Source organism: Sorex fumeus, unplaced genomic scaffold, assembly GCF_029834395.1.
Source record: "Sorex fumeus unplaced genomic scaffold, SorFum_2.1 ptg000098l, whole genome shotgun sequence".
In the NCBI taxonomy this organism is placed as follows: domain Eukaryota; kingdom Metazoa; phylum Chordata; class Mammalia; order Eulipotyphla; family Soricidae; genus Sorex; species Sorex fumeus.
The window spans coordinates 26,608,150-26,749,365 of NW_026606155.1; the positions used below are offsets into that span (position 1 = coordinate 26,608,150).

Consider the following 141,216-nt stretch of genomic DNA (forward strand, 5'->3'; position numbering starts at 1 on the left):
CCACCAATGGGGACGGAGAGGGAACCCAGGGGAAGTCGGACGGCAACTGTTGCCCTAGAGCCTAGGAAGGGTCCTGGATTTGGCGGAAGCTCCAAGGCCCCCTAGCGCCGCAGGTTAGAGAGAAACGCGGTTCTAGGTGGGCAGGGGGCGGGCGGGTGCCGAATTTCCCCCCGAAAATTCCTTTCCTTGCCTTCATCCCCTCCCGCTCCCTTTCTTCGGGGACCGACCTCTTGGGACCCGGTGCGAGAAAAAAAATAATAAAATGCATGTTTGGAGTTTCCTCGCGTCGCTTCCAGCCTGGCCCTCGGAAGCGCAGTCACGCCAGGAGCCCGAGTTCTGGGCCTTCCCGCGTCCACTCGGCGGCGGCCCCTGGGGCGCCCCAGTCCCTGAGCGAGCGCGGGGAGGCGTCCGCGGCTTGGGTCCCCATCAGCTTTTCGCGGGTGTCACATGAGCCGCGGGGGAGTGGGAACCCCGGGTGTGGGCGGGGGCGTACGCGCCGGGAGGGGGCCCGCCCCGTCCACCTCCGTGCGCCCGGGCCCGCTGACGGATGCCAGGAATTCCCAATGAGCGGCGATGGGGGGAAGTTTGGGCAACTCGGCCTGGCCAATGGAGAACCTCGGGAGGGCTCTGCCCCTTCCCCCGCCCCCGCCCGCCTCGGCTCCCGCAGCGCGAGTGTGTCGGCCGCGCTCAGTGTGCGTGAAGCTGAGGTCCGGGCGGCCGCGCCGAGCCAGGCAAGTCCGCGAGCTGCAGCCGCCTTCCAGCAGCGCCGCGGTGGAACCGGGCGCCGCCACCCAGCCCTCCCCGGTGCGACCCCCGCCGCCTGCCGGGCGCCAGCAGCAGCGGCAGCAGCGGGAGCGCCAGCAGCAGCGCCAGCAGCAGCGGCAGCAGCAGCTACAGCAGCAGCGACAGCAGCAGCGGCAGCGGCAGCGGCAGCAGCAGCCTCGGCCGCCCGGAGAGAAGGTGGAGGAAGAAGTCCAGCCTCCAGCACGCGCGCACCATCATGGACCATTATGACTCCCAGCAAACCAATGACTATATGCAGCCCGAGGAGGACTGGGATCGAGACCTGCTCCTGGACCCGGCCTGGGAGAAGCAGCAGAGAAAGGTCAGCGGCCACTTGCAGCTCCCGCGGCCCCGGCGCCCGCGCTCCCCCGCGCCCCCCGGCTCCCGGCCCTTGGGAACCGGTTCCCGGCGCTCCCGAGCGGGGGTGGGGTGGGGTGGGGGGATGCGCGGCCGCGGGGAGACGGGGTGTTGGGTTACAAGCGCGGGGCGGAAGGGGGACGCCCCTGCCCCCCAGCCCGCCAACGCCGAGCCCGGGCGCCGCGCGGTGGCAGGCAGGTTGCCTTGGGGGGTCCAAGACCCGGGCCCCCCACCCCCACCCCCGGCCCGGGGCTGCAGCCGCCGCCGCCGCCGCCGCGCGGGCCCCTCGTGGGCAGGGAGCGAGGGAGGCGCTCTGCGAGCTGGGGCCGAGCCCCCCGGCCGGGTGGCTGTTTGCTCCCGATCGATTTTCCCTTTCCTTCCCCGCCCCGCTGGCCGCCTCTCCATATGGCGAGCGGTGGCAGCGGGCTTCCTGGGCGGCCCCGGGGGCTTGGCCCGCCTGGTGGGAGCGCGCGGCCGGCCCGGGACGCTGCGCCCCCAGCCCAGCCAGCCCAGCTAAGCAGGGCTGCTGGGGGGTTGGGAGGGGGTGAAGCGGGCGTCGGGGGTGAGGGGATTGGCGGCCGCTTCGGGGTCTGCCCGGTTGGTGGCGGGGGGAAGACTCCCCCTACACACACACACACACACACACACACACACACACCACCTTCTGGGGTGCCCCTAGCGAACCTTGTGGGGGCGGGGTCGGGACGGCAAACGGTTTTATTGCTTCACCCGGCGCGAGCAGGGGAGGGCCGGCGGCCGCGTCCTGCCCCTGCGACCCTCGCTCATTTCTAGAGTGGGCGAATTCGGACAACTTGATCGGAGTCGACGGGGTTCCAGAGCCAGGGAGTGGGGGGGGGGGTGTCTTTCTCTCCGGGGTGGGGGGAGTATCTGGGAACAGTTACTGGGACTCTGGCGTCCCCGGAGACCGACCGTTCCGGTGCGCGCCCCAGCCGTGGGGGCTGCGACCGGACCTCGGGCACAGACACACAGTGGCCCGTGGCAGGAAGAGGTCAGAAACCATTCTTAGGGGTGGGGAGGACTCCCCGACTCTGCCTGCCTCTGCCTCTGCTTCCTGCCAGAGCGGTGCGCACTGGCCCCAGGGGCCACGTACCCTGACGCCCCCTCCCCCTCCCGCGCTGCCCGCTTCCATCCGGTCCCTCCTCATCTAACCCCCCTCCCCGACCCCCCCCCCCCCCGCGCCCCGCTGATCTGGGAATGGGGGGGACAGGATGGCGCGTCCCTCTGGATAGTGCGGTTAGGGCTGGGCTTGAGGGAGAACGCTCATGTCCAAAAATGGTAACATTCATTCCCTTTTTTAAACTTAAAAGGGGGGGAGTTTAGGGAGCCGACTGAAGTTTTTTTTTTTTTTTTCAGCCAAAGGCATCCTGTATTAGCTCACTCAGGAATCCTAAGGCCTGAATCGGCCCCCTTTTACTCACTTCATCAGCCCAGCACGGGGAATTTAAAACAACGCACAAAAGGTTTCAGCAGCGCCAGGCAACCTGAGGCTGCGGGCCTCCTACTGGCCCCAGCCCAAGGTCCCTCTGCCTTGAAGCTGTGGTTACTTAAGCCCCCTTCCCCCCTCTTCCTGCTAGGTCCCCTCTGGGACAGGGGACCCTAGTTCCCTGGAACCACTGGACAGGGTAGCTGAGTATCTACCTTCCTATTGTGGCCGTTATGCACTGTAAGGGGGTCTAACCCTGCCCAGGGATGCACATACCTGGCTGGTACCTCAGCCCCTCCCTGCTCCCTCTCTCTCCCACCCCTCGTTGCTAAGTATTTAGTGGGCAATTTGGAGCCTCCCATGGCGGCAGAGCAACGGGCTGTTATTTAACTTCCAGGTGAAACCTTAATTGGACAGGAGGGGTGTGATGAAGGCTTTGGATGTCTGGGGAAGAAGAGGAGCCACCTCTGTGGGGCAGGAGTGGCAGGGCTGCGCCAGCATGAGCAGTCAAATCCTTTTAAGGACTCTGGGACATAGACCCCTGGGGGCAGAAACTCATCTCCCCAGAACGATTGCTGGATTGCCTCTTAGTACTTGCTCTTACCCTCTGATGACTGTGATGACTGGATGCAGTGTCATGGGGGGGGGGTATATACTGAGTCTCTGCCCTTTTCTTCTGTCCCCCGCCCCCCATCTGTCTTCCCCTCTGGGAAATGGCTGGGTGGACTGCGGATGCCCCCCGCCTGGGCGCAGCAAGAGGAGCAGGGTCAGGGGGGAAGTTTGGTCACCTAAGAGGGCAACCTCAGCTCTGCCAGGACCTGCCATTGGCTGATATATGCCAGGCACTGGTTTGTTTGTAGTTCTTAAGCAAATAGTTTTATTTAGGAAATCTGGGTAGGGGGGAGTGAGAAGGAATAGGAGTTCCCTCCAACACCAACCCGGAGTGTATGCTTGCTGTCTTTACCTCGGGAAAGAGATGAACTCAGTTGTACCTCCCTCCCCGACATACTCCGAGGAGAGGGGGCAGGGGGTAGTGACCAACTGAGAGTCCCAGGCTGGTGCTCGGTGGGGCTTGGGTGTTCAGGCCCTCCCTTGGTCCTGGCCAGTGAGATGGGCGGGAGGGCTGTGCCTGGCGTCTGAAGTAGGCAGGGCTCTGGACCCTCCTGGACCCTCTCCGGTGGGGCTGCTGGAGGGGATGGATGTGGCACAGTCTCTGGGTGCGGCTTGGGGGGCGGTGTCCAGTCCTGAGTTCCTGCCGTGTGCACTCTCCGTGCCTGGCCTTGGATAGCCCTGCCTTTGGTTTCCTCATGGTCTCAGAGGCCGTGGTTGGGACCCAAAGTCGTCTTACTTGCAAGGATCAGACAAAGTCACTTTCTGCTGTTGCCAACCTCCCTGCTGACAGTGTTGAGTGGGGTCCTGAGCCCACAAAGCTGCAGCAGCCCAGAGAAGGGAGGCAGTGGATACAAGGCCCCTAGCTAAAAGGCAGATGGTTTTAGCTTGGGAACAGCCATGATTCCTTGTAAGATCTAGGCAGGTTCTTTTTTTTTTTTCTCTTTGGGTCACACCTGGCGATGCTCAAGGGTTACTCCTGGCTCTCCACTCAGGAATTACCTCTGGCAGTGCTCAGGGGACCATATGGGATGCTGGGAATCGAACCCGGGTCGACTGCGTGCAAAGCAAACGCCCTACCCGCTGTGCTGTTACTCCAGCCCCCTGGGCAGGTTTGTTTGTTTCTCAAAGATCTGGTTAGATTGGTCAGCAGAATTTTTTTTCCCATGCCAGGGATTAAACCCGGGTCTCTGGCATGCAAGGCCTGCACTTTACCACTGAGGCCCCACCTGATGATGATCAGAGCTTATTCCTAGCTCTGTGATCAGGGATCACTCCTGGTAGGGCCTGGAGGACCCTAGGGGGTTCCAGGGATTGAATCCACATGGACCCTGTGTGAGACAAACACCCTAGCTGCTCTGCTGCCATCCAGCCCTGCCCCTCAGTGTTTGAGGGCTGCTCGGTACCAGGCCACTGCTTCAGGGCATGAAGGGAAAAGACTCAAGTCCTGGTCTCCTTGTGTTCCTAAACTTTCTTCTCTCCATGGGATCCAGCCTTGTTCTCACAGGACCCGGTTAAAGGAACAGGTCAGAGAGCGCCCTCGGTGAGAGAAAGGCAAGGAAGAGGCAGGGCTCAGAGCCTGCGTCAAGCCAGCCTGCGGTCTCGTCCCTTCTTCCAAGAATGCTTCCGGCAGAGTGAGAGCGTCAGGCAGGGCCCTGCTCTGGACACACAGGGCTGCAGTTAGAGGAGTTTCCTGTTCTCCACAATCTCCCTGATCTGTAACACTGAGCTCTAAAGTTGCCTTCTCCAGGCATGGCAGAGAGGTTCTTGTTTTTTCTTTTTTCCTTTTTTCAGATATTCTCATTTTGGGGCCATAACGATTGTGCTTGGTTGCTGGTCCTGGCTGTGTTTAAGGACCATGGGCTACTGGGGATGGAACGCAGGGCCTCGCATATGCAAGGCAAGTGTTCTGCAGCCAAGGCATATCCCAGGCCCAGCCTTTATTTTATTAGTATTTTTGGTTTTGAGACCACACTCAACAGTTCTTGAGGGTCATTCCTAGTGGAGGACCTGGGGTTTTGGGGATTAAAGCTCCTTCCACATGCAGAGCTCCAGCGCTTTAAGCTGCCTTCCCAGCCTCCACAGGCCCATTTTCCCAGGATACCTGTGGCTTACTGATTTATTTCCTCGTGGCTCCCTGCCACACCTGTGTGTGTGTGTGTGTGTGTGTGTGTGTGTCTGGGCGTCGTGCAGGCTGGAGACTTCACAGAAATGGAGCAGCATCTTGGTTCTACACTTCCAGACGTGTCACCCTGAGCTCCGTCACCGCTGCATTTTCCAATTCCTTATTTATAAACCTGAGTCCCTGCCCCCACCACACCCCCCAACTCCTGCTGGGGGGAAGAGGGAAGAAATGCAAATAGTAAATACTCAGCTTCCGTGGGGACATTTTATTCTTTCCTTTTGGGTGTATTCCTACAGGCACAAGTCCCAGCTCTCCACCCCCTCCCCCCACAAAGGAGCTTAATCAATATTTGTTGAGCGCATACATGTTGAAACAAAGAGGGGAGGAGGGAGGGAAGTGGTGGAGGTTGCGAGGAGGCCCCAAGCCCCATATCAAACCAGAAGGGTGGAAAACAGCTCCCCAGTTTAACATTTTGGGGGACTACACCTAGCAATGCTCAGGGCTTTTTCCTGGCTCTGTGCTTGGGGATCACTCCCGGCGGTCCTCAGGGGCCCATTTGTGGTGTTGTGGATCTGATGGGATCAGCTGCATGCAGGGCAGGAACCTGACCCCCCGGAGTGCGGGATGCCCCAGTCAAGGCTTTGACTCAGAAGGCTGGAGCTGTGCATAGGTTCCATCCCTGACTAGCATCCTGGTGACCTCCAGCACTGCCAAGGAGGCCACCAAACAAAACAGACAAGGTAGAGGACTGCAAAGTGGGGCAGACGAAAGTGGAAGGGTTTACCTGGTGAGGGGGGACTCGGTCTGCTCAGGGATTAGGCCTCCTGAAACCGGAGATCTTGGTGGAACTTTCTCTGAGAGAACTTTCTCTGAGACAGAAGAGAAGCTGCTCACTGTGGGTCCTTTGGAGTAGGCACCCAGACTCTCCTGCGCTCTGACCATCCCTGGTGCCTGTGGCGGGGGTCAGAAATGATGCTGAATAATTGGGTAACTGGCATCACTTAGAGGTGCTTGGGGGCCCATGCAGTGTCAGAGATCCAGTTATGCTCTCACATCTGCTAGGTAGGGTCAGCATCTCTTGAGTTATTTCCCAGGACCATCCTTAATGTGAATTATTTTGAGGAATGCAGAATTTTTCTGATTGGCTTTGAGATGTCATGTATAACCACCGCTTACCACCCCCTCAACAACGGGGGAAAGGCTGGTCAGAATCACTCTTTATGAAGGTGGACCATGTAACTGGACATGGGGTTCACAAAAAATTGGGAGCAGTGAAAGGTTTCTGAATATCCAAAGACCCCCAGGTTAATTTAGAATCAATGGCATGATGACTCTGCGCTGTCCCTGGCAGCGTGTGTCCACTAAAGCGTTCCTGAGTGGAAAAGTTGAGGTACCCTGGGCTAGAATATGGCCATTGTATTTTCTCCGGCAAGCTGCTCCTTCAGTGGTCCTGGGCCCCTCTGATGGCAGAGTTCCTTCACTTTGAGAGTATGCCACTCACTTCCCCTGCTCTGAGCATTTCAGACTTGCTCCAGCTGCCATGGTGAAGTGAGTTTAGTTCTCTGAGACAGGCCAGGCCTGCAACCCCCTGGGAACTGACTGGTGGCTTTCCTGGGCTCTGCCCAACCACTGTGTCACCCCCATCCTCCTTCCTCTCCCACTCTCCAGGCCCTACTCATGCGGGGGCTGAGAACAGGTGTCCTGTGGTTGGTGAGGGGAGGGATGGAGAGACCATAGTTGCTGGAGGATGCTGGCCCAGACCAGCTGACTGTCTCAGGACACTTCTGCTAGCTTGGAGCCAGACCTTTCACATCTGCTGATCAGTGCACCCTTGGTAGCTGAGGGTCACCAAGGTGCGAGAAGATACAGGCAGAACCCCTGGGGGTTCTGCACTTAGACTTTGCAAAAGGAAAAGAAGTGGGGTGTCAGAGGGATGGGGCAGTGGCCCAGGGCTTGTTGTGCATGCTGTTGACCTAGGTTTGATCCTGATATTACATATGATCCCTTGAGCACCAGCAGTAGTGATCCCTGAGTACTGCTGGGTGGGCCCCCCGACCCCAATAAAAAAAAACCACAAAAACAAAAGGAAAAGGAACAAACTCACTTCCTTTGGTCTGCCTTTTCTGGAGTCTTTCCTTGTAAAATAGTCATCAGTGTGACATGGTTAGATGTTCTGTCCTTTAGTTTGATTCAAACTGGGGCCTTCCCTTCCACCTTCGGGGAGACGGGCTGGGGCTGGGCACCTGACCTGGGACCACAGACCAGTAATGTGACCAGAGGACCTGGTGCCTTGGGTGGGGGAGAATGTGTTAGTCCATGCCTGGTCGGACTCAGACTGGGTGACCTGCCTGTCTCTCTCCCACCTGGGTGCTAACTGCGGAAGAAGTGGTGTATCTTCTCATCGTGGTTTCGGGCAGTAAAGCCTGGTGTCTCCCATCCATGTCGTTGACATCTTAGTGTAGGTGGAGAGGGAACGAGGAAGAAAGCCCCCCTGGACCTGGCCAAGTGAAGGCCAGAGGCATGACCAAGCCAGTGTCGCAGGCACTGGACTGGAGCCTGCCCTGTGGACAGCTCTGTGGTGGGACGGTTACGGTGCTGTGGCATCTGAACTGTGGCTGGAAAGAAGGCTGTGAAGGATTTGCCGCGAAACCTCCTCTTTCCCAGAGTTGGGGAATGGAAGGGAAGAGCGGGGAGAGGCAAGAGAGAGAGTGTTGAGGGCAGGACTGTGTTTTGTTGGTGGTGTTTTGGTCTTGTTTTGGGGCCACACCTGGCTGTACTCAGGCGGCTTTTTTTTTCTTTTTGGGTCACATCCGGCGATGCACAGGGGTTACTCCTGGCTCTGCACTCAGGAATTACTCCTGGGATGCTGGGAATCGAACCCGGGTCAGCCGCGTGCAAGCAAACACCTTACCTGCTGTGCTATCGCTCCAGCCCCGCTCAGGCGGCTTTCTGGTTCTGCACTTGGGGGTCACTCCCGGTGGGCTCGGGGGATCATACGGGGTGCTGGATAGCGAGTCTGGGTAGGCTGGGCCCTCGCGCCCTGCCCTCTCTGCAGCTCTCTATCTGGAGGGCAGGACTGTTGGGGGGAGAAGTCTGGGTGTGAGGGAGCCACACAGCCACTGTCCCGCCATCTGTCCCCTCACTGTCCTTCTCACCTCTCCCAGTTACAGCTCTGCCCCCAGGCTCCGGCCCCCCCGCCAGGCTCCCCTGTAGTGATACTGCAGCCCAGATACCTGAGCCGCCTTCATGCTAGTCTGAGGTGCACCCAGGAGTTTTGCTGCAGCCTGGGGAAAGGTGGCATCAGGGCACCTTTCCCACAGGGCTGCTGGAGTCTCCGTTGAGCGAGGTGGCGCCACACCTCTGCAGTCCCCCATGAGAGGGGGCCCGGGGGGTTCTGGTACTCGGCAGCTGGAGACGGTAGGACAGTTCAGTCTGTAGCTCCCCAGGGAGGTCATGGCTCAGAGGCCACTGGCAGGGGTTCACCCCCTTAGCTTGGTTCCGTCCCCCCGCCCCCGCCCCCCCATCAGACTGGGTCAGCCCCCACTGGACTCCCAACCCAGAGCTGGCTGAGCCACTGGTGTCCTGCTGAGTACCAGCCACCCACACGGGGCTGCTCTCTGGCACTTCGGCGCTGTGGTTCTGGGAACAGCTGTGCAGACCACTGCACAGCCATGTGAGCATCACGGGAGCATCGGTCAAGACCCCAGCCTCTCCCTGCCTTGGGCCCCATTCCACCACCGAGATGGCACCATTGGTTGTCAAGGACGGCGGGGGGGGGGGGCGCAGCAACAAGGCAAAGCCCAGTTCTTGCCAGCCCCTCCAAGACAAATGAGCCAAAGAACAAAAAAGAAAGAGAAGAGGAAAGATGGTCATTTCCCTGTCCGACAGCCCTCGCAGGGTCCTCCACCAAGGCCAGAGCCTGCAGCAGGGCAGGATTAGGTTTCAAAGTCGCAAACCCTCAAAATCATCATATAAGGAGTCCCCCTTTTTGAACAAGGGCCTAAGGTCTCTGCTGGCCTGATGGCATCACATCCTGGGAGGAACACAGTTCCCTGGCTCACAGACAAGCGAACTAGCTCAGAGCAGCTGTGTAAGTTCTCTGAGATCACACAGCCAGCAAGGTGGGTTGGGGGTGAGGGGTGCCTGGGGCTGGCTATGGGCCTGGTTTTTGCACTCCTTACGCATAGCTCTGCCACATAGAGAATGAGTGTTTGCATCTCCCAGAACATTTCACCAAAGACAAGCATGTATCTGAGACTCAGTGTGGGAGACTTTCTGGAATTAGATCAAGGGGCTGTTTACACAACCCTGTGAACAGCCTGGAAACCCCCCCAAAGTGGTCTGCTTTAGACTGATGGATCCGAGGATGATGTCTTTGCTGAAAAGCGAGGCTCAGAAATGGCTCAAGGAGGAGCTAGAGCGATAGCACAGCAGGTAGGGTGTTTGCCTTGCACGTGGCCGACCCGGGTTCGATTCCCAGCATCCCACATGGTCCCCCAAGCACCGCCAGGAGTTGATTCCTGAGTGCAGAGGCAGGAGTAACCCCTGAGAATCCCCAGGTGTGACCCAAAAAGAAAAAAAAAAGGAAATGGCTCAAGGAACAAGAATAAAGTGGCTCGCTTACCTTCCCCATCTCCCAGAGAGAAGCATTCCCATGGGGGGTGGGGGGCGGTGATTGTGGTGGTAGTGATGGTGGGTGGATACTCCTGTCCACCTGCCTCCCATGCCACACCCCTCCCTGGTGCCCACCTTTTCTCTCTGTCGACTCTGGGGCCAGGGATCCTGGTTCATGGGCGTTTCCAAGAGAAAAAGGATTGAGAAGTGCTGCTGTCATATACAGCTCCATGTGGCTTGCTTTTCTGGGAGTCTGCCCAGGCTGCCATGGCTGGGTGGGCACCCCTTCACTGCCCCACGTCCCTGGGATTCCCACTGACTCCAAGTCCCTAAGCCCCCTGGGGAGGGAGGGTCAGACCAACGGAGACCTCGCGGCCTCCCTTAGGAGGCGCTGCACACTCTCAGAGGTTGCCTAGCAATAGTGGGAAAGGTGACTTAGCCTGCAACAGAGAGAGCACAGAGGCAGCGGGAGGAGAAGAAAAGGCAGCGGGATGGAACTGGGGAGAGTACGCAGAGGATGCCGTTACCCTGGAAACCGCTGCCGGGTCCTTGGCTACCGCGGGCTACTTCTGGGCTGGGATCCGCGCCTCATGGAGAGTTTGCGGGGTACTTGCTCCGTCTGGGTGGGCGATGTTCGTTGTGGGGGGGATGGAGGGGTGACTGAGAGAACCCCCTCAGGCGCATGCCCTGTGGGGGAGATGTGTTCTGGCTGCCTCACTTAACATGCATAGCAGCCCTGGGGAGGTGTGTGGGTCGGGGACAGTGGAGACTTGAGGAGCCTCAGCACTGAGAGAAAATAGCAGGTTCCCAGCTGCACGGCAAAAGGCCTGGGACCACGGCACTGCAGCGCTCTGGTCTCTGAAGAGAGCTTGCATTCAGTTTCCTGCGTTTTCACAAGCCCCAGAGCTGGGAAGGAATGTAAACACCATCTCCCTCCTGGGAAGAGAGTGACTCGGAGAGCAGAGGCCTCTGTTTTACAGCAGCCCACCAACTGACCGGTCCTGATTTAGAAGGTCTTGGTTTCCCAAGGAAGTCAGAAGACAAATGAGTTCACACTGACGGAGGGGAGGCAGGCTTGGCAACGGGCAGCACCTCAGTCTCTTACTATCATTTTCCTTCACTGTGAAGCTCAGTGAGGGAGTTTCACAAACTTGCCCCAAATGGAGCAGCAAACAGGTTATGAATAGACCTGACACCAGGACTGGAGTGATAGCACAGCGGATAGAGCTTTTGCCTTGCACGCGGCCAACCCAGGTTTGATTCCCAGCATCCCATAGGGTCCCCTGAGCACCACCAGGGGTAATTCCTGAGTGCATGAACCAGGAGTAATCCCTGTGCAATGCTGGGTGTGACCCAAAAAGAAAAAAGAATGGACCTGACAGAACCTGAGAGTTTGACTCCTGGCAGTGCTCTGGGGACTGTGTTTAGTGCTCGGGATCAAAACTGGGTCACCTGATGCAAGGCCTGCTCCCTGTCCAACTGGGCTACTGCATCATCCCCAGAATTTTACTCTGAACCAAAAGTACAGACATACCCTTTGGTATCATGGGGTTTATGTTTTAATTGAGAGACAAGGCTTATATAAATGAACTAATAAGGGACAACAGGAGATAGTGTGTAATCATGGTGTGATTCATGATTGTAGTGTTGTTTCTTTCACCTGCGGTTTTCTCTGCCCATTAATCATGATAAGCATGTGTGGGTGGGCATATTCCCATTTTATAGACAGGGGAAAGTGAGGCTCAGAAAAATGAACTCGTTTCATCAGACTCTCTCACTCAGACCTAAAGGGTAGAGTTGGGGTTTTGGTTTTTGTGCTTTTTTTGGGGGGGCCACACCCAGTTGTGCTCAGGGCTTACTCCTGACTGTGCTCAGGAATCTCTTACCGTGAGCCTTGGGGCACCGTATGAAACGTTGGGGCTTGAACCTGGATCAGCTACATGCAAGGCAACTTGCTGTGGATCACTCTGGCCCCTCAAGTAGGTTTTGAAGCCAGGTATTTGCCCAGAGGGTTGGCCAGGCTAAGTAAGGGGAGGCGTGCAGGGTGCAGGGTGGGGCTGGGCTTTAATCAAGTTCTCCTTGTGGAAAAGGTTGCAGAGGATTTGAGCAGTATTTGTTTGGGAGCCGCACCTGGTGGTGCTGAGGGGCTAGTCAGGGTCTATCCCTGTGGTACTGGAGTATCATGCCGTCCTGGCGGTAGAGCCTGGGCCTCCCCTTCCCCACACAAAGCATATGCTCCGCATTTTTTGGAGGGGAGGGGGCTGTACTCAGTCATGCTCCGGGGTTATTCCTGGCTCTGCACTTAGGAATCACTCCTTGCACACTCAGGGACCCTATGGAGTGCTGGGTAAGAATTGAGCCCAGGTCGGCCATGTGCAAGGCAAACTCCTAACCCACTGTACTATCTCTCCCGTGCCCTGCTCTTTTTTTTTTAAATTTTAGGGTCACACCCGGCGATGCACAGGGGTTACTCCTGGCTCTGCACTCAGGAATTACTCCTGGTGGTGCTCAGGGGACCATATAGGATGCTAGGAATTGAACCCAGGTCGGCCGTGTGCAAGGCAAACGCTCTCCCGACTGTGCTATCGCTCCAGCCCCCCTCCCCCACCCCATGCTCTGCATTTTGAGCTGCCTCTCTGGCCCTGCATTGTATTTCTAACTGCCGTGTGGGCCCCTTAAGAGTCTGCCCTGCCTTCCCCTCTCTGCCTGTTGCTTGGTAACCTGAGGAACCCCATGGGCTTTGCTCCAGGTAGCTGACCCTCCATGTTTATTTTTGTTTTAAAAGTCTGTGCAGGGGTCGGAGCGATAGTACAGCGGTTAGGGTGTTGGCCTTGTTGCACATGGCTGACCTAGGTTCCATTCCATCCCCGGAGCCACATGTGGTTCCCTGAGCCCACCAGGGGAAATCCCTGAAATAAAACCAACCAAAAAGTCTGTGCAAGTGAGACACTCACGGAGCTTTTTGAGCCTGTTCAAAAAATTGCGGAGGGAAACTGGAGACAGGGGTGAGGGGAAGCAGCTCTGGCTTCCAGCGCTGAGGGCCAGGCCAGGCAGGAGGACAGCATGGGGGTGGGGGAGGAAATGCCCTTTCTGACCCGCAGCTTTGAACCTCTCTGGCCCAGGGTCTGAATCAAAGGCCTCACATGGTTCGACTGAGGGCGGAGAATTGAGGGGAGGGGGAAGGGGCAGGGGCCTCCTCCCCGCCCAGTTTGCCCTGTTTTTCCTGTTTTGCGGTGCTTGTAGCAGGCCTCTGGTCACAGGCCTGTGATTTGAGGCCAGGCCGGGGCTTGCAGGGAAGCATTTTTATGGGCCCGAGGATATTGTTGAAAAGCCATCTGTGAAGCTGATTCTAGCCCACGGAGTAGAGAGCCCGCCCCAGCCCACTCCCAACCCTCCTCAGGTGCCCACCGTGGGTGGGCTCCTCCTAGCATCCCCTAATGGAACTCACGTTCCTTCTGGAAAGGCACAGTGGCCTGTGGGACCGAGGGGCTGTGACCGCTGTGTCTTTTCTCTTGTCTGTGGAGTGTCTGCCCCTCTCATCCTTGTCCTATAGCCTGTGGTGGGGGTGGGAGCCAGGGAGAGGGGCACGGAGAGTCTGGAATGTCCTGTGTGGGTGCTGTGCCGGGAGCATCTACGTGTGAGTGAGTGGGGATGTGTCTGTGAATGTTAGTGTGTGTGTGAGTGTGCATGGGTGCATGGTGTGCATTAGTGTTTGTGTATGTGTGTGTGTGCACGTGAGCCCAGGTGTATGTATCTCTGTGTGTGCAGGGTATGTGTGAGGATGTGAATGCACATGTGTGTGCGCAGGGTATATGGATGGGGTGTGAGTGCATTGTGTGAGTGTGTGATCAGTTGTGCGAGTTCATGAACATGTATGCAGGTTGTGTGTGTGGGTGAATGTGCATGTGTATCTGTGAGTGTGCAGGGTGTGAGTGCAGAGGGTGTGCATGTGTGCTCGGGTGTGTGTGCCAGTGTATGCCTGTGATGTGTGTGTTGGTGAGTGTGTCTGTGCTGTGTGTGTGTGCGTGTCAGTGAGTATGCCTGAGCTGTTTGCTGTGTGTGTGTGTATATCAGTGTGTGTGCCTGTGCTGTGTGTGTGCGAGTGTGCCTGTGTGCGTGCCTGTGTGCCTGTGTGTGTGCCTGTGTGCGTGCCTCTGTATGTTGGTGTGCCTGCCTGTGCTGTGTGTATGTTGGGGTGTGCCTGTGCTGTGTGCCTGTGTGTATGCCTGTGTGTGTTGGTGTGTGTGCATGTGCATGTGGCCTGTGCTATGCCTGTGTATGCCTGTGTGTGCCTGTGCTGTGCCCGTGTGTGTCTCTGTGTGTGCCTGTGCTATATGCCTGTGTCTGTGCCTGTTCATGTGTGTGCCTGTGCGTGTGCTTGTGTCTGTGCCTGTTCATGTGTGTGCCTGTGCGTGTGCTTGTGCGTGTGCCGTGTGCGTGCGCCTACCTCCCAGAAGCCCCTGTGTTGTCGTTGGCGCTGTTCGCATGCAGCTCAGGAGTGGCTCCCTTTCAAAGGCCGCAGACATCCTCCACATCAAACATAATGGCCCTTTCCAGCAGAGTTCCCGAGATTTCGGAAAGGCCTTTCTTTCCAGGAACCCCGAGTGCTTTTCCAGACTTGGCCCCGGGTGCCGGGACAGGAGGAGGCGGCGGCTCACACATCCAGCTTTCCCGGAGCAGGGGAAGCGGGGGCCAGGGCCCTGGTTTCCTGCCCAGTCCTGGCGACTGGCTGGAACCGCTGGGGGTGTCTTTGTCTTTACAGGCACTGAGCTGTCTTTTTAGAAATTGAAATGATTTTCTAAACTTTGGTCCCAGTGAGCGCCACCTTTGTATTTTGTTTTGGGGCCACACCTGGTGATGCTCTAGGGTTACTCCTCTCTCTGCACTCAGGAATTACTCTTGGTGGTGCTTGGGGAACCATCTGGGGTGCCAAGGATCGAACCTGGATTGGCCACATGCAAGGCAACTGCCCTACCCATTATAATATTGCTCTGGCCTGAATTTTTTTTTTTTTGCTTTTTTGGGTCACACCCGGTGATGCTCAGGGGTTACTCCTGACTCATGCACTCAGGAATTGCTCCTGGTGGTGCTCGGGGGACCATATGGGATGCTGGGAAGCGAACCTGTGTCGGCCATGTTGGCTGCGTGCAAGGCAAACGCCTTACCCGCTGTGCTATCGCTCCAGCCCCTCTGGCCTGATTTTTTTAAAAGCTTAATTTATTTTTAACTTAATTAATAGCAAAGATAGAGGCTCCTGGTCTTTTGTTAGCTGGCAGGAAGGTCACACTGGGGTCTCAGTTGCAGGCCTGTCTGCAGCACCTGGTCTAATAGGTGCTTTATTATTCAACCTGTTCACACCTGTGCACCCCGCCTGCAAACTGAGTTGCCCACGCACTGGCAGTTATGGCCAAGGAGAGCAATGGTGGTTTCAGCCCTTCTGCACTCACGGCCTGGCACCAGGGGTTGAAGAATGCTGGCACAGGGAGGGCGGGCAGGGAGCCCCAGGTGTCCAGCTCTCCGTGGGAGGCTGGATGCATGGGAGGCCAGCCCAGGGGGGCTGTGGCCTTGGAGCCTCTCTCCCCAGAGCCCCCGCTTTTGAGCCTGCCAGGCCCTGTGTTTCTCCGTTTCTCACCAGGCACATGAATTCATTAATGCTTGCACACCCTCCCACGACAACTTAGCAGGCAGTAAGAACATTTGGAAGGGCCTGCAAACACATAGTCACCACATCATGTCGAGATTTCCTGCTCTTCAGGCCAGTGTGTAGACGCCACGTGCATTCCAGAGAGCGGAGGCCCGGCCTCTCCCCAGTTTCTGGTGGGATTAGCCTCTGTTCATAGTGCGTTGCTTGCTTGCTTGCTTGCTTGCTTGCTTGCTTGCTTGCTTGCTTGCTTGCTTCCTTCCTTCCTTCCTTCCTTCCTTCCTCCCTCCCTCCTTTACTCTTTCTTCCTTCCCTCCTTCCCTCCCTCTCCCCTTCCTTCCCTCTGTCTCTCCCTCCCTTTCTCCCTTCCTTCCTTCCTTCCTTCCTTCCTTCCTTCCTTCCTTCCCACTCTCCCTCCCTCCGTTCTTCCCTCCTTCCCTCCCTACCTCCTTCCCTTCTTCCCTTCCACACCTGGCAGTGTTTAGGGCCTACTCCTGGCTCTGGGATCACTCCTGAGGGTGCTTGGAGTTCCATATGGGGTGCCAGGATGGAACCTGAGTCAGCCAGTCAGGGCAACCCCTCTGCCCACTGTCCTGTGGCTTCAGTGTTTTCTTTCTGTGCATCATGTGTACGTCATGCTTGTCGTCTGCATTTTTATGCTGGTGTGTCAGGTATGCCAGGACTGCTCTGAGTGCCCCTTCTGCTTTGAGAGAGGCGTGTGTCGGGGAAGGGGTTGCCATTCACTGGTGACAGTTGGGCCTGATCTCCAGGTCTCTCTGCTTGCCTCTCTGTCACACTTGGGGCCCTGTGCCTCATCAGAGCCTAGAGACTGACTGGCTGGGGGATGGGGCAGGAGCGTCAGTCTCAGTTCTCGCTTCCTTCCCGTGAGTGAGCTTGTGCGTGCGCACACATACTCAGATGCCACCCACCCTGGGCAGTGCCCCCTTACTTGCCTCCTGCTTCCCAGGCCTTCCCAGCCTGGCCCTTTGACCCCGCTCATGAGTGAGCTGTTCCGGTTGCTCCTTGGTGAAACAGAGAGAGCGGTCTCCATGCTTCTGAAGGCATTGGTGTTTTCTATCCCATGGCAGGGCCGCACTCGGAGGTGAATCCTGTTTTGGTGCTGTGTGCAGTATGGAAGAGGTCAGAGGTGGGGCAGCCCAGCCTGAGCCCCTCTGGGCAGGGCCCCCAAGAATGGTGGTGGGGATTTGTTTTCCAGTCCCCATCTGGGCCCTTCTCCCTTCTTCCCTGGCTCTCTGCCTCTCAGCCCTTGCCTTGCTCACTTAGTGCCTGGGGAGAGTCGGGTCTGGAGAGCTGGAAGGGACAGACGTGTTGGCAGCCTCTTGGCAGCCCTCGTCCCACTTGCTTTGGGCGCTGTTGTGAAATTCTTGGCATCAAGGACACTTGGAGGGTTCTCGCATGGCACTGATCTCTCGAGGACTCCATAGGGCTCCTTGGATGATTCTAGGTGGGGTTTCTGGGGTCTCCCGAGGCTCCTGAGTGAGTGCCCCATTATCTGGGGCTCCTGGAAGCTGTCCTGCTGGGACCCGGACCCTCAGGCCTCCTTTCCCCAGAACACAGATGCCCCAGAGAGGCAGACGTGGGCCCTGTGGGAGGGCAGTGGTTCTCGAACTCGAGTATTCGGGGGATTCACAGACACGCTCAGGGATCCCCTCCTTAGACAACATTGGTGTCCCTCCTTTTCTCTTGGCAGTGGTTGATGATGCTGTTGCTGTGACCAGGGGTCCTGCTAGTTTATTGTGCTTGGCAGGAGAGAGGCACATTCCAAATGGCAGCACCTCTACTTGGCAAGTGGGGTGGTGGTACCCTGCTCCTGGGCCCTAGGATTGTGCATTTTTGGCAAGCGGGAGGGCACTCACGCCTTTTGGCAGAGGAGGGAGATCTGGGGACTGGGGAGAGGTAAGTATGGACCCCTTATGTGACCTATTGTGCTCTGGAATCAGACTTTGCTGGCATTCACTACCTAGTATCCTCTCTAGCTGTCCCCCAGGGAATTAAAGCTTGGCTCTGTTTTTTTTTTTTTTTTTTGCTTTCCTTTTCTTAATTTTTTTTTTTTTTTTTTTTTTTTTGCTTTTTGGGCCACACCTAGCCATGCTCAGGGATTACTCCTGGTTCTGCACTCAGGAGTTACTCCTGGTGGTGCTTGGGGGAACTATATGGGATGGCAGGGATTGAACCCAGGTCAACCATGTACAAGGCAAACACCCTACCGGCTGTGCTATCTCTCCAGCCCCAAAGCTTGGGCTCTTTTTTAATAAGAGTCCCAGGATTGGGAAAAGGAGAGGGCATGCCCCTGCTCCACAGGGTCCTCCTGCTGACACAAGGCATCAGGTGTTGGATGTGAGGAAGGTGCGCGATCTCTGGAAGGGACCCCCACGGTACAATAGGAAATGTCTGGCTGATGCTCAGATGCCCTGGGCAGGCTGCCGCGATGCAGAGATGTGCCCCGGAGTCAGGAGGCAGCCAGAGGCCAAGGGAGGGATCCTGCCACGCCATTCTACCTGGCACCTCATCCTGCATGTGCATTGCTCGGGGCTGGGGTGCTGCTGTGGCCCCCCCTAGCCCTGCTTAGCAGTCCAACTGTCCAACTGCACTTTCCCTTTGGGGCCAGAGGCCTGCTCCAGATTCCCCTCAGGGGCCATGACCTCACTCTCCTTTGGCTGGGCCCGAACAGAAACTGCTAGGGAGTTTCTGGTCTTCATGTGTAGGTGGGGTGGGGGTGGGTGGGTGGGAGGAAGTAAACCCTGAGCCTTGGTTTTCCTTCTCCTTCCCACTGAAGTTCTGTTGGTGTCGAACCCTAGGGCTGCTTTTGCCAGTCCCGGCACCGCGGGATACGGAATCAGCAGAGCCAGAACCACCTGCCAGAACCACCTTGGTGCCCTGCCATTGAGGTGGCATTGAGGAGAGAGTGGGTGGATGTTTTGGAGGCGGCTTGGGGGAAGCTGGACCTGTTTTATTTACTTATTCATTTATTTATTTAACATAGGAGTGCCCCTCTCGGAGAGCCCGGCAAGCTACCGAGAGTATCCCACCCACAAGGCAGAGCCTTGCGAGCTCCCCATGGCATATTCAATATGCCAAAAACAGTAACAAGTAGTCTCCCAAACGGAGAGGTCACTGGTGCCCGCTCAAGCAAATCGATGAACAACAGGACGACAGTGCTACAATGTAGGAATACTGCTATTTATTCAGCCACTGATTAAGCTGACTGAGAAGCTGGTCCTGTAGAGTCAGAGCCAGGGCAATGGGGACAGGCCTCCTGCCAGAACAGCGTGAGGCTGGGGGTCTCCTCCTACAAAGTAGCAGCTGGGTGGCGGTGCCATGCTGGACCCTGGTGTGGGTGAGCCCAGGAGCTGGTCTCCAGGGCCTGGTCTGCCTGCCTCTGTCCCCTTGCTGGGGGTGGGGACGGCCACTGAACAAAGCCCAGCTGCCTTCTCTTTTTATTTCATTTTGGTTTTGAGCCCCAAATGCTCAGGGTGCCGCAGAATCCCGGCTCTTGGCTTAGGGATCACTCTCTGGGGGACTTGAGGAACCACATGGGGTGTCAGAGATGAAACCTGGCAACAGGCAAGGTAAGCGCCTGAACCCCTATATCCTCTGGGGCCCACTCCAGCCTTCTTGAGGTGACCTGGAGGTGGGGAACTGCTCCCTGACCCCAGCTTCCTCCCCTGACCGGGAAGGTAATTATTCTGCTATCACATAACTTTGTTTTGTTTTTGGATCCCCCTCCCCCCAGCCCAGCAGTGATGGGGGTGGACGCTGCTGCTCCCTGCTCTGAGTGCAGGAGGGGGGTGATTCTTAGGGGCACCCTCAGGTGGCAGGGTGGTGCCCAGGCTTCCTACATGTAGAGCAAGTACTCACCCGAGCAAGTACTCACCCGGTGACTGTCTCCGGCCCACCGTGCTCTCTTATCAAGGAAGTCCTGGTGCCCTCAGCTCTTAGGAATGTGTTTTCACCCTTTGGGGAGGGCATGGGTGGGCCAGGTGAGGGACCCGAGGGGTGTGTGTCCCGCACCTCGCACACGCTCACACACCCTCGCTCAGGTGTGGTCGAGTGGGAAGCCAGGGCGTTTCAGGGGAAGAGGGGACACCTTGTTTGCAGGTGCCTCTGCTCTGTCTTCTCACCTGCTTTCTCCAGGTGTGGGCTGGGGGTGGGATGCTGGGGGGGGGTGGCGCTCAGCAGGAAGGGGGAGCGCACTGCTGCCGACTGCCTGTCCTCAGCAGGCCACCTGGGGGCTGCTCCACACAGCCAGGTCTCAGCCCGGAATGTCCCTGGGGGCTGGTGTCTGAGGCAGCTTACCTTTCACTTGGTTTCTTCTCTCCCTGGTATGCTTAAGAGAAGCCCAGCTGGGCTGGGGATTGCACTTCAAGGTTCAGTATCTGGTCCTCGCCAGCTCAGGCAGGTGTGGCCGCAGCCGCCCTGCGGTCCTGCTGGGCATAGCTCAGATGGGGCCCCCATAACAATAGCAACCCCCACAAAGGGAAAAAAGATTCATCAGATCTTGGATTGTCCAAGCAAGAAGAGAGCCAGGCAGCCTGACCCCTCCTGTCGATGGAGCAGGGAGCCGATTTGGTCTGTTAACAGTCCCTCTGGCCAGGACAGACAGAGAAGGACTGCACTCATTTGTGGAGTATAAAATAACATGACATGAGACTGACACCTAAGGACGGTAGATACAAGGGCCAGGAAGATTGCTTCATAGTTGGAAGCCTGCCTCAGGAGCAGAGGGGATAAGGCAGCTGGAATAGAGACGGGGTCACTAAGAAAATGAGGCTTGGAGGAATTGGTCGGAATGGGAGATGTGTGCTGAAAGTAGATAAAGGACCAAACATGATAACCTCTCAGTATCTGGATTGCAGACCATAATGCCCAAAAGTAGAGAGAGTATGGGGAATATTGTCTGCCATGGAGGCAGGGGTGGGTGAGAAAGGGGGGATATACTGGGGAGATTGGTGGTGGGGAATGTGCACTGGTGAAGGGATGGATGTTTGATCATTGTGTCACTGAAATAAATCATAAAAGCTTGTAACTATATCTCACTGGGGGAAAAAAAAAGGAAAAAAACCCCAAAACAGTCCCTCTGCCATTAGCCTCCTCCTTTGGGGCAGGTCTGGGTTAGGACACTTTCAAAAGCCATCTGTGGCTCACCCTCGCTGGCGGGCTGTGGGGCTGGCCAGGGTGGGGGTAGTCACTGCACTCAGGTGGATTCCGTTGGCGGTGGTGGCTGGCAGTTGGGCCCCTTGGCCATACCTGCCTGTCCCCCAGACTGCCTCCTGGCATTGGCCGTGAGCGAGCGATGGGCCACAGAGATGAGTTCTATTGGGGCTGGAGGGTCAGGTCTTTTCTTTTTTTGCTTTTTGGGTCACACCCAGTGACGCACAGGGGTTACTCCTAGCTCTGCACTCAGGAGTTACTCCTGGCGGCACTCAGGGGACCATATGGGATGCTGGGAATCGAACCCGGGTCGGCTGCATGCAAGGCAAACGTCCTACCCGCTGTGCTATCTCTCCAGCCCTGGAGGGTCTGGTCTTGACAGCAGCAGGGATCCTCTTGCCCACTAGACTGTGGCGGGGCATTTACTCAGGAAAGCAGTGACAAATGGACACAGTGACTCAAGGACAGTGGAGCCAGTCTGAGTCGGTCCCTTGAAACTGGCGTTGCCTCTGATCATGTCTGGTGGGCCGAGAGGGCTAGTATGGAGGTTTGGGCACTGGTCTTGCCTATGGCCGGTCTGGTATTTGCATGTGATCCCCAAGCACAGGGCCAGGAGGGAGCTCTGAGGAGTTCCTAGTGTGCCCCCTCTCCCTCCCCCCCCAAGCAAAGCAAAGAATAGAAAAGGGTTTATCAGAGGACAGTGCGTGAGGACCCATGTGGGAGCTGGAGAGGGGCCCTGTTTCTGAGGAAGGTGGTTACTAAGTCAGAGGACGTGCTCAGGGTAAGGACTGTGTGAGGCTCATGTTCCCCGTAGAGTGTCACTGTCCTCCCGTTGTTCATCGATTTGCTCAAGTGGACCCAGTAACGTCTCCATTGGAGACTTTGTTGTTACTGCGTTTGGCATATCGAATACGTCACGGGGAGCTTGCCAGGCTCTGCTGTGCAGGCGAGATACTCTTGGTAGCTTGCCGGGCTCTCTGAGAGGGGCGGAGGAATCAAACTCGGGTCAGTCATGTTGGCTGCGTGCAAGGCAAATGCCCTACCGCTGTGCTATCGCTCCAACCCCCCGTAGAGGGTATTTGGGGGATATTGGAACAATCCAGGGAGGCGGTAGTAGTCTTGGGTGTAGTTAGGGGGTATTTTCTGGTAGTTCTTTAGAAGGTAGATATTCCAGGAGGCGCTGAGTAATTTTTCTGCGAAGGACCAACAGATAGTCCAAATCAGTTTGGGAACTTCGGTGTTCCATAGATTAATCTGCTTTTTGTTTTAAACAAAGTTTTAATGATCATTGTCACCTGGACCTATTAGGCTGTGGGGACCTGGCGTATCAGCACCCTCATCATCACATCCTCAGCATCAGTTGAGTTAAGCCAAGCACACTGTGTGCTTGGCACGGGATGGTGGGGTCTTAGCTTAGCACACAGAAATCCTGGGCTCCTCACTGCAACCCTGCGAGGCAGGTATAAGTTTTCCCCATTTGCCAGATGACAGTACTGAAACCCAGAAAGTTCTGGGTCCAAAATCCTGTAAGTGATAGAACCAGGATTGTAACTTGAGGATTTTCAACCAAAAGGACCACAAGCCCCCAAGGTCAGACTCCGGGATACTTTTCTTTGTCTTCAGAGTTGGCCCAGAGCACCCTCCAGAAAAGTCAGGATGGGGTGTGGGCATTTGTTCGGTTCCTGCACCGGGAGGGCGTGTGGCCTTTAGGTTGCCAGGATCCTGGTGTGGTTTCTGGTGGGTGTGTGAGATGGGCTGGAGCAGCCCAGAGCCGAGTACAGACACGGTGTGCCGAGGAACCCGGGAGAGATGTGGCCGGCAGGCCTGGAAGATGCTACTTTAGAAACCCCTCGTGGCTACTGATCCCTCTGGGAAGGTCAGCAGTCTTCATGTCCCACCAGGGAGAGATGAGAGAGCAAATCATTTAGAATTTAATAAAGAGATCAATTTCACTGTGGGAGTCTGCAGGTTTTTTTTTTCTTCTTTCTCTCTAAAAACATTGGCAGGCGGTCGACCCTTCAGGACTCCTGCTTGCTTAGTAAATGCATTAAAAAAAGAAAAAAAAAACAATGCATAATGGAAAATCCAGGCGCAGGGTGGGACAGTGGTAGAATGACTCCCCCGTACCCGTTACTCAGCCTCAACAGTTAGCAGCGGAAACTTCCTTCTTGTGTTTAGCCACTGGGGTTGTTTTACAGGGAGATCAGTGTGCTCATATGAGCTACTGGGAACTTCTCCAGTGAGAAAGGATGATTGCACACACAGGACAAGTGTGGAGAAATGGTGTCATCCAACTAACCAGAATGCGCCTGGTACTGCTGCTGCACGGAGCAGTAACGCGCGCTTCCCTGAACTGACCACTCCTGGCCCTGGACATGGGGTGGCATTGGGCTTCAGCCCCCAAGTGCCTAAAGGAGCTCTCAGCTGGATACCTTAGGGGGTGGAACCAGCCGTAGCTTTCACTCCACTCACATTTCCTCTGCATCAGGTTGGTTTTTCCCAGTTTACATTTCAGACCGAACAGGCACAGTAACATTGTGAGACTTGTCACTGTGTTTGGCATATCGCTGGAGCGATAGCACAGCGGGTAGGGCGTCTGCCTTGCACGCAGCCAACATGGCCGACCCGAGTTCGATTCCTCCGCCCCTCTCGGAGAGCCCGGCAAGCTACCGAGAGTATTCGATATGCCAGACACAGTAACAACAAGGTCTCCAATGGAGACGTTACTGGGCCCGCTCGAGCAAATCGATGATCAACGGGAGGGCCTTTACTTTACTTTACTTTACATTTCAGATCTTTTTATAATTTTATTTTACTTTGGTTTGGTATGGTTTATTCTCAGGGCTTACTCCTGGATTTGTGTTCAGAAATCACTCCTAGCGGTGTTTAGGGGACCGTTTGGGGCGCCAGGCATCAAACCTGGTTGGCCACATGCAAGGCAAGCGCCTTCCCTGCTGTGCTGCTGCTCAGGTTCCATGACTGTTGTTCTTTGTTTTGGGGAACATACCTGGTATGTTATATGGGGGTGGAGGCATGCTCCTGGCACTGTGTTTAAAGGCTGTTCCTGACAGTGCTCTGGGGACCTGCAGTGCTGGGTAAAACCAGTGTCCACCTGCCACCATCTAGAGTTAAGAAATGCCCAGTCTTCAGTTTCCTGAATCAGGGCCATCCTCTGTCATATTCAAAGGGGTCACATGATTTACCTATGGTGAGGGAAGCCCAAGGAAGCTCCCAGCCCACCTGGGGTGTGGGGAGGGGGAGATAGGTGAGTCTTTCTGAAGGAGATGATGAGAATTGAAAAATGAAATCTGGGGCTGGAGAGATAATACAATGGGCAGGCCACTTGTCTTGCGCAGGGCTAACCCAGGTTCCATCCCTGCTACCCCATAGGGTCGCCTGAGCCCTTGTTAGAGTGATCCTTGATCCCTGAGCACAGAGCCTGAGCACCACTGGGTGTGGCCCCCAAACCAACAAAATAAAGAATGAAGTCTGTGATTCTGTGAGTGAGTCAGGCAAGGGGGTGGTGGTGAGGGGTGGTGGGCAGGGAATAAGCACAGGCTTGAAGAGAGGCAGTGGGTGTGAAGGAGGGCAGGGCAGCTGGAGAGGTGGCCAGGTGGGGGCTGCGTACAGGTGAGTTGGCCCAGGAACGGGCTGGGTTACCCCTGGGCTAGGAGCAGCCTCTCAGCTCTCCCTGGTCCTATTCAGCGAGGCAGTTTGACCCTGGACACCACGGGTTGGAGACTAGAGACCAAGGCCTTCCTTGGAGAGGCGGGAAGGCCGGGCACAATGGCAGAGGACTTGCAGGAGGAGCCTGGGTATTCAGAGTCTATCTCTGGAGCCGGTGCTCTGCTTGTCTCGCTGGGATGGGGAGCAGGGGGGAGGTCCCAGAGGAGAACGTTGAACTTGGGGAGTTGTATGCAGCAGGAGTCTCAGCTGGGGATTTCTAGTGAAGGAATGAGTGGAGGGGTGGACAGTTTCCCTGTCTGAAACTCATTTCTCCGGCCTGGAGGTACTGAGGCAGGGGTGGGAGGGCCTGGGGCTCTGCCTTGTTGGGCCTTCGAGGCCCCTTCTCCCTCCCTGCGCAGGGTGGAGGCTGGTGCAGGGTGGATCAGGGCCGTGGGCACAGGCGAGTGGCGCTCCCAGGAAGGCTGCTGCTGTGGAGGAGGTGGTGGCCTGTTACCATGGCAGCATAGCTGCGATGGGTTCCCCCCCCCAACCCTTTCCGAGGCTGCCCCGGAAGGGAATGAGCTCACTGCACCTTCAGGGTGATGAGGCAGCCCCACCCCTGAAGTTCTGCATGCTGGTTGGGGCGAGGCTAGCTGCAGCCCCCGTCCCTGCCCCTGCAAGGGTGAGCCCCAAGACTTCAATTCCACGTGGGATGGTGTTAGAGGCAGGAGAGGAAGCCACTGGCTGTTGTGTCAGCCCTGGGCATCCTCATGCCCAATAGAAGCCTCTAGATTGGTTGTCTAGACCTTGGTTCTCCACAGGAACCAATCATCCATCCTGCTGGCTGTGACAGAACCTCAACTCCAGCTCTGTTGGGCTGGGGGATCTGAGGTGCGCTGGGATTTTGAAGATGTTCAGGAACATCTACCACATTCCACCACATAATCACTGTCGATTTTAAACCAATTTATGAGGGTGTGACTCTTTTAACGGTGTGCATTGTTACTGCTGTAAAAACAGGATGTGACAATGATGTGGTATCAGTAATTTGGTGGAATACAGTCAGGTGTGCTCATAGGTTCCAGGGTGGATGGGGGAAGTGCTTGCTGAATGAGTTGGCCTTTGATCTGATGCTGGAAGGATTCAGTCACTAGGCCTGAATTTGGAGTCAAGGGTCATGACTTCTGGCCCCCACCTGCTTTCCCCACATGTCTGGTTTGTCATTGTTCCATCAGAGGATGCTCAGAACACGGCCACTTACAGAGGATGCAAGAACCTTTGCTGTGATTTCAGGGCACCCAAACTTGTCCCCAGTTGATGCTGAGAAGTCCAGAGCATCGTCCACTGGTCCCTAAGGATGCAGATGGAGACTTGGTAGCCTGCCCCACCCCTGCCAGAAGAAGCTCCCCTCAGCCCCTCATTGAGGGAGGGGTGGATTGACAAGACTGGGGGTGGGCTCTCTGCTTTCCTAGTTCCTGTCTTGTTTGTTTAGTGGCTCCTTTTGCAAGGGCAACTTTCTGTTTGGGAAGATGACTTTAGTTTCGGGGAGCTTGACCATCGGCACTCTTTCACCTCAGTGCAACTATTTTTATTTTCTGAAGCTTATTTTGGGTTTCATCCCCCTAAGTGTGTTATTCTGATGGTGGCAATCACAGTGTATATACACATTACCTCGGCTTTTTTAATTCCCTGCTTGGAATGGTATCAAAGGCTTTTTTTTTTTTTAATTTTTTGCTTCATGTTAGCCACAGAGTCTTTCTGTGGCTCCCTGGGAGACAGCCATGCAAATAGAGAGGTTGCTTGCTTCATGTATATATTTATCTGTGCTTCTGAGCATTTTTCTATAAAGCGCTTGAGGAGGAAACATCCAAAGACCCCATTAAACAGGGTTTTTAATTCGAGTGAGGAAAATGACAGAGTTTTTGTTGTTGTTGTTTTTTGTCAGCATAGGGATGAGGTCATCCGGATGAGTTTTGGTCATTTTGCACTGAGCTGCGTTGGGAGCTTTCTGGAAGCCCAGATAAGAGGGGGAAATCTAAAAGGATCACGGCTTTATCCTCTAATAAAAGGAAAGTTAGCTCTGAGCATCCTCCCTGTCAGGAGAGCCAATGTAGGGAAGGCGGGGGATGTCTGCAGTGGTGAGTTCAAGGAACACAGACCTTTTTGTGTTTTGGTTTTGAAATCACCCCCAAGGCCAAAGATGGGGCATTAGATCACACTTGTGTGAAGCATTTCTTTGGGGAACTGAAGAAGGACACCGCAGCCCACTGTTTCTGGAGGTCAGCCCCAGGAGGCAGCAGCCTGGCCCACATAATGCCCTGCAGCTTTTCCTGGCTGTTCTCTTGCATCTCTGAATCTGTGTTGAGAGGTTTTCTGAGGACTTTACCAGGAAGAAAAATGTTTGCTTTCGGGGCTAGGCACGTGAGAGCCACAGCAGCTATTTTGTTAGAAAAACAAAAGGTTGGCTCACCTCTGTGAGCCCTGAGCTCTTTGCCAGGGAACATGGCTGTTCAGGAAGGATCAATAGGTGAATCAGACCAGGTCTGGGTCTCACTTCTTCAACCTGCAGCTGAGTGACATACGCTGGCCTTAATTCTCCCATCATCTGACATTTCATGGTTCCCTGTATCCTGGGTAACAGCTATGGCTGAGTTCATGGGTCAAAGGAGATGGTCATTTCTCTGAATCCTTTGTGTGGGTGAGGGACTTTAGTGGTGCTCGGAGGACTTTGTACTGCCTTGGGTTCAACTGGGGTTGGTGGCATGCAAGGAAGACACTTTACCCCATCCAGCCTGTTATTTATGTTTTGCTCTAGCTGTAGAGACCAGATGGAAGGTGGTTCCTAATGGAAAATCACTAGGGTTTAAATATCCTGGAGGAAAAGGCAGAATATTACCATCTACCAGTGAATGTATTGTGTTCCTCAGTAGCTGCCACACGCCAGGCAAAAAGACCTTGGGGACAGGTCCTGGTCTGCTGGGGCTGGTTGGGAGGGAGAAATGGGTCATGAAGTGGAATCTGGGGTTGGAGTGATAGTACAGTGGGTACTTGCCTTGCAAGCAGCTGACCCAGGTCCCATCTCTTGACACCACATGTGGTCCCCTGAGCACTGCCAGGAGTGTATACCGAGCCCGGAACAAGGAGTAAGCCTTGAGCACCACCAGGTGTGGCCCCAAACCCAAAATTAAGTTTAAAAAAAAAAAGCAGTGAAATTTGGCTCTGTGATGGTGGTGTCCAGACCCTGCTTGCTTCTGACCATGTCCCCTAAGTTTATGTCTGTGAGTGAGGCTTGTTGGGAGAACCAGGCTGTGGTTACCTTGGAGAGAAGTGGGAGAAGTCATAAATGAGAACCTAAACCTGTCCTCTATGAAGCCGACTCTCACTTCCTCTGCAAAAATCCGGAATCTTGGGGGACATGCTTCTGGAGCCCCCCCATTGTCAGGAGGAAGTTCAAATTAGGAGAGCTGTTTCCTGCACTGGCCACACCATTGCTGAACTCTGGACTCAGCCTCTGTCTGGGTCAGGGTTAGGGGCTGCTGGTCCCTGAACCTGGAATGTTCCTTCTGTCACTGGGTGGCTCTATCCATTCAGGGGTCACCTTTTTGATTCAGGGGTCACCTTTTTGATTCAGGGGTCACCTTTTTGACCAAATGTCCCAGCTGCTGCGGCAAAACCAAGAAGATCTGTTTATGAGATGACTTGACCTCACAGGACCTCAGTCCTTAGAAATTCTGTTGTTTGAGGGTGGTGGGTGTGGAGGATTGCTTAGGCTATAACCTGGCTATGCTCAGGGCTTACTCTTGGTTCTGTGCTCAGGGGCCACTCCCGGTGGGGGCTGGGGACTGTATGTGGTGCTGGGTATCAACTGTGTGCAAGGTAAGTGCCTTCACTCCTGCACTTTGTCCGCACCCCCTAGAAACTACTTTTACGGATAGCATGACTATTGCCATGAGGACCATAGCTAGTAGTGCTTAGGGACGACCAAGGCCACACCCACAGCGCCAGAGATCAAACCCTCACACATGCAGTGCAGATGTTTTATCACAGACTTATACCCCAATCTCTAGGAAACTCCAAGAGTCTCCTAAAATTTTCTTTGATGAATTCAAATGCCAAACGGATGACTTCAATAAAAGCAGCAGATGCTGCCATGCATTCGGGACACACCTCAGTGGTTGTATCATTGCAGTATATTGGGGACCCCGGAAGGTGCTATTATCTGGCCTCCATGGCCCTCTTTGTGAGTTAGGTGGAATTTAGGGACCATAGCTGGAGATTCACCGGTGTCTCTTGGGAAGAAGTGATGCTTCAGTGGTGGCATTTAGAAGGACCCAAAGCTCTGCACCCAGCTCAGGCTCTCTTGAAGGGGCACTGAGACGATGCTGATGACCTTAGCGTTGAGTGTCCCGTGACCAGCTGCGGGCCAGTGTGGGGGCTCAGAACTCTGGAGCTGTGAGATTTGGCAGAGAGAAACTTGATGTTAAAACGTTTCCAGGTGGGCAATGCAGTGGGACATTACCAGAAGGTCTCTGATGCTGTTTTGGTTATTCTGGCAAAGGGCTCCCTCTGGGGCCTCATGGCGGTCCAGCTTGTGGCCATGTGGATCGTCTGGGATCGATTTGCGCTGTCTGCTTTGCTAGACACACTCCCCGCTTTGTCCTCTGCCAGGAAACCACAGTGGAAGATAAAGACGGGTCCAATTTAACGCTTGCTCTCTGTGGGGGGGGGAAGAGACCCCCGGAGACACGGGCTCCACTTGACTCTGTGCAGAAGGGGTCCTTTTACTGCGAGGAGCGTAGCCAACCAAATATCTCCTCCTTACCTCATGGAGTGATATTGTTCCCAGGGATCCCAACTTACCCATCAGTGTTCTGGTTCCTGTGGAAATACTCACCCTCTGCCACCCAAGTAGAGATTCACGCTGAGGCCATTTTCCACGGACCGTCCCTGGTTCCCACATCGCCTCTTGGCCTGGCCCACACCGGTAGCGTTCAGTACTCTAGACAAAACTAGAGAACTTCTCTGGAGGATGCGCCTGCTCAGGGGCCAGCCAGCCGCTGCCACCGCACACAAACATCTGTGTCCTGCAGTGACCTGCACCGTTGTTTGGTTTCCTGCGGGGAGCCGGCCCTCTGCGCCTGCCTCCCTTACTCCCCTCCCCAACCCACCTTCGGGGCCTCTGATCCTCTCGCAGCTGACAGCCAGATTCTGACTGTGGGCGGCCCTCTGGGTTCTGCGTGACAGCCAGGGTTTGGGTTGGCTCTAGCCGCGTGAACGCCCCTCCATGATCAGGATACCAGATTGTCCCAGCCTGCGGGTCGGCCAGCAGCAGCAGCAGCAGCAGTGGGTTATGCTGACCAGTCCTCCAGTGCCCTTGAGAGACAGGACCGGCAGCAGGAAGCCTCTCTGGCCTGGAGGCTTGGGTTTCAGGGCAATTATTTCCTTTCTGGTGCCACACCCTGAGCTAGGCACTGGTCAGCACCCTCTGGTTGCCTCTCTGCCTAACTCAGGCTTTGCAGGGAAGATGTGGCCGCAGGGGAGAAGGGGTCTCAGGGGCATTAGTTTGGAGGGGAGGATATCAGAGGCACCTCTCACGCCCTGTCACGGGAGCAGATTACAGGTCCAAGTAGCGTTTATGGGGGTGCAGGGGCCAGGACTTGGAGCTAAGGTGGAAGGAGGCAGATCTTCAGGATGTTTTGAACCTAGAGAAAATGAAATCTAGGCTTAGAGATGAAATCTTCTAGTCAAGACAATTACCTGAGAAGCAGTTTAATTTTATTTATTATTATTATTGGGGGGTTGGGTCACATCTGATGGTGCTGAGAGGTTACTCTCAGCATGGGGCTCTGTGGATTGTTGCAGTACCAGAGGTGAGATGGGAGGTTCCTACACGCATAAAATATGTTTCAGCCCCTTTGAGCTCCAGTTCTGGCTACAGAAACAAATTTTTGGTTGGTTTGTGTTTATTCTTAGGTCACACCCACAGTACTAAGGGGGCACTCCTGGCTCTGCACTGGGAATCATTCTTGGTTGCTCAGGGGACCATATAGGATGTCAGATTTCGAACCCTGGTCAGTTGTGTGTAAGGCAAGTGCCCCACCCACTGTACTATCTCTCCAGCCCCTGTAGAAGGAATTTTTATTGTTTAGATTTTTTTTTTGAGTCACACCCAGAGATGCTCAGGGGTCACTCCTGGCTCAACACTCAGTCATTACTCCTGGCAGTGCCTGGAGGACCATATGGGATGCCAAAATTTGAACCCAGTTTGGCCATGCAAGGCAAATGCCCTATCTGCTGTACTATCTCTCAGACCCCTAGAAGCAATAAAAGAAAAATCTATCAGGGCAAGGTTTGAGGTTCTGTTGAACCAGCGAAGGTGCTAATTTCTTGAAATGTGTGATAATTGACACAGCCTGTGGCTTAGTATCTTGGCTTAGGGATATACAAAAGCTTGAAAATGTTCACAACCTTTGTCCTGATAATTACACACACACACACACACACACACACACACACACACACACACACACACACCCCTGTGTAGTCTCTTCCCCCACCCCCACCCCTGCCCAACATTGTCCTGGGGAAACTGTCCAACTGAAACAAAGAAATGTTTAAAAGCATTTTCTCTGCTAGGTTTAAGAGCCTGTAAAAGTGGGAAACTTCCACTCTAACCAGGGTTCGGAACAGGATCAAAGACCCTGATGTACATCAGCGGTGGAACATTGATTCAGCCTTTAACCTGATAATGAGGAAGATTGTCCAGTACTCAGTCACTTGTGTGTGGCAGGAGAACGTTGTACAGTATATACATTATTATTCGTTGCAAGAGTGAACTAGTGTAAATGGGAAGATAAGACACAAAAATGAAAATGTCTATTTCTGCTAGGGTATTAATTACTTTTAAAAATCATTCAGGGCCATGGGGGCTGGAGAGATAGCAATGTGGGTAGGGCGTTTTCCTTACACGCGGCTGACCCAGGTTCAATTCCCAGCAGTCCCATATGGTCCCTTGAGCACTGCCAGGAGTAACTCCTGAGTGCAGAGCCAGGAGTAACCCCTGTGCATCACTGGTGTGACCCAAAAAGAAAAAAAAATCATTCAGGGCCGAAGAGATACGTCAAAGGGCTGGAGTGTCTGCTTTGCATGCAGGAGCTGCAGGTTCCATCCCTAGCACCAATGCCCCTCCCGCCAAGCACCATGGGGAATGACCCTCGAGCACTGAGTTGGGAGTAGCCCCTGAGCCTCATACTCTTAGTCTTTTTCTGCCTTTTGTTTCTAAGGCCTGGCAGATTGTGAGATGGAGACAACTTGTGCACGGTGCAGGGCCCAGAGTGGTAACACCTGCACCCTTGAGCTCAGGGTGGAGAGAGCAGGAAGCGCCTCCACTGGTCAGGCTGAGGAGCTGTGCTCTGCGTAGTCTCACACGGGAAGTGTCACGTCAAAGTGACAGTATAGTGACAGCGAGTGGTCTGGGCCGTGGGCCAGGCTTGAAGGAGCCTTCGGACCAGGAGCTCTTTCTGGCAGCCAGGAAAGCCGCGAGCCCAGCACGTGCCTCTCTCTGCGATGGGCTGTGTCCAGGTCACCTGGCTGTGAAGGGGTTGAGATGCTCATGCTTCACCCTGTTTACTAGACCCAACTCGAGACCAGCACAAACAGTTGTTCTAGAGGGGACAGGCAGGCACATACCTGCTCCCTTTGGGCTGGCTGCTCTCCTTTGGCAACTCCCTCCCCACCTCCGAAACCCTCCATTCCCCAATCAGGGCCAAACGTCTGGCACAGCACCCCACACCCCCCAAGAAGACAGCCCTTTGGTTTCTTTTGGAATGGGGGTGAAGGCCTGGTGTCTCTTCTCCAGTAACCACTCCTTTTTTGTTTTTGTAAAAATTTTTTTTTTTTTGCACTCAGGAATTACTCCTGGCGGTGCTCAGGGGGACCATATGGGATGCTAGGGATCGAACCTGGGTCGGCCACATGCAAGGCAAATGCCCTACCTGGTGTACTATCACTCCAGCCCCAAAATTGGGACCTTCCTTTTCTTCTTTTTGGGGGGGGGTCACACCCAGAAATGCTCAGGGGTTACTCCTGGCTCTGTGCTCAGGAACTACTCCTGGCAGTGCTTGGGGGACCATATGGGATGTCGGGGATTGAACCTAGGTCGGCCAAGTGCAAGGCAAATAGTTCCACTGAACTATTGTTCTGGCCCCCAACCTCTCCTTTTACATGTTATTTTTATTTTCAAGTGTGTGTGTGTGTGTGTGTGTGTGTGTGTGTGTGTGTGGCATATCAGTGCTCAGGGACCCTTCTGGAATCAGGACCTAGAACTCCCATATGCCAAGTATGTGCTTCAGCCATTGGAGCCATTAGCATGGCCCATGGCCTCTCCTTTTATTTATTTACTTACTTATTTTGTCAGGGGTGGGGAGGGTGGAGGAGGGTGGTAGGCTATAATACCTGGTGTTTGCTCCGGGCTGCTCCCCACTAGGGCCTCTCTGGGCCACATGGTGCTGAGGATTGAGCCGGGCCTCCCCTTGACCCCTGGCCTCTCCTGCCAGGTGCTGGGGGTGGGCGGGAGGGCGGGAAGGCTGATCCTGCCCACACCTGCCTTTGGAGGCCCTTGACGGTTTGTTTAAGCCAGGCTGTGATGGAGAGCCTGCGAGGGGACAACCCCAGGGCACTGGCTCTTTAAGGCTCTGGCTTCCCAGTGGCTTTTGGCTGAGGAGACACTGAACTGTTTCATTTTAGGGGCTGAGGAGGGGGTGGGGGAAAGTCCCTCTGACATCTGGTTTGTGTTAAGCCTCCCTTCAGCAAAGCACTGTTTATGGAGGGGAGGGCCGGGCTGTGCTTGCCCCTCCTACCTAGGGTGGCACGGGTTGGAAAGCGCCTGAAGCCGCCTGCCGGTGCTCAGACCCAGGCCTGAGCTCGGTGGCTGGAGCTGGGAAGTGTTTGCTTTATCCTTAACGTTCAAGCAGACGCTTCCTTGCACAACCAGCCTGGGGCGGCGGAACTCCCCAGAGTCGGCTACCTGTCAGACGGGCCAGTCTGGAGTCTGCGGTCTGGATGCTCGGCAGGCCCACGACCCCCTTCCTGATGCCCCCCTTCCCTTCCCACCCCCCAGCACCCCTGCCTTGGTCCCGGAAGAGGAAGCTCGTCCCAGACATGCCCAGACTGTGAGTGCTGGCAGGTTCTGCAGAGACTGACCCCGTCCCCTCAGGATAGATGAAACCAAGGACAGAAAAGGGTAAAGAAATGGAAGCGGAGAAGTTCACCTAAGGCCCTACAGCCCAATCAGTGGCTGGCTTGGGGTTCTAATGAACATTCCTGATCTTTTTTGTTGTTGTTTGTTTTTTTGCTTTTTGGGTCACACCCGGCGATACACAGGGGTTACTCCTGGCTCTGCACTCAGGAATTACTCCTGGAGGTGCTTGGGGGGACCATATGGGATGCTGGGAATCGAACATCGAACCTGGGTCGGCCGTGTGCAAGGCAAATGCCCTACCTGCTGTGCTATTACTCCAGCCCCTGTTTGTTTTGTTTTGGGGTGATGCCTGGCAGTGCTCAGGGGATCCTACAGGTACTGGGGTTCTGACCCAGGCCTCCTGCATGCAGAGTTTGTGCTCTGAGGCCTAGAACCGCCTCTACCGCATTGCCATTCAACTGGCCCCCACAGCTCCTGTTCTGCCTGCCGCACGGGTTGCTCTCTGCATGCCACAGGCCTTGCCTAGGACGGAGTGGGCTGGGGCATCGGTGATCAAGAGGCCGTCAGTGCTTCGAAGGCTGGCCTGGCTCCCGGCTACTCCCTGGCAGTGGCACGGGCCCTGGCATGGATCGGGAGCTTGGGCAACGTTAAATAACTGCTTGGGTGGCTTGGCCTTAAGGTGTGGGTGGTGGAAGTGGGCCAGGAAACAGCCGTGATGCTGGGAGGGACACCAGGCATGGGTCTTCTCACAAGTCTCAGGGCAGGGGATGTGGCTTCAGTGGCAAAATGTGGTAGGCCTGGGTTTGACCCCTGGCACCACATGAACCTGGAGTTTGTGTGTGTGTGTGTGCATGTGTGTGCGCATGCGCGTGTGCATGTGTGTACATGTACGTTTATGTGTATGTTACTCTCTTCCAAGGTTACCTACTTTTTCTCCAGCCCATTCTCATTTCTGGCGTATCTCCCGCCACTTCAAGAAACCTAGAGTTTCAGAACTGAAAGGTGCCCTTCTGTGGCCCTTTGAGGAAACAGGCAGAGCCTACCACTGCATGCCTCGTGGTGTGCTCACATGGTTCACTGACTGTCCTTCCCCTCCCCCCCCCGCACCTATTCCCCTCACCCCTCCAAACCCCTCTCCAAGGCAGTGGAGGCTGGGGGCTGGAGGGAAAGGCCGACTCATCCCCTCGTGCTCCTTGAGTGACTGGCTTATTCGCTTCTGAGGAAACCAGAACTAGTCACCTGGACGCAGTGCCGGGTGGTCGACTCATTCGCCTGTCGCCTCTGGTGGCCACTGTGGCTTTCATAAAGGGGAGGGCCCTGCCCTGGTGCAGTTCGTCTGGTCCCCAGCCCAGGGCTCCTTCTTGGGACTGCAGGGGCAGGAGCGGGGGACAGCGGAGTAGGGGGCTCTTAGCTCTCCTGGCAGTGGGTGGTGAGCCATCGGACTTGGTAAATCTTCAGTCTTGTTTGTTTTCTTGTGACAGCGGGATGTGATACCACATCAGCTCCCCTCAGCCCCCACAGTCCTTTCTGGGTGCCACATGTAATGCAGCGTGTGTGTGACATGGGTTCTCAGCTGACCCTTGACCCGCAGGGGTTTGTGCTACACAGTGGATTGTTTCTCTGCCCGTGGGGTCATCCTTCTTGGTTTCAGCCAGCCTCTCAGTGCCCGGCTGTGGAGCCCACCCCATCTGAGGGGCCGCCTTCAAATTACACTCTCCTTTTCCGTTGTTCTTGGGTCAGCACCGCTAGCCCTCATGTCCATAGGCCCGTTGTCTGTATGTACGCACATCTTGGTAAAAAATGGAACTGTAGCACTGTAGCACTGTCCTCCCATTGTTCATCGATTTGCTCGAGCGGGCCCAGTAACGTCTCCATCGTGAGACTTGTTGTTTCTGTGTTTGGCATATCGAATACGTCACGGGTAGCTTGCCAGGCTTTGCCGTGTGGGCGAGATACTCTCAGTAACTTGCAGGGCTCTCCGAGAGAGGTGGAGGAATTGAACCCGGATCGGCCTGGCCTGCTGCATGCAAGGCAAATGCTCTACTGCTGTGCTATCATTCCAGCGATAATGAAACATGTAATAAAAAGGACCATTTCAATACCCCAAACCTTACACGTGCAGAGTCCGTAGTCACTGAGCTGCATCCCCAGCTTCCCTCTTAGCCATTTTGAAGTGGATGGCGCTGCAGCGTTGAGGACATTCACATGTGGTACGACTTCCACCGTCATCCATCACCAGCTCATCTTTGCCTTTCTAAGTCTAAATCTTCTTTGAAGGTGGGGGAGGTCACTCAGAGATGCTCAGGAGGAGCTGTGAGAGCTGCAGATCAAACCAGGCCTCTTGCACGCCAAGCCTGTGCTCCAGAGTGTCTCCCCAGCTGGGAATCTCATTTCTGAGGCTGAGGCACGGTCTTCTGTCTACACCACATTTTGTTAGCCCACTCATCTCTCAGTGCTCATTTATTGTGCCACCATATGGCTGTTGTGCACGATGAACACCAGTGTAGAACTGGTCTGATGTGTATAAGCATGTACATTATATTCTTAATATTGCATAATACGTTCTATGTATATAGTACCTTAAGTTATATTCCACATGCGTATAAGCATGTACATTATATTCTTAATATTACACAATGCATTCTATGTATATAATACATTAAATTATATTCTACATGTGTATAAGCACTGTCCTGTTCTCTCCTCCTGTTGGTCATTGATTTGCTTGAGCGGGCACCATTAAGGTCTCACAACAAATTGTGAGACTTGTTGTTACTGTTTTTTTGGCATATCGAATACACCACGGGGAGCTGCGGGCGAGATACTCTCGGTAGCTTCCCAGGCTCTCAGGGGCAGAGGAATCGAAACTGGGTCGGCCGCATGCAAGGCAAACACCCTACCTGCTGTGCTATCACTCCAGCCCATGTGTATAAGCATGTACATTATATTCTTAATATTACATACTGCACTCTGTGTAGCACTGTAGCACTGTCCTCCTATTGTTCATCGATTTGCTCAAGCGGGCACCAGTAACGTCTCACAACAAATTATGAGACTTGTTGTTACTGTGTTTGTCATATTGAATACGTCACCGGTAGCTTGCCAGGCTTTGCCGTGCGGGCAAGATACTCTCAGTAGCTTGCCGGGCTCTCCAAGAGGGGCGGAGGAGTCAAATTCAGGTTGGCCATGTTGACTGCATGCAAGGCAAACGCCCTACCCACTGTGCTATCACTCCAGCCCATGTGTATAAGCATGTACATTATATTATTAATATTACATAATGCATTCTATGTATATAGTATATTAAATTATATTCCATAGAAAAGTTTTATGGGGGGGCAGCCACACTCAGCGGTGCTCAGGGCTGGATCCTACCTCAAGTATCATTCCTGGCAGTACTTGAGGAGGACCATATGGGGTGCTAGGGATTGAACCCGGGTCGGCTGTGTGCAAGGCAAACACCCTACCCGCTATACTATCGTTCCAGCCTCCTCTCTTATGTGCATAATGGCTCTAGAGAATCACTCTATGTATTTTTTGTGATTATTTTGGGGCCACCTCTGGTGATGCTCAAGCATTTACTCCTGGCTTTGCACTCAGGAATTATTCCTGGCAATGCTTGAAGCACCATATGGAGTGCTGAAGATTGATGCTGGTCAGGCCTGTGTAAGGCAAGCACCCGGCAGTTTATTATCTCTCTATCCTGCACGTCTTTATTGAGCCCCAAGGCAGAGTTTAGAGGTCAGCAAGGAGCCTGGACACTATCCCTCTTCTTCCTCCCCCTCTCCAGCCATGGTTGCTGGTACAGAGGTGTGTAGGGTACAACACAGCTCTGGGGAAACCCAGGGCCACCGAGCTAAGGGGCAGCTTGGCATCCTCTAGTCCAGGGTCTTTGTAGGAGTGTGGTACCATCTCAAGTGGAAGGTGAGTCCTGGCAGCTGGCCCCATGCAGACTTCCGGGGTGAGGACTTCTGGAGTGAGGATTTCTGGGCAGAGACTTCCAAGGTGATATTTCTGTGTAGGAATCAAGGAGTTGGCACCACCCCTCAGGCTTTTCCCTGAGGTTTTTTTGTTGTTGTTGTTGTCTGAACCAAGACAAACCTCCGGAGAGGGGGATGAGAAGGGAAATGGGTAGCTGAGTAATGCTGGTTGGCTGGCGACCACTTCCCCTGCAGGAGGGAACTCCTCCTCTCCACGGGGCTCGGCTCTCGCTCTGAGTCAGGGTTGGCTGTTGGTAGGGAGAAGGGCTTCCAGGTGACTTGGCTTCACTCTGGAGGTGCTGTGCTCTCTGAGCTCAGACAGACCCCTGGGGGGACCTCCCTTCTAGCAGAGGGTGTGCTGGCTCCACAGCTCTTGGTCAGGCGAGTCCTTCCTGCCTTCTAGCCTGCAGCTGCCCTGTCTTGAGGAAACAGCAGCCTCTGTGCCCAGTCACAAAGTGCTTTCTCCTGCTTGCTAGGGTGCTTGGGACCACGTGTACCATGTCCATGGCATGGCGAGGGACTGGGAGAGCCCAGCTTGGAGCCGCCCATTCTGCCCCTCATGGGGGAAGTGTCCACCTGCGGGTGGGGAAGAGCCCCGTGGTGGGGCAGAAGAAAGACACAGAATCTTTTTAGCTGTATTTGTGAACGGGGCCATGTCTTGAGCCTCAGTTTCTTCATTTGTAACAGGAAGTCCATTTCTTACAGGGTCACTGAATGAGATGATCGTTACGAACCTGTGGGCAGCCGGAGGACCCCTGTACTCCCAGGCGCGCTAAGTGGGGGCATCCATCGTTAGATTGTGTGCCCAAACTCGGGCAGGTCCTGTTTTTTTTTTCCCTAACTCCCTGCAGAAGGTGGTGAAGTGATGGAGTTCCCTTCCTTCAGGTACCATTCCTGAGCCCAGGGTTGCCCATACGTGCCTGATAGAAGATTCATCCTGAGGACTTGATGCTTCTTAAAGCACCATTTCCCAGGACTCGCCCCAGAACTCCTGAATCCGAACAGCTTCCGGCACAGTGCTCCAGGGACCAAGTGGTGCCAGGGATGGGACCAGGGTTGCCACCTATGAGGCCTGCTTTCGGCCCAGGAATGACATGTTCAGCCTCTATAATCAGGTCCATTTGAGAAGTGTTATCTGCCGGGGGTGGCTTTTCCAGTGATAATTGTTCACCGTTCCCGAGAGTTCTCAGAGGTGTGGGCAGGTGTGATCCTACCTGAAGCAGGTGACTTTCCAGGGGGTGCAAGTGAGGCCTGAAGGTACGGGAGCAGAGCCCCCCCTGTCCCCCGGTTCCCCGGTCAGTGGTGGAATCAGAATTAGAACCCAGTGCTCTGCATCCATTGTCCTGCCAACATTCTACTAGCCCAGAGTCTCTCAAATTAACTGAGCCTGCTTCTCTCCCCGATTTCCAGAAAAGCAATCCCTCAGGAAAAGCACCCCCTGGAAATCTCCCTTAACCGAGCAAACAGAAAGCACCCCCTGCCCGTCCCGTTGAGCCTGAGGCTACTCCTGCACCCCTGTCATTCCAGCAAACTACCCCCACCCCCACTGGGGGCAGAAGACACCCCCCACACACACACACCTTGGGACACTGGATTAGACCATGGGAAAGGCGGAGGGTGGCGACAGGTGTCGCGACAGGAAGGAGGTAAGGAACGTGGCCGCAATGAAGCGGGAGGCCTCGGGGACCAGAGAAAGGGAATGTGATGGGGGTCTGGGGGGTTTGAGCCTGGCCCCCCTGCAGGATACTTTCTCGTGTGCACCTTATTATAAAGTGCCCGGGCAAACATGCTGCATCCTGGGTTTTTTTCCAGGAACCGCAGGGACAGAGAGTGGGGCAGGTGACAGGGCCTGAGCACCTTCCCTGGGAGTCCTGTGGGCAGGCAGTGCCCACTTCCTCTCTGTCCCCCTTTTCCGCTTAGATATGGGCGCCTTCCTGGTAGCTCAGGTAGAGCTGACTCCCCCCCCCCCCCCCATCTGCTCCAAGAGTGAGGAGCAGGCATTAGTAGGGAGGTGCCGCACTGCTCACATGACCTGCAGACTCCCTTCCCTGTGTCCCTATCAGAGGGACCTCCAAAAGTTGGTCCCAGTCCAGAGTGATAGTACAGCGGGGAGGGTGTGTGACTGACCCAGGTTTGATTCCCAGCATCCCAGTGCTCGGTCCTCCGAGCACTGCCAGGAGTAATTGCTGAGTGCAGAGCCTGGAATAACCCCTGAGCATCTTTGAGTGTGCCCCAAAAAGAAAAAAAAAATTGGTCCCAGCTGACTTCTCCCAGGGATGGGTGGAGAGATGGAGTGGGGTTCATGGGCTCTGATAGGGAGTCGTCCGGCCTGTGTTGGGTAAGACTAGTGGCCTTCAGGAGCTGCCTCTGAGGGGCCCAGCCTTGAGGAGTAAGAACTGAGGGGTGGAGGGACCTGCTCAGGGGGGCACAGTAGCCCCTCAGCCCGCAGAAGGCACTGCAGCCCCTGGCAGACTCCTCCCCAGACCGATTGGGCCTGGAGTGAGTGTGAGTTCATGTGTGTCTCAGTCTTCTCTAGAAAGGGGCTTACAGATAACCCCTGCCCATCTCTGGGTGGTTGGGAGGATTCGCAGGACATTAACACTGGAGCCTCCGGGACTCGAATCCTTCCACTCTGAGCTGAGGTGGTCAGGTTTGGCCAGGGGAGTGGAGGCCTTTAGACACTTGCTTGGGGTCTGGGGTGACAGTACGGCAGGTAGGGTGTTTGCCTTGCATGTGGCGGCCTCGGGTTTGACCCCCAGTACCCCAGATGACTCTCCAAGTCCCACCGGAAGGGATTCCTGAGTGAAGAGCCAGGCGTAAACCTCGAGTACCACCAGGTGTGACCTCCCCAAAGAAACAAAAAGCAAAGGCACTTGTTTGGTATGTAGGTAGCTGACCCAGTGGGGCCCTAAGAGAAAGCAAACAGACGGTGGGGTGGAGCTGATGGCTGTGCTGTGAGTTCCCTGGGCTGTTCCTGTCCACCTCCATCCTGTGTGGTCCTCTGCTGGTGCCTGGGGGAGCTCTGGGTGTGACCCCTGATCCCTCCCCTGGGCTCTTCCCTGGACACCCCCCACCCCCAGCTCTGCTCTGGTCTGAGGTACCCTGTGCCTTTCCCCATCTCAATGGCCACCATTGTGGTCCCTCTACAACAGGCCTGGTCCAGGCTACAGGCGCCACTGTCAACCATCCCCCGTCCCTGCCCTCTCCCACAGCCCAAAGCAAATAAGATTTCTCAGGAGGAACAGCCTGAATCGCCTGTGGCGCCCCGTGGCCTTCAGCCAGCCGGCACCTCCTTTCTTCCTGTACCAACTTTGTGGCTGGCCTTTGTGTTCTGAGCAGCCCATAAGTATCTGTGGTCTCAACCCATCACGCCACCCCCTGACCCCCCAAGCCACATACAGAGTGACCCTCCCTCACCATTTGCTCCGTGGTCATGATGCCGTTTTTAGTGGCATCTTTTATTTTCAAATGCCAGTTGAGGGTCATAACTGATATGGTCCCTCTTTGATGCCACAGGTAACGAAAGTCTCTCAGCTTTGACAATTCACTGATTTCCATGGGGCAGTAGTGAGATACGGCGGGGACACACACACACACACACACACACACACACAATCAGGTTAGAGTCTTGCGTTAGCCACACACACACACATACACACGCACACCAGGTTAGAGTCTTGCATTAGCCACACAAACACACACAACACACACACACCAGGTTAGAGTCTTGTGTTACCTTCACGACTTCCATGGCTTTCCTGGCATGAAATCAGTTAGCATTTATCTCTCTTGTTAGACCAGCAGCTCCTTGATGTTGCCATCATGTCTATCTGTCATGACAGAGTCGGGGTTCATGACTTGACTGAGAGACTGAATGGGAGAATGAATGAATGAATGAATGAGTGAATGAGTGAGTGGATCTGGCTGCAGCTCACTGGCAGGTGGGGGAGAATCTGCAGTGACCTGCCTGAGAAGGCTACAGACCCAAGGCAGACCCGAGGCTGAGCCGGGCCCCAACAAGCTGGCTGCCCACAGTTTGGCAAACACTCCCCCCTTGACTTGGCCGCTCCTTTAATTATTCATGGCCTGTCTCAATGGGCTTTGTGTTCTGAAAGCCAAGAGAGAGAAGGGAGGGAGTGAAGACTCTCTTTCTAACACCCCCCCAAAACTGAGACAGAAGAAAAACCTGCCCGACCCATTCTTTATCCCCAGGGAATCCCCAGATCCAGAACCTTTTCCGTTGTGGGTTGTGACTACACCCGGAGGTTCTCAGTCCAGTGTCCTGGGCTGACCTTTAGACGTCCTCCCTTGTCATGGTGCAGTGATTCTTGAAGGTCCGCTTCCCCAGGCCCCTTGTGGTTCTGAGGTGTTCCGGAGTAGGAGCAGAGGGCTGACACGATGCTAGTGATTGTGCACCCGGCCCCAGGTCCAGGGCCCAGGGTAGTGGAGAGGGCCCGGAACCCACACACCCCCGTCCCAGCCTCCGCCTGCACTGTCTGTCTGACTGGGTGGTGATCTGCTGCCCCAGCCCGTAGTTTCCTCCAGGCAGCATTGTGGAGGGATTCCCTGCGGCAGCCTCCTCACCTGGCAGTTATGATCAAGGCCAGCATCTGAGTGACCCCAGGATCTTGACCCTTTAAGGTTCTCAAAGGTCCATTTCACCTCTCGGGTCCCTTTCTGTGCGTGTGTGTGTGTGTGTGTGTGTGTGTGTGTGTGTGTGTGTGTGTGTGTTGGGGGCACAGTATGAACACTGCCGACTGTTCAGTGGCCCTTCCTGGCTCTGGGCTCAGGAGTGACCTCTGACAGGCTGGGGTACCAGCAATGCAAAGCAAGTGCCTCAACTCCTATATTATCTCTTCAGCTCTGTTTTTGTTAGTTTGTTTTTTGCTTCGCTTTTCTGCTTTGGGGATTATATATTATATATATCACTGTCACTGTCACTGTCTTCCCGTCGTTCATCGATTTGTTGAGCGGGCCCAGTAACGTCTCCATTGGAGACTTTGTTGTTACTGTGTTTGGCATATCAAATACGTCACGTCATGGGGAGCTTGCCAGGCTTTGCCATGCGGGCAAGATACTCTCTGTAGCTTGCCAGGCTCTCCGAGAGGGGCAGAGGAATCAAACTCGGGTTGGCTATGTTGGCTGCGTGCAAGGCAAATGCCCTACCGCTGTGCTATCGCTCCAGCCCAAATTATTTTATATATATATATATATATATATATATATATATAATCTCTTCAGCCCTTTTTGTTGTTTGGTTTTTGCTTTTTTGCTTTGGGGCCAGAGCGATAGCATAGCAGGTAGGGCGTTTGCCTTGCACCCGGCCGACCTGGGTTTGATTCTTCCGCCCCTCTCAGAGACATTACTGGTACCCTCTCGAGCAACTGGATGAACAATAGGAGGACAGTGCTACAGTGCTTTTGGGATTATACTTGGCATTGTTCTAGGGCTACTCCTGGCTCTGTGCTCAGGGGTCCATGTGGTGCAGGGGATAGAACCTGGGCCTTATACATCCAAAATCTATGCTCCAGGCTTTTGAACAATCTCTCCGGCCTGGTGCTTCTCTTTCTATCTAGGTTTGGGGGAGCCTTTGGCTGCTTGCTGCCTTTTTTCCCCCCATACCGTTTCTGAAGATAAACCTGGAGGGGCAGTGGGGTGGGGTGCAGAGGGGTATGGCTTTCTGAGCTTTGAGGATCACTGAGAACCCCACTCACAGGCAGCAGCTCCCATCCTGCATCCTGCCCCATCCCAGTCTGCATACCCACATGGGAATGTGCATTCCTGCTCCTCAGCCCCCGCTACCTGCTATGAATCCCGCCCCCCCCCCATCTCTCCTGTAACTCTGCTGGGCTGTTGATGTCCCAATCGATTGAGGGGTGTAGTGGGCATGGGAGGTCCAGTAGTAATGACCTGGCAGTATGTTAACCCGGCAAACACAATCCAGGGGCCTGGGCCCCAGGAACCGCAGGCCTGGGGTGGGGGCAGTGGTCTGTGCTGCTTTGCCCCATACTGAACTGTGTTTTGGGGAGAAGACACTTTTCCTGGAACTTGGATGAGGAGATTGGCTTCGTTGCTCTCATTTCCCCGCCCACCGTCATCGCGGGTCTGTGCATGTTTGCTTCCATCCATCACTTTTATTTACTTATTTCTTGGCTTCCGAACCACATCCAGCAATGCTTGGAGCTTACTCCTGGCTCTGCGCTCAGAAATCATTCTTGACAAGTGCTTGAGGGGGACCAGATGGGGCACTGGGGATTAAACCCAGGTTGACTGCACAAGGCAAGCAAGCACCTTCCCCGCTGTGCTACCACTCCTGCCCACTGCTTTTTATTATTTTATTTTATTTTTGCTTTTTGGGTCACACCCGGCAATGCACAGGGGGTTACTCCTGGCTCTGCACCCAGGAGTTACTCCTGGCGGTGCTCAGGGGACCATATGGGATGCTGGGAATCGAACCTGGGTCGGCTGCGTGCAAGGCAAACGCCCTACCCGCTATGCTATCTCTCCAGCCCCTGCCCACCGCTTTTTAAATCTCAGTCACCCCAGATGGCCACCTAGCTTTTCCCTGCGTCCACCCCTGCTACCCAACACGAGTTGGGATGCCAACCGCTCTCCCCAATCTCCGTGGTTTGCTGGCCCAGCCGGGACTTGCTGGGCCGCCAGGGCCTTGCATGATTTCATTTCACCTTGCAGGGGAGGATTCTCTCCAGAATAATCCTCTGGCTTTGATCCCTCACCCCCACGGCAATTGTACGCTCTAATCACCTTTCTAATTGTTCGCCAGTCTGTTAGGTGTAAAGGGAGAATGACTATTTTAACGTGCAATTGAATAGAAAGTCTTAAAGTGCCAAGTTTCTCTCTCCTTCCCCCCAGAAAGCACCCTTTCATCTAGAAACTTCCTCTGAGGCCCAGGAAAAAATCATGGGCTAGTGGAGAACTGGAATCCCAGGGAACAGCAGTTTATAGTAAATCTGTTTGACTTCTGTGGGAGCTTCAGCTCCAGTGATGGTGTCCTCCCACTCCCTCCCCTCCCCCTTAGCTGCTCACCCCTCGCCCCCCCCAAAAAAACAACAAACAAAAAACAGGGTGATTCTTTGTGGCCTGTGGCGCTTCACCATGATTGGAGTCTCTGGCATCCTGAGGACTCTGGCCTCAGAGGTGGGGTGGGGACAGAGACCACTAGCTCTGGATGCTTCAGCAGATGTCCCGAGTCTGCCCTGCTTTTCTGAGTGACCAAGACAAGTGCCCTTGGACATCTCAGTGCAGCCTGTGACTGAGGTGACAGTGGCCCTCTCATGGGGGGCAGCCGAGTAGCTTAGCCAGTTGCCTGGGGACCTGGAGAGGGTGAGCAGATCTGGGATCTGCCTTTAAAGCTGCTTTCTTGCTCACGGGCCTCATGGGTAATAAAAAACCTTGATAAAAGGTGTAGTGGTCGGGGCGAGGGGGATGCCCTGGAACATTTTAATTAATATTTTTTAATAACAGCTTGGTGGAGGTAGAATTCACATGCTAACAATTCACCTATTGAGAGTGTGCAGTTGACTGTTGTTCAGTAATTAGGCAACTGTGCGGGTGCGCCATCACAGTTCGTGATTCTAGTACATTCTCCCCAGTGCTTTAGAAGAAAACTCACCACTGCCACCCTCCAGTTTTCCCCTGACCCTCAGGGGTCACTGTTCTCTTTTCTTTCTCTGTAATACATATTTTATTTTGTTGATCAAATTTTATTTCACTTTACTGATCACCCTTGATGGTGCTTGGAGACCATAAGGCAGTGGGGATTGGACTCAGAGTTGTTGCCTCAAAGCATGCGCTAGAGCCCTTTGAGCCACCTCTGGCCCCCATGTTTGCTGTTTTAACATTAAGGGAGCACATGATCTGTATCCAGCACTCTCCCACACACTTAGAGCTAGATCTCACAGTCCTCCCTCATAGCCATCCTCTCAGTCCTCCTGTCAGCCCCTCACAGCCCTTCTGTCAGTCCCTCACAGCCTTCCTGTCAGCCCCTCACAGCCCTCCTGTCAGCCCCTCACAGCCCTCCTGTCAGCCCCTCACAGCCCTCCTGTCAGCCCCTCACAGCCCTCCTCTCAACCTTCCTGTTGGCTCCGTCACTGCTCTCCTCACATCCCTCCTCAGAGCCCCCTCACACACCCCTTCAGCCTCCCCACAGCCTCCTCTCAGTCCTTCTCACAGCCCTCCTCTGAATCCTCCTCCCAGCCTTTCTCTCAGTCCTCCTCCTCCTCTCAGTCTTCCTTGTAGCCCTCTTCACAGACCTGTCTTCAACCCTCCTCACAGCCCCTCACAGACCTGCTCACAGCCCCACTCACTGCCCTCTTCTTAGTCCTCCTCACAGCCCTCCTCACAACTCTCCTAACAGCCCTCCTCGTAGTGCTCCTCGAAGTCGTCCCTCACAACCACTGTAGGGACACACAAGGACTAATCTCTCTCTCTCTCTCTCTCTCTCTCTCTCTCTCTCTCTCTCTTATTTTATTTTATTTTATTTTATTTTTTTTGGGCCACACCCAGAGATGCTCAGGGGTTACTCCTGGCTCTGCACTCAGGAATTACTTCTGGCAGTGCTCAGGGGACCATATGGCATCAAACTCAGGTTGGCTGCATGCCAGGCAAATGCCCTACCTGCTGTACTGTCACAGCGGCCCTGTCTTTCCGAGGTAGACACCAAGGCCTGCTGAGGCCTAGATCACAGAGGCCATCACTGGAAGTACCTGCTGGTGACTGAACTGTAGGTCCTCAAAAAGCAAGACTGTGAAGAGTCAGAGTTGTGGGGGTAGCTGACCCATGGCAGGAGCTGAGAGGCCATTCTCTGCAGCTCCATTGGCACCAAGTGCCACCAGACTTTTAAAATGGCTCTGAGTTCTCTCACCAGCCCACAGTTTCTTCTAGTACTGGCAGGAAGGCCCTGAGCTCCACAGACATTTGTCTGCCTTGACAGGAAGGGGATGCCTGGTGCAATTCTTGTATCAGGGTCAGTCCTTTCGGTTATTCCATTTCCCCAGATGAACCACTGGGTTGCCTGTTTTGGGGTCTTGGTGACCCAGGTGACTAGCGTCGTGTCTCCTCACCTGGACCTCATCCAGGTATAGGCCAAGAAACAGACACATGTACCCTCTCCTCGGAGTCCTCCCCCTGGCTGGAGGCCTGTGTCAGGCTTTCCTCATCGCCAGGGGGAAGATAATACACCTTTCTCTCCAACTGCCCCGCCCGCCCCCCCCCCCCCCATGAATGATTAACTCGATTTAATACAAAGCGATGGGAAGTGCAAGTTTTATTAGCTTTCTGCTCTCTCCCAGTTGTTACGTTGCTGAAGGTTTTGCATCCATTGCTCTCATCTTGACAGAAACAAGAACCTTTCAAAACGGGGGCCCGGGGTGGGGGCCTGGAATGATAGTACAGCGGGTAGGGCATTTCCCTTGCACGCGGCTGACCCGGGTTCGATTCCTAGCATCCCATATGGTCCCCTGAGCACCGCCAGGGGTAATTTTTGAGTGCAAAACCAGGAGTAACCCCTGTGCATCGCCGGGTGTGACCCAAAAATAACCCCCAAAATTAAAAAAACAAAAAACCAAAAACAGAGTGTGTGTTTCCACACCTGGTGGTGCTCAGGGATCACTCCCAGTGGGTTCGGGGGGACTACGTGGGATGCCAGGGATGGAAACCAGGTTGGCCAAGGCCAGCATCCACAGTGGTGTGTGTGTGTGTGTGTGTGTGTGTGTGTGTGTGTGTTCCAGAGAGAAAACCCGGGGCCTCATACATGCAATGCACTTGCTTGACTACCGACTACTGAGCTATAATACCCCTCGCCCCCAGATAATGAGACTATGTATCCCCCTTGTACTCCCACCTCACCCCACACCACACCTGTCAGATGAGGCCGTTGAGACCTCTCCTGCTTAATTAAGTTCACACAGCTAGGGAGGGACAAAGGCCAGCTGGAATATCTTTTCGTTTATTTTCGTTTCAGGGCCACAGCTGTCAGTGCTTAGGGGTTACTCCTGGCTCTGCACTGGGGAATTACTCCTGGTGGTGCATGGGAGGCCGGAGATCGAACCCAAGTTGGCCATGTGCAAGGCAGGCGCCCTACCCACTGTACTATCTCTCCTGCCCTGGAGTTTCATTCTTTAAGTGTCAACTGAGGACACCGTGCTGAAGTATTGTGGAGCCCCTGGACCCTGATGTGGTTCCTTCTTACTCTGTGTTTGTGGGTCTACATGGCATCCGCATTGGCTGGAGGGTCTTCCCGAGGCTGGCACGAATCCCGTCCCAAGAGCGGAGCTGAGGGGGAGGACTGAGGCTCCGGCCCCTTCTCTTGGGCCCTGTCCTGTTCCCAAGGCTTCTTCTGGCAGCACCTGCAGGGGGACCCCAGCACTCACAGGGCTTGGGAGAACAGATTGTTACACAGGTACCCTTTCCCGAGCGGAGCTGAGGAAGGAACCGCCTGGTGCTTCCGACCTTTTCAGCAGCCACTCCCAGGTGGGCGGAAAGTAAATAGATCTGGGTGGAGATGTTCTCAGGGCCTCTGCTTTTCATCTGGGACAGAACCAGCTGACAGCTTGCTTGGAAACGGAAAGGCTGGCACTCGGCCCCCCGATAGGTTAACCAGATACTCCTGTTACGGTCCCAGAACAACGGGCATCTGAGATCTCTCTGGGCAGCTCTTTGTTTCGACCGACCATCCCACGTCCACGCCCTGGCCCCAGCCTGGATGCCTGTGGAGTTCAGAGAGACTCGGGGGCGGTGAGGTGGGGGGTTCTCAGGAGTGTGACCGCAGCTACACCCCTGCCCTCAGGGGCTGGGCCCCTCCTCTCCAGGCCCCTGGCCTCACGTGCCCACAGGGACTGACTCTACTGGGCAGCTGTAGTGAGGTGGGAAACAGGACTGATTTAATTATTAATTTTGGGGGGCTTGATTTTGGTTTGGGGGCTACACATGTCAGGGCTCAGAGCTTCCTCCTGGCTCTTTGCTTAGTCACTCCTGGTTGGAGCTCAGGGGACCATCTGGGGTGCCAGGGATGGAACCCAGGTCTGTACGTGCAAGTACCTTACCCTTGTTGTACTGTCTCTCTGATCCTATTAAGAGGAGTTATTTTGTTTGTTTGTTTGTTTGTTTGTTTGTTTGAGTTTGGGGACCACACCCAGTGGTGCTTGAGGGCTCTTTGTGGCTCAGTGTTGGGGAACCTGGTGGTTGGATTTAGGGCTTCCACATGCCAAGCGAACACTCCAGCCTTCTGAGCTCGCTCTCTAGCCCCTGGAGCCGATTTATCACTTGTGCCTGGACCAGGGCTCACTCTCCTGTGGGGAGAGGATGACCACCTGGGAAGCCAGCCTGTATGGGATGCCCAGGGGATGCCATCCGTCATCTCCCCGTACAGTTTCTGGGGTAGGGGTGGGGTTACACTACACAGTTGCAGGTTTATCCTCTTGTCCTGGACCCTGGTGATGGTATTTCTTTATACTCTTCTACACTGATGTAGCACACGGATTTTTCCTCTGTAGAGAATACCTTTCTCTACACAAAACCCTATTTCTCTAACTGCTTTTAAGTAAATTGGGGTCAGAGCGATAGTACAGCGGGTAGGGTGTTTGCCTTGCATGCAGCCAACCTGGGTTCAATCCCCGGCATCCCATGTGGTCCCCCAAGCACCTCCAGGAGTAAGTTTAAGTCCTGAGTGCATAGCCAGGAGTCACCCCTGAGCATTGCTGGGTGTGACCCAAGAAGCAATAAGTAGATGGGCTAACATTTTCCATTTTATTTGGAGAACTTCCCCCCTCCCTTTTTCTTTCATTGATAATAGTGAACTCTCACCTGCATTCCCTTTCAAGTCCCATGGGAGCTGAGTCCGCTCTCGCCCACCACACAGTTATGACCTGCGAGGTAAATGAACACACTAGTGGACTTTATACACATTGGAATCGCTTCTCTCTCTCTCTCTCTCTCTCTCTCTCTCTCTTAATAGATAGGCATCCTGGAGCACAGTCCCACGGTTGAAAAGAAATGAAAAGGTGTTTCTGAGGAAGGGCTCTTTCATCCCTGCCCTGTGGGTGCCCATCCAGGGTTACGCAGGCACAAAGCATTTGTCCAGTAAACTAATAACAGGCGTCTCCTCGCCCTTCCGTCCCTGCCCTGTGGGTGCCCATCCAGGGCGACTTGGGCACAAAACGTTTGTCCAGTAAACTAACAGCAGGCGTCTCCTTGGCAGGGTCGGGCGCTGGCGGGCCCAAGACAAACCCTCTCACAGAGGCCTTTGTGTCTTGGAGGTGACACTGTCCCGAGGGGGTTCAGTGACCTCCTTTGATCTGGATCAGAGCCCACCACTGGGAACCCATTCTTGTCTTGAGGTGCTCCATCAGCCAGCTGTGTGCACGGGGACAGCAGCCAGGCGTGAGGGTGACCTCGCTGAAGGGGGCTTGCAGTGACCCCTCTGCAGTCACTTGTGTGAGCCTGGGCAGGGCCCAGGTTTCCTGCCACTGTCCTATGAACAATGACTCTCCTGGCCCCTGGCCTGCGCCTCTGACCTGCCGAGGGAGGCAGCTTGCGCTCAGGGCGGGGTGTGGTCACAGCACATGCAGGGCTGTTGGCCTGCTCGTTTGGCTGCAGGTGCCTTATCTTGTTTACTCCTCCCTGCGACAAATAGCACCTTTGTCTGAGGAGGCTTCTCTAGTGAGATTAGCTCTGAGCAGCTGGCCTGGATGGGCCTGGATGCGACCTCATTTGGCTTCCTGGCCAGTAAGCAGGAGAAAAGCGAGCATAGCAGGGAGACCGGTCAGGAGCAGGGGGGCGGGCAGTAGCCGGGAGGGGGTTAGTGCATTAGTGGCAGGTCACCCTCAGTCCCTTGACTGGAGCCCAGGCCCCACTTGTGTTTCCATGTTTTGTTTCAGACACTTTTCCATGATGGCTAATAGTTTACAAACTATTCAGTCGCTTCCTGCTTTCTTTAATAGATTGCAAATGATGTTTTACATAATAGTAAAGTGGCAGAAGCCATTTTTTTGGTCATGTAGTATTCTGTCTAGTAGATGGGCCAGAGCGGTAGCACAGCGGGTAGGACATTTTTGCCTTGCATGCGGCCAACCCAGGCTTGATTCCCAGCATCCCACATGGTCCCCCCCAGCACTGCCAGGGGTAATTCCTGAGTGTAGAGTAGAGCCAGGAGTAACTCCTGAGTATTGCTGGGTGTGACTCAAAAAGACATATATATATGTATATATATATATATCTGTCCAGTAGATGGTGGAATCATAACTTGACAAATATCTTTATGTTTGGATTTGGTGTTATTCCCAGCTGTGCTCTGGGCTTACTCCTGGTCCTGGTGCTGTTTAGGGATCACTTCTAGTGGGGCTTGGTGGGGAGAAGGAAACATGTAAGGGGCCGGGGATTGTCCAGGGGTTAGTGTGCGAGGCAGGTGCCTTACCCACTGTTATCTCTCTCTCTCTCTCTCTCTCTCTCTCTTTCTCTCTCTCTCCCCCTGGACCTTGACTCATATTTTATGAGTCTTTTTTGCAGGGCTAATTGTAATGTTCTCCTGCAATTCCTGGTGGCCAGACTGTCCTCATGCCCACAGCCTCCTTTCTTTTGCATGCTTGACCTGGGCGAGCATTTCCTGCACTGGAGGAGGGTTTTTTTCTTGTTTCTTCTGTCCATTTCCCTTCCCTTTGGCAAGTTCCTTCCCCCGGCATGGTCATGGATCAGCCTGCTTTCTAGGAAGCATTAACCTCAGCAGCATATGCCCGGTGGGAAAAGAGCTGAAGCTTCATGCAGCCAACGTTGGCCTCGATCGGGATAGCTGTCTGCGTGTGTGGGAGTGTTCCCGCCTGATATCCCTATGACAGTCACTGACCAAGCTCAGGTGAGGGGAGCCCCATGTTCAGTCACAGGAAGTCCCTGCTCCCAGTCCCCAGGTGGCCGCTGACAGGGTGGTCTGTTAGGATGCTGACCGCCAGGCTTGTTTTAACTGTGTGTCTAAGTTTTTGTTAGGAAATTAAAAAATATTTCCTATTTTCCCATTTCAGACCCCCAAGAGTAGGAGGCTTTTGTTGATGTTGTTGTTGTCATTGTTTTGGGTCACACTCAGCTATGCTCAGAGCTTACTCCTGGCTCTGTGCTCGGAGATCACTGCTGGTGGGCTCAGGAGACCATATGAGGTGCCAAGTGTTAAACTTCAAGTTGGCATCATGCAAGCCAAGTTCCTTTCCCACTGTACCATCTCTCCAGCCCCAATTCTAGGATTCCTAACTCAGATTTACCCATTTGTTTCCCTTTATTTGTGTGTATGTGTGTGTGTGTGTGTGTGTGTGTGTGTGTACATGTGTGAGAGAGAGAGAGGAGGGCTTATGGGATGTCTTATTTACTAAGGGTGGGGGAGGGGGGACACCCTAGCAGTTGTTCAGAGTCCCCCACAGTCACTCCTGGAAATACTTAGGACCAGCTGCATAGCCTGAGGATGTTCGGGCCCAAAGACTGAGCCACGTGCTGCTTGGACAGTCAGCGTCTGACTCAGTGTAATTGAACCCATAAATATATCCCAAGACCGGTGGTTCCAAGCGCTTCCTGGATCTCTCCAAGAATCAGGCCAGCTCGGGCTTTTCTCTCAGTGAGCATGTGCCTGTGGCAGGCGACACACTGTACCTCCCGCTTTGGGCCTCTCCTCTCTCCCCACATTGTCTTCCCTGCACCTTCCTGCTCCTCATCCAACTAATAATTGCTGTCATGTATGGTGCCTCACAAGTGGGTGATTGTGTTGAGCACTTGCTGTGTGGATCTGCACGATCCCAGGAAATGGGTTTGGGGCCCCATTTCACAGATCAGGAGACTGAGGTTGGGGGTGGGAGTGGTGCTGGACCATCCCCCGGTAAGGGTTAAGCTACTTCTGCTTTTGTCTTTCTGCACATACCCTGTTACCACCCACCACTGCCACAGTTACTGTCACTCTCCTGAAACATTGGCACCAGTTCAGAAAGAGTCCTTGGACACACAGTGTGGCCCCTTCAAAGCTCAGCGTGACACTTGATGGTCAGACCTAGGGCCAAGCTTGCTGACTGGACACAGGGAGGAGGATGTGGGCTGGGAGCACGGAGAAGTGAGATCTCCAAGACCTGTCCATACAGGAGAGCTAGTGCGTCTCCGCCTTCTCCTTATTGACCACAACCTCTTTGGCGAGCTCCGGGTCAGAGAGAGCTTCACAGGCCGATTAAGCGCCAGATTTGCATGCAGGAGGTCCAGGTCTGATCTCCAACACTGCATGGTCCCCTGAGCACCGCAAAGACCCACCCTCACTCCCTCCGCCCCTGGAGCACGGTGCTGGGAGCACTGCTGGGGTTGGCCCTTAGAGCAAAAAAAAAGAAAAAAAGAAAAAAGAAATGAAGAAACAGCAGGCTCCTCCTTGTTCTTGTTATTTCTACTCCATAACAGGCTCCATTTTTGCCCTCGGGAAGCTGAGGGTGAGGGGGATCCCTTGGTGGCTGAGGAGTTGGAGCTAGGATGGAGGCCAGGCCCAGAGCAACCCGTTCATCTGTCCCCCTCCGGCTCAGGCCCTGCCTTCCTGCCAGCTGTGCTGCTTGGGAGGTGCTCGGGGGCATTCACCTGTGGGGGCCAGGAGAGGGGCTGCCTGGGGCCCCGCCAAGGCCTTTGTCTGCGAGAGCAAACACAGGTGTGCTTGTCTCCCGGCCTCTGAACCTGGTTGAACCCCCAGGAAACGGGCCGGTGCACTTTCAACAGTACTTTCCCTCTTACACAAGCACTCTTTTTCCCACAAGCCACCTCTTCCTCCTGCATCTCAGCCCCACCCCCTGCACCCCTGTGGTCAAGGGGGTGGGCTGGGGGTGCTGGTGTTTCCCGAAGAACCCTGGCCATGGGCCAGGAAGGTGCTGGGGGAATTGGGATGGTGGTAGAGAATGAAGCCCACCCCCAACCCCAGTGCCCGGTGATAACACCAGCCTTAGGACGGAGGGCAGCTGGGAGAGAACATGGAACCCCAGCGGGCATCATTTTCTCAGACTTTTCAAACCATCTTTACCCTCAGGTGTGGGAGGGGCTCCCAGGACACTCTCAGCTTGCCATCCTGCACTGCCTGGTTCCATTTTACGGCCATTTTCCGGCCGCTAGAATATCCACAGCACAGGGCAAGTTCGTTTGGTTTTTGTCTGGGGCCACAGCTGGCAGTACTTAGGGGTTACCCCTGACCCTGCATCCAGGGATCATTCCTGACAGGGCTCAAAGGGATCATATGGGGTGGTCATGTGCAATGATTCAGCGAGGGCCCCGTGGTGGGAGTGACAGAGGGACACAGGATGAGGTGGTCTTTGTGCCCCTATCGTAGTAGGCCTGGCAGGTGGCTCTCAGGAGAGCTTCTTGGAGGAGGAGGTGAGAGCTTAGCCTGATGTTAGAAAAGGAGTGTTAGTTGGCAAAGCAAGGCACAGGGGACATTCTGGGCTGAGGAGTCTGGGCATGTCCCCTGCCTGCATGGTCTGCTTCCATCTTGCTGGAGTTTTACCGCAACTCACTGTCCCCAAGCCCTCTGGTGTCTCTTGGGAGTGCTGGCCGCAGGAGAGGGGATGTGTGGTGGGGGGGAGGAGAGGAGTCTTCTGTGCCGGTGAGTGTCCAGTGACGGGGCCAGAGAGAAAGTACAGGGGGTTAAGGCACTTGCTTTGCACACAGCTGACCGACATTCAATCCCTGGCCCCACAGCGGGGCCTCTTAAGCACCACCAGGAGTGATCCCTGAGCACAGAGTCAGGAGTAAGCACCCTGGACACAGCCAGGTGTCGTTCTAGCACCTTCCCCCACCAGTCCTAAATATAAGTTCCTAGCCACTTTCCAGATGAGGCTCAAAGTTGGAGAGTATCGTAGCACCTCCCGCTCCTTCCCACTCGTGCCGACTGTACTTAGGCAAGGCTCCCGCTTGCTGTAATCCAACCCGTGCTTCTCGGCCCTGATGGCCAGGTCTTTCTCCCTACCCCCTGCCCATTCGTTGCCACTTCCCTTCGGAGTTCCCCAGGGCCAGAGGAAGTGGGGTGAGGGTCAGGAGTCTGGTGACCCTTTGGGAGGCACAGAGGTTTCTAGAAAGGGTGGCTGCCACTGTCAGATCACCCCTCAGCAGCGCCGAGGGCAGGTGGGAAGGGAGAGGCTATGTCCTGCTATGGAGGAATGGGAGAGGGGCGGCAACAGGGACCTGGAGCCCCAGGGTGCAGAGCAGCCTGGAGTTTCTGAGGGACTCCAGGGCTGAGTATGAAGCACTTCTGTCCCGTGGGGCAATACAGCTGTAAGGAGTTGGCCAGAGCTTCAGGCCTTGTCAAGTTAAAGGGAAAGCCTTGGGCCCATGCTTTGGTTCTGGACTTTGTCGCGTTGCCCCGTTCCTCATTTGGGCCGCCAGGTGGAGCTGTTTGCCTCTACAGCTTGGTTGAGGCCTGTCTGTCTGGTCAAGGGCTTCATTCAAGGTTTCCGCTCTTAAAGCATGCTTACAGTCCCCAGTGGTGATGGCCTTTCACGGTCTCCATATTGTCACTCTCTCTTACAGGTATTTGTAGCTTACAGTGCCTCCCCAAACACAGACACGTTGGATTAGTTGCCATCCCCCTGATCCTAACACAATGCTTCTGGATTAGATGCCCTGACCCAATTGATGAATCTGTTCTCCCTTAGCTAGTTGCCAAGTAGACAGGGGTTGAATAGAATGCATTTGCCCTGTGATGTTCATCACGCTTAATGCGTTGCTTCAGGGGGGGTCTTTGTCCTTAAAACTGTGAGGAGGTCAGTTCTGAGAGTGTGTGGGGACAGTGGCTTTGGAAGGAGGTCCGTCGGGAGGGGGGGTCCAGAGGGGATATCCCCAGAGGCCACTGTCCCTGTGTGTCCTGCTGGTGCCATTCATGGTGGCTGATAAAAGAATCACCCTGGTCCTGGGGCCCTACGGAGCCCCCTGTGAAAGTCCACAGGTCGTGCAGGAGCCTGACCGCCCTCTCTTTTCTCCTTGGCACAGACGTTCACAGCCTGGTGCAACTCCCACCTCCGCAAGGCCGGGACACAGATCGAGAACATCGAGGAGGACTTCCGGGATGGTCTGAAACTCATGCTGCTGCTGGAGGTCATCTCAGGTAAGCGCTGGGCGTGCAGAGCCTCCCTCTGTCCCCCCTCCACCGGTCCTCGCTTCTGCTCTGCCCTCACCACAGCGAGCTGTGCATCTCTTGAAAGAAGTAAGGGTGACATGTGCAACCTCAGATGAGGAACCTCCATCCTGGCACCGCCCTGGCGGGCTCTGTTCTCAGACAACACCCTGCGGCTGGCCTTTGGCCGCTCTGCAAAAAGGCAGGGTCGGAAGGCGGGTCTCGGCGCGCCTGTCTCCTGCTGGCTGCTGGATTCCGTGGTCGGGATTGTCTCCTCCATGCCTCCTTCTCCAAACTCTGGCTCCTCTGCCACAGCTACCCAGCCTCTGTCCACGTGATCCAGGCCCCCACCCCCATCCCCCACCCCCACCCTCACCTTGGTGTTGGATTTCCAGATATGGGGAGGAAGGAACGGATTCTCCTGATGTGTCTCTCTGCTTTCCTGCCAACATCTTTCCACCCATCTTTCGAAGGGTGAGCCCCAAGGTTCAGTGCTGAGCTTTGAGGGAAAGCCTGAGCTGACATTGCTCCCTGACACTCGAATGCCCCTGGGTCCCGGCTTATTATCGGACTTATATACTCCCGGGCTTATCTACTCTGCCTTCCACCTGCTCCTGCATCTGCTCTTGCATTCTGCGCTCCCTGGGCCTCTCCAGCTGGGTGCCCCCCCTCTGTGTCCTCCAGCATGTCCCCCACGTGCTCACCTCTGCCAGCCCTTGCCAGGACATAACTGCTGTTTCTTCCAGCCACCTTTAGCTGCTCCCGTGCCTGACCCTTGCTCCTCGTCAGCCCTGCCCTTCCCCCCTTTTATTTTTTTGCTTTTCGGGTCACACCTGGCGATGCACAGGGGTTACTCCTGGCTCATGCACTCAGGAATTACTCCTGGCAGTGCTCAAGGGACCATCTGGGATGCTGGGAATCGAACCCGGCTCGGCCGTGTGCAAGGCAAATGCCCTACCCGCTTGCTGTGCTCTCTCCCCAGCCCCTGCCCTTCCCCTAGACCCCTTCTGCTTCCTCCTTCTCTGCTTCCTCCTGGACCTCCAGCCCAGCATGGGGCTGCCTCCAGTCCCCCTACTACACACACACACACACACACACACACACACGCAGAGCCAGAGCGTCCATCCAGCAGCCCAAATATGGTGCCACTGCTCCTGCCTCCCTGGGGCTTGAGCCGCTGCCCGTGTTCTGGAATAGAGCTTCCGGGCTCCTTGGGGCTGGCACCTGCTGGCTTGTCACCTCTTCCTCCTCCACCTTTACTCACAGTCCTCCCTTCATCTTCCCGAGACTCTCTGCTCTTGCTTGAGCCGTGGCTGCTGCCTTTATGTTGTTTTTGTTGTTGTTAAACCAATGCCTTTTGGGGGTGAAGGGGTGCTAGAGATGAAACCGGGGCCCTTACACCCATGCTGTGCTCTGAAGGTGTACACCCTGCTCTATAGCCAAGACTTGAGAATTTTTTTTTTTTTGCTTTTTGGGTCATACCCAGCGATGCACAGGGGTTACTCCTGGCTCTGCACTCAGGAGTTAACTCCTGGCGGTGCTCAGGGGACCATATGGGATGCTGGGAATTGAACCCGGGTCAGCCGCATGCAAGGCAAACGCCCTACCCGCTATGCTATCTCTCCAGCCCCGAGAATATTTTTTCTTACAGGTGAAATTGTGTGTGTGTGTGTGTGTGTGTGTGTGAATATAGTACACAAAATACAACTACCTGGGGCTGGGGAGAGAGCTAAAGGGGCCCGGCATGCTTGAGCCCCAGCACTGCGTGTCCCCCCGACTCCACAAGCACACGTAAATTGAGAGCAGCCCTGGTGGTCCCTGAACCCTCCTGAATCCATGCTCCACGCCCCGGCCCCAGCCCACATACCACCCCACAGGCTCGCCTGGGCTGAATTGAGAGAGGCCCTGACCTCCCCCAGGCACCCCTGGTTGTGGCTTCTGTTAAAAGCTAAATATAATAAATGGATCATTTTGAGTGCTTGGGGCATTAAGCTCAGGGGCATTAAGTCCATCATTTACATCATGAAGCCCTGTTCATCCGCCCTTGGAACCTTTTCACCTTCCCTTGCTGAAACTTTCTCCCTGTTAAACACCAGCTCCCCTCATCCCCTCCCACCTGGGAACCCCTGGGAACCCCTCGTTCTCCTGGTCTGTCATCGTGACTGAGTCTGCGACGAGCCATCCATCTCTGTGCTTTCTGTGATGCTCTAACTCCCTTGAGTGAAGTGTCCTCAGAGGCACCAGAGTGATAGTACAGCGGGTTGGGCATTTACCTTGCATGTGGCTTACCCGGGTTCCATCCCTGGCATCCCATAGGGTCCTCTGAGCACCGCCAGGAGTGATTCCTGAGTGCAAAACCAGATGAGGACCCCCTCCTCCCAGAGCAGAAATGTTGTCCCTGTGCTCACCCATGTCAGAACCCCCTTCCCTGTCTGCGTGAGGGTCTGTCGCAGCTGTCACCCTGTGTCTTGTGAGTCCACTTCCCCCTGGAAGGATTCTTCAGCTGGGCCCTGCTTTGTCTGAGCTGCTGTGGATATCCACAGAGAAATGCACAGGACAGTGGGCTCCAGGCTGCCGTAAAGCCACTCACAGGGATGGGGGTGTCCCAACACACAGAAAGCTGTTCCTGCAAGCTTGTCTGGCAGTTCCCTTGTCCAGCCCATTAGATAGACCTTCGCATTCAGTCCAGAAGCACGTCACCCCTTCCGAGGTGAAATGCACGTGGAGACAGGAAGCAGGTGTGCCTGTCTGCCTGCCTGGGAAGGGAACCCACCCTACTCCACCCTAGCCCACTCCACCTCCCCACTCCCCACTTGCAGCCTGGCTGCTGTGAGATATTTGTAACAAGACCCTTTCTCCAAATACGCGCAAGCAGGGCGTGATAAAGTGAGGTGTGCCCGTGTCGGTTAAATCCCACTTTTAGTTCTTTAGGTGTCCATCCAAAGGTGATATTTCTAGCCCAGGTGTGAATTCTTGGTTTAGGTTTACCAGAACTGCCTTCCCGCTTTCCTTTAAATTGTGGGGGGGGTTCTTCCCCACTGCACTGCCCCCCGAGTCTAAATGAGGCAGAACTCCTGGGCATGATTCCCAGGCCTACAGACCCCCCCAGGTCCCCATGATTGGCCCTGTGCCCTCGCAGCATTCCGCCTCCATCAGTCCCCGTGGCTGGGTGATCTAGCTGGGTGATCGCTGGGGTGCGTTCTCCCTCCCTCCTTCCCCACTCTGGGCTGCATTCCTTGGGGGCCCAGGGCTGTCCCATCTCCATCCCCGTGCTCTGAACTGTCTCCATGTCTGTGACACACAGCACGATCACAGACTTTTTACAGCGTGAACATGAAAAAAGGGATGGCTATGCTGGCCACCTGCAACCCAGGGCCTCGTCCCTGTCTGTGAGCAGGCGTGTCTCTGTTTTTGTTTGTGTTTGGATACCTGACAGTGCTCAGGGCTTACTCCCTGCTCTGAACTCAGGAATCACCCCTGCTGGGCTCGGGCCACCATATGGAATGCCAGGGATTGGACTTGGGTGGGCCACATGCAAGGCAATCAAACACTACTGGCTGTTCCAAAGATCCTTCTCTTTGGAGGACAGGTGGGGGGACAGGGGTCGCCCAGACATTGCCTTGGCCTCCTCCCTGGGGCATTGGGCTGTCAGAGAGAGAAGGGAGCAGCCTGGGACAGCAGCAGGACTGCTCAGCGGCATCTGGGTCCCCCTCGGCACCCGCACTTCCTCAGCCAGAGCCTTGGGGTGCAGTGGGGGAGGCGGGCGGGTGCCCCCAGCTCAGCAGCCTAAGAAGCATGACCTGAGCCTCCTCCCATGGGCATCCCACTCTGATGGGGCTTGCGCCAGTGGGTGTATATGTGTGCATGTGTGTATGTGTGCATAGGCTGTGTCACACATGTGTTGGGTGTATGTTTGTGTCATCTGTGCCATGTCTGTGCACCGTGTGCATGAGTGTTGTGTGCATGTGTGGCAGGTAAGTGTGTGTGTGTGCTGGGTGTTGTATGTTTGTGTCATGATTCATGTGTGTGCCCTGTTTGTGCTCTGTGTGTGCTCTGTGCCACGTGTGCATATGTGTGTGCTGTCTATGCCACCTGTGCCATGTGTGTATATATGTGTACCATGTGTGCTGTGTATATGTGTTTGGTGTATGTCCCATGTGTGCTGTGTGTATATGTGTGTGTCATGTGTGCTGTGTGTATGTGCATGTCCTATGTGTACATGTGTTCTGTATGTGTGCTATATATGTTGTATGTATACATATGTTCTGCGTGTATGCGTGCATTTGTTCTGTGTATGCATGCATCATGTGTGCTGTGTGTATATGTGTGTCATATATGTACATGTGTTCTCTGTGTTTATGTGTGTGCTATATATGTGTCATAGGCATGTTTGGGCCATGTGTGCACTGTGTGCATGCATGCGCTATGTGCCATGTGTGCTGTGTGTCGTATGTACATGAGTGTCCTGTGCTCAGTCTGTTTTACATGTATGTGTTCAGTGTGTATGTGTGTACTGAGTGTGTGCTGTGTGCCATGTGTCTATACCTGTTCTTATGTATGTGCTATGTGCCATGTATGTGTGTGTGCCTTGTGCTTCATGTGTGTAGCACGCGTGCGCGTGTGTGTGCATGTGTGTGTGTGTGTGTGTGTCCTTCCCTCTGTCCAGTGGGGAGGAGCAGCTGGGGCATTTTAGTGCTCGGATGCGGGGTGCTTGCTGGAGTCTGAGCTCGTGAAATCCCCAGCTCGTCCCAGCACAGGCGGGAAGGCTGTTCTTTCCCTGAAGCTTGGGGTGCAGAGCGCCTCCGGGTGCTGCTCCTCCTCCCCTCTCACCCTGGCAGATACGGATGGGGAGGCTGGGAGTGGTGGTTCTCAGCCCTGGAGGGTGCAGGAGGGACTGACCACTACGGCGTCCCATCTGGGTTTGAGTATGCGTGTCACGCACCACACAAAGGAGAGACTTTCTGCATCTTTGAGGAGGTCCCAGGATGGTCCCTTCCCGGAGACATTTTCCAGTGGGTGTTTGGAGAATGTCAACGCATTTCCCTGAGCTTCTGGCCCTGAACCCTGAGCCACAGAAACTCCCTCATGGAAGCTGGGGTGGCCCATGGAGTGGGGGCTTTGACTTGGAGCCAAGGGCGCGGAGGGCTCCCTGCACTGTGTTGGTGGAGACTAGGGTTTGTCGATGGGGGGTTGAGGCGGGCAGACCCTGCCGGGGCCCATTGGAGTGTCCATCCCTTCTGGTGCATGGATTGGTGTATGTTTCCTGGGGGTTTACCAGGTTCAGAAGCCAGGAGACAAGCACACCTGTGTTTACTCTCGCAGACAAAGGCCTTGGCGGGGTCCCCAGGCAGCCCCTCTCCTGACCCCCACAGGTGAATGCCCCCAAGCACCTCCCAAGCAACTCGAGAACCCTTCTTTCCTTCTTCCTGATGCACCCCTTATCCCTAGCTCCCACCCAGGCTCCCCGACACACCTTCAGGGCTTCCTGTAGCCTCAGGAGGTCAGCACTGAGAGGGAAGGAGAGTGGAGGGGGCCTCCAGGGGCTTGCCCTGCATGTGGCACTCAGGCGGGTCTGGGTGAGGGTTTGGGCAAGCGGCCACCACCCCCGGGTAATAATCCGGGCCTCCCTTTCCCCTCTCTTCCCTCTGCATAGGTGAGCGCTTGGCCAAGCCAGAGAGGGGCAAGATGCGGGTGCACAAGATCTCCAACGTGAACAAGGCCCTGGACTTCATCGCCAGCAAGGGCGTCAAGCTGGTATCCATCGGAGCCGAAGGTAAGGCCCCTCCTCCTGTGCCTGGACTGTGGGTTTCTGTTCTCCCACCCCTGGGTCCTGTGTCTCGACCCCTGGGCCCAGTGACCCCAGCCCCACACCTGCCTGGCCTGTGGATTTGTCCTGTAACAGCAGCATCATCAGAGCCAGAGCTACTCCTGACTCTGCGCTCTGGTGCCGGGAATAGAGCCTGGGTTGCTGTCCCCTCCACAGCAGCACGAAGCTGCACCATGATCCCCTCCTCTGCTCAGCCCCACACTGACGAGACCCTTTCAGACGAGAATTCTAGGGCCCTGCTGTCAGAAAGCTGCCTGAGATAGTGTTTGCTGTTCGCAGAGAGATTCTGAGAAGGAAGAGGCAGGAATGGGGAAGTGTGTGTGTGTGTGTGTGTGTGTGTGTGTGTGTGTGTGTGTGTGTGTGTGTGTGTGTTGCTGAGAGATTCTGGGAAGGATGAGCTGGAACCAGAGATGAGCACCGGACTGGTGTGGCCAAGGGCAGCTCACTGACCACACCCACCTCTCTTTAATTTAGACTCTTGGTTTTCTGGAGAATTGGGTATGAGTGAGAATTTAGTCATTAAGAATTCCTCGGACTTTTCTTGGCTTAGGTGGCCCCTCCCTGCAAGAAGCTGCCTGTCCTCTGTGTGTGTGTGTGTGTGTGTGTGTGTGTGTGTTTCACCCCCCCCTCCCCTGAGAGCTACTGCTTACACTCCTCATACACTCGGCCCCTGCCTTTTCCACTGTAATCTGTTTTCATGTGGGGGTGGGGGATGGTTCAGGCCACCCCTGGTGGTACTTCAACTGTTCCTGGTTGTGCTCAGGAGTGACCCCTCGTGCTGTACCAGGGGACCATGTGTGGTGTTGGGGATCATACTGGGGCCTGCTACATGCAAGGCAAGTGCTTTAACCCTGTACTAAAGCTTTACGGGTCATTTAGATCAATGAATGACCAATGAATATGCTCTTCACTGGGTGTGTAAGGGTCTTCCTGTTGGCCCCTATCTTCAGTTTTAGGGGTGCTGCCCTATAGGAGCTAAGCTGTTGTTCTTAGGTGAACAGGCCTGTGTACCCTTGGCCCACACACCTCCATGGGCCTGCCTGCCTCTATCCCTCCCTCCCCTTATCCATCCCTCCTTCCCATCCTCCTTTCTCCCTTCCTCTCTCTCTCCTTCCCTTCCTTTATCCCTCCCTCCCTCCATCCCTCCTTCCCTCCTTCCCTCCATATCTTACTCCATCCCTCCTTCCCTCCTTCCCTCCATATCTTACTCCTTCCCACCATCCTCCTTCCCACCATCCCTCCTTCCCTCTGTCCCTCTTTCCTCCGTCCCTCCTTTCCTCCCTCCCTTCCTCCCTCCCTCCCTCCCACCTTTTCTCCCCCTGTCTACATGCTAGAAACATCCTCTGTGCCCAGTTCAAAGCCGCTGACTGTCATTTGCATGTTGCAGAAAGGGCACAAGCTGCAGATCTGTCAGATGGCAGAAGTAATGCAGGGAACAACCTGGGTGGTTGAAGAGAGTCTCATGGGGAAGGGCAGAAGGGACAGGCCAGGCAGGGGAGCGCTTTGGGGGGGTCGTGGTTTTCTGGGGGTCGGGACTCTGAGGTGGATCCATGGGGGTTTCCTTTGTTTTCTTTCTGGCCCCCCTCCCCCAGTATTGCCCAGGGGGCCTGGGGCCCAGTGATGCAGCCCTGCTCACGCTGGGACCCACTGGGGCCACCCCTGTGGTACTTGGGGGTCTCCAGGGCTGTGTCCCAGCAGTACTCAGGGATCCATGGGCACTCACGAATGAACTCCTCACCTCTGACCCTGATTACCTCCCAGCCCAACCCTGGAGTATTGTGTTTGTTTTGTTTTTAAAACTTTAACACCAAAGAAGCCAGAGAGGTAGTAGAGTAGGTAGAGCATTTGCCTTGCACACAACCCCCCAGCATCCCATATGGTCCCCCAAAGCACCGACAGGAGTAATTCCTGAGTGCAGAGCCAGAAGTAACCCCTGAGCATCGCTGGGTGTGAACCCCCCCCCAAAAAATTTTTGACACCACGATTTACCAAGTTGTTCATAATACAGTTGTTTATGGCCGTAAATGTTCCAACACCAATCCCATCACTAGTGAAACCTTCCCTCCACCAGTGTCTTCAGTCATACCCACCACCCCACAGGCATAAACAGATTTACCTCATACTGTTTGTTACATGCATTGTTACGTGAGGCAAGCTACCCGTGACGTATTCGATATGTCAGACACAGTAACAACAAAGTCTCCAATGGAGACGTTACTGGGCCCTTTCGAGCAAATCGATGATCAACGGGAGGGCCTTTATTGTTACGTGAGACCTGGGCCCTACAAAAACAGGATGAGAACGCTATTCGGGTCTCTCAAAGAGGAATCGTAAGAGCTATGCTTGGAGTATCACGCTTCACTCAAATGACAGAAAGAATCCGGAGTTCCAACCTCCATTGATGGTCAAGTATCAGGGATGCTGTCTCTTTTGCCAAGGCATTAAAAATCAGATGAGCTGGACATGTAATGAGATTTGGAGATGACCGCTGGACTAGAGCCATTACCGACTGGATTCCATGGGACATCTAAAGATCACATGGCCATCCACCTACGAGATGGTCAGACTTCTTCGTCAAGACCCTGAACGATCAGTTTGAGGCTCTAAATGTTCCTAGAACAAGCAAACGCCATTGGGCTTCACTAGCACACGACAGGGATGAATGGAGACATTGCTGGTGCCCGTTCGAGCAAATCAATGAGTAACGGGGTGTCAAGTGATCAAGTGTTTGTTACAACCCAAAGGCAAATGGGATTATCAAACCTTAGACCATTAGTAGTCAGTGTGTGACCATTATTATGTCTTACACTGATGTTACTAAAATCTTTGCCTGAGGATCTACTGTGCTGGTCCAGCTGTGAGGCTTTCAGTCGGAAGAAGGGTCTAAGGAGTTCCTGAGCCTTTCCAAACTCACATACCTCCAGCCTCAAGAACCTGATAGCCAGCGCCTTACCCATGCTTCTGGGTTTGGGTTGGAAGAGTCCTTGAGGCAAAATAATACTGTCAGACACACAGCTTCAAGCGCCCTGTGGCCAAACCATCTTCCACAAGCTTTTTTTTTTTTTTTGCTTGGTTTGGTATTTCGCCTGCTTACACTTCCAGCTGCTATGTGGCAACCTTGCTTCCATCACACATTTTTTAACTTGGCTCATTGAAGAGCAGGGAAGAAGATAATCTTAGTTCCATACCTATGAGTGGGACAGGACATTCTTTTTATACCAGTTATTTGCATGCCCTGTTTGACGGAGGATTGAGTCATTCATGTCTTTTCACTCTTCATTGTGAGTTTCGTCTTTCCCTTATCTCTAGCTGTATCTCTATAAATTCTTTCAGCATTACCAGGGGCTGAACCGTTGGAGACTGCAAATGAAAGGGTGTTTAAAAAATATATCTCAAGCCGTTATGAACAGATTCTTACAGATTAGTGGATTCCGCGTCCCTCCCCCGCTTCTGTGCAAAGTGCCAGCTGGATGTTTTACTTGTTCAGGGTTATGTGTGCTGGTACATTTCCTCTCTGCACTGTGGCCTCTGCTGGAGGTGTCTGGGGCCCTGGGAAAGCCCCTGACCCCTGGTGAGGGGGAACAGATACATTTATACTGTGTCCGAAGTGGACACTGTTTCTCCTCTTCTCTGTGCCCTCCTGCATGCTCAGTACAGGTGCCCCGCCCCACTGCCCCACCCCAGCGGTCCCAGTGACTAACCTTGATGTGCAGCAGCAAGTTTTGCCTCCCTTTTGCAGAAAGCAGGTTGACTTTAGGTTGACCTTGTGACCACTCACTACTTTCAGACTAGCCAGGCGGGACTAGAGCACAGCAGGTCGAGTGTTTGCCTTGCACGCGGCCGGCCCAGGTTCGATTCCTCTGTCCCTCTCAGAGAGCCTGGCAAGCTACTGAGAGTATCCCACCCGCACAGCAGAGCCTGGCAAGCTCCCCATGGCATATTCGATATGCCGAAAAACAGAAACAACAAGTCTCACAATGGAGACGTTACTGGTGCCCACTCAAGCAACTCGATGAACAACGGGAGGACAGTGCTAAAGTGCTTTGCAGAAGGCGATGAGATCTTAAAGTCCAGCTTTGCTAATGCATTCTGCTCTATTTTGTTCTTGTTTTGGGGGACTATTCCCTACAGTGCTCAGGGCTTCCTTCTGACTCTGCACTCAGAGATCACTCCTGTTGGGGCTTAGAGGAACATCTAGAATGCCAGGGATTGAACCCAGGTTAGCTGTATGCAAAGGCAAATCTCCCCACCCCATTCCACTCTCCTTTAGGGTGGGGTTATGGGATGCAGACCTGGCAGGCATAGGCTCTGGGGAGGTGGTCCCTTTGTATGCTCCCCGTCATCTCCTCATGGCCGTGTTGCCCTCATCCAGGCCGCGGTGAATACGAGTGCATACTTGTTCATCTGTCTTTTTGTATTAGTGTTTTTGCTTTCTTTGGATGAATCCCCAAGAGTGGGATGGTTGGATCACGTGATCGATTAGTAACTTTGTTTTTTAAAACTGATTTTTTTTTTAAGGGGAAGTGGAGCTGGGGGCCGTACCTGGCAATGACTTGAGACTATTTCTGGCTCTATGCTCAGGAGTGACTGCTAGTGGTGCTGGGTGGAGGGCGGGGCTGGGGGGGGGCACAGATGCAGTGCCAGGCATAGAACCAGGGTCAGCTACATGCCAGGCAAGTGCCTTAACCCTTGTACCATCTCCCAACTCTGATAGCTTCCCGTTACCCCCTTCCTTTCCCTTCTCTGCAGTTTCAGAAACCCAGTGGGCATCACGTACTTGGTTGTGGACATTTCACACATTTTACTTCCGGGGACCAAATCTGTCAGCCTGGTCCCTGCCAGGCAGGCCCTGCACCACTGTACCGCAGGCCTGGGGACCAGTTGCATTTTGTTTGTTTTACTTTTCTTTTCTTTTCTTTTCTTTTTTCTTTTTGGGTCACACCTGGCATTGCACAGGAGTTTCTCCTGGCTCATGTACTCAGGAATTACTCCTTGTGGTGCTCAGGGGACCATATGGGATGCTGGGAATCGAACCCAGGTTGGCTGCGTGCAAGGCAAACGCCCTACCCTCTGTGCTATTGCTCCAGCCCATTTTGTTTTGTTTTGTTTTTTTTAAAGATATACCACACTGTTTTCCAAGGATGCCCTTTCAGAAGCAGACACATAGTCTTTAATTTCCTAAGCAAAGTCACAAACGCAGGAGTGCAGGGGCTGTTACCTCTGCCTTGCCGAAGTCATTCTGATGACTTCTGCTGCTGTTTGTACAGAAATCGTCGATGGAAATGTGAAAATGACCCTGGGCATGATCTGGACCATCATCCTTCGCTTTGCCATCCAGGACATCTCTGTGGAAGGTGAGTCTGAGCTCTGGAAGCGAGTCTTAGCCCTGACCAAGTTCTATACTGTGCTCCCCTAGCGCCCCCTGCCGGTCACCTTTCCTGTCTGCAAGAGGCCTCCATGGTCTAGGACTGTGATCTCTAAATTTAGTTTCATCTATATTCCAGCAGATTTTGAGCTAATTTATTTGACGTGCTTGTATTTACTTTGTAATAACTTAGTATATATGCTGTGATGATTATAAAATGATAGATAATGTTTTAACAGGTTCCATCCAGCAGTGCTCAGGAATCACTCCTGGTAGGGCTCAGGGACCATACTGTGGAGGGCTGTTAATTGAACCGGGTCAGTCACATGCAGGGCAAGAGCCTTTATCGCTGCACAATCTCTCTAATCCACCAGTTGGTTTTCTACAGATATAAAACTCTTGGTATGAGACTTGGTGATCTAACCACATGAGAGTCTCAGTCTATTTGCTAATTGCTTTTTAAGACTGAATCAGCTACAAAGATGGAAAGGTGGTCCCTGAGGGTAGGTCTATTGACAGAAGACCTTGGTCTATTTTTCCACTAGCCTTCTTGATGACTTGGCTTCTTTTGGGCTGACTACTTGTCAACTCTAATAATTATTTTAATCCCGTCATAATTCTGAAGAGCTTGAGCTAAGAGAAGAAACTTTATTTTTAAATTATTGCAGTGCTTGAAGTATTAAATTATCCTTGCAAGAATTGTTTGTCATTACAAAGTCTACTTTATGAACTGAAAGTAAATGAGATCAGTCATTATTGTCTACATGACCTGTTCACTTTGAACCCAATATTTTAGAATGCAGCAGCATTTTTTTTATTGGATTTTCCTCTTTTGGTTTGGGGTATCACACCCAGTGATGTTCAGGGATTACTCCTGGCTCTGCACTCGGTAACAACTCCAGGTAGTTACCAAGTGCAGAGCCAGGTAGTCTGCTCCAGGGACCAGATTAGACACCAGGGATTGAACCCAGGTTGGCTTCGTGCATGACCAGCCAGTTGCCCTACCCACTGTACTGTCGCTCTGGCCCTAAAACCAACATTTTATTTATTTATTTATTTTTTACGTAGGAATACTGCTATTTATTCAGCCACTGATTAGGTTGATTGTATTTTTCATGAACTCCACCTTACTTTTTTCCCCCCATTTTTTTATATTTATTGAATCACCATGAGAGCAATAACAAAGCTTTCGGGTTTAAGTCTTGGTCATACAATGAAACAACTGTACCTTCACCAGTGCCCATTCTCCACCACCAAAAACCCCAGTATACCTCCATCCCTGGGAGAGCCCGGCAAGCTACCGAGAGTATTTGATATGCCAGACACAGTAACAACAAAGTCTCCAATGGAGACGTTACTGGGCCCGCTCGAGCAAATCGATGATCAACGGGAGGGCCTTTACCTTTACCTTTACCTCCATCCCTCTCCTGACCTGTGGGGCAGATGACTTCCAAATCACTCTCTCTCTACTTTGATTACATTCAACATTTCGACACCACACCCATCATTATTATTTGGGATTTTACCCCAACACTCAGGTCTGCTGAAAAGGCAACAGTAGAAAATTTGTTTTCTAATGCTGGTCATGAATAATATATGATGTCGCACAGTGGCTGTGCAATTTTGAAATTCCAAAATTTTAGCAATTAAATCTGGAAAGGTTTCCTGCCAAAACCTGCTAGGTTCTGAGATCTGTTCCTGAGTCTCTGGGATCATGGCCATTAAGCAGCTTGATCAGGAGCCAGAGAGGCCATTCGTGGGCGGTGACTCACAGTCTCATTGAGGTGGGGAGGAAAGGGCCAGCTCCACCCCCATTCCATGAGGCCCCATGTGTCTCATCACTGCAGGCCCAAACCTGACTGTCCAATGGTCTCTGGTGGATGGCGGCCCCCGAGCCGCCAGGGGGAACAGGCCAAGGCACAAAACCTATTCCCACCTGGGGTGACCCAGCACTGGTAGCCTACTGCAGGGACCGGTCGCATTTCTGCCAAAAGCCGTTGGGTTTTGAGATTTGTTTCTGAGTCTTTGGGATCATGGCCGTTAGGCAGTTCAATCAGGAACCAGAGAGGCCATGCCTCCAAGTATATAGCTGAGCTAGAGGTGGTTTGTGGGTGTGTCTCCCACATACCTAACTTTTGGCCGTTTACTTTTTTGGTAAACTTTGCCCCAAGATTTTGGGGTCTGGTCAAAGGCACAGCAGCAATTTTGGGGTATCTAAAAGTCTGAAGGAGCCATGAGGCTGCTGATGCACATGCCTCACAGGTACAGATTGACCTGCTGGAGACACCATACCCATGTAGGGTGGTGTGGTTTGCCACCCTCTGTGCTTGGCGCTGCCTGGGAACCCTTCCATATCTGCAGAGCCTGGTCCACGGGACACATCGTCAGTGCCCTCCACCCATGCATTGAATAAAAGGTAGCCTGACTTTTCAGATGAAGGCTAAGTCTGATGAGGCATTTTGACGCCTCCCTCCTTCTCCTGGCCTCGATGCCCTGTCGGCATGCATGCCCCTTTCTGGAGTGCTTTGGATTTGTCTCTCCAGAGTGGTCATCTGTTTACTTTGTATCACTTCTGGAGGCTTTTGTTTGTTTGGGGAGGGCCATACCCAGTGGGGCTCTGGGCTGATTCCTGGCTCGGTCCTCCGGGATCACTCCTGGTAGGGCTCAGGGGGGACTGTTTGGGAGGCCAGGGGTTAAATCCGGGTAGGCATACAAGACAAGTATCCAACCTGTTGTATGATTGCTCCGGCCCCTCAGTCTTCAAAAGCGAGTGGTAGGGAAATAATCCCTTTCTGTCCCGGGCTGGACGGCAAGTGTGTCTGTTCCTCTCTGCCAAAGCTCCTAGCCTGCATCTGTGTCTCTCAGGTAAGTGCTTAAATAAGGTCTAGAAAATAGACCCAGTGGCCTGGCAGCAGCAGGGTTGGAATCTGGCCGGGGGGGGGGGGGATGATGTTGTGTGGCCCCCCCCATGTCCCTACTCCATGTGACAGAACACAGACCCCATGCCCACTGTGGGGCTCCTTCCACCAAGCAAGCCCGCTGCCCTCTGTGCTCACATCCCTTTCCCCGCAGAGACGTCTGCCAAGGAGGGGCTGCTGCTGTGGTGTCAGAGGAAGACGGCCCCCTACAAGAATGTCAACATCCAGAACTTCCACATCAGGTGAGCGCCACCCCCCTCCCCCACCCTCCGGCTCGGGCTCCAGCATGCCCTGGCCTGCTCACGGGGTCCCTCACCACTCAGGAGTTGGGCAGAGGCGCTGGTGGAAGGAGGCGTCAAGGACTGGGAGAAGGTGCTCAGCACTTACTTCTAGCTCTGTGCTAAAGGGAGCATTCCTGGTGGTGCTCAGGGGCCAGATGGGGGACGGGGAATCAAACCTGGGTCTGCCCTGTGCAAGGCAAGCGCCCTACCCACTGCACTCTGTTTTCAGTTTAGAATATCAGTGTCCCCAATGGAGTACTGTGTAGCTGTTAGAAAAGATGAAGTTATGAAATTTACATACAAGTGTACTACATGGAAAGTATCATGTTAAGCGAAATGAGTCAGAAAGAGCGGGATAGACACAGAAAGATTGCATTCATCTGGGGAACATAAAGCAACAAAATGGGAGACTAACACTCAGGAATGGCTGAGATTAGTACCAGGAATTTTGCTCTATGACTGGAAGGCCAGCCACACGTGCTAGTTGAAAAAGGAAGCTCACATAGAGAAGAGAGCACCAAATAAAGAGTGTTGTGAGGACCCTCCCAGGGTGGGAGAAGCATGCTGAAAGTAGTCTATAGACCAAACATGATTGCCACTGAATGCCCCTCTTGCAAAACACAGTACCCAAAAGAAGAGAGAGAGAACAAGGGGGAATGCCCTGCCACAGAGGTAGGGTGGGACGGGGGGGATGGGGGGTGGGAGGGATGCTAGGACCCGTGGTGGTAGAGGATGGGCACTGGTGGAGGGATGGGTACTTGATCATTGTATAACTGAAACCCAAGCACAAAAATTTATAAGTCTATAACTGTACCTCATGGTGTTTCACTAATAAAAAATAAAATAAAATAATTAAAAAAAAAAATATCAGTGTCCCCTGGGGCTGCCCGAGTGACTTTGACAGCAGTTAGTATCTGTGCTCCTGAGCAGTTCCCGAGGGCAGTGTCTGCCCATTCCCAAGGTTGTTCCCGCCTGGTGCTCCGAAACAGAGAGGGTCATGACCTTGGCGTGGCATGATGGCTTTTTAAAAATCTCACCATATACCCAGTGTCCTGCAGAGCCTTGCCCCCCCCCCCCCCATGTACCAGGCCATGACAGGAAGACATGGTCCTCCCCGACATGTGCATCCTCAACCCCATGTCCTGTCTGAGTGAAGCATTACCTCTTCCTCCCTGGAAGAAGCCGGTTGCTTCTGTCCTAGGTCAGCCTTCATCCTCTTTTTTTTTTTTTTGGTTTTTGGGTCTCACCCAGCGATGCACAGGGGTTACTCCTGGCGGTGCTCAGGGAACCATATGGGATGCTGGGAATCGAACCGGGTCTTCCATGTGCAAGGCAAATGCCCTTCCCGCTGTGTTATCGCTCCAGCCCCTTCATCCTCTTTCTTGCTCCACCTTCTCTCCCGGCAGCTGGAAGGACGGCCTCGGCTTCTGTGCCTTGATCCACCGACACCGGCCCGAGCTCATAGACTACGGGAAGCTGAGGAAGGTACGTGGTAGTGGTAGCCCCCCACCTCAGCCAGCATCTGGGCCTCAGGGGCTGAGGGGAAAGGGTGGCTGTGGGCCCCTGTTCTCAGAGCCCAGCCCGGGAGGTGTCATTCTGTTTTCTTTCATTCTGTTCACACTTAGCAATGTGCGGAGGCTTCTCTAAGCTCAGTGCTGGAGGGTCTTGGCTGTGGTGCCAGGGCAGGGGTGGGGGCCATGCGGTGCTGGGGGTAGAGTCCACATCCCCACCTGTACTTAGCTCGTTGCTCTCTCTACCTCCACAGTATCATTCTTAGACTTGCCTAGGAGAGAGCCAGGTAGGAGTAAGAGGAAAACCTTGCGGCCTCCCCGCATGCATCCCCGCGGCCCTGCACAGCCCCCCAGGAAACTCCCAGGCCCCTCTGCAGCAGTCTCAGAGGGGCGGCACTTCCTCCTTTTGTCTCCTGGGCTTTGTCCGTGGGAATATGAGCTCTTCCCATCTTGCAGAACTAAAGCCCTGAGCCCTCTTCCGCTCCCCCTCGCCCCTTCTTCAGCCTCTTGCAATCACCCATCTAACTCTCGGTCTGAACTGGACTACTTGAGGCGTAGAAAGACCAAAAATAAGGATGCTATGAGTATCTTGCCAAGGCGGATGATGTTCTGATGGGTGGGTAGACAGCATGTCATTGATGTCAGTAGATAGGCAGTGGTGACCCCATCCTTGCCTAGACTGCTGTGGGCTGGGGGTTGCCATAGCCCTGTAGTATGCATTTCTACTCTTCCAGATACAGACCTAGAAAGGAACCGCTAACTTTCATGGATTCAGGGTCCTTTGAAGGACCCTACATCCGGCGTTCCTGCCCAGCTGCACCCTTAGAGTCCTATGAGCAGTGCATAGAACTGCATGATGGCTTGATGGCTCCGAGTGACTGAGAACCATGGGCAGGGCCCCCAGATCCCCCAAGTGCTGCTTGGAGGGCCCCCACTTTCCCCCCAAATGAAATTCACTTTACGCCTCTCTCTGCTCCATGTGCGTTTGACAAGGGCCCCGTGCACAGACCCAGTGCAGATGCCCAGGCTCTCAGGGGTTACTCCTGGCTCTGCACTCAGGAATTACTCCTGGCGGTGCTCAGGGGACCATATGGGATGCTAGGAATCAAACCTGGGTTGGCCGCGTACAAGTCAAACACCCTACCCACTGTGCTGTCACTCCAGCCCTCCCCAAGTGCCTTTCTCCCATGAAGAAAGGCGTGTTGACTGGCTTTGCCTCCTTCCAGACCCGGTGAAGTTCTCCTGAGAAGGTCGTGGTTTCTTTTAGAAGCAGCCCCAAACTTTCATGGGATGTGAGCATGGAAGAGGCTTAAGAGCTCCTGACCAGGCCCGAAGGGTACCAGCTAGAAGAAATCCGAATAAAAATACCCCAAGACACATTCTGATCAAAATGACCAAAACCTTAGACAGAGACAAAATTCTGAAAGCAGCAAGATCGAAGAAAGAAATCTCTTACAAAGGAGCATCCTTAAAATTCACAGCTGATTTTTTCTGATGAAACCCTCATGGCCCGAAAACAGTGGTGGGACATAGTGAAAAAACTCAATGAAATAAATGCCTCCCCAAAAATACTTTTCCCAGCAAGACTCTCATTCATAATAGAAGGAACAATACACAGTTTCACAGACAAACAACAGCTCAGGAACTTCATAGACTCAAAACCATGGTTACAAGAACAACTAAATGGGCTACGTTAAGGCAAGAAAGGCCCCTCAAATACACCAAATTTTAACAGAACAGTGGGACAAAATCCCATAACAATAATCTCTCTCAATGTCAATGGGCGAAACGCACCAATTAAAAGACATAGAGTGGCAGGATGGATTAGAAAATTGAACCCAACATTCTGCTGCCTGCAAGAAACGCATCTCAATAGTCAAAGCAAACACAGACTCAGAGTCAAAGGCTGGAAAACAATCCTACAGGCAAACAGCTCCCATAAAAAAGCTGGGGTAGCCATCCTTATATCAGACCACATCGATTTCAGAGTGAGGAAGGTCATAAGAGACAGTGAAGGCCATTTTTTATTGATCAAAGGATCTGTACAACAGGAAGAACTTACAATAATAAATGTATATGCACCTAATGAGAGACCAGCAAAGTACTTAAAACAACTACTCATAGATTTGGAAAAAGACATCAATAGCAACACAATACTAGTGGGAGACTTCAACACTGCTTTGTCACCTCTTGATAGATCAACCAGACTCAAGCTTACCAAGGACATACTTCATTTGAGGGAAACAATGGAAGAAAGGGACTTAGTAGATATATACAGGACACTTCATCCACAAAAAGCTGAATACACATTCTTCTCAAGCGTACATGGAACATTCTCCAAGATAGACCACATGCTGAGCCACAAAACATGCCTCCATAAAATTAAGAAGATAGAGATTGTATCAACAATCTTCTCAGACCATAATGCGCTGAAATTAGAAGTAAATCACACACAAAAACAGAAAACTAAATCAAACACCTGGAAATTAAACAGTGCACTATTGAACAATGAGTGGATTAGACAGGAAATCAAAGAGGAAATCAAAAGATTCCTAGAAATGAATGAAAATGAGAACACGAGTTACCAAAACTTATGAGACACAGCAAAGGCTGTGTTAAGAGGAAAGTTTATAGCTCTACAAGCATTCCTCAGGAAGGAGGAGCGAGCACACATAAGTAACCTAACCTCACAGCTTAAGAGCTTGGAGAAGGACCAAAAAAAGGAGCACAACCCGAACAGGAGAAAGGAAATAATAAAACTCAGAGCAGAGATTAGCAAGATGGAAACCCAAAAAACAATCCAAAAGATCAATGAAACCAAAAGCTGGTTCTTTGAGAAAATTAACAAGATCGATAAGCCTCAAGCAAAACTCACAAAGAAAGGGAGAGAGAAAACCCTAATAAACCGAATCAGAAATGAAAAGGGGGTCATTACAACAGAAACCACAGAAATTCAGAGGATCCTCAGGGAGTACTTTGAGAAGCTTTATGCCACGGAACATCAGAACCTCGAGGAAATGGATAAATTCCTAGACTCCTACAGACTCCCAAGGCTGAACCAAGAAGACCTGGAATACCTGAACAGACCTATCACCATCAAGGAAATTGAAATGGTAATAAAAAGTCTCCCCAAGCACAAAAGTCCTGGCCCGGATGGATTCACTAGTGAATTCTTCCAAATCTTTAAAGAGGACTTACTCCCGATGCTCTTTAAGCTTTTCCATGAAATTGAAATATCAAAAACACTTTCGAACAGTTTCTACGAAGCAAATATCACACTGATACCAAAAGCAGACAGAGATACCACAAAGAAAGAGAATTACAGGCCGATATCCCTGATGAACACAGATGCAAAGATCCTCAACAAACTACTAGCAAATAGAATCCAACTACTCATCAAAAAGATCATACACCATGACCAAGTAGGATTCATCCCAGGGATGCAAGGATGGTTTAACACTCAAAAATCAATCAACATAATCCATCATATCAACAAAAGAAAAGATAAAAAGCATATGATTATATCAATAGATGCAGAAAAAGCATTTGACAAGATCCAGCACCCCTTTATGATGAAAACCCTAGCCAAAATGGGTATAGAGGGGACCTTCCTCAACATAATTAAAGCCATCTACCACAAGCCTACAGCAAGCATCATCCTCAATGGGGAAAAACTGAGAGCCTTCCCTCTAAGATCAGGGACGAGACAGGGATGCCCACTCTCTCCACTGCTGTTCAATATAGTACTGGAAGTACTTGCAATAGCGATTAGGCAAGAAAAAGATATTAAGGGCATTCAGGTAGGAAAGGAAGAAATCAAGCTCTCACTATTCGCAGATGATATGATACTCTACTTAGAGAACCCAATAACCTCCACCAAAAAACTCCTAGAAACAATAGACTCGTATAGTAAAGTTGCAGGTTATAAAATCAATACCCAAAAGTCCATGGCTTTCCTATACGCAAACAGTGAGAGAGAAGAAAGCAACATGAAAAAAAAAATCCCGTTCACAATTGTGCCCCAGAAAATCAAGTACCTAGGAATCAGCTTAACTAAGGAAGTAAAGGACCTGTACAAAGAAAACTACAAAACGCTACTTCAGGAAATAAAAGAGGACATGAGGAAATGGAAAGATATCCCCTGCTCATGGGTCGGGAGACTTAACATTGTCAAAATGGCAATACTACCAAAGCATTGTATAAATTCAATGCAATCCCTATTAGGATACCCATGACATTCTTCAAAGAAATGGAGCAAACACTCCTGAAATTTATATGGAACAATAAGCCCCCACGAATAGCTAAAGCAATTCTTGGGAAAAAGAAAATGGGAGGAATCAACCTCCCTAACTTCAAACTGTACTACAAAGCAGTAATAATTAAAACAGCATGGTACTGGAACAAAGGCAGAACTGCAGACCAATGGAACAGGGTTGAATACACTGACATCTCCCCTCAATCATATGATCATCTAATCTTTGATAAAGGTGCAAGTAATGTGAAGTGGAGTAAGGAAAGCCTCTTTAATAAATTGTGTTGGCATCACTGGACGGCTACATGCAAAAAAATAGGCTCAGAACTCTGCCTAACACCATGTACAAAAGTAAGATCAAAATGGATGAAAGACCTCAACATCAGACCAGAAACCATAAGGTACATTGAAGATAAAGTTGGCAAAACCCTCCATGACATTGACGCTAATGGTATCTTCAAAGATGCCACGCCACTGGCCGAGCAAGTGAAAACAGAGATAGATAAATGGGACTATCTTAAACTAAGAAGCTTCTGCACCTCCAAAGAAACAGTGACCAAAATACAAAGACAGTCTACAGAATGGGAAAGGATATTCACCGAATACACATCTGACAAGGGGTTGATATCCAGGATATACAAAATACTGGTTAAACTCCACAAGAAGAAAACATCCAACCCCATCCAAAAATGGGGCAATGAAATGAACAGAAACTTTCTCAAAGAAGAAATCCGAATGGCAAAAAAGCACATGAGAAAATGCTCTACATCATTAATCATCAGGGAGATGCAGATCAAAACCACAATGAGATACCATCTCACACCTCAGAGACTGGCCCACATTCAAAAGAACAAAAGCAACCATTGCTGGCGCAGATGTGGCGAGAAAGGGACACTCCTTCACTGTTGGTGGGAATGTCGACTGGTTCAGCCCTTCTGGAAAACAGTATGGACGATTCTCAAAAAATTAGAAATTGAGCTCCCATTTGACCCAGCAATACCACTTCTGGGAATATATCCCAGAGAGGCAAAAATGTATAGTCAAAGTGACATCTGCACTTGTTTGTTCATTGCAGCACTCTTTACAATAGCCAGAAACTGGAAGAAACCTGAATGCCCAAGAACAGATGACTGGTTAAAGAAACTTTGGTACATCTACACAATGGAGTACTATGTAGCTGTTAGAAAAGATGAAGTCATGAAATTTACATACAAGTGGTACAACATGGAAAGTATCATGCTAAGTGAAATGAGTCAGAAAGAGAGGGATAGACATAGAAAGATTGCATTCATCTGGGGGATATAAAGTAACAAAATATGAGATTAATACTCAAGAATAGCTGAGATCAGCACCAGGAGGATTACTCCATAGCTTAGTGGCCAGTCGGGCATTCTAGAGGAAAGGGCAGCTCAGATAGAGAAGGGAACACCAAATAAAGGGTGTTTGGAGGATCCTCCCAGGAGGGGAGATGCATGTCGAAAGTAGACTATGGACTGAACATGTTTGCCACTCAATGCCTCTTTTGCAGACCACAACACCCAAAAGGAGAGAGAGAACACAGGGGATTGCCCTGCCACAGAGGCAGGGGGGATGGGGGGATGGGGGGATGGGGGTGGGGGGGATATTATCCATGGTGGTGGAAAATGGGCACTGGTGGAGGGATGGGTATCTGATCATTGTATAATCAAACCCAAGCACAAAAAATTGTAAATCTACAACTGTACCTCATGGTGTTTCACTAATAAAAAAAAATTAAAAAAAAAAAAAGCTCCTGACCTAGCTGCTGAGTGCATCTGGGGAAACTGAGGCCCCATGAGGTCATGAGTCCCACTGACAGGGGGTCAGAGCTGAAACCAGAGGCTGAGACAGACAGTACCCAGACCTGGGCCCAGCCCTTCACACACGGACCTTGGGAGCCCCTTTGTGGACGGCTGATCTGCATCGCTCACCCTTTTTCTCTCACAGACTTGAGGAGAGATGGTGTGGTACGCCCCCAGCTGGAGCAGCCTTCCACACCCAGACCTGGCCAAGCCAGTGTCTTCTGACACCCCCCAGCCCAGATGGGGGGGAGGGTCACCCTGAGGGGAATAAGCAGAGATTTGGTTCCCCTCTCACTGTCTCCCTCCCCCAACCCTCCCTCCAGGATGACCCGCTCACAAACCTCAACACAGCCTTTGACGTGGCCGAGAAGTACCTGGACATCCCCAAGATGCTGGACGCGGAAGGTAAAGGCACTTTCCCTTGGGGGCCTCCTGACCCCTCCCGTCTGCATGCCGCTGATTCCTCCTCATGAAAATTCAATTTTCGTCAATCAAAAAAATCAATCTGGGGTCCTGCAGCCAGGAGGAAGGCATTTGAGGGCGAGGGCACCTGCTGCTTCCTCTGATCTTGTACTTCCCTGAGGTTTGATGGAAGAGATGAGAGCTGGTCCTGAAAAGGATTTTGGGGATGTTTCTGCCTTGATTGCCTCCTGAACTCTTTGTCTCAGGGTGGAGTTGGTTGTGCTTTGTTGAAGGCTGATAGAAGAATATTTCCAGTCTCCTAGGTTCTCGGGGGTAAGGGGGGGAATTGAGGAGGACCAGTAAGTTACTGCATTTCACTGCATAATTGTCATGGATTTTACGTGTGTTTGGGGGATGGGGCCACCCCCTATGGTGTTCAGGGCTAACTCCTGGCTCTCTGTGCTCGGGGATCCCTTTTTTTTTCCTTTTTGGGTCACACCCGGCGATGCGCAGGGGTTACTCCTGGCTTTGCACTCAGGAATTCCTCCTGGCGGTGCTCAGGGGACCATATGGGATGCTGGGAATCAAACCCGGGTCGGCTGCGTGCAAGGCAAACACCCTACCCACTGTGCTATCGTTCCAGCCCCAGGGATCCCTTTTGGAGGTGGTCAGGGGTGCTGAAGTCAACTGCAAGTGTGTCCCAGATTTTGTTTTTGGATTTTGCTTTGCTTTGGTTTGTTTTGTTTTGCAAAAGTACAGAGTGAGTACAACCATTGCACGTGATGCTTTTGGGGGGAACCATTTGCCAATACTACTTAAAAATGCCATGTATGTGATTATGTGGTAGAATATGGTAGATCAAATTAAAATTTTTGTTAACAGAAGCTTGCTAACATGTGGCAGATCTGGGGACTCTCAATGTTGGGCACTTCATTCATGGTTAGGGTTTGGGGTCTGCACCAGAGTTCTTCAACCTGATTACCCCTGTGGGTCAGCACCTGCCCTCCAAACCCGCCCACAGATTGGCAGGTGTAAACCCAGACAGTGGGGAGACTCATGGTTTCCAGCCTTTCTACTGACCACTACTGATGACCAATCCAGTGGTTGAAGACCATGGGTCAACACGCCTAACTTCATGGGAGAAAGGCACTTGGGGGAAAGCTGGGGTGTGGGGTGGGGTGGGGTTTAGTGAGAGCCCGGGCATCTGCACTGGGTCTGCGCGTGGAGCTCTTGTCAAACGGACATGGAGTAGAGAGGAGCGTAAAATGAACTTAATTTAGGGGAGGTAGAGGGGTCTCCCCAAGCAGCACTTGGGAGGTCTGGGGGCCCTGCTCATGGTTCCTCAGTCAAGCCATTGTGCTGAGGGCCCTGGGGATGCCACACTGAATGCCAGAGATGCCCTGGGCCCCACCTGACAGTGCTGAGGGTCCCCAGGCCGTGCCCTGCAATGTTTGGGGAACCACGCAGTGCCGGAAGTTGAACCATAGGGGGTTCATGCCAGCTTCATTACTTGGTCTCATGATGAATGTCTTACACTGGGAGTTCAGTTTATGCCAATCCTTGAGATAACTCACACTTTTTTAAAATTTGTTTTGTATTGTTTCACCAAAATATTTCAAAGTACCTCCGAGACAGTACAGCTTGTCCCTGCCTCGAAATTGGGATCTTGAAAGTTGGGATCTTCTGCATCTCTAGTTTTCACACCTTGCAAATCAACCCTCCTTCCCGGAGCCTTTGCAGCTCAGTGCACAGGCCAGTTACCCTGGCTGTGTCTTTCGAAAGCCAATGTGTTTGAAGCAGGATGCCACCAAGGCTGGCTTTCTGTGAGCTCACATGTTGCTCTCTTGCCTCTGAGCTTGTTGCAGAAACTGGCCCAGCTGTTTTGTACAGTGTTCTTGATTTGGGGCTTTGTGGCACTTCCTCAGGGCCCATCCCACTGCCTTCTCTGCCTTCTTTCTTTTCACTCTCCCTTCTCCCACAACTCCTTTTATTTTTTTTTTCTTTTTGGGTCACACCCAGAAATGCTCAAGGTTAACTCCTGCTCTGAACTCAGGAATGGTTCCTGGCAGTGCTCAGGGGACCATATGGGATGCTGGGAATTGAACTCGGGTTGGCCATGTGCAAGGCAAACACCCAACCTCTTGTACTATCTCTCTGGCCCCCCTTCCTTCCTTCCTTCCTTCCTTCCTTCCTTCCTTCCTTCCTTCGTCCTTAGTTCCTTCTCTCTCTCTCTCTCTCTCTCTCTCTCTCTCTCTCTCTCTCTCTCTCTCTCTCTCTCTCTCTCTATTTTGGGGTCATACCTGGCGATGCCCAGGGTTTCCTCCTAGCTCTGAGCTCAGGGATCACTTCTGATGTTGCTCAGTGAACCATATGGGCTGCTGGGGATTGAACCCGGGCCAGGTGCATGCAAGGCAAGTGTCCTATCCACTGTCCTATCACCCTGGTTTCATCCTCTAATTTTTCTCTTACTGAACGTCAAAGTGGGTGGTGTCAGCTGATCAGATTCAGGATCTTTCTCCAGAAATGGGGCCCAGCTCTCTTGGCACTTCTGTGGCTCCTTTCCACATGACATCAAGAGGTGGCCGATATGCTCCCCTCCACCCCACCCCCCACCCCCTGCCCTGCCTGGCTCTCACTCCAGCTTTATCTTGACAGACATCGTCGGAACTGCCCGCCCAGACGAGAAGGCCATCATGACGTACGTGTCCAGCTTCTACCACGCCTTCTCTGGAGCCCAGAAGGTACCTGCCCCGACTCCTTCCTTCCTTGTCCCCCGCACCCCCTGCCAGACCCTAAGACATGCGTCCCCCACCGCCCACCCTGCTCCTCTCCCCACCTCTCTCCTCGCGGGAATCGGCTGGTCTGTGTCTTGGCTAGAGTGAGCCCCAGCGGGAATGAGGGCTCAACCCCACTCCCCCCTGCACCTTGGCACCCTCCTCCTCCCCTGCCTCTGAGGATGGGCCTGAGCGCCCCTCTGGGACCCGGGTGGCTGATTCCCGTGTGAAGTCAGCCGAGGAGGAGCCGGGGCCACCCCTTACGCCGGCAACCCCTGGGGAGGCAGATCTGGGGAGAGGGTTTTCTGTCTTCCTCCTCTCACCTGGTTTGCTAAGGTGTCCAAAAGCCCCTTCTTCCTGCTCTCAGGGATGGTTGAGCAAATCTCTCTGCTCCCCCACTTTGGGCCCCGGGAGCTTCTTCTCTGCCCCACAGCTTCACTCACGTGAGGTCACGCGGCTCTCCCGGTGGTCAGTGCAGGCCAGGGCAGGAAGGCCAGAGGTGGGCTGGTGCGTACCCCTTCACATAACCCAGCCCCTTCTTTCGGGGAAGCCTGAGGCTGAAGCCCAGTTCTCAGGTTGCACACACGGTTCATCCAGAGGCTCAGCATGGGTACGCAGAAGCCCCTCCCTGCCGGGATCTCCCTCCTCCAGGCAGGACCCCCAACGGCACAACTTCCGGTCCCCAGCAGAACCCAGGTTGGGCCTGCACTGGGGGCCCTGCTGGTGCTCAGGAACACCCCCCTCCCTGCACGCCGCCGGCTGAGTGACGTCCTGAAGTGCATGCTGGGTGCACCCCCTCTGCCCTGTCTCGGACCGTCCGTCCGCTCTCCTACCCCCTACTCCACTATCCTCCCCCCAACACCACCCCCTCCACTCTCTCTCTCTCTCTCTCTCTCTCTCTCTCTCTCTCTCTCTCTCTCTGCGCCCCTTCCCTCCTGTTCCATCTGTCTCGTGCTCTCTGGCCACCGTAGCTGTTGGGGTAGACTCTGGGCCGCCGCCTCCTTTCTCCTCTCAACCTCTTCTCCTTCTCTGTGCAGATGTGGAGGGAGGCCATGTGACCTAATGTCTCATGTCACTGCCACGCCTTCTTGGGTGCGCAGAAGGTGAGCTCTCCCGCCGCCTCCCTCTCTCCTCGCCTCCCTGTGCCCCTCTCTGCTGTCTTGCCCCGCTGCCCCTCCTCCCCGGAACGAAGGAAGCCCCCTCCCCTCACAGCAGGGCCAGATGCTCTCTGAACCTTGGCCAGAACCCTGGGAGACACCGGAGCCCTCTGCTTGGCTTCGGGTGTGTCTACACCCCCCATCCCCCACCCCACCCCTCCGCCTCTCTTCCACCCTGGCAGGGGCCACCAACAGGAAGGAAGCGTGTGCTCCCAGCCACTGCCCTGGACCCAGGGCAGAGCCTTATCCCAGCAGCCCAGTCCAGCCCTGCTTCCTGGCTCTTCTCTTACCCGGCCCATACATGGCTCCCTGTCCCCCGCATCTTCCCATGTGTCCAGGGCCTCCCTTGCACAGGCCCCAACATTCAGGGAAAGGAGACGTCTCCCTGCCTTCCCCCGGGTGGTCAGGCCAGAGAGAGAGGCTCAGAGCCCCGCCTGCTCCATCCCTCCTTCGAGCACGGCCAGGGATGCAGAGTACTGGCCCTCCACTGCCTGTCCTGAGCATTTCAGTATCTGCTCCCTGCAGCCCCGCGGGAGGGCAGGAAGAGTGTCATCTGCCTCACCACCAGCCGTGCCACACCCCAGCCTCCTCCCAGGCCTCACTGGCACCACCAGTCCCCCACCCCACGGCTCCCTCGAGAGGTGCCCACCCAGGGTGCCCATAGTCCCCTTCAGCCTCTCTTCCGCCTGCCTCTTCCTCCTCTCCTCCACCTCTGCTGCTCTCTGTCAACTTCTCGCCCCTCTGCCACCCGCTCCTTCCCCCAGGATATGAGCTGCATCTGTCTGCCAATCTTGGGGCACCCAGGCCTGCTCACCCCAGAGCCAGTGTCCCCACTGCTAGGTGGAGCTTGTTGCTGTGTTGTCGCTTAGTCCTCCATCTCCTCCTCTTCCTCCCCCATGTGGGCAGGGGTTTGCCCTGGGCTTCATGCCCCTCAGCACTGGCCGTCCCTGTCTCTGAAGCCAGTCTTCTTTCCTTCCTTCCTTCCTTCCTTCCTTCCTTCCTTCCTTCCTTCTTCCTTCACTCCCTCCCTCCCTCTCTCCCTCCTTCCCTCCCACCTTCCCTCCCTGTGCCCAGGCTGATGGTCTGCTCAGAAGGGTGTATGTGCATGCCTGTTATGGAGCCTGCTTGTCTGCCTCCCAAATCTCATACCCTCTCTCCCCATACCTCCTTGCCTTCCCCTCATCCTTGTGGCAACCCATTTCATGCACCTTTTGTCCAAATTTTGTCCGCAGCGAGAGGGGTGGGGTGTAATAAGGTGGGGAGGTCCAGCCTAGGATGGTAAACTGGAAAGACAGTCGAGTGGGATGCGCCATGTCTGTGTGTGCCCGTATGTATGCTGTGTAGCAGACCAAGGCCAGAGCGTGTGTGTGTGTGTGTGTGTGTGTGTGTGTGTGTGAGAGAGAGAGAGAGAGAGAGAGAGACAGACCATGGGCCACACTGGCCTGGACATGCAGCGTGCATGTTTGGTTTTCATTTGTAATGACCCACTTCCATGTGGTTGGTGTGAGTTCTCATTCTCTTAGCTCTCCCCTCCTTGCCCCATAGCAGTTTGGAGTGGGTCGATTGACTTTTATTCCTGTAGTTGGTGCTATGAAGTTTATGGTTTAGAGGCTGGAGATGTAGTCTCGAGGGCATAAAACATTGCCTTGCGTGCAGCTGAGCCCAGTTCAGCAATCCCTAGCATTGCAAATGGTCCTCCTGAGCATTGCCAAGAGTGACCCTTGAGCACCACTGGGTATGGCCCCAAACTCCCTCCAAATTCATAAGTAAAATCAAGTTCATGGTCTAGAGCTGGAGACCCTAGTTAGTGGTCAGTGGGCTGGAGCTCATTCATGCCTGCCAGGCAGAGAGCCCCAGATCTGATCCTCAGTACCACATGGGCTCCCTGGCACTGCCGGTGTAGAGCACTACTAGGGAGACCCTGAACAAAAGTCAAAAAGGAAAAGAAAAGTGAAGATCAGCTGGAAACAGAACCACCCTTTCCCACATGCTCAGAATTCTCTGGGTTAGAGGTTGCTTTTCTGACCAGATGGGCTTTGGCGTCTGCCCGTTTGCCTTTCAAACTCACCCTTATGATTCTTCTAAGGAAAAAAAAAAAGCTGCATCCATTCCTGCCTACCAAGGAAGCTTGTGCTGCTGGCAGGGTAGCCCTGGGTCCTGCTGACAGATCCCAAGCGCAGCTGTCCTGGCTTTATTGAGCAGGAGGCCCTTAAACTGACAGGCCAAAGGATTTCTTGGAGGCCCATAGGCGAGAGGCTGGGGAGGCTTGAGCTGGGAGGTTTCCCGGTGTAATGCAGGAAGAGAAGAGCCAAGTTCCAGTCTGGCCACCTGGAACAGAGAAAAGCAAGAAAAAACAAAAAAGGAGACATAGCACCTCCCTCTGCTGGTAGCTGGTCCTACCTGGGTTCAGGAGTGAGGATGCTTATCTGGTAGAAAGAGCAGGGCTGGGACTCGGGGAGGGTAAATCTCTGAAGATTTGGGGAATGTTTCATGAAAATGCTATCAGGGGATAAGGTGATAGTACAGCTGGTAGGGCATTTGCCTTACACGCCGCCAACCCAGGTTCAACCCCGGCACTGGTCCCATAGGGTCTCCCAAGCACTGCCAGGCATAATTCCTGAGTGAAGAGCCAGGAGTAACCCCTGAGCATTGCCAGGTGTGGCCCCTTCCAAAAAAGAAGGAAAAAAGCATTGGTGATATCTGGGGGGCTTGTGTGGAGGTGGAGTCTCAGGCTGACATCACTGAGGTCACCTTACTGATGGCGCCTCTCTCAGTGCCACCTCTTCACGCTGATGACTCAATTGGACGTTTGGGGGAGAGCCGAAGGTTCCATTTGGGATAGCTAAACCCTTTAGGAACAATCTTCCAAAACTTTGAGGGGAGTGAGGGGGAGCAACCCACCAGTGTACTATGGAACAAGCAAGGCACTCTGGGCGAGGTCACGTGCCTGTCAGCCTTGACTCAAACTCTGTTGTACAGACCCAGGGGAGACGCCCTTGCCCTTGGTTCTCTTCATTTCGCATCTTCCACAGGGGAGTGGGGGGGGGCATTTTCTCCACCCCCACACCTCTGGGGGTGTCATCCCTCCTTTGTCCTGCCCCTCACACAAGAGCCCTGGGCCTCTTGCATGACCTTAGACTCCACAGAGCGCCCCCAGTCCCACAGGACCCGACCCTGGTCTTTTTTTTTTCCTCTGAAGTCACTGCATTTCCAGAATTTCTGGAATTCGCTCTGGAGGTGCATCTTTCCTCCCTCTTCGGAACACATCCCTGCTTCAGCCAGTTTCTGTATGATGAGATGCAGGTCCCTGTTCGCCAGATGAGCAGGAAGACCAGCACCTGGGGCTGATGGAGCCAGGGTTTCTCATCCCTCCTCCCCAGGGATCGTGTCCCAGAGGCCCAGCCTCTGCTTCCTGAGCTGGTCTCCGTGACCCTTGGCCCCAAGAGGGAGGGGGCTGACCCTTCTTTCTATGGGGACTCACATGGAAGTGGGGGTAGGCCTTCCAGGGTGCTGGGTGCCGGGTGCAGGGTGCAGGGTGCAGGGTGCAGGGTGCAGGGTGCTGTGGTGAACGAAGTTGAACCTGAGAGCCAGGGGAGCGGCCAGGTTCTGAGCCTTCTGCCCATTTTTTGACTAGAATCAAATCTGGCTTCCAGGAATCTGCTTCCTAATGGGATTCGGGGTAACAGCTGGGCAATCATGTCCACCTTGGACCTCACCTTGGGCCTGGCCTTTCCTGAGCAGATCTCTCTGTCCCGATGCCCAGACTTCCCAGGCTGTCTTTCTGCCCCTCACTGACCCTTTCCCCTGACGCCCTCTCCCCTGGAGGTGCAGGAGAGATGGGATGAGAGAGAGCTTGGATCTGGGTGGAAAGTCCCCAGAAGGCCCTGAGCAGGGACACTTCCCCCACCCCCCATGCGTGTGGTCCCTAGGGCTGGTCAGCTGTCTCTGGCCATGCTGGAGATGGCAGGGATCGAACCTGGGGTCTCATACCTGCAAAGCATGCACTCTACCACTGAGCTACATCCCCACCTGGTCAGCTGGCTCTGGAGGGCTGAGTGAGACCCCTAAAATCTCACGCTCATAGGCCTTGCTCGGTCTGCCCTCTGAGCAGACATCCAAGTGCATGACCCCTGAGCCTGAGCTCCCAAGACCAATCAGGTCCCAAAGGGCCTTATCCATGAGCCACTGTAGCAGCAAAGGCTTTGGACTGTGAGCAGCCACTGGTGGCTCTCAGTGCCCGGGGCAGGGGCTTTGCAGCTTCTCTGGTGCAAAGAAAAGAAGGGCCGGGAGAGGTTCAGAGGGTTCAAGTGCAGGTGCAGGCTTTGTGTGCAAAAGCATGGGGTTCTCTCCCTGGCACTGCGTGCTCCCCCAAACCACACAACACTGACACAGGCATAGCCCCACAAACCAAAGCAAGTGGGGAGAGCAGAGCCTTGTCCTCCCTTAGGTCCCCAGCCCTGCAGTTCCTGCCAGTTTCCTGTCACATGTGGGTTCCAGGGTTCCCATGACCCCTTTTTCTGTCCCCGGGATCCCCCATCTCCCGGGACAGGAACTTGACAGGAACTTTGCAACAGGGAAGTTCTTTCTGCTTGCCCCTCTGGGGTTTCCCAGAACTCCTTGGTCCTTCTCAGAGGGAAAAAAGGATGAATCAGCCTCCAGAGCAGAGCGCCAGGGGCTTCTCCCTTCCTGCCTCTGCTTCCCAACGGTCCCCGTCTCTGAGGAGTCACAGCTGCTCTGACCCGTGCTTCCTCCCATTCTGCTGCAGGACTTTGTCCCCTCTGACCCACTGGGTCAGAGGAGCTGGAAGGGGTTGCTCTGAGACTACTGCCCCCTCTAGCCTCCTCACAGGGGCTCACACAAAGCCCAGGGTGCAGTGGGCGTGGGCCTGATTTGAAAAGCTCTGTAGGCAGCCACTGTTCGCAGGCTTGGTCTTTCCTTCCCGGCTCAGAGCCCCTCGTTCTCAGCTCTTAGCGTGACCCTCCTCACCCCTCTCAGTGTGCTGCACTGTTTTGTCTTATTCATCATTCCCCCCCCCCCCCCCCGCCTCCACAGGCCACCAGCAGGGCACCTTGTCCAGGGCCCCAGGACACGTGTCCGCCAGTAACCACTCCCTCCCCTGACTGTCTTGCTTTCTATGCTGGGACCCCAGGGGCTGCAGGCTCACTCTCCCACTGAGTTAGGGGGTTAGTGCAGGAATATAGCTGCATCCTTTCATTCATTTGTTCATTAACTTTGTGGTGCCAGGATGGAACCCAGGTCCTCATGCATGCTTCAGAGCTGCAGTTAAAAGTCATCTGAGGGGGACCAGAGTCATGGTTCAGCAGTAGGGCATTTGCCCTGTGTACAGCTGAACTGGGTTCCATTCCCGGCACCCCATGTGGTCCCGAAGCCCTGCCAGGAATTAGCCCTAAACATTACTGGGTGTGGCCTCTTAATTTTTTTTTAAGCTCCTCTTAGCCAAGTGGGTTTAGCCAAACAGGGGTGGAGATGGGGGTGGGGCAGGGATTGCAGAGTCTTCTCAGCCCAATGGTACAGGGTGTCTAGGATTTCTTTGTGCCTGAGGGCCATTGAGTGCCCTTTGTTCCTCTCACCTCCAGGAGTCCCCTCCTGCATGCCTGCCCATGTCTCAGACTGGATGTGAGCATAGCTGCCAGGGCTGCCCTGCTAGACTTGCTCCTCTTGCTATGACTGATTCTTCCCTCTACCCTTCAGGCCACCCCAGGGTTCTTGCATCTTCTCTAACGCATTTTGGAATCTGGGCCAGAAATGTTGAGAACTTTCTGCATGTCCAAGTCTCAGCCCCGCTCTAGCCTGAGAACTTGAGCCTGGCCGTGGTAGGAACCCCAAGATGGGCCTGAACTTTCTCCCCTTTCCATCCAAGCTGAGTGGTTGGATTATACCAGCCATTGGGTGGGTTTCTTCAAATGTGCCCTTGTAAATCCGTGTCTCCTCTGGGGGCCCAGTTAAACCAGGCCCACTCTCTAGGCTGCACCATGGGGACTCAGCATGGGTTGGCAAAGAGGATGGTAAGGAGGCATGAGGAGGAGGAGACTTCCGTCTTGGGGCTACTAGGTCGGGGGGGTGGTCATGGCTGACCATTGCTGCTTATTTTGTTGCAGGCGGAGACTGCAGCCAACCGCATCTGCAAGGTGCTGGCCGTCAACCAGGAGAACGAGCAGCTCATGGAAGACTATGAGAAACTGGCCAGCGATGTGGGTACCCCCAGGGTTATCCTGACCTGTCCCCAGCAAGGCTCTTTCATCTCATCCTAAGAGAAAAGGGAGCACACCCCCTCCCCTGTACCCCTTTCCCAACTGAAATTTTCAAATCTTCCCCTGGAGGCTGGGTGTGGTCCATGATCCCAGGAAAGCCAGGCCAGCACCAGCTTCAACCCGACTCTCGCAGAAAGGGGAGAGAGGTGAATCAGGAGCTCCCCTGGGGACTGGGCAGAGCCCTTCACCACTCTGGTCTAGCTTGTCTCACTCATTCGGTGAAAATCAAGCCCAGGAACCTGGAGGCCTTTCTGGCCAGGTGTGCTGTTGTATGTGTCGGCTCCCACTAGTGCAGAAGTGTGGTTCTGAGAGAGAACCAACCATCACACAGTCAGGCATCCATCGGTGCTGCCTGGGGACAGACAGGGCAGCGCTGGGTTGGTCATCCTTCCCATGCTTCTTCTTTAAGAGAATTTGCCCTTTGAAGCCCTCAGCCCAGCCTCTGGGCAGATCTGCTGTACACCAGCGTAAGAATCTAAGTGTCTGGGTTTACAGCCCCATTCTGCCATTCTACCCCACGTTCCATGGGACATCCTTAATCCCCTCCGAACCTTAGCAACCCCGGTGATGTGGAGGGGCTTAGCACCTCACCCCAGGACCCATCATTGAGATGGGTTCATTTTGGTCACCTGCCAGGTGCCTGGCAGGTGTCACTGTGTTTCATGGCATCACTTTCACCTGCTTGGTCTTCTGCACTCCAGCCCTTCCTGGTTTCCACTCAGGAGCGAGCTGCTCCCCTTTGAGTCAGGGACCCATATTCTAGACTCCTAAAGGGTCAGGTGGCATCTCTGTGCCCTTCCAGGCAGGCCCAGCCAGGTGGGAACCCGGGAACATGGGTTTCTGGCTCTTACACATGCTCCTACCCCAGGGGTCTTCCTCACACCAGGCGTAGGGATTCTGCCTGTGTATTAACCCACCCCGGTGGTCTGACTCGTGGAAGCCTGTGCCTCTGAGAGCCTAGGCGTCACGCGGGCATCCCGAGATGGTTCCCACGTGGTCCCCTGTGTGGGAGGGGCTGGGCAAGCAGAGGAAGCCTTGCTGTGCCCACCCCACCCCCAGCACGCTCCCCCAACCCCCGTGTCCCGCAGCTGCTGGAGTGGATCCGCCGCACCATCCCCTGGCTGGAGAACCGGGTGCCCGAGAACACCATGCATGCCATGCAGCAGAAGCTGGAGGACTTCCGCGACTACCGGCGCCTGCACAAGCCGCCCAAGGTGCAGGAGAAGTGCCAGCTGGAGATCAACTTCAACACGCTGCAGACCAAGCTGCGCCTCAGCAACCGGCCCGCCTTCATGCCCTCCGAGGGCAGGATGGTCTCGGTGAGCCCCATCCCGGTGGCCAGACCCTCTGGCCCTACCATAGCAGCCCCTCTGCTCTGATTAAGATCGAGGGTAGGGCGGGGCCTGGGAGTGGGCGGGGCCCGGAAGTGGGCGGGGTTGTCATGTGGGCGTGGCATGGTATGTGGGCGGGGCCTGACCCGTTCTGGAGGGCACTGGTCAGCTGTATTTTTCCTTCTAATGTGTTGACCCCATATCCATTTTTCCTGGACTGGGAGTATAGCACAGCGATAAAGCATTTGCCTTATATGTGCAAGGCCCCAGATATTATCCCAGTATCACACACACACACACACACACACACACACACACACACACACAGTCATTTCTCCCTTCCAGGGTACCAAGCAATCTTGAAGCCCAGACTGAGTGATGTGGGTCTCCTCCCTTTTCTGGGGAGTGCCTCCTCCTTCCTGATTGTTTGGGTCAGACTTGATCTTCCAGAATCTAGCCCTCCCTGACATCCCAAGGTTTTCCCCAACCCTCAAAAAATAAAAATTAAAAAAAAAAGAGAGTCAGCCCTGACTGAGAGATAGATAGTGTAGGTAATAAGGCACTTGCCAGTCTGTACCACATAAGGTTCCCTGAGCATAGAGCCAAAAGTAAACCCTGAACGCTGCCAGGTGTGGCCCCACCCCTGTCCCCCAGTAAATTAAAGGAACATGTTTTTAAAACTTGGACTGGAATAATTGTACAGAGGGTAAGACTCTTGCCTTGCTTGCAGCTGACCTGGGTTTGAATGGTCCCCCAGGTCCCACCAGGAGTGATCCCTGAGTGCAGAGCCAGGAGTAAACCTTGAGTTCAACTGGATGTAGCCCCAAAACAAACAAAAACAGTAAAAGAATCATCTTTGCAAACAAAATGTCTTTTGACAAAAATGTCTCAAAATGACATATTGAACCCAGCAGGGCATAAGTCTATAGCAGTAAGAGGGATTTTTATAACAGTGGGATCTGTTATAAAAAGTATTTTTATTTAATAAGTAGCTTTTTTTCCCCCTGCTTTTTGTGTTACACCTGGTGATGCACAGGGGTTATTCCTGCCTCTGCACTCAGGAATTACTCCTGGCGGTACTCAGGGGACCATATGGAATGCTGGGAATCGAACCTGGGTCGGCCGTGTGCAAGGCAAACGCCCTACCCGCTGTACGATCACTCCAGCCCATAAGTAGCTTTTTTAAAACCTTACCTTGTAGGCTAGCTTTCCATGTCATCAAATAATTCTCATGTGTGTCACTTTTTTGTTGTTGTTGTTATTCTTCTTCCTTTTTTCTTTTTCTTTGTTTTGGGGCCAATTTGTTTTCTTTGCTGGTACCGAGGAGCTGCTCCTGGCTCTGTGCTCAGGGATCACTTGTAACAGAGTGCTATGAGACTCTTGCAGGCAGACATGTGCAGAGCCAGCTCCACAGCCTCCATTCATCTTCCTTTAGTCATTTTTTGGGACTTGGGGAGAACTTGTATGACGTAGAGAAATGTAGAGAAGAAAATGTCCCTATTCAGCAGAGTAGGGCCTGAGGCAAACCTTATGAAATGAAGCATAGTTGGAAGGTGGGATGGGGACTGGGCGCTGGAGTGTGTGTGTGAAGTGAACAGATTCCTTAGAATAAGCTCAGGAAACCTGGAGGGAAAAGGCCTTTGTGTGCCTTTAAGGAAATGGAGTCCTTTTACGGGTACCCAGCTGAATCAGCAGCGTGTGTTTGTCTGTGTCTATGTGTGTCTGCGTTTGTATGTGTCTGTGTCCGTGTGTGTGTCTGTGTATCTGTGTCTTTGTGTGTCTTTGTGTATGTCTTGTGTCTGTGTATATGTCTGTTTGTCCATCTGTGACTATCTATGTGTTTGTGTGTCTGTATCTGTGTCTGTGTCCGTGTGTCTGTGTCCATGTGTCTGTGTCCGGGTCTGTGTCTGTGTGTCTGTGTCTGAATCTCTATCCATGTCTGTGCATGTGTCTGTATCTGTGTGTCTTTGTGTACATCTGTGTTTGTGTGTAAATGTCTGTATGTGTCTGTATCCGGGTCTGTGTCTATGTGTCTTGTGTTCATGTCTGTGTGTGTGTGTCTGTGTTCGTGTCTGTGTTGGTATTTGTGTCTGTGTATCTGTGTGTGTCCATGTTCAGGTCTGTGTCTATGTGTCTGTGTTTGTGTCTGTGTGTGTATATGTCTGTATTCATGTCTTTGTGTCTGGTGTCTGTGTGTCTGTGTGTGTGAGATGTCAGAGGTGGAACCCCCATCCCAGGCTAGTGTCTCCTCCTGAGTTTTCTCTCTCCTGCATCAGCAGCAGCTTATACATGACCCGAGCTGCATCGCTGGAGGAGTGTCCCTTGGAAATAGACAAGTATCCCCTCTTGGTGGAGGCACCTGGCCACGGTGTCCATTTGGCATGCAGGCCAGGGTCAGTCTCCACTGCCCAGCAAGTGGCCTGTCTGAGAGAATGGAGGGCGGGGAAATGTGTTCAGTTTGTCACTGTCCTCAGCCAGCTCAGCCCTGTAGTGTGGGAGGTAGGGAGGCCCCCAACCTGCTTCCCGAATTGGGATCATTGCTCTGCTTCCTGCCCCAGCCCTGACCTTGGAGACGGATCAGCATCCCATCAGAAGTCAAACTGGGGGCTGGAGCGATAGTACAATGGGGAGGGCGCTTGCCTTGCATGCAGCCAACCCAGGTTCAGTCCCTGCATCCCATATGGTCCCCTGAAACCACCAGGAGTGATTCCTGAATGCAGAGCCAGGAGTGACCCCTGCACACTGCCAGGTGTGTGTTCCCTGCCCCCATCAAAAAAAAAAAGAAAAGAAAAGAAAAAAAGAAAGTCAATCTCAGGGTACCACGGGCCTTGGGCTCTTGTGCAAGTCTGTAGGGGGTGCCCAAGTGGATTCAGCGCCATCCTCTGCCCAGGAAGCCGGGTGCCTGGGAACCAAGGGGGTGAGCGAAGCTGGGAGGGAGAAGCCTTTACACACACTGTCTGTGCCCTCAGGACATCAACAATGCCTGGGGCTGCCTGGAGCAGGCGGAGAAGGGCTATGAGGAGTGGCTGCTGAATGAGATCCGGAGGCTGGAACGGCTCGACCACCTGGCAGAGAAGTTCCGGCAGAAAGCCTCCATCCACGAGGCCTGGACGGACGGTAGGGCCCGCTTGGCCGCCTGCCTCCCCCAGGCTTTGGGGGCTCATCACTGTCCTCCCCAAACTCTCTCCTCTCTGGCTTTTCCCTGCAGCAGCTCTCTTCTCGGTTCTGGGATATTCCACAAAAAGTGCACGGCCCTGTGGGTGGCCTCCATTTCCTCATCTGCAGAGTGGGTGAGCGCCCAGGCTGCCAGGTTTAGGAGAGTGGAGGCGCCAAGGTTCTGGCCTGGGATGTCCCTGCTGTGGCAGCTTCTTCCCTGAGCCACGGCCTTTGGGGTTCCAGCCCCAACTCTGTCAGGCCAGAACCCTGACTGTGATCTCTCCTCTTGCGAGAACAGCAGGCCACGAGCTTCCCTCCCACACTCGCATCCTGCCATCACAAACCCCACAGGAAACACGTGCCCTCCCGCGATCCATGTTCCCAGCAGAGCTGTTGGCAAAGGGGCTCCCGAGGAGAAGCCTCCTCAGCCCACCGGATTCTGGCGGTTGCAGGGGGCTCTTTGGTACCAGTGTTACTGTGCTTGGTTCCTCAACCTCAGGATTCTGTGTGTCCCTGGGAACGACCTCTCTCATCTCCCAGTAAAGCCCTGTCCCTGGCGTGAAGAATGCCCCCACACACTCTGACCTTACTTAATGCCCTCCGCAGAGCCCCAGCTCCCAGATGAGCTAGGGGAGGCAAGAGTCTGGGGCCGGGCAGAGACGACACTCTAACCCAGTGCCCCTCCTTCTTGGGGTTGTGTGCACCTATGTCCTCAGAGCCTGTGGGACCCCCCCCCCCGGAGAGGGCTTGCCAGTGTGGGTGCGTGTCCTCTGATTCTGGCTGCCCCCGGTGTCTGCCCTCACTCACTGAGAGCACGAGTCCTCTGCCCAGCATGTGTGCATCTCTACGCTACGCTCTGGCTGCTGTCTGTGTACTGGCAGCAAAGCTAAGCTTCACTGTGGAGCTGGAAGAGTCGTTCTGGGGTTTTGTTGATTTTTTTTTTTCTGGAGCGATAGCACAGCGGTAGGGCATTCGCCTTACAAGCGGCCAACATGGCCGATCCGAGTTCGATTCCTCCGCCCCTCTCGGAGAGCCTGGCAAGCTACCGAGAGTATTCGATATGCCAAACACAGTAACAACAAAGTCTCCAGTGGAGACGTTACTGGGCCCGCTCGAGCAAATCGACGATCAACGGGAGGGCCTTTACCTTTACCTACCTTTTTTTTTTTTACTCAGGGCATCCTCCTAGTGTGGTGCTGGGGATGCAGCTCAGACTCCCCCCTCCCCCACAAAGAGCTTGCACACTAGCCCCAGAACGGTGTTTTTCTCCAGAACAGTTCCCCCCGCCTCCACCTCTCATGCCGCCCCCTCCTCCCCCCCCCCCCACACACACCCCTTCCTTCTGTGTGTTGTTTTAGCTGCTCAGGGGCTATTCCTGGCTCTGAGCTCAAGAGTGCCCCCTGCTGGTGCTCAGGGGATCATACACACTCCTGGGGATGAAACTGGGGTCCCCACATGCAAGGTCAGCCCCGCCTCTCTCTCTCTCTCTCTCTCTCTCTCTCTCTTTCACTTGCACACTTTATTCAGTCTATCTTTATACCCTCACCAACACCAAAGTGCTTAAGACCCGCCACTACCGTCTTTACGGCACCACTAGTTCATCTTCTCACCACCACCACCTCACCTCTCAGTTCTAGTCAAAGGCCAAAGATTTGTCATCATTTGGTATCATCTATTCCCGTGTTCTGTTTCTCCAAAAACCACAGATGAGTGAGATCATTCACTACTGTTCTCCCACTGATTTCACTCGATATAATACCCTCCAGTTGCTTCGAAGTTGCTGCAAGCTGCTATATTTTATATTTTTTCAGAGTTGCATAACATTTCACTATGTGTATATAAAAAGTAAAGGTGTATATACCAAAGCTTTTTTTTAAACATTTCAATAATGTTCATGTTTTTTTTTAATTTAATTTTTCATGAATCCCCCTCTCAGAGAGCCCGGCAAGCTACTGAGAATATCTTGCCCACATGGCAAAGCCTGGCATGCTCCCTGTGATGTACTCAATATGCCCAAAACAGTAACAAGTCTCACAATTTGTTGTGAGACATTACTGGTGTCCACTCGAGCAAATCGATGAGCAACGGGAGGACAGTGCTACAATGCTATATTGAATCACCATGTGATAGAGCATTACAAAACTGTTCATGATTAGATTTCAGTCATACAGTGTTCCAAAACCCATCCCTACACCAGTCTAATTTCCCAGCACCAAGTCTCCACCTCCCCACCCCAGCCTCTATGGAAGACACCTCTCTCTCTCTCTCTTTCTCTCTCTCTCTCTCTCTCTCTCTCCCTCCCCTCTCTCCCCCACCTCTCTCCCCCTCTCTCCCTCTCTCTCCCTCTCTCTTCTCCATTTCTCTCTCTCCCTCTCTCTCCCTTTTCTCCCTCTCTCCCTCTCTTTCTCCCCTATCTCTCTCTCCCCCATCTCTCTCTCCCTCTCTTTTCTCTCTCCCTCTCTCTCTCTCTCCATTTCTCTCTCTCCCTCCCCTCTCATGCTTGGAAACTACTTGGCTTAGAAACAGATAGAAGAGTATTAGCAGAGCCGAGCAGGCTGGACTGTAACTCTGTTTGGTTCCGAGCCCATAGGTATGACTGTTGTTCTGGGGCAGCTGTCCTCCTTCCACTGTCCTGTACGATGCTGTTGGCCCAGCTCGCTTGGTACTGGGTGGAAGTGGACAGTGGCCATCACTCCTATGTACCCACTGCCCCCCACACGCCCTTGCATCATATCCGGGGCCCAAGGGGTAGCTCAGAGCTTGACACGGGTCATCCTGTCCTGCTGCCAGACCCCAGCAAGGGCATGAGGGCACTGGGTGGCGGGGGACCTGTGTCTGACTTACACTCACACCTCAGTGGTGTCATTGCCAGCCTGGGAATTCCATTTCCGGACACCCTGTAAAGAACATAATCTGGGGGTTGTTTTTTTTGGGGGGGGGCATCTATAGGCCTGACGGTGGCATGCAGCTGTCCAATCATACAGCCTTCTTCCCGTGTTCTGCTATGTTGCCAACGTCTTATATGGGGATCGGGGCATCAAAGTAGGAACTGACCATCGGTAGCCGGGCAGCTCAGGCAGGATTTGGTCAAGCCCCGGCGCTGCCTGCTCACCCACCCTACCCCCTTGGCCCTATGCCCAGGCAAGGAAGCCATGCTGCGGCAGAAGGACTACGAGACGGCCACCCTGTCGGAGATCAAGGCCCTGCTCAAGAAGCACGAGGCCTTCGAAAGTGACCTGGCTGCCCACCAGGACCGCGTGGAGCAGATCGCGGCGATTGCTCAGGAGCTCAAGTATGGCCGCGGGGCCGTGGCAGGCGGGATGGGCCCTGGGGTGCTGGGGACCATCAGGGCCACCCTGCTGCTCTGGGGGTACCAGGAGCAATGGGTACCCTGGCCCTGGTACAGTTTCCCTGGCCCAGGAAGGGGGGCCCAGTGCAGAAGACCGAGGGGTCGGTCCCCTGAGGGATGAGCCTTGGGCATCACCTATAGCCAGGACCAGGGGCTGAGTCTTTGCCTCTGAGCTTGAAGAGGCCTCACCAGCTCCCTGCCTGCCCGTGAGTGCCCTGGCGGAGACCCACATAGCCCCCCAGCTTTGCTTAGGGCAGACCCAGGGGGTAGACAGGAGGACTGGTCTGTGGGGTCCCCCCAGGGCATCGCAGACTTCCGAGGAGGTGGGATTAGGAAAGGCCTGGCGGCTCACTGTCTCTCCGCATCTCTCCCCTCTCAGCGAGCTGGACTATTACGACTCACCCAGTGTCAACGCCCGGTGCCAAAAAATCTGTGACCAGTGGGACAATCTGGGGGCCCTGACCCAGAAGCGAAGGGAAGCCCTGGAGGTGAGAGGGCCTCCAGCTCTGCCTGCCTCTTTGCTGCTCGGCTTTGCCTGGGGAAAACCTTTTATGGGGAGGGTTCGAGGCCCGACCCAACTCTGCCTGAACGTGGGGCCTCCTCTCTCACCTGGACTCTCTGAGCTTTCTGGTCCCTCCCACGCCTCACGCCCTGCCCCCCAAGATGGCCTTTCTCTCCTCTAGCCAAGCCAGGGCTTTCTCGGGGGCCGTCAGCCTTACTCTCTTGGGGGGAAGGCCCCGTGACCCGAAGGGGTTCCCTCTCTTCTCCTAGCATGGGCAGCTGCTTCTATGCCAGGAGGATCTTGGCGCTCTTGGGCAGGAAGGAGCAGGGAGTAGTTTCTGGAGTAGTGTTCTGCCTCACACCCCCCTCTGTCTGTCCGGCACACTCAGCGGACGGAGAAGCTGCTGGAGACCATTGACCAGCTGTACTTGGAGTACGCCAAGCGGGCCGCGCCCTTCAACAACTGGATGGAGGGGGCCATGGAGGACCTGCAGGACACCTTCATTGTACACACCATCGAGGAGATCCAGGTGCGCTGCGGCCCCTCACCCTGGCCCTGGGGGAGTGACCCTGCTCTGGGGAAGGCAGAGCATCCTCAGGGTTGTTTTAGTTTTTTGGGGGGGGAGAGGGGGACAGTGACTCCCAAGCAGTGCTCAGGGTCCACTCTCAGTGATTCTTGCAAGGCCTGATTGTGCAGACCCCATAATTTGACGTTCAGGCCCCAGGGGAACTATTCGGCTCAGCCCACTGGACCCTCTAACAGGCAGGTGCTGGCCCTTCCCCATGCACCTCTGCTCTGGGAAGCCCCCAATCATCGTGTTTCCTCCTGCATCCCCCCCAACACACACACACACACACACACACACACACACACACTCTCTCTCTCTGTCCAGGGACTGACCACAGCCCACGAGCAGTTCAAGGCCACTCTTCCTGACGCCGACAAGGAGCGCCTGGCCATCCTGGGCATCCACAACGAGGTGTCCAAGATCGTGCAGACCTACCACGTCAACATGGCGGGCACCAACCCCTACACAACCATCACGCCTCAGGAGATCAATGGCAAATGGGACCACGTGAGTCCAAGGCCTGGACCAGGCTTGGGGTGGAGCGGGGTGGGTGGCAGGGAGGGAGTCCACTGGCTGAGCCAGTGTAAGTTTCATAAAGTTTCCTATGAGCAGGGGTGGTGGTGGGGTGGGGCCCAGGTATGTCCAGGAGCAGCTCCTAATTAGGTGCTCAGGAGTCTCTCCCACTGGTGCAGGGGGTGGGAGGGCATGTGGTATTAGGGATCAAACACAGATCTCCTGCACAGAAACCTGAACAAGCTCTAGCCCTCTGAGCTCTCTCTCTCTCTCTCCAGCACAGGGAAGGTCAGTCTGTCTTCCATTCTTTGGGCTTGGCTTATTCTTTTTTTTTCTTTTTGGGTCACACCCAGCGATGCCCAGGGTTACTCCTGGCTCTGCACCCAGGAATTACTCCTGGCGGTTCTTGGGGGACCCTATGGGATGCCGGGGATCGAACCCGGGTTGGCCGCATGCAAGGCAAATGCCTTACCCACTGTGCTATGACTCCGACCCTAGGTTGGCTTATTCTTACACATTGCTACTTGGGTGGTTATGGAGGAGCTGCTGGCTCTGTCAAGGGGACTGAATTTCAGGATGTACTGGGTGTCTTCACCAGACCTCCACGTCTCCATCTGGAATCGGGGCTCTTGGCCGGCCAGCTCCTGCAGTGTCCCTTGTCTGTCCCCACCCCAGGTGCGGCAGCTGGTGCCCCGGAGGGACCAGGCACTGACGGAGGAGCACTCCCGTCAGCAGCACAACGAGAGGCTACGCAAGCAGTTCGGGGCTCAGGCCAACGTCATCGGGCCCTGGATCCAGACCAAGATGGAGGTGGGTCCTGCCCTGCCCACCAGCACTCAGGCACCCTCACCGCTCTTGAGGCCATGAGTCTGATTGGCCAGCTGCCTGCAGGGTGCGGGTGGGAGGGAGTGTGCAGAGAAGGCCTGGGGGTTGATCCCTGCCTCCGGCTTGAGGAGTGAGACCACACGGGCAGCACTGGCCAGGTCCACCAAAGGGACAAGTCCTGGGTGAATAGTTCAGCTCACCCTCTTGGATTAATGGACTGCCCAGGAAGAGCCTCCTGAGTAATGAGTGGGTCCGAGAGGATGATCTTCCCAGGGAGAGAACAGGACCTCTGGCAAGCATGGGCTGTGTTGCCGATGGTCATGGACCTGCTGGTGGGCTGCCATAGATGTGGGGAAGGCTGGCCTGGGGGTGGCTGTCACAGCCTCCCGAGCATCTTTTTTTTAGTCATTGTTGTTCTGCTTGGGGAAGGAGGCACCAGAGATACCCCGTGGGATACGCAGCACACAACAGTGCTATTTGATCTCAGATGTGCTGGGGGCCACCAGGCCCACATCCAGCAAGGGGTGCTCAGGGGTCGGGGGGTGATGAATTGGAGGCTTGTGATGCCAGAGACTGAGCTCTGGGATTCATGCAAACGAGGCACATGCTCCAGGCCTTTGGACTATCCCTGTCTGTGTTCTGAGCATCAGGAGGACGAGGGACCATACAGGGTTTCACATGGTGTGTAGAAGGGGCACGTCCTCAGGGAATATTTGCCGAATTGAATGAGTGAGTGGACCTTGCTTTCACAGACAACTTGGCATTATGTGGATGGGGGACAGACAGATACAGGGATGAGGCCTGGCCCTCAGAAAAGGGAAGGACTGAGGTGGGATAAGGCCAGCATCTTTTTTTTTTTTTTTTTTTTTTTTGCTTTTTGGGTCACACCCGGCGATGCACAGGGGTTACTCCTGGCTCTGCACTCAGGAATCACTCCTGGGACCATATGGGATGCTGGGAATTGAACCCAGGTCGGCTGCGTGCAAGGCAGACACCCTCCCCGCTGTGCTGTCACTCCAGCACGCTAGGCATCTTTTTTTAAATTTTATTTTTATAAAGTTGTTCACAATAATTTATTACATTTAATATTCCAACACCAATCCCACCACCATGACACCTTCCCACCACTGTATTTTGAATGTTTCCACCCTGATTCCCAAAGCCTGCCCCCAAAGTAGGACCTAAATAATTTATTTTGTATTGCTTATTGTGAATAATCCGCTAAAAATGTTACGAAAAAATTTTCTTAGAGGAAAGTGTGTGAAGATTGCTGTATGGCTCTCACTGTGTCCCTGGAGCCATTAAGCCTTTGTATAAGAGATTATTAACATGTTAGCGGTTGAGCCTTGCATGCTGATATATATAATAATATATTACATATGTAGATACATATTTTTTTTCATTTAATTTTTTTTCATTGTAATTAATCAATCTGAGATTGATTCCAAGGCAAGCATCGTGGGGGCACCACTGAGGAGGTGGGCCAGCACTTAGAGGTGTTGGAAACTGGCTCCAGGGTCACATAGAGGGCCAGAGGCAGACCAAGGGTGAGAACAGGGCAATGGACAAGTCAGGCATCCTGGATGCAGGTGATAGTCCACCCAGTGCTGACAGGCTCGCCACGAAGTACCTCTGCTACAGAGGCCAGGCTCACTGCTGCTGGCGGACTCCAGAGGTCCTGGTGGGAACAGGGAATCATCCGAGGGCTCTTTGGGCCCCAGTCCCCTGTGACCAGAGGGCTGACGTGGGCCTTCTCGGTGAGCAGGAGATCGGCAGGATCTCCATCGAGATGCACGGCACGCTGGAGGACCAGCTCAGCCACCTGCGGCAGTACGAGAAGAGCATCGTCAACTACAAGCCAAAGATCGACCAGCTGGAGGGCGACCACCAGCTCATCCAGGAGGCTCTCATCTTCGACAACAAGCACACCAACTACACCATGGAGGTGGGTGGGAGCGAGACGCTTGCGTGTGACAGTGTCCTGGCAGGTCGGTCAACCCTGGTCCTGCAAGTGAGGGGACGATCACCTGCCACGGGGCTCTGTGCCTCCATCCTGTCTCCTGAGCCTCCTGGGGAGGTTTTCACAGGAAGTGCAGATTTCTGTTCCAGAGTTTTGAGTCCCTGGGTCTGGGCTGGGCCCCACTTTGGTGATGGTGGTGATGGTGATGTTTAGGCTACATCCAGCATTGCTGAGGGCTATTCCAGATTCACTTCCCTGGGCCCGCTCCTGGCAATGAGCAGGGGACCAATGCGGCACTGGGATCAAACCTGGATCTTGAGCATGCAGTCTGGGTTCAGCCTGTTGAGCATTGCTCCTGCCACAGAATCTGGGTTTTATGTTTTAAAAATCTGGAATTTTAACCAGCATGCATGCCAGTGACTTTTAGTATTGATGTCCTCAACATTGGCTTGTCATCTGCTTTATGATGGCTATTTAGTATGTACATGTAGTATGTGTATGTCTATGTTCGTATCTGTGTACATGTGTGTAGAGTGGGACATATAGGGAATAGCCTGTTTTCTTCTTTTTTTTTTTTTGGTTTTTGAGCAACACCCGAAGGTGCTCAGGGGTTACTCCTGGCAGTGCTCGGGGAACCCTTTGGGGTGTTGGGGATTGAACCCAGTTCAGCCATGTGCAAGGCAAGTGCCCTACCCACTGTACTATCTCTCCGGCCCTATGTTCTATTCTTTTTTGGGGATCCTTCCATCTTTCCTAGTACCACATTTGCTCTCCTTTCCCACCAGACTTCCCCAGAGTCAATTCTGGTCCCTCCTGTCCCAAACAGGGGCCACCACCCCGCCTGGGCATCCCCTTCCTGCCTCCGGTCTCTGGGCCCCGTACACACTCTGAATGTGAGCAGAGGCTGAGTAGGGTAGCCTTGAAGGAGGGAGTGGGCAGCAGGGGCTCCAGGCCTTAGGCGGGGTTCCCCTGGGCTGATGCATCCCACTCTTCCCACAGCACATCCGCGTGGGCTGGGAGCAGCTGCTCACCACCATCGCCAGGACCATCAATGAGGTGGAGAACCAGATCCTGACGCGGGACGCCAAGGGCATCAGCCAGGAGCAGATGAATGAGTTCCGGGCCTCCTTCAACCACTTTGACCGGGTGAGCCCCCAGGCCCGGCACTGGCTTCAAGAAGCCCCCAAGCCCCTGCCCCCTGGACCCTGGAGGGCACGGGCGTAGGCTTAGGCGGCCACCAGGGAACCCCCTTCCCCAGGCACCCAAAGGGGAGGCAAGAGTTGCCATGAGCCTGTCCTGGCCCAGTGAGACCAGCCTAGGGAAGGACTGTGGACCCCTGACCCTTCTTTCCAGCCCTCAGGGGCCAGGCTTCCATAGCCCTGGGTTGGGGACTACCCCTTAACACCCCCTTCCCCACACACATACTAGAGGCTGTCTTAGTTTCAGCCCTGGGTTCCCTTCCCCACCCTGGGTGGTTGGGTGTCCACCCCATGCAGTCCCCTAAGACTTAGAGCCCTGGGGTCAGGTGCTGCCCCTCTTCTACTGCTTCACTGCCCTCCAGGCCCCCAGATGGGCCAAGCACTCCCAGAGACTGGGGTCAGGGCGTCGGGGCTGGAGGTGGGCTGGGGCACTTGTGTGTGTGTGTGTGTGTGTGTGTGGTGGGGGGGCGGGGGGACGGCTTCTCACCCCCATGGCTCACCGTGCTCCCCGGGAGAGGGCACCCCTGGGCCTCGCGCGTGTGTCTAACCGTGTGCACTTTTATTTCCCCCCCTCCCTGCCCTCCTGTCCGCATGCCTCTGCCCCGTGTCTCCACACACTCACCACCAACCACCTTCCCCCCCGGGGCATGGCCCACCCACCCCCACCCACCCCACCTCCCTCACGCCCTCCACCTCCCTGGCATCGCATGGCTCGCTGCCTGGCACGGCGGCCCCCAGGATCACTCCGGCACGCTGGGTCCCGAGGAGTTCAAAGCCTGCCTCATCAGCTTGGGTTATGATATTGGCAACGACCCCCAGGTACTCGCCGCCTGCATGGAGCACACTCAGGGGTGGCGTCCGGGCCGAGAAATAACCGTGTTTCTCCCCTTTCTCTTCTCTGTCTGTCTGCGTCTGTCCGGCTCTCCTCTCCCGGGGGCTCATCTCGTCCTGCGGCTCCTGTCCGGCTCTTCTGAACACCGTTCCGATCTCTGACTTCTGACCTCCGTGGCCTTTCCTGGGACTCTGCCGGCCCTCCTTCCCCTCTCCCCACCACTCTTCATCCTGCGGACGGACATTTGCATCTCTCTGCTCTCTTCCTCCTTCCCGTGGACTTTTCCACGGGCGTGTGCTTCCTCTCCTCTCCTCTGTCCCTCTCCTGACCTCCCATGCCCCCCTGGCCATCTGTGCCCTATCCGTCTTCTTCCTCCTGCCTCTGCTCGGCACGTGTGTGGGTGCCACTGGCCCCACAGAAGAAGACAGGCATCATGGATACGGATGATTTCCGGGCCTGCCTTATCTCCATGGGTTACAACATGGTAATGTAAAACCCCCCGTGTTTCTGGGCTGGCCCCAGAGAGGCCCGTGGTGGCTCTGATGGGCTGGAGGCCCCCTGATTCGGGACAGCTCTCGCAGCAGGGGTGGCCTCAGGATTCAGGCCTCGAGGAAGATGGTTTCCTCTGTGCACCCCGGAGGCCTGGTCGCTGCCTCTGAGCCAGTTTATAAGTTTCCTGTTGGCTGCTTAACCTTGGAGACCGGCATTTTATACCTGCCATGGATGCCGGATCCCCAGGGGCAGCTGGGATCAAGCATGGTTGGATGCTCTAGGTCGGGGCTAGCTTTGCTCCATCTTCCATGAGCACAGAAATGGCTTGCTCTGCCCTGTGCCTGGCTCCATCCGGGTTCACCATCCCTCTGGGCAGAGCCCCAACCCCCTCCTCATAGAGGCCCTCTGCATAGGGCCGGGGTCTTCACGACTCAGCCAACGTGACTCCTCGGCCTTGTGCAAAACACAGGGTTTTAGGGCTGCCCAAGGTGGGCGTCAGGGACAGGCTCCAGAAACCATCCTCTTGGGAGTAAGTCCCAGCTCAGCCATCTCTGGGGATGCTGGATGAGAAGAACCAGGCCTGCCCTACGGGACTGTGGCAGGGCACAGAGAGGAAATTGTGAGGGGAAGCGGTGCCATGCATGCATCTGGGACATAGCCAGGCCAGGCAGACGCCCGAGTTCAAATCTCAGCTTCCCCACTTGCTGTCTGGGGTACCTGGGGCCAGTGGGTGGCCCTGCCTGCACCTTGGGCTTGGAAGCTTAGTACAGTGATAACCAGGGGGGTTGCGGTGACGGGCGGGTGAAGCTAAATGTGCACAGCACTGAAGGGGGTACCTGCAGAAGGCAGAGGGTGTGCGGGCGCTGCCCTGGCCACTAGTGCCGTGGACATCAGCAGCATTTGCCCGAGATGCAGGACATCGTGTCTCTGTCATACCCTTAGGACCTCACAGGTGAGGCTGAGGCCCATGCTTCGACCCATTGACAGCCATCGGGGGCCTCAGCTCTGTATCAGAGGGGGCTGGCAGGCAAGGTGCAGAGGCTGATGGGCCCGGGTTGACTCTTTCCTCCAGGGGGAGGCCGAATTTGCCCGCATCATGAGCATCGTGGACCCCAACCGCCTGGGGGTGGTGACGTTCCAGGCCTTTATCGACTTCATGTCCCGCGAGACAGCCGACACAGACACAGCGGACCAGGTCATGGCTTCCTTCAAGATCCTGGCTGGGGACAAGGTGGGTGTGACCTGCAGAGAAGCTCCCGCCCACCTTCGCTCTCTGGCTCTCCAGGCTCTGTATCACCTCGGGCTGGGCTCAGACGTCAGGGCGAGACATTGGCCCAAAGGGGTTCTCCTGCCAGACCCCCCAAAGCTCAGCGAGGGACTCCTGCATCCCTGCGTGAAGTGACAGGCTGTAGGAGGAGGTGTGGGGGACAGTCTGAGACTTGTATCTGCCCCCCTTGTCATCATGTCATCCTCTGCACAGGCCGTGTGTGTGTGTGTGTGTGTGTGTGTGTATGTGTATGTGTGTGTGTTGGGGCAGGGAGCAGACAGGATGTGTGTGGACGGTGCCACTGCTTTGCCTCGAGTAGCTAGTGGGATTTCCAGCCCTCCCGAGCCTGCACGGCAAGGGAGAGCAGGAGCACCTGGCAGGAACTGGGGAGGAGCTGGGGAGGAGCTTCCCAGGCAGGTGTTCTCTGTCCAGTCCACAGGCTTCTTCCCTCCCAACCAGGAGGGCAGAGTTAGGAATGGCTAGGGGCAAGAAGGAGTAGAATTTCTGGCAGGTGGCCATCAAGCTGGGAGGGACTGAAGCTGAACACGTCACTAGGTCCAGGATAGCCTGTTAGAGTCGGGGCCCCTGAAGTGGGAGAAGCCCAGAAACCACCTCGCTTAAAGCATGGACTAGCCGTGATGCCCAGAGCAAGGACTGGTCCCTTCCCCTTTGAGAAGCCTTCTGACTGGCTCCGGGAGCAGGGGGTGGCTCACTGGTTTATTACAGTTTTAGTGGAATCTCAAGCACCTTCTCCACCTCAAGCCTACCCTGCCCCTCCAAAATAATAATAATAATAATAATAATAATATAATAATAATAATAATAATAATAAAGTGGCATCTAGGTAGCCAAATCAAGGAAAACTGAATGGGAAAGCCGGGGCCAGGGCTGGCAGGGGTGGGTGTGCCCCGCCATGCCCCAGACTACTTTAATTAGGGACCTGTCCCGAGGGTCCCACTGGCCCAAGCGGCCCTGCTTTGCAGAGGTAGCTCAGGGTGTGAGTAAGCTTGGAGAGCTTGGAGGAGCTGGGAAGGCAAGCCCTCAGAAGCGATTGATTCTCAGTCTGATCCGAAGTTCAGAGTTCCTTCCCTGATAGATCAGCAAAGAGGTGGGAAAAGATGGAAAAAGGTGGGAAAGATCAGAGATGATGGATCTGGAGAGCCATCAGACAGCAGGGAGGTGCATCTCCAGAGTGAATGTATGTGGTGCCCGCCTATGTCCTCACGGGATGCTCAGGAGTGGGCAGGCTCAGGGGCACCGTCCTAGCGGCTCTGGGAACCCCTGGGGGGAGGTCCCAACCCCGAGCCCTTGCCTTGCCGGCCCTGACCACCCGCTCTCCCCCCGCAGAACTACATCACGGTGGACGAGCTGCGCCGGGAACTGCCTCCCGACCAGGCCGAGTACTGCATCGCGCGAATGGCCCCCTACACCGGCCCCGACGCCGTGCCCGGTGCTCTGGACTACATGTCCTTCTCCACGGCGCTGTACGGAGAGAGTGACCTCTAACCTGCCCCTGGGCCCGGAGCCCCCCACCTCCCCCCCCCCCCGCGCCCCGCCCCTCCCACTCCGTGCGCGCCCCGCCCCGCGCCCCCCTGCTGCCCTGCGCCCCTTCCCCAGCCTGGGTTTGGTGTCAGCGCTCGGCCAAAACAAAACGGGTGAGCTGAGACCCACGTGGCCTGGAGCCTCCCCTGCCCGCAAAGTGACAGTTTACAAAATTATTTTCTGCAAAAAAAAAAAGAAGAAAAAAAAAGTTATGTTAAAAAAGGTTTTAAAAAGAAAAAAAAAGCAACCAAAAAGCCACATATTTTATTATAGAAGAAGTATTTTTTTCTCCACCAGACTTAAATGGAAAAGAGGAAAAGTTTAACTCTTTGCACCGAAATGTTTTTGTGTTGTTGTGACATAGGAAAATAACCAAGCACAATTCCGTAGTCCATCCTGTCCATCGTCCCCCACGCCGGCCTCTCGGCTGTTGCTCAGTTTTCCAGTCTCGGTCCCGCTCTGGGAATGCGGGTGGGGGAGGGTGACCTCAAAAGGCACGTTGGTGCATGTGTGTTTGCTTAGCTCACTTATCCATGAAAATATTTTATGATATTAAAGAAAATCTTTTGAAATGGCTGTTTTTTAAGGAAGAGAATGTCTGTGGCGTGGCTTCTCATTTGTTTCACTCCGGAGTGGTGGGTTGGTCCCTTGGGTCACTTCTCAGGACTCGGGAGCTTCCTCTCATGACCAGGAGGCAGTGGGACCCCCTGGGCTGCCCAGACCTTGGCTGTCCTGGGACAGTTTTCGGTGCTGTCCACCCGCTCCTTTAGTGGAGATACCTGGAAGTGGGAAAGGGACAGCTATGACCCCCTTGCCCACCCCTAATAGGACTTTGACCCTGGTGCATTCCTTGTTGCCCTTGAGCTTCTTAACCTTACAAAGGGAAGGTGGCAGAAGGGGGGTGGCGGAAAGGGCGGGGTTGGGGGTGGAGGGCTGTGTTTTGACGCAGCAGCCCAGGCTTGATCCATTCCAGGTACCACAGGGTCCCTTAAGCACTGCTGGTGCAACCCACAACATTGCTGGATGTGACCCCCAGCCCCTACAGGACAAAAAAAGGGGCCACTCCAGGTGGTGTTTCTTTTTTTTTTTTAATTTTTAAATTTTATTTTCAGAAGATTGTTCACATTCATTCATTACATTCAATATTTCAGCATCAATCCCACCACCATTGTTATACCTTCCCACTGTCATTATTTTGAATTTTCCCACCACCATTCAAGCCTGCCTGCCACAGGCAGATGCTAGATAATTTATTTTCTGTTGCTTGTTATGAATATCATGCGATGTCCCATGGCCGCAAAAGCCGCCGCATGTTCCTGGAATTCTAAAATTGTAAATAATTGGGGTCTGGAGACATCTCTCTGTAAGGAGCTAATCCATTCAGAGATTCATTTGGGAGTCTCTGGATCAAGGCCATTAATGCGCTTAAATGGCACCCGGAGGCAGTTCGTGGGTGTGACAGCCAGAACCCCAAGGGGGCACATAGATGGGAAGGACCAGCCTGTCCCCACCACCATGTGACCTGGAGTCCTCAGCCTCTGGTCCCATGTACCTGGGTGTTTCTTCTGGAAGTCTGTGACCACCAGTTCATCCAGGTGGTTTTGCATAAGAACACTGCATTGAGGATGTGCGTGTGGCTATTTCAAGAAGTCCTTGAGGTGTGCCTCACGCCCGCCCCAAGCTGCTCGGGGAGCAATGCCATGCCAGGCACTGGCACACGCACCAGCCCTTTCAGCTCTCCTGCACGCCAGGCATGTGGCAGCCGGTTGAACAGTCTCTCTGGTCCCCTCACTTTTGTTTCTTTTTCCCCTGTGGTGGCTACCCCCCCCCCCATTATATTCACACTAAGTTATTTGGGGTTTTATCAGTGTGTTTTTGTTTTTTTGTTTTCCCTTAGGCAGGGGCGACACCCGGCACTGCTCAGGGTTTATTCCTGGCTCTGCACTCAGTAATCACTCCTGGTGAAGCTCAGGGAATCATGTGGGATGCCGGGGATTGAACGTGGGTCGGCCCTGTGCAAAACAAGTGCTCTACCCACTGTACTATCTCTTTTGCCCCACACTGAGTTATTTAAGGGGCCATGTCACTCCCCGTGCCGTGTGTACCCCCATCAGCAGCTTTGCAGCCTTCCAAAGATCCTGCTGAAAAGTGAGGTTCAACCTAGCCTTGCAGAGTCAGAAACCTTTTTCAACAGAAGTCACATCCAGCAATACTGGGGGTTCCAAGACCACCCCAAGCAATGCTGAATGAAGACCTGATGGTTTTGGTGGTGCTTGGGGATCAACCAGGGCTGCACCCAGTCGTGCTTGGGATTAAAATCAAACTTTTTCTTGGGGAGCATCATACCTGGAGATGCTCAGATGTTACTCCTGGTTCTGCACTCAGGAATTACTCTTGGTGGTGCTAGGGGACCATATGGTATGTCAGGTACGGAACCCAGGTGGGTCGCATGCAAGGCAAGCTTCTCACCCTCTGTACTCTGGCTCCTGCCCTTGAGCCCCAAGCTTCACACCTGCTGAGCATTTTCCTGTTCCCCTTGTGCTATTTCACTGAACCTAATAGCTTCTGGGGTTCAGTCGTAATTTTTGGTGATGCCAGTGGTGGGGGTGTGAGGGTGGCATGTGGTCTCCCAAGCAGTGCTCAGGAGGTCCTGGGGATCCCTGTTAGCAATCCATGGCTGGGCTGAGGTGCTTGTGCTCAGGCTCTACAGGTCTGGGATTCTTCAGGGCTACCCCAGGAGCACTTCAGTCCTCAGTGGGGGGGGGGGGGGCCGGGCTGGATTCAGCAATGCTCTGGGGACCATATGGTGCTGGGATCAAGGGGCGAGGGGGGGGGAGGGCTTGAGAGATCTAGCACAGCAGGTAGGCCGCCTTGCATGTGGCCGACCTGGGTTCTGTTCCCAGCATCCCATAATCCCATATTGCCCCTCAAGCACCACCAGGAGTAATTCCTGAGTGCAGAGCCAGGAGTAACCCACCCCTGTGCATCGCCAGGTATGACCCAAAAAGCAAAAAAAAAAAAAGGGGGGGTGCTCACTGCCTGCAAGCTATGCGCTATAGCCTCTGTACTCTCTGTCTGACCCTCTGAAGCATTTTAATAAGTCACCCCGCCCCAGGACTGGGAGACAGGTCAAGTGCTAGAGTTCATGCCTAGGAGGGCAGCCTTCAAGGGATCCCCAGCCTATCCCCCAGTGGCCTCCGTAGTCAGAGTGAATAAATAAAAGCACATTCAGGGACTGGAGCGATAGTACAGTGGGTAGGGCATTTGCTTTGCACGCAGCCAACCCACGAACAATCCCTGGCATCCCATATGGTCTCCCGAGCACTGCCAGGAGTAATTCCTGAGCACAGAGCCAGGAGTAACCCTTGAGCATTGCTTGGTGTGACAAAAAAACAAAAAAAAAAAAACACATTCCATCCCCAGGTCATTTCCCCAGGCTCTAGCTTCTACCGTTTCCTTTTCTCTCCTTCTGGAGACACTTTTCCTCCGAGTACGGGGCTATGAGGAGTCTTTGTTGGTCGCGTGACGGCTGCACTGCTGTGGATGGTGACCTGGGTTGCAGCCATGCCGGCCGGGCAGCGCAGTATGATGGAAGCTGGTGTGGGGACTTAGGCTGGAGCAGTGGCCAGCAGAGAGCAAACTCACAATGAGCCATTTCCACATTGGCCCCTTTGTGCTCATCATCCCCTTCCCTGGGAGAGTGCTGGAACACATCCATCTTCTAGAATATTTGTCCTTATAGGTGTCAGCTGGGAGATTTGGTTGCAGAACGTCCGACAGAGAAGCCTGAACACAAAGCCCCTCAGCTAAGAGTGCCAGGCAGAGTCCCGGACCACTGTTCTAGGGGGACCCCCTGGTTCTGGAAATAGTTGCATGACTTTCTGGGTGTCTGCTGGCCTGGAAAGAGGGGCCAGGCTGGGGGATGCTTCGATGAAGGAACGGGGAGAGAGGTTGGTATCTGGAGAAGCGTTTCCTAGAGATCTTCCCACAGCTGGTGACACTGCATCGATGTTCTGGAGGGGTACGCTATGGCCCAGGCTTCACAGTGACAGCCGGAGGATAAGGCAAGAGCCTGTGCTCAGAGGCCAGAGGGTTTCGGCGACATGCACACAGAGGGGCTTGTCTGAGCTATTTATGTGCAAAGTAACAAGGACACCATGGTTTGAGGGTTCTTCCAAAACCAGGGTGTAATTATTTCGGTTTGTTTTTGAGTTTCGAGCCACACGGAGGGATATTTAGGGCTTACTCCCAGCTCTGTGCCCGGGGATCATTCCTGTGCTGGGGGGACTCTATGTGGTGTCAGAGATGGAACTTGAATTGAGCACACGCAAGGCAGGTACCTACGCCTCTGTACTATCTCTCCAGCTCTGGTGCGAGCATTTTAACATGCCTCAATTTCCCTTTCCTCAAACAAGAGTCCTTGAAACATAAGCATGTTCACTTTTCTATTGCCCCACACCACCCCACCCGACTCCACAGAGAAATATACTCGGCTTCTAAATGTTCGGGGATGATTTTCATGCGTGCAGAGGCTGATGAAAACATTAATCTCCCATTTGTTAAGAGCCAACTCTTTAAAATAGGGGACACACCTGTCACCCTTGAGGGACCTGAGCTACTGTACCAGCAGTGCCTGGGTTGGGGGCATGCAGGCTCGAATCAAAGTTGGCCTCCCTTGAGGCTTGTGATCTACCACTTGAATCTTATCTCTAGGCCTGGGCTCATTTAAATTTTTGCTTTATTTTGGTTTTGGGGTTCCACCCAGCAATGCTCAGGTTTTACTCCTGACTCTGCACTCAGGAATCACTCCTGGCAGGCTGGGAACCATACGGCGTGCAGGGCTGGGGCTGGGGTGACAGTGCTCGGGGCTGCTGCATGCCTGAGGTCCAGGGTCCCTCCCCAGCACCACATGTTCCCCCCCCAAGTCCCTGAGTTGGCTGCGTGCAAGGCAAGCGCCCTACCCGCTATACTGTCACCCCCCGGGCTCATTTTATTTCCCCCCCCCCTTTTTTTTTCTGTTTTGGTCACACCTAGCAATGCACAGGAGTTACTCCCACTCTGCACTCAGGAATTACTCCTGGCAGGGCTCAGGGATGCTGGGAATTGAACCCAGATGGGTTGCAGGCAAGGCAAATGCCCTACCTGCTGTCCTATCGCTCCAGCTCCCCCCCCCCCGCCTCCCCTGGACTCATTTTAAATCCATTTCTTAAGCCTTTATGGTTGTGGTGCACTGTTTGTTATACATTTATAATGTAATTTATGTAAAAATAAAAGCCCTTTTGCTCATCTGATTGTTCATCAGATTAAATTACCTAATTTATCTTACTTGAAAACTTCATTAGATTCCTTTAAATATTTTAAACGTGTGAACAGGATTTAATAATGCTTTCTAGAACATCAAAGTACCAGCCCATGAAGATTCCAGTCAAAGGAGCAAAGTCTTGCTGAGCACCCAATAAAATCACGATAGTATAAATATAGTTAAATCGAGCGTGTGGGGCTGAGGCGGGGTGGCGGCTCTCGGGGCTGCAGCACAGGCTTTGCTGCACCACATGGTCCCCCCCAGACACCAGCCGGGAGTAGTCCCCGAGCATCACCGTGTGTAGCTCCCAAATGAGCAAACAACAGCCGCAAGTTTTCTGGGGCACTCCAAACTGTTTGCTCACAATTTCCTCCTACCTCTAAAATTAAACCCACATTTCTAAGGTGAGTCCCGCAGTTGACAGGAAAGCTACAAAGCCAATACCACATTCTCCCAGTGTTTAAGAAATTAATCTGCAGACTGTCCTGATATCTGCAAAAGCGCCAAATAGACCCAGATCCTAAAACTGTTTGGGTTCCATCCTTTTTCCTCCAAACAGGTGATTTCCTTTAGGTTGTTTTATTTTTTTTTAAATTTTTTTAATTGGATATCCGTGAGATAGACCATTACAAAGCTGTTCACAATTGGGTTTCGGTCATACAATGATCCAGCACCCAATCCCTCCACCAGTGCACACCTCCCACCACCAATGTCCCTCGTTTCCCTACCACCACCACCCAACCTCCCACCCCTCCTCCCAGTTTCCCTCTATGGGAGGCGCTTTCCTTCTTGCTCTCTCTCTCCTTTTCCTTTTCTGCATTATGAACCTGGCGGTTTCTAAACCTTCGACTTGGGCGGGTGGTTTGGGGTGAGTTGTTCAGAATCGTGATAGAGGCCGTGATGCTCTGTTTCCCCTGGAGACTCCAAGCCAGGGCACGAGATGAGGGGGCTCATCCAGATTCTACCCAATGCGCTTCGGGGTTTATGGCCTTCTTGTTCAGACACTGTCTGCTGTGTCTTCAATGTCCCCAGCCTGTGTCTTTCATCTGGTGTGTGTCTCGCAACCCATTGCCTGAGCTTCTGAGCTATCTTTCAGGTTTCATCTCTCCGGAGTGTCCTTGTCCTCCAGCTTGCTTTAAATGACCAGGCATAGGCCTCACAGGACAGGGGAAGAGCCGGCTCTTCTCCTTCCCCTCGTCCCCAAAGGGACTCTAAGATGACACCCACAGACTGCCCCCGGCTACTTATTAAGCTCCTACACGGCCATGATCCAGAGACACAGACACACAAATCTCGGAACTGAGCAGCTCACTGCTGAGATCTCTCCAGACCCTAATTATTAACATTTTAGAATTCTTAGAGCATGCTGCCACTCTCGAGTCTGTGCAACATTATATGCTATCCATAACAAGCAATACCAAACAAATTGTCTAGCATCGCCTTTTCTGCAGGTTTGAGTGGTGATGGAACTGTTGTCGAAATGTTGAATGTAATCATAGTAGAGACTATTGTGGAAATTGTCTACCACACAGGCAGGGGAAGGGTTGGAATGGTGGTAGGGGGTACTGGGGATTTTGGTGGTGGAAAATGTGCACTGGTGAAGAGGGATGATTGATCATTGCATTACCGAAACTCAAATGTGAAAGCTTTGTAATTGTATCTCATGGTGAATCAATTAAAAAAAAAAACGGGGGGGGAGGGGAGAATGACCAGGCAGGAGTGAGAGCTCAGTGGACTGGAGCAGAAGGCCTGGGCTCAATCCCCAACACCACTTCGTTCCCCGAGCACTTTCAGGAGCAACCCTGGAGCAGAGACAGAAGTGGCTTTTCAGGAGACGCCGCTCATAACCCAGGAACTCTCCTACCTTCTTTTCCCTCCTTTCCCTTCCCCGAAATAAACCATTTCAAAAACAAAACAAAAGACCATTTACAAAAACAACTCCTTGCCCGGGGCTGAAGTGCTAGCACAGCAGCTGGTAGGGCATTTGCCTTACATGCAGTCGATTCCCAGCATCCCATATGGTCCCCTGAGCACCGCCAGGAGTAATTCCTGAATGCAGAGTCAGGAGTAACCCCTGTGTATTGCTGGGTGTAACAAAAAAAATAATATTTTTTAAATAAATAAATCATTTCAAAAACAAAACAAAAGACCATCTGCAAAAACAGCTCCTCCCTGTCTCCCCTTTGCAAAGTCCTAATGGCCATTCCCAGCCAAGGGCCAGCTTGGAGCACTGGCTTTGGATACTGGAAGCCCTGGGTGAGTGCCCAGCCCTGCATGGTCCCCAAGTGCTGAGCCGGGTTCGTGGCCCTCAAATTGCAGCAAACACCAGCCAAGCACCGGATGTGTAATGTGCTGTGCCCTCCCTCCTGGTGCCAGCTTGGAGTCACCCTAGATGCCGGGGAAGTAAGTGCCCAGTCCCTCAGGATTTCTCCGCCTGGACAGGGCCTGAGCTTTGAGTGCACCTCAGCACCCCAAAGGGGACGGAGACTCATCTGTGACATCTGAGACTTTTTTTTCTATTTGGGTCACACCCGATGATGCACAGGGGTTACTCCTGACTCATGCACTCAGAAATTATTCCTGGTGGTGCTCGGGGGACCATATGGGATGCTGGGAATTGAACCCGGGTTGGCCACCTGCAAGGAAAACACCTTACCCACTATGCTATCACTCCCACCCCGACATTTGAGATTTTGAAGGGAGTCAGCGGCCTGCGGAATGGCCTTCCCGCTGCTTTTCTCCCAGGTCAGCTGGTAGGAGGCATTTCTCATCCAGCATGGAGCACCCTGGCTGCAGTGTTTCAAGCAGGTCTGCTGGGAGACTTATCTTTCAGTCTCCTCAAAGGAAAGACCCAGTGATAGAATCACGCCCCCATCTCTGGGCTCTGCAGGGCATTGGATCAGGGTCTCCCTACAACCTAGGATCCTATGGATTCATTAGCATCTCGGGTTAACGGGATTGGGATGAAGTTAAAGCATGAGTCAGGAAGAATATCTGGGATCCTCGAGGGAGATCCCAGAACTCCCGTGTTGTCCAAGGGCAAAAAAGTGTGAGGCCTGCATTCAAAAGAACAAAAGCAACCGATGCTGGCGCGGATGTGGCGAGAAAGGGACACTCCTTCACTGTTGGTGGGAATGCCAACTGGTTCAGCCCTTCTGGAAAACAGTATGGACAATTCTCAAAAAATTAGAAATTGAGCTCCCATTTGACCCAGCAATATCACTCCTGGAAATATATCCCAGAGAGGCAAAAATGTTTAGTCGAAGTGACATCTGCACTTGTTTGTTCATTGCAGCACTCTTTACAATAGCCAGAAACTGGAAGAAACCTGAATGCCCAAGAACAGATGACTGGTTAAAGAAACTTTGGTACATCTACACAATGGAGTACTATGTAGCTCTTAGAAAAGATGAAGTCATGAAATTTACATACAAGTGGTACAACATGGAAAGTATCATGCTAAGCGAAATGAGTCAGAAAGAGAGGGATAGACATAGAAAGATTGCATTCATCTGGGGGATATAAAGTAACAAAATATGAGATTAATACCCAAGAATAGCTGAGATCAGCACCAGTAGGATTACTCCATAGCTTAGAGGCCAGCCGGGTATCCTAGAGGAAAGGGCAGTTCAGATAGAGAAGGGAGCACCAAATAAAGGGTGTTTGGAGGATCCTCCCAGGAGGGGAGATGCATGTCGAAAGTGGACTATGGACTGAACATATTTGCCACTCAATGCCTCTTTTGCAGACCACAACACCCAAAAGGAGAGAAAGAACACAGGGGATTGCCCTGCCACAGAGGCAGGGGGGGATGGGGGATGGGGGTGGGGGGGATATTATCCATGGTGGTGGAAAATGGGCACTGGTGGAGGGATGGGTATCTGATCATTGTATAATCAAACCCGAGCACAAAAAATTGTAAATCTACAACTGTACCTCATGGTGTTTCACTAATAAAAAAATTTAAAAAATAAAAATAAAAAGTGTGAGGCCTGTAGCCAAGAATCCGAGCAGCCTCCAGGAGCTGGGACAGGCCAGGAAACGGCTCCTGACTAGTCATGGCCAGAAATCACTCACAGTGCTGGGACCGTAGACTAAGAGCTGTCAGAATCACACCTGAAAGCTCAGAGGGCTGAACCTTTGATTTGTACTCTGCAAAGCAGGTACTTCCACATGACTCTGAGCCCCACATTTTTCTTTCTTGGGGGCTCATGAAATAATGGAGCACTGGGCTGGAGTGATAGCACAGAGGGTAGAGCGTTTGCCTTGCACACGGCCAACCTGGGTTCGATTCCCAGCATCCCATATGGTCTCCCAAGCACCGCCAGGAGTAATATCTGAGTGCATGAACCAGGAGTAACCTCTAACCCCTGTGCATTGCCGGGCGTGACCCAAAAAGTAAAAAAAAAAAAAAACACAACTAAAAACAAAATAATGGAGCACTTTAGAAATCTGATGATCAGGGGCTCAAGCAATAGCACAGCGGGTAGGGCGTTTGCCTTGCACACGGCTGACCCAGGTTTGATTCCCAGCACCCCATATGGTCCCCCAAGCACTGCCAGGAGTAATTCCTGAGTGCAGAGCCAGCAGTAACCCCTGTGCATCGCCGGGTGTGACCCAAAAAGCAAAAAGAAAAAAAAAAAAAAAGAAATCTGATGATCGCTTAGAGTCTGCGAGAGATTGCACAGCAACTCTCCCCAAGGCTTCCAAACTCTATTTTTGCCAGGGAGAGCAAAAGAGCCCTCCGGGACCTTTTCTCTGTAACGTGGCTTGCTGACATCTGTGATCCACAGGCAGCCTGAAGCGTCCCTTGCGATCCTGATTGATAGTGGCTTTCTCCTTTAACCCAACCCAAACCCTACTCCACACTGTCCGTTTCCAGGTCTTTCTTTCTTAGAAATTTCACTTTTTTTTTTAAAGAAATTCCAACAGTGCAAAAGAAATTCTGCCAACGCTGCCACCTCCGGAGCTGGCTTCCGGGAACAAAGGTTTTATGATGTTTGTCTAAGAGCACCCCGACCCCAAGTTCCAGACAATAGGCTCTGCTTGAATAGTATTGTCTTTGGGTGGGTGGGGGTTAAGGTTGGTTCTGTTTCTGTAAAAAGAGCAAAGATGTTAGGTCTTGGGACTGTGGGGAGGGTTCAGTGGCTACAAAAGTGCCTGCCTGTAAGCCTGAGGCCCCGAATTGGGGACGTGTGGGTCCCTGTGCTGAGGACGTGGGGTTCCTGTGCTCAGGACGAGGTCCCATGGATGTGCTGTCTGGGATCCCCACGCCCCCCTCCTGCTACAGCAGTGTGTGGTCTCCCGTACACAGCTGGGGATGTGTGAGCACTACAACCCAGGGTGAGGGAGCACCTCTTGTGTGAGAACCCGGCAAGCCCTGCAACCAAAATGTGCTCCAGCTCAACTGAATGAGGGCTCCCTCCCTCCCCTCACCCACCAGGGGGCGTGCTGGCAGGTGTGCGCCTTGTATGTGAGCCTAGCGAGAACCGGCTGAGCACTGCAGCCGAGCGGCAATAACAAGAAAGGGAGGATGAGCAGCTCTGGGCTCTGCCAAAATTCAGGTGGGCTGAGCCTCTGCCTCGGCACCTGTGCACAGTCCCAATAAAGCTGGGTGGCAAAGCAAGCTCACCCTCTGGGTGCTGGCAGATGCATTTCAGGGCTACAGGGAAGTTTCTAGAAACCTCTGGAGGACCATCTGCCGGTCCTGTTTTATTTAAGTGCCGCCAACCAGACTCATCAATCCCACTGTTATTTATTTGCTTTTTGGGTCACACCCGGCCAAGCTCAGGGGTTACTCCTGGTTTGTGCATTCAGGAATTACCCCTGGCAGTGCTCAGGGGACCCTATGGGATGCTGGGAATCGAACCCGAGTTGACTGCGTGCAAGGCAAATGCCCTACTCGCTGTGCTCTTGCTCCAGCCCTCCGTCCCTCCCCACCGCCACCGTTATTTTGACACTGGGAAGGGAAACTCGAGGATCAGCCTCGGGGATCTCCCAAGGTGGCCTTTCAGCCTGAGCTGTTCCAACGTCCACCAGGAAGGAAGCTGGGGGCAGGGGAGGGGGAACCTGTGGGAAGAGGTCAGGCTTGACCTGAGTCTCCAGTGTGGCGATGCCTTCAGCATTCTCGTGAGTTTGTTCTTGGCGAGACCAGGTCCAGGGCGCTGGATACTGGGGACACTGGTGTCAGGAACGTCAGAGCATGAGCTGCAGAACCCGTGTTCCCCCGACAGGAGCCTGCCTATGACACTTTCCCTTTTCCCCATGGCTTCTTCCCTTCCCCCCATGACTTTTTCCCTTCCCTTCCCTTTCTTTTTTTTTTTTTTTACTTTTTGGGTCACACCCGGCAATGCACGGGGGTTACTCCTGGCTCATGCATTCAGGAATTACCCCTGGCAGTGCTCAGGGGACCATATGAGATGCTGGAAATCGAACCTGGGTTGGCCGCCTACCACTGTGCTATCACTCCAGCCCCTCCCCTCCCTTCCCTTTCTTGACACCGTTACTGAGGGGTCCGGTGACTTCACATGCCCACGTGGTGGTTCTCGCGGAGGCCGGCATTCTTTCCATGTGGGAACTTGCATCTATCTGTGCTGTTGGCAGGCCTCAGGGCGGGGTATCACTGAAGGACTCACACAAGCTTGCCAGGAGTCATGGTTCTCATTGTGATACTTGAACATTTTTCCCCCCCTCTCTTTTTCTTTTTGGTTTTTGGGCCACACCCGGTAGTGCTCAGGGCTTCTTCTGGCCCTGTGCTGAGGGGTCACTCCTGGGGTTGACCCTGCTTCTCTTGAGTCCTTTTTGCCCTCACCTGCCTGTGGGGATGGATCCTCATCCAGGGGGGCCGTGGAAGTGGCCCAAGCAGAGATGCAACAAGGTGTGTGTGGGGGAGGAGGGGACGCAGGGATGGTCAGGGAGAAAGATTTGTTCCTGGAGCCTTCTGCTAGACCTGAACACAGATCCCCGGGCCCTGAGACTGGAACCAAAAGCACCAGATGCACTGGAAGAACGTGCGCTCCCTAGTGGGCTGTCGCTGTCACTGCCTAGTGGATAGCCGCTACCCGGCGTCCAGGGAGCCCTGGGTAAGGCTTCCTCCCTCCAGGGCGGGATCACTGCAAAAAATAAAAATGGCCTGGGTGGTGCTGCCCTCCAGTGGCCAGATGTGTCACTACAGCACGCCATAAACGCAGGCGCCCTCACAAATGATCCAAATTACCCCCTGCAAATAATCCGTCTCTCTCACAAATAATCCAGGCTTCCCCTGCATGATCCCCCTGCAGTAGGGTGAGGGACCTTGCCCCGTGTCACAGAGCGGCAGCTACCAGCACAGCAGGCCAGGCAGAGTTAGCAGAGAAGTACATTGGCTAGAATGTGTTAAACCCTTACTTTGTTGCTGGCCCAAGTCATAAACAAAGAAAATATCCGCATTTCATCTTCTGACAGGAACCAAACCATAGACCTCCCAAATTAGTTATAGAGCTGGGATTTGAACCCAAGTCTCTTTGTTTTGTTTTGTTTTTATAATGTAGGAGTACTGCTATTTATTCAACCATTAATTAAGCTGATTGAATTGGGCATGGTCTACATTACTTTTTTTACTCAGAATGTTAATTTTATTTTATTATTTTATTATTATTTTTTATTCACCATGAGATACAGTTACAAAGCTTTCATGTTTGAGCTTCAGTCATACAATCGTCAAACACCCATCCCCTCACCAGTGCATGTTTTCCAACATCAAAATCCCTAGTATATCCCCCGCCCCCCTTCCAACCTTTCCCCTGTCTGTGTGGCAGACAATTTCCCCCATACTCTCTCTCTCAACTTTGGTTACATTCAATATTTCAACACCAGTCCCACTACCACTCAAACCTGCCGAAAAGGCAATGCTAGACGATTGGTTTTATATTGCTTGTCATGGATAGATTATGACGTCCAGGAAATTCTGCGGCGCTCTCTGCCGGGAGTTTAGTTTTTGGTCTCTGGGTCTTGGCCATTGGTGAGATTACATGGCGCCAGGGGTGGTTTGTGGGTGTGACTGCCAAGCTTCTGGAAAACTGGGGACCTGGGGGGAGGAGGCCCAGTCCTGATCCAAGAGGGCTTGGAGATCACAAACCCAGGTCTCTTTGATTCCAGGTTGCCTGCTGCCTCTCAGCCTCAGCCGTCTGTTGCTCCCCTTGCAGCTGGCAGCCCCACACCCCGGCACGCTCCTCCTGCCAGAACCCTGACATGGCTGCTGCCTTCCCCACACTGCTGCATCTCTTCCTGTTAACCTGTGCCAGTTTGCTGTGTGGGGTGCTCTGTCACACGGCAAATCTGGGTGTCTGGGTGAGGCATTGTTAAGTGACTGCCAAGGATACCGGAAAGGAAGGGGTCTACAAAGTCCACAGTCAGATCTATGGGGCATCTCCTTGTCAGTAGTGATACCTCTGGGATTAAGCTCAAACATGAACTGTGCTCCTCATCCTCTTCCTCCTCCCTCCTCCTCCTCCTTCTCCTCCTCCTTCTCCTCCTCCTCCTCCTCCTTCTCCCTCCTCCTCCTCCCTCCTCCTCCTCCTCCTCCTCCTCCTCCTCCTCCTCGTCCTCCTCCTCCTCCTTCTCTCCAGGCCTCAGTGGGGCTCGGCCATCCTGTTCAGCTTCAAAGACCAAGGCTGCCTCCATGGGTCGTCTCTTGGCCTCCCTGAGCATCATTTACTCATCTGTATAACCGAACGCAGGGAAAAGGAGAGGGACAGATGTGAGCATGTGCCTGATTCCTAGGTGTTTTGTTTTGTAATTGTGGTTAAATACACAGAACAGGGCTAGAGCGATCGCACAGCAGGTAGGGTGTTTGCCTTGCACACAGCTGACCCGGGTCCAATTCCCAGCATCCCATATGGTTCTTTGAGCACCGGCAGGAGTAATTCCTGAGTGCAGCACCGGCAGGAGTAATTTCTGAGTGCAGAGCCAGCAGTAACCCCTGTGCATCGTTGGGTGTGACCCATTAAAAAAAAAAAAGCAAAAAGCAAAAAAAAATACACGGAACAAAAGTTACCACCAGACCATCTAAAAGTGTAAGTTCTGTGGAATTTGCTGCAGTGGCATTAACTACCGGCCATCCTCAGAAGCCTTCTCCAGAACTTTCTTCTCAAACTGAGAAAACTCAGCCCATTTGACACTGACTACCCAAATCTCCAGCGCGTTGGAGTGGAGATTCCTTATACTTGGTCGAGGGTTGGTGTTGGAACTTTTTACACATGAAACATTATCATTGGCAGTATTCTAAATCATGGTGCCTTCAATAAAATTTTTTCAAGTAAAATACAAAAAAGATCCCTTTGGGGGCTGGAGAGATAGCACAGCAGGTGGGGCGTTTGCCTTGCACGCGGCCAACCCAGGTTCAATTCCCAGCATCCCATATGGTCCCCTGAGCACCGCCAGGAGTAACTCCTGAGTGCAGAGCCAGGAGTAACCCCTGTGCATTGCCAGGTGTGACCCAAAAAGCAAAAAAAATAAAATACAAGATCCCTTTGTGTTTTTTTATTTTTGTTTTAGGGCTTAGGGGTTACTCCTGCCTTTGCACTCAAGGAATCACTCCTGGCAGTGGTTAGGGGACCATATAGGATGCCAGGAATCAAATCAGGCAAATACCCTACTTTGCTCTAGCTTCCTGCCCCCTAATACTTTTTAAAAAAATTTTTTTATTAGTGAAACACCGTGAGGTACAGTTATAGACTTATAAATTTTTGTGCTTGGGTTTCAGTTATACAATGATCAAGTACCCATCCCTCCACCAGTGCCCATCCTCCACCACCAGGGGTCCTAGCATCCCTCCCACCCCCCCAGCCCCCCCATCCCACCCTGCCTCTGTGGCAGGGCATTCCCCCTTGTTCTCTCTCTCTTCTTTTGGGTACTGTGTTTTGCAAGAGAGGCATTGAGTGGCAATCATGTTTGGTCTATAGTCTACTTTCAGCATGCTTCTCCCACCCTGGGAAGATCCTCACAACACCCTTTATTTGGTGCTCTCTTCTCTATCTGAGCTTCCTTTTCCCCTAGCACGTGTGGCTGGCCTCCAAGTCATGAAGCAAAATTCCTGGTACTAATCTCAACCATTCCTGGGTGTTAGTCTCCCATTTTGTTGCTTTATGTTCCCCAGATGAATGCAATCTTTCTGTGTCTATCCCGCTCTTTCTGACTCATTTCGCTTAACATGATACTTTCCATGTAATACCACTTGTATGTAAATTTCATAACTTCATCTTTTCTAACAGCTACATAGTACTCCACTGTGTAGATACTTTTTAAAAGCACTGTGAACCAGGAAAGAATTTTGTTTAGATATGCTATGTTTATTAGTGTTGACTATGCTATAACTGCAAATTTAAAAAGAAATTACTGTCCATTGATTAAAATAAATAGAGGACGTCACTGTCACTGTCCTCCCGTTGTTCATCGATTTGCTTGAGTGGGCCCAGTAATGTCTCCATTGGAGACTTTGTTGTTACTGTGTTTGGCATATCGAATGCGTCACGGGGAGCTTGCCAAGCTCTGCCGTGCGGGCAAGATACTCTCGGTAGCTTGCCGGGCTCTCCGAGAGGGGTGGAGGAATCAAACCCGGCTCGGCCAGCCAGATGCGCAAGGCAAACACCCTACCACTGTGCTATCGCTCCAACCCATAGAGGATGTAAACAATGTTATATTTACAATAAAATTCTTTGGGTGGCCATCCCAAGCAGCCCTCAGGAAGCCAAGGCCAGTGCTCTGGGCAGAACTTGGCCAATCGGGCTGGATGATCAGTGCTTGGGCCCAGAAGTGCTGAGCTCACCAGAGTTAGACTTGGTTGTGTTGGGGTGGGGCGTGAGGTCCTGGGTTCAAACCCAGGTGTCTGACAACTGAGCTACCTCTCTCAAAACAATCTCTCTCTGGAGCCTGAGTGATAGGACAGCCGGTAAGGCAGTTGCCTTAAACGTGGACAATCTGGGTTTGACCTCTGGCATCCCATATGGTCCCCCAAGCTCCACCAAGAGGGATTCCTGAATGCAGAACCAGGAGGAAGCCAAAAAAAAAAACAAAAACCTCCCACTTGGTTAACAAAAATAATTGTGAGGACGGAGAGATAGTGCAGCAGGTAAGGTCGCCTCATGCACTGCCCCAGGTTCAGTCTCTGGCACCCCCATACGCTGCCCTGAGTCCCGCCAGGACTAGACCCTGAGTGCAGAGGCAGGAATAAGCCCTGACCACAGTTGGGTGTATCTTGGGGTAGGGGGATTTTCAGCCTGCCGGACACTAGCTCGGGAATCTGGTCTCCGTGGCATTCACCTCTCTTTAAGGGAGGCTCCCTGGGGACCACCTGCCACCCTCTGGTGGGGGAGAGGTTTCTCCGGAGATAGGAACAGATGTGCCCAAGCAGAGTCTGCTGCAAACTCCAGGGAGCTGCTCCTAGCCAAAGGCTGACAGCGGGTAGGGGATAATTGCACCTATGTCCCTGAGGCTCCAATAGCCCCCCAGTGGCCAGGATTGTCCGAGCCACATGGTTAAGATTAAGACTCCTCATGCCCTTTCCCTTCCTGGACCACGCCCCAGACATCGTCTGAAATCTTTGAAGGGGCACCCGAGCTAAGTGTGTGTGTGTGTGGGGGGGAAAGGGGGTGTCTCGGGCCCGCAGCGACACTCGGGGGAGGGGCTTGGCAGTCACGTGTGCAGGTGTCCACGCCGCCAGCTTCCTCCCCGCGCCCCTGTCCATTTCCCGAGTGGGCGTGGCCGAGCGCCTGGCAGGGGTGAGCGCGCCCCCTAGCGTCGCTGCCGCCACATCACAGCGCTGGCCCGGGACAGCCTCCTGCAGCTTGGACGCTGACCCCTCCGAGCTGGTCTGCACTGGACTGCACGAGGCCACGGTGGGAAGCCTTCGACCGGAAGGGGCAAAGGACCAGGGGATGTGGGGGAGCCCGGGTAAGTGGTGGGAGCTGGAGGAAAGTCTAGCCGTTGGAAGAGGTGGCTGCAGAGGAGGACTAAGTCTCACCAGATCAGCACCCCGGTTAGACCTGTGTTCGCCTGACACCCTTCCCCAGCCCCAGGCTGGAGCTCTGCAGACCTCCTCGTGTGCTTTTGAATTTTTTTGGCGTGAAGGGCGATGCACACCCAGCAATGCTCAGATCACTCCTGATGGGCGCGGGCAGGGGACCATATGGGGTGCCGGGAATCGAACCCGTGTCGGCCGCATGCATGCAAACACCCTAACCGCTGCAGTATCGCTCCAAGCTTTTCTCGGTACTTTAGAAAGGGCGTCTGGTCTGCCATGTCCCTAGTCACTTCCAACCTGTGCTTTCAACGTGCAGTTAAGTGTTTCTCCCTGAATTGGTCCTCAGGAGCGCCTAGGCCCATCTTTGTGAGGGGCCTGGGGCAGGCAGAGGGACAGGCAGGCTGGCCAGGGAAGAGCCTGGGAAGAACAGGAAGCTGACAGTTGGTGCTGGGAAGGAGAGAGGTGCGCGTGGGAGGCTGTGGGTGCTTCCCGGAAGGGGTCTGGGAACAGAGCACCTGGCCTCTTCCTGGGTTTGGAGCTAAAATTGCTGGCAGGGCAGCCGGCCCCGGGGAGTCATCTGGGACCCACAGCTGTGAGGTGAGAGACCAGCCCTCACTTTATCTAAAGGAAGGAGCCTAGGTCAGTACAGTGGTACAGGGTCTCTGCTGGCCTGAGTTTAAATCCGGCTTCTGAGCTTCATAGCTTCTGTGTGGCCTGAGGAAAGTTACCTAGCCTCTCTGAGTCTCTTCCTCAGCAGGAACTTAAGATACTTAGAGTTCATGATGAACGTCTGTCACCTAACCAGTGTCCCATGACCTGCCACTTTCTTTCTTCACCTCACTCCCCGGTGGTGGGGGTGGGTGCACACCAGGTGGTGCTCAGGGCTTACACCTGGCTCTGTGCTCAGGGGCTACTCTTGATGGTTCTCAGGGGACCTGTACCAGGGATGTAATCAGGGTCAGCTGCATGCAAAGCAAGGGCCTTCAGCCCAGTCTATCTGCGTAGCCTTGTCACCTGCAACTTCCTTAGGTACCCTACGGCTGGGGAGTTGTGCAGAATAGTACATTCACCTTTCCGGGGGCAGATCCTGGTTTAATCCTCAACACTACATGGTCCCCTGAGCTCTACTGGGAGCAAACCCCAAGCACAGAGTGGGGAGTAGACCAGGTGTGGCCCCAAACAAAAGCACACACAAAAGCAAAAAAGAAGACATTCATCCGTGGAATCCAGTATGCATTGATTTTGGTTCATTTTTCACTGAGCGTTTGTTGAGTGCCATTGGTTTCAAGAGTCATCTTTCAGAAGAGAATCCATTCATGGTGCTTTCAAGCATTGTGAGTACTTTTAAATCATTTTCTTTTTCATTATTATGCGATAATAAAGAAGATGATTTTACTTTTTTAAAACTTGAGGGATCATATGGGGTGCCAGGGGTTGAACCCAGGTTAGCCTCATGCAAGGCAAGTGCCTTATCCGTTGTACTATCACTCTGACCCCAACAAAGAACATTATTTTTAAAAGACAGGGCTAGGGAGATAGCACAGAGGGCTGAAGCATGTGTTTTGCAGGCAGGATCCCTGGGTTCTATTCCCAGTATCATATGGTTCCAGGCACCACCAGGAGTGATCCCTAACCACCGAGCCAAGTATAAGCCCTGAGCACGTTAATCCCTCTCCACCCCCCAAGAACTGAGCTGGGAGTAGCACTTGAGCAGGCATGGGGAAAATCTATATAAAGAGAAACTTATTTTTTTGGGTCACAGCCGGCAATGCTCAGGGGTTACTCCTGGCTCTGCACTCAGGAATTACTCCTGGCGGTGCTCAGGGGACCACATGGGATACTGGGAATCAAACCCAGATTGGCCGTGTGCAAGGAAAACGCCCTACCTGCTGTGCTATCGCTCCAACCCCCAAGAGAAACGTCTTTAATGTCCCTCTAGGGGGAAAAATAGCAGCTAAATAAACTGACCTGCAGCAGTTGTAAGAGGCACCTCAAATTTGGAGATAATAATATAAAAGATGAAAAGCTGCGTGTTGGCGCTTGTCTGCATTTCCATCTTTGATGTGGACTCACTTATTTCATGGAACGTTTCCTCGTTCTGTGGAAGTGGCCCACACTTCTCTCCTTGCAGTATGTACTTGATTTTTTTTTTTCTATTCTGGACAAGCCTGTGTTCTCTCTTGAACACACATCTCTCTTTCCCTCCCTTTATTTCCTGAATTTCCTTGTTTTGCTTGGATGGAAGGAAGGGAGGAAGGAAAGAAGGGAGGGAGGGAAGGAGGGAGAAAGGAAGAAGGAAAAAAGGAAGGAAGGAAGGAAGGAAGGAAGGAGGGAAGGAAGGAAGGAAGGAAGGAAGGAAGGAAGGAAGGAAGGGAGGGAGGGAGGGAGGGAGGGAGGGAGAAAGGTAGGGAGGGAGGGAGGGAGAAAGAAAAGGAGGGAGGAAGGGAGGGAGGAAAGGAGGAAGGAAGGAAGGAAGGAAGGAAGGAAGGAAGGAAGGAAGGAAGGAAGGGAGGGACAGGGGAGGAAGGAAGAAAGGGAGGGAGGGGGAAGGAGGGAGAAGGAAAGTGGGGAAGAGGGAGGAAGGGAAGGAGGGAGAGAGGCAGGCTGGAGAGATAGTATAGGGGTTTAAGATACTTGCCTTGCGGCCAGAGTGCTAGTACAGTGGGTAGAGGCGTTTGCCTTGCATGTGGTCAACCTAGGTTCGATCTCCAGCATCCCTTCTGGACCCCTGAACATCTCCAGGAGTAATTTCTGAGTACAGAGCCAGGAGTAACCTGAGTATTGCCAGGTGTGATAAAAAATAAATAAATAAAAGGATAATTGCCTTGCCAACAACTGACCTGGCTTTGATCCTGCGCACCACATATGATTGTGTGCCACAGCTGGTCTAATGCCTCCCAGTTAGCCAGGATGGAGATTTTAGGGCTCAGTGGACTCGTCCCCAGGTGCACGCCACCATAGCTGGGCGGCTACGTTGACCATTTGCAACCAGGGTCATGAGGGGGTTTTGAGCCTGTTAACCAACAGGTTTCTGCATCTGTTCTGTGGGATGACGCTCCCTTCTTGCCATGCCCCTGAGATCAGGCTGTCTTCCAGGAATCAAGAAATGTGTCCAAAATGTGTTCTGGGCCAGAGAGATAGTACAGCAGGTAGGCGCTTGCAATGGCTTCAATCCCCAGCGCCCCATAGGGTTCCCCAGTCCCACCAAGGGTGATCCCTAAATACAGAGTCAGGAGTAAACTCTGACCACCACTATCTGAGGTGACTCCAAAGCCAAAAAAAGGGGGAGCAGAGGAAGAGGAAAATGTTTCTATGTTGCTGTTGTTTTGAGATCACTTGGTTAAATGGTTAATATTTTTATCTTTTATTTATTTATTGCATGAAAAGTATATGCATTTCAAAACCTGTTAATAAATTCTTTATTATTATGCTATTTTAATAACGTCGTTCACAATAATTTATTACATCCAGTATTCCAACACCAATTCCCTCACCATAACACCTTTTCATCACTATTATTTTAAACTTTCCTACCACCTTCCAAGCCTGCCCCAAAGCAGGTCCTAAATACTTTAGGACTTGTTATGAATAATGTGTTAAAATTATCCAAAAAAGTTTCCTTAGAGAAAAATGTGTGGAGATTGTAATATCTCATCCTACAGCCAGTAAGCCCTTGGTGTAAGAAATTACTAACATGTTGTTACATGTTGAGCCTTGTGTGCTAATACTTGTTTATTTATTTTTGAACCGAGATCCATTTCCTTCTACCTTAACCTGTTAAATGTGGTGTACTATTCTTGGTACATCTGGGGGATAGAGTATGAAATCTTGCATAGTCGCAAATGTGACTGCGCTCTTCAGGGATTCTAAAATTTGAAATAGGGTGATACAACCGGAAATAAGTAGGATTCAGAAGCATCTCTGCAGATTGTGGCACTCTTCCAGGATTTATTTGTGAGTTTCTGGGTCATGACCATTAATGTGTTCATATGGTGCCGGTGGCAGTTCATGGGCGTGACTGCCAGGCTCCAGGAAAGACAGGGGAATGGCGGGAGGTCACCCATTCCCAACTCTGCCAGAGCCTGGAGATTTTGGTTGCAAAGCAGCATACCTGGGTTTTTCATCAGACTCACTCCATGTGTGAGGGGCTCTTCTCCAGCCTGTGGAGATGGGCCATGAGCATGGCGGCAATTGGGTTCTGCAGGTTTTTGGTTCCTGGGTCTCTATTGGGGCAGGTGCTGGGCTCACCAGCCCCCCTCCAGGACCCCAGAAATGAAATTCAGCCTGTTGCGGCATCTGGAGACATCTCTGTTGATTAATTCTCGGATAAACTCAGTTGAAACCCTCGCAGCAACCCTGGGCAACTAAACATCTGATTTCCTTTGGGAAATATACATAGTTTTTAGCACCTGTCTCCCTCAAATGAAGAGTGTGGGTTTGGGAAACAGACTTGCAGATCTGGCTGTGGCACCAGAGAACCAGGAGACAGGCCCTGGCCAAGTTTTCTCTTCAGCTCTCCAGGGTAAGGGAGACTAAGGCCTCCAAGGTAAGAACGGTAGTGACCTAGTGAGCACCAACAGTGACCAGCCCGCCCAGCCTCAGAACATGTGTGACTGGTCCCCCAGAAGTAGCCTTTGTGAGCAGAAATGTACATGCCTGTCAGGCCCCTCACCTTCCTGTGTGACCCGTTGGTGGGTGGGGCATGAGAAGAGACATGTCTTAAGTATGCCAGATGTTCCCATTCCAGAAATGGTCCCTGGAAATGGATGACCTAATGGGTCATAACACACTATCCATAGGTGGCAATCAGGAAGCAATCGGTGTCCACCAGGGAGGTGTTTGCAAAAGGAAACTGTCTATGAGAGGAGGGGGGCGAGATAGAGGACTAGGGAGGGCACTTGCCTTGGTGGCCAACCTGGGTTCAACCCTGAGCACCGCGCCAGGAGTGATCCCTGAGCACAGAGCCAGGAGTATGCCATGAGCATTGCATGTTCCCTACACCCCCCGAAAAAAGGGAAAGAGAAATTGTCCGGGAGGTTCAAAATGATGCACCCCTTAAAAAAGCATGTTCTCAGGGGCAGGAGCTATAGTGCAGGGGCAGGCTGCTTGCCTTCCACAAGACTGACCTGGGTTCTATCTCTGACATCCCCTGAGCTGCTAGGAGTGATTCCAGAGTACAGAGCCAAAATTGTGCTCTGAGGGGGCTGGAGCAATAGCACAATGGGTAGGGTGTTTGCCTTGCACGTGACCAACCCAAGTTCGATTCCCAGCATCCCATATGGTCCCCTGAGCACCGCCAGGGGTAATTCCTGAGTGCAGAGGTGTGACCCAAAAAGAAAAAAAAATTGTGCCCTGAGTATCACTGGGTATGACCCCCCCCAAAAAAAAGAAACAGAAAATAAAAAACAAAAGCATGGTCTCAAAGGGTCAAGGGATATTGTTTATGACTTAGAACTAGCAGGGGAGGGGTGGAGTGATAGTAAAGAGGGTAGGGTGTTTGTCTGGCACATCAAGGTTGACCGGGATTCCATCCTGGCATCCCATAAGATCCCTCCTTGCACAGCCAGGAGTAATTCCTGAGTACAGAATCAGAACCAGGAATAACCCCCCAAGCATCACTGGGTGTGACCCAAAAAGCAAAAGGGAAAAAAAAAAAGGAAAAAGAAGTGGTGGGAGAAATTGGACACAAAATTATTTGTAGGGCTGGGTTGTACCTTCGTGGAACAGTCTACACCTCACATGCGTCAGGCCCTGGGTTTGGTCAAAGCACTGCCAACAACAACAACACATTTTTCATTTGTGGTTTGTTCAGAACACTGTAAAGTAGAAAAATACGTGCACACAGGAATAAGATGAAAATCACCAACATGTTAGCATTTGCTGTAATTGGGTAGAATTATAAGTGATTGCCTTTTCCTCTTTATATTTTTCTCTATTTAACATATGCTATAATAAAATGTTAAATAATACCTATAATAATGATAGGTATTATCCTGAAAATCCAGTGTATTCAAGGAAGAAAACCACCATTGTGTGTGTGTGTGTGTGTGTGTGTGTTTGCACAGTCTAATCTGAGTTTTACCACCTTTTTAATCATGGAAAAAGAGTTGGCTTCAAGTTTTATTAAGGTTGGAAATAAATGTCTGTATATAATACCAAGTTCTTTGGATGATATAAAAAAAAGCCTCTCCTAGTTATTAAAATATAAAGCTGTTTCTTCTTCTATTTAAATTCCTGGATCAGCAATCAGAGGGCACCTCAGACCCATCTGAATGGCCTTGTTCAAAAACACTGGGAGCAGGGGCTGGAGCAATAGCACAGCCGGTAGGGCATTTGCCTTGCACGCGGCCGACCCGGGTTTGATTCCCAGCATCCCAGCATCCCATATGGTCCCCTGAGGACCGCTAGGAGTGATTCCTGAGTGCAAAGTCAGGAGTAACCCCTGAGCATCGCTGGGTGTGACCCAGAAAGAAAAAAAAACACTGGGAGCAGTAATTGTTATCAAGGCCATGGGGGTGGGGGTTGGGATGAAAGCAAGCGTGCTGCACCAGGTGAGAGTACACACTGAGGCCATCTCTATGGATAATGATATGCAGACTCCTTAGAACACTCAACGTGGGGGCCGGAGAGGAAGCTCAATGGGCAGAGCGCATGCTTTTGCATTCAGGAGCCTTTTGGCATTTCATGGTCCCTTGAATGCCACGGGAGTGATCCCCAAGCAAAAGAAAAGCCAGAAAACAGCCAACTCCTCTCCCCGCAAAAGTAATCATGGAAGTTCCATATGATGCATCAAAACCACTCCAATGCATCAAACCGGTCCTTTTCGAAGGATATGATGAGGGTAATTTGAAAACGTTCCTAGCAACGTAATTCACAGCAGCCCAAACGCAGACTCGGCCTGAATGCCGTGGGCCAGTGGCAGGATAGAGACGCCGAGGCACGCAGAGATGCTCGGTGGCTCTTGCCTCTGCTGTTCAAAGACGGGATTGTGCTTTGTGCCTCTCTGCCAGGCCCGAACGCAGTGAAGGGAGTCAGGAAAGACCATGGCTGGGTGGTTTCGCTCATGTGGAATATAAATAACCAAAGCAAACACACAACAGAAATAGCTCTTAGACGGGAAAGACAGCGGCCGCCTGAGGGGAAGGGGAAGGTGGGCGTGGGGGAGAGGGGGTACCACGTGGGGGACGGGGTGGAGTAGACTGCACACTTAGACATTCTGCCTGAAATTTTATTATCTCGTAAACCAACAGCAAGTCGATTAAAAAAACAGCTCTAAAAATTCAGTCCTGTGTCAGTTGTTGTTGTGAAACCTAGCGGGTGATGAATGAAATTAATCCACTCGTTGTGCTTAGTGAGAGAGAACACATGCTCACACATTGCACAACATGTGTGAGATGACAGTCCCGCCACCCCACGGGGCAGTCTCTGTTCCTGAATGTGTGGCTATTTGTCACTTGGTTAGCTTTTTTGTTTTTGCTTTATTTGGGGGAGGGGGCGCACCTGATGGTTTTGAGGTGCTCTTCCTGGCTCTGTGCTCAGGAGTAACACGCCAGGGTGCTCAGGGGACCTGATGTGGTACCAGGGATTCACCTCACGCAAGGCAAGCACAGTCTCTCCGGCGCCATTCACCTGTCTTTTTTTCAGCCCAACTTCACATATACAGTCATACAGATCAAAAACAACCCAGATATGAGTCTACTTTATTTATTTGTTTATTTATTTATTGGGGTTTTTCAGTGTGTGTGTGGGGGGGGGGCTTATACCCGGGGATACTTGGATTACTCCCAGCTCTTCATTCAGGAACAGGAATTACTCCTGATGATGCTTAGGGTACCATATGGGATGCCAGGGATCAAACCCAGGTCAGCCAAGTACAAGGCAAACACCCAACCCACTGTATGATCTTACCAGCCCAATATAAGTCCATAAGTCCATTCTTATCATGAATGTCATGATAAGACATTCCATTCAGTTCACATAGGGCATTTTCCTATTTTCCTTTTTTTTAATTTTTTTTTTTTTTTATTTTAGGGCCCTACCTGGGAGCGCTTGGGAGTTGCTACGGCCATTCTCAGGGGCCAGGCGGTCCCTGGCCTCTCACCCAGCCCTTCTGCATCAAAGCATGTGCTCAGCCCTTTGAGCTATGTCTCCGGTTCTATTTCCCTTTAAGTTGCATGTTAGAGACAGTGTTTTGCTATTATTAAGTAATAATAATTAAGAGAAATTCCCTGCACTTAATCTTTGCACCCGTGAACCTGGACACATTTGGAGGGCTCCAAGCCGGTAATGGGATTGCTACACATGAGAATGTGCGTTTAGACTTTGAGAGACAGGAAAATGACTTCCAATTATGTCTCTAATCGTGGGGAGTTTGTTTAAGGATCAGAGAGATAGCACAATGGGCGAAGCATGCTTTGCATGTGGGAGGCCCAATTTCCATCCCTAGCACCACCACAAGCCCCAAGCATATCTGGGTGTGGCCCCCCAGGCTCCCCCAGAAGCACAAAAACAAAGATGATTTTAAAACGATGTAATAGTATAAAATCTGCACAACATAATTCTTTGTTTAGTTTTTGGGTCACCCTCAGAGGTGCTCAGGGCTTAGTCCTGGTGCAGGTAGGGGAGCCTATGGGATGCCAGGGATCAAACCCAGGTGCAAGGCAAGTGTGCCTTTCCCCCTGTACTGTCTCTCTAAGCCCTTGAATGACATGCTTTGATATAAAAGGTAGAGATGATGGACAATTAGATGTCTTCATGCATTTGCATGTGTGTATATACCAACACATACCTTTGTATTGTCTAATAACTATGAAGTGTGCGTGTGTGTTTATGGTACATGTTTTTAATCACCTTACTGAGATCTGACCAATACACAAAAAGTGGTGTGTGTGTGTGTGTGTGTGTGTGTGTGTGTGTGTGTGTGTGTGTGTGTTACCTTTCCATCTCTGAAATCACACAATTTATGGATTTGGGAATTGATTAATTAGACATCATTGTTCTGGGGACCTTACAAGGATGAAAGACCAAATGCCCACAGTGGCTGGGAGGGTCAAGCTGGGTCTGTGTTCTTGTCCCTGAGCTCAGCCTAGGGTTAAAGTGTGCCCAGGACAGCCCCGCGCTGGATGCCTGCTTCTCAGGACCTGGCCGTAATGCTGCCTCAGGCCAGCAGAGGGCGCTCATGCTCCTCAGCGGCCACAGAGCCCAGAACCTGGACTTAATATAGGGAGGGAACGTTGCCCTGAACTTATAATTTTCAAACCTCCTGTTCCCCCACAAGGAAAACCTCGGAGGATTTTCTTCTGGGAAGAGCAATTAGCCTAACCTCTTAGGAAGAGAAATTGCATCTCTGGGCTTGTCTGGGAAAGGAAAATATCCTCCCTTCGCGGTCTTAGGGAGGGTGGGGGAGAAACCGCCACAACCCGACCGAGGGTGGAGAAACTGAGGCAGGAAGAACCGCACCGGAACTGGGCGGGAGCGGGGAGTGTCCGGCGCGCTGGACACCCAGCCCCGACGGGCGGACCTGGAAGCAGTGAGGGGCACCTGGAGGTCAGGAGGGCACGTCTCCCCTGACCTCTGTTCAGCCCCCCTGGGGCCAGCCCAGGATAGACACCCCCCTCGCCACCTACAGTGACCAAGCGCTTCTGGGGAGGGACACAGCGGCCCCGGCCCGTGGGCGGGGACCATATGAGGTGCCAGGTGCAGTGTCTTTAGTGGGGCCTCCTTCAGGTCAGGGGGCCTAAGAGCCCTGGATGGGGGGGGGGTTGGTGGGGGAGGACTGGAAAGAGAAGTCTGGGACCCCAGGTGTGATCCCAAGAAGCCGAGCAGCAGGGGTGCTCTCCTGCCCCACCCTGCAGGAGAGAAGGCTGTCAAGAGCATCTGCACACACTCAGGGACTGTGACTAACAGCGGAAGCAAAGGTCACGGCCACCCTTGGTGACCCTGGACAGTCTTTTAACCACTCACTGCCTCATGTCAAATGGAAACAATATCTGTATCCGCCTCCACGAGCTGGTTAAAGGGTCAGGATCTAACGCAAGATTATGCTTGGAAAGCACAGAGCCAGTGCTGGGCACCTGGGAAGGTCTCACGAGGGAGAAGGAGTGCTGCCCTGGACAGATAGATGGACGACTGCTGGACAGCCGAGAGCTCTGTGGGGGTTTGGGGGTGGGGTATGGAATGGGGGGGAGTGCAGAAGAAATGAGTTGTAGGGAGGAAGAGATGGTGCAAGTTGGGAGGGCAGTGGGGAGGAACCTCAAGGGAACAAGGACAGTCCTCATCTAAGTTGTTACTACTCCAAATGTGTGACGTGAAAAATATTAGTTTAAAAATAAATTTTAAAAAATTAAATTTAAAAAAATGTGCTTCATGGCCCCTCAGTCTCACTGACGCTTGTTAGAACAGCACATCCAAGCCCAGCCCGGCCATCCCCCCAAACCCTCCTGTGGGTGGTGGTGGTAGTAGTGGTGTGTGTGTGTGTGTGTGTGTGTGTGTGTGTGTGTATCTGAGAAGCTGCAACTCCCAGGCATAACCAGCTTGGTGCAACAAATACAAAAAAGACTGGAGAGATGGTGGGGCGGGGGGGTGGGGGGGGGGAGGGGAACCTTTCGGTAGCACCCCTCAAATTCTTCCATGGGCACGTGATTAACTAGGATTCCCTTTCAGTTTGTAGTTTTCTTTTGTGGTTATAAGAGTGTGTCCCAGGAAACATGCAGCGTAGCTGTCCCCTGAGTTTTAAAAAATGAAGCCAGGGTCCACTTAAGGGGAGAAATGACCTGCAATCTGATGGGGCCAGAGAGATGGCACAGCGGGTAGGACATTTGCCTTGCACATGGGCCTACCGGGTTCGGTCCCCGGCATCCCACATGGTCTTCCTGGCCTTGCCACCGTGACTGCTGAGAACAGAGCCAGGAGTAAGCCGTGAGCACAGCAGGGTGTGGCTCAAAAATGAGCTACCTGGGATTTCAAAACGCCCTCGGGTCTCTTCCCAGCCAGTTCCTGGCCGCCCCAGAGGCGGCCGTGCTGGCCTCCTCTCGGCTGATGGAGCCGAGAATCATGCCCCAGGTTCTCTTGTGTACCTCTTTCCTTCTTTACAGGCTTCACTTAGGCGAGACGCTTGCTCTGCTGCTGAGCTCTGGCTGTGAGCTCTCTGTTGCGGGTTTCTGTGAACGCCTGCTCTCAGTTCTCGTCTAAGCACCTAGAAGTGAAACTGGTAGAGGACAAAAGAGATGCGTTTCCGCTCCCACCGCAATGGGCGCCTAAGGACAGCTGGCTGTGGGCTTTATTTTGCATTTCCTAACGATAGTCAATGCTGACTGTTGACCGCTGAACAGTTGTTATTTGGACTGAATGTTGTTATTTATTTTCTTCTGCTTTTTTGGTGGGGGGGGGCGGATGGGACCACACCCAGCTGTGAGCTCAGGGCTTACTCCTGGCTCTGCACTCAGGGGACATTCCTGGTGGGGCTCAGGGACCATAGGAGGATGCTGGGGATCAAAGCTGGGTCAGACAGCTGCAAGGCAAGCGCCAGCCTGTCCTGCTGGTCAGTCTCTCCAGCCCTTTGTCAATAGTTTTTGCAAGTGGATTTTTTTTTGACAAGAATCTTGAATAAAGAGTACAAGAATCTCCGTGGTACTTGCCTTTGTGAGAGGCCCTGGGTTCGAGTCCCAGTGCTGCCAACAAAACTAAACAGAATCTTGGGTATGAGAAGCAGTTGAAAGTGGGGTGGACGGCTGATTTCGGGGTTGTGTAGTGGAGTGGTGACCAGCCCACCCTCCCAGGGGAGCATGAAGCTCTGCTGAGACACAGAGGGAAAGCCCTTTGTAACAGGACAGGAGGAACAAAGCAGCAGAGTGAGTGTCGGCCCGGGAGAGGAGTGGGTCATGTGCACTTTCTCAGGTCACTATGTTCTCTCAGAGCCGAGCGGGAGAAACGCGCAGAGCTCCGGCCTGCAAACGGCCCTTCCTGTGAAGACCTCAGTGCCTCGAGAGGGACATCTCTCACGCCACTCGGTTCAAACACAGAGCTCTGTCAATTATTATCTGGGCGCTCTTGTGCAAGCCCTTATTTCCATTTGGAAACTGGAAATGATAGCACCTATCATCACAGGACAATTTATTTTTTTTTATTGTGGTTTTTTGAGCCACACACCTACTCCTGGTATTCCCCCAGAACATTTGGTACCAAAGTTTGAGCCCAGGGCTCGTGCCTGGCATGAATGTGGTCAGCGCTGAGTAAGCTGTCCAGCACCCATAGGTTTGTTTGCTTTATTGAGAGGAAGGGGGTTATAGCCAGTAATGCTTAGTGGCGGCTACTCTCAGCTCTGTGCTCGGGGATCTTGCAGGCCAAGGACTGAACAGACATGTCTGCTATACGTCCGGGTCTTTAACACCTTTACAATCTTCCTCCGCCTGCCCTCAGCATCCATGCCCCCACCCCAGAATATTGTTGAGTATTAAAAACAATTTCCTCTTGGTCTTGTCATTATTACTGTTTGCAGTGACATGCCAAGAACACCGCCAAGGCTGTGTAACCCTCCCAGTGACCTTCTGAAGCAAGCTGCATCCGGTTCCTGTGTGTGTGTGTGTGTGTGTGTGTGTGTGTGTGTGTGTGTGTGTGTGTTTTATTTTGTTTTGGGCGGGGGGCCACACCTGGCTGTGCTCAGTGCTTACTCCTGGCTTTGAGCTCAAGTCCTGGTGGCCACAAGGTGGCCACACCCCGCCCCAGTCCGCGGGGACAGCCCAGGGGTCACCCTGGGTCCCAGGAGAACCCGTCCTAGTCCAGCTTGCCTGGCATAAGACTAAGGATAAGGATAAGTCCTGGCAAGGCTTTTGGGGGACTATTGTGGCCAGGGATCGAACCCGGGCTGGCCGCCTGTAAACTAACGCCCTACCCGCTGTCCTGTCTTTCAGTCCCCCGCTTCTGCTTTTATAGGTTTTTCAAGGAACTTGCTGTAGGTGGAAGCTGTGTGCCTCAGTCCTGTCTGGTCGTGCGGCTCTCTGCGATGCACCATAAGTCGCCACTAGAGGGCGCGCGTCTCTCCCCGCACCACTTGGTCTACCGCAGTTGTCCAGTCCAGCTCCTCGTCCCCTCCAGGGGCATTTCCTAGAATGGGGCGGAGGCTCCTGGAGGTCCCCATTTGGGGAGAGGTTGACTAGTTCTCAAGACCCTGACCACAATGCCAGCGAATGCCGAACTGGTCTCAGCATCTGGAGGCTGGCCACCTTGGGCAGAAGGAAGCCGCGGGGCAGTTCTCCATGCCCACCCTTACACCCCCACATCCCCGGTCCCCAGAACCCCTGTCCCCCAGGGGCAGTAGGGCAAGCTGGACTAGGACGGGTTCTCCTGGGACCCAGGGTGGCCCCTGGGCTGTCCCCGCGGGCTGGGGCGGGGTGTGGCCACCTCTGTGTCCCTTATCTCGGGCCACTGACCTCCACGGGGTCAGTGTTTTTCCCTTTGGACCCCATGGAAGGCCAGGGGTGCACCCAGGTAGCGCCTCCCTGGGGCTCTAAGATCCTAGGCCTTAAACTGTCCCCTGCCCCTTGCAGGGCCGTGTATCTTCTCTCCTACTTTATCCACCTCCCACCCCAGCCCTTGAAGTGAAGTCTTTGACCCAGAAGGGGTCCTTGGTCCTCCCTGGCCCCATCGGTGATCCCTCTGTGAAGCCACTTTCACGCCACTTGGCCCCCACCCCCTTAGGCAAACAGGCCCCAGGCCCTGACCCCAGGGCCCAGCGGCCAGTGCACAGGGCAGCAGCAAGGGCCACTGGCCCCTCACTCCTCGCCCGCCTCGGCTAGGGCCAATGGATGGCTCGTTCCTCTGCCCTCCCAGCCCAGCGTCTGTCGACCGCTGGCCCAGGGTCCTCTTGAGCAATCGAGCTGCCAATGGCCAGTGGATGATTGACTAGGCGAGCCGGTGACTCGGTCATGGGTGGGGGATGACTCACAGGCAGGGGCCCTGGGACTCCCAGAGCCCCTTGTTCTGGAAACTTCCTGCCCGAGAGAAAGAGAGGAAGAATCTTCGTGCTGAGCCAGCTCCTCCCTGGACAATCCAGTTTCTCCCCGGGAAGCAGCTTTTCTTCCTCCTCCCAGAGAACAACTGCTTTTTCTCCTGAGGAGACAGTTAACCATCCGGCCTTTTGTCTCTGCGATACTCGGTCATTCACTCAGTCACACACATACTCACGCATTTACTCACTCACTTACTCACTCCTTCACTCATTCCACTCACTCACTTGTTTACTCGTTCACATCGTTCGGTCACACATATACTCATTCACTCACTCACTCATTCATTCACTAGTTCACTCACTCATTCACTCACTCATTTACTCGTTCACTCATTCACTCAGTCACACATATACTCATTCACTCATTCACTCATACCACTCATTCATTTGTTCACTCACTCATTCACTCACTCATTTACTCGTTCACTCACTCACTCACTCGGTCACACACATACTCATTCAGTCACTCACTCATTCCACTCATTCACTCGTTCACTCATTCACTCACTCAGTCACACACATTCTCATTCACTCACTCATTCACTCATTCCACTCATTCACTTGTTCACTCACTCATTTACTCATTCATTCATTCACTCAGTCACACACATACTCATTCACTCGCTCATTCACTCATTCCACACATTCACTCATTCACTCAGTCAATCACTCATTCACTCACTCACTCAGTCACTTGTCACTCACTCACTCATTAACTCACTCAGTAAGTCACTCACTCACTTCAGTCACTCACTCACCAACTCAGTCATTCACTCAGTCACCCAGCCACTCAGTCAGTCACTCATTCAATCATTCATTCAGTCACTCACTTATTCACTCAGTCAGTCACTCATTCACTCCCATCATGCACTCAGCTTACTCACTCAGCCACTCTCACTCACAGGCTTACCCACTCACTGGTCCTCTCCTCATCTAGACGGTCCCACCCCTTTGTTGTAGTGATGTCCGGGACTCCCATACTTGACCGTGCTGCTTGTTAGGGTTTGCATCGTTGGCTGTGGTGTTCCTTGGAGGGTCACAGCTGTGCTGTCTGCACACGTGGTTGTGAGGTGTTCCCCCCCGGGGGGGGGGGGGGCACACTTGCTTGTGGGCTGGGATCAGGATGGCAATGCTACCTGGATGGCACTTGACAAGGTGGGGCAGCACCTGGAAGGACTGCAAGGTGGGTTCTCTCCCACAGGCCAACCCAGGGAGACTCACCCTCCAATTCTGAATCCACTTACACGATGCCACTTCCTGCTCCTTCGAGGCCCACAGCAGGTAGAGAAACTGTCGAGGGCCAACGCTTTGAAGTCAGAGTGCAGAAATGCGAATGCTGACTGCACTGCTTCCCTAGTCTTGCGGCCGGGCCTGTTCTCAAATCTCTGCACCTCAGTTTCCTCATTTTCCTGACACACCATTGTGGTGATGCCCACATCCCAGTGGAGGCCACGTAGGTTTTCTCCCTTTACTTTATGGAACTCTCTCTCTTTTTCTCTCTTTCTTTCCCGCCCTCTCTCCCTCTCTGTTTCTCTGACTCTGTTTCTCTCTCCCCCTCCTTCCCCCCCCCTCTCTCTCCCCACCCCCATTTCCTAAATAAAAAGTATTTTAAAAACTGAGTATAGGAATGGAGAGGTAGTATAGCAGCAGGGAGCTTGCCTTGCATGTGACCGACCCAAATTCGATCCTGGCACCCCGCTATGGCCCTCTCCTGAGCCCCACTAGGAGTGATCCCTGAGTGCAGAGCTGCTGGGTGTGGCCTAAAAACAAACAAACAAACAAATACTGCCTTAAAAAATGAAACGAACTGGGCTGGAGTTTCGGCACGTGCCTTGCCCGCTTCAATCCCGGGCATCACATACTGCCCCTGAAGCCTAGGAGGGTTCCCTGAACACAGCCAAGTGTGTCCCCAAACCAAAACCGAGCAAACAAAACCCAAGCTATTTAAAACAAAACTAGATTGTTCGCCCCCCAAAACGGTGTCACCGTCTTCTGGTGAGGAGGTGCAGGCAGCAAAACAGAAGCCACCTCCCGGCTCTGGAGGTTTGACAGGGCCCCTGCGTGCGTGAGTTACGGCGCTTTCCCCAGGGCCCAGCAGATGGCGCTGTGGTCCCGGGGCAGGGGGGGTTGGGCTGGGGTGGGGGTGGGGGGTGCTGTCCTGGCGGTTGCTTCACAGCTACCCCACCAACCCCAGGCTTCCCCAGACAGGCAGGGGCTCATCCCTACTCCTGGGGCAGGTGGGCCCACACCCACCCCTGAAGTGGAGTGTGATAATCACCCCCTTCCCACGCACCCCTCCCCTCTGCCTGCTGGCCCGCAGGGCACAGGGTTGCACCGGGTCAGGTCCAACACCTGGAGCCCAGCACGCGGCTCTCTTCCCTTCTGCTGCCAAGTTCTCCCTGGTACGGTGTGGGGGGGGGGGGGTCCACCTGGGCCCAGGCTTGACCTGAGTGCTGGACCCCTGGAAGGGTCAAGGACACCCCCTGATGAACCCTGCCCCTTCCTTGCTCCCAGACCCTGCTCTGGGAACTCCCAGAAGGGGCCTGGGGACTGGGCAGGAAGGGTCAGCCCTGATGGGGGCCGCGGGGGGGGGGGGGGGGGGAGGGCAGCCTGGTGTGTCTATGTGTGTGCCCCGAGGGGCGGAGGGGAGGGCTCTGAGTTGCAAGACTTTTTCTGGCTCCAATAATTGCAGGCTTGACTTGAGGACAGGCAGAACCGTGGTGTGGACCTAGAGGAGTTCTAATGAGAATGCGAGCTCTGTGGGGCAGGAGACCCCCTGTCTCAGGGGTCCAGTCCTCGGTGCCTCCTCCCCCCACCCCGCCCCAGCGGACTTTGCCTGCAGGGTGTGAAGTCTGGTCCTGTGCTCAGTCTGACATCCAGAGAGCTGCCTCTCAGGCCAACGCCCTGGGCGTCTTGGGGAAACCCTCCCCTCTTCTTGGCCATCACTCCTTAGGGTGTTTCTGGGTTTGGGGAGGATCAACTTTATTCTTTGTTGCATGAAGCCTGTGTCCCAGATGCCACTGTGACTGGCGTGGTGGTCAAGAAGGGCCCCCTCCACACACATACACACACACACACTCAAGAACCCCCTCCCCCCCCCCCCCCCCCCCCCCGCCGCAAACACACTACCACCACCACCCGCCTCCAAGTCCCCAGGCCCAGGTTTTTTGCTTGATTTGCTGAGCCGACCTGCCTGGGAGGGTCTGTGGGTGCACGCAACACCCCTGGGCTCCAGCTGCAGCTGCCACAGTGGGCCAGGATGTGTGTGTGGGGGGGAGGGGGTCAGTGGTGTCCCTAGGCCATGCAGTCCTTATTCATTTGCTTAATCACTTAATCACTTAACTTCCCGTTAGTCGTGGATTTGCTCGAGCGGGCGCCAGTAACGTCTCCATTTGTCCCTGTCGCGTGCTAGTGTAGCCCAATGGCATCTGTTCGCTCCGGGAACATGAAGGGCCTCAAACCGATCGTTCATGATCTTCAGGAAGAAGTCTGACCATCTGGTAGGTGGGCGGCCACGCGGTCTCTTGACATCCCGTGGAATCCAATCAGTAACAGCTCTAGTCCAACGGTCGTCTTTAAATCTCATTACGTGACCAGCCCATCTGATTTTCGACACCTTGGCAAATGAGACAGCGTCCCTGATCCTTGATCGTCGACGGATGTCAGAACTCCGGATTCTTTCTCTCAATTGAGTGAAACGTGATATTCCAAGCATAGCTCTTTCTATTCTATTCTATTCATTTGCTAAGTCAGCTTAACTTGAAGCTCTGGAGGATGTTTAGGGGGGGGTGTCCACAGGGGTGCCCAGACCACTCCCAACAAAACTCAGCCTAAGGCCGGAACTCCTACCAAGTCCGTGTCCCCCCCACCACCCCCCTCCCTGCTGGGGATCAAACGCAGGGCCTTAAGCACTCCAGGCCTGTGCTCCCACCCTGGGCTCCGTTTCCTGGCCCCCAACAGCTTCGTGTCTGCTTTAAACTTTGCATCCTGCTTGCTTGGCGCTGCGACTGACACCCTTGAGTGGACAGGACGGACGAATGAACAGACACTCCCAGGCAGCTGGGCAGAACCAGGTGAAAGGGCATTGCCTG

The 141,216-nt window shown here is 53.4% G+C and overlaps 1 protein-coding gene and 1 non-coding gene across 4 annotated transcripts; one reads left to right on the forward strand and one right to left on the reverse strand.

The window, feature by feature from the left end:
* The first annotated feature begins 696 nt into the window (after window positions 1-696).
* On the forward strand, window positions 697-106,404 carry ACTN1 (actinin alpha 1). Of its 3 annotated transcripts, XM_056134363.1 has the most exons (22): window positions 698-1,105; window positions 55,582-55,696; window positions 61,359-61,478; window positions 66,800-66,886; window positions 69,970-70,057; window positions 71,503-71,581; window positions 78,003-78,084; window positions 80,737-80,822; window positions 88,132-88,224; window positions 89,373-89,603; window positions 92,585-92,732; window positions 95,913-96,063; window positions 96,500-96,608; window positions 97,011-97,151; window positions 97,515-97,697; window positions 98,379-98,513; window positions 100,294-100,473; window positions 101,488-101,634; window positions 102,426-102,506; window positions 102,938-103,003; window positions 104,084-104,242; window positions 105,626-106,404. In XM_056134363.1, the coding sequence occupies exons 1-22, from the start codon at window positions 1,001-1,003 to the stop codon at window positions 105,782-105,784; spliced, it is 2,745 nt and encodes a 914-aa protein (XP_055990338.1). In that variant the 5' UTR covers window positions 698-1,000; the 3' UTR covers window positions 105,785-106,404. The 3 variants fall into 3 exon arrangements, with proteins under 3 accessions (XP_055990340.1, XP_055990338.1, XP_055990339.1); XM_056134365.1 differs by lacking the exon at window positions 102,426-102,506 and having other exon boundaries at window positions 697-1,105; XM_056134364.1 differs by lacking the exon at window positions 102,938-103,003.
* On the reverse strand, window positions 85,968-86,039 carry TRNAA-UGC (transfer RNA alanine (anticodon UGC)). The gene has a single exon. It is a non-coding gene; the product is annotated as a tRNA-Ala (tRNA).
* Window positions 106,405-141,216: the final 34,812 nt, after the last annotated feature.

What these genes read in the sequence shown, in the direction of transcription:
- ACTN1 (XM_056134363.1), top strand. Translation starts at nt 1,001, where the DNA reads ATGGACCATTATGACTCCCAGCAAACCAATGACTATATGCAGCCCGAG. An exon ending in GCTGCTGGAGGTCATCTCAG is followed by an intron (nt 55,697 to 61,358) that starts GTAAGCGCTGGG and finishes CCCTCTGCATAG; the next exon opens with GTGAGCGCTTGGCCAAGCCA. An exon ending in CCACGAGGCCTGGACGGACG is followed by an intron (nt 92,733 to 95,912) that starts GTAGGGCCCGCT and finishes CCCTATGCCCAG; the next exon opens with GCAAGGAAGCCATGCTGCGG.